This window comes from Aythya ferina (genome assembly GCF_964211825.1).
Source record: "Aythya ferina genome assembly, chromosome: 18".
Taxonomy (NCBI): domain Eukaryota; kingdom Metazoa; phylum Chordata; class Aves; order Anseriformes; family Anatidae; genus Aythya; species Aythya ferina.
In genome coordinates, this window is record NC_140317.1 from 6,498,685 (window position 1) to 6,607,261 (window position 108,577).

General features: G+C 48.0%; 1 protein-coding gene and 1 long non-coding RNA gene across 6 annotated transcripts; one reads left to right on the forward strand and one right to left on the reverse strand.

Moving 5' to 3' along the window:
* The first annotated feature begins 1,736 nt into the window (after positions 1-1,736).
* Positions 1,737-96,896, forward strand: LOC311420780 (importin subunit alpha-1). Of its 5 annotated transcripts, XM_084492013.1 has the most exons (14): positions 1,737-2,044; positions 2,170-2,281; positions 2,445-2,497; positions 80,568-81,697; positions 91,443-91,563; positions 91,661-91,798; positions 92,241-92,329; positions 93,110-93,378; positions 94,503-94,597; positions 94,693-94,956; positions 95,545-95,778; positions 95,861-96,043; positions 96,146-96,295; positions 96,401-96,896. In XM_084492013.1, exons 5-14 carry the CDS (start codon positions 91,489-91,491, stop codon positions 96,491-96,493), a joined length of 1,590 nt encoding a protein of 529 aa, XP_084348139.1. In that variant the 5' UTR covers positions 1,737-2,044; positions 2,170-2,281; positions 2,445-2,497; positions 80,568-81,697; positions 91,443-91,488; the 3' UTR covers positions 96,494-96,896. The 5 variants fall into 5 exon arrangements, with proteins under 5 accessions (XP_084348139.1, XP_084348142.1, XP_084348138.1 ...); XM_084492016.1 differs by lacking the exons at positions 1,737-2,044; positions 2,170-2,281; positions 2,445-2,497; positions 80,568-81,697 and adding an exon at positions 88,854-89,234; XM_084492012.1 differs by lacking the exons at positions 1,737-2,044; positions 2,170-2,281; positions 2,445-2,497; positions 80,568-81,697 and adding an exon at positions 90,620-90,869.
* On the reverse strand, positions 81,165-88,651 carry LOC311420781. The gene is made up of 2 exons (XR_014684550.1): positions 88,285-88,651; positions 81,165-85,285 (listed from the first exon to the last, which is right to left on the reverse strand). It is a non-coding gene; the product is annotated as an uncharacterized lncRNA (long non-coding RNA).
* Positions 96,897-108,577: the final 11,681 nt, after the last annotated feature.

Here is a 108,577-nt window from a genome sequence, read left to right on the forward strand (position 1 = left end):
GCCAGGAGCTCTGTCCTGAGCTGGCCACGTGGGTGCTGCTGGCCTTGGGCTGACACTGGACGGGGGAGTGCATTGCTCATGTGTACGCTGGCCGTTGGCTTCTCCAGCCTGGGCTTGGACCGAGTGATGGAGAAGGCAGCTCTGGTTCCACCCAGTCTCTAAAGGATTTGATGTATCTTGCTGCCAAAAGCAAACAGCATAAATCATCTCAGAGTGCAGAGCTGTCTGGCTTCCTTGGAGGGAAAGTGCAGTCAGGGTGGGGCAAGAGGACACCAGGGTGCAATGCTGCCTGTAGGCTGGTGTGGCACAAAATCCTCCCTGAGCTTTCAGCCCAGTAAAACTTGGAAGGTGGGTGGCTCTGTCACGGTGATGCCAAGTGGTTTCTTGGAAGAGAAGGTGGCTGGGGAGTGCTGCTGGGGTGCTCCTGTGCAGAGCCCAGGGTGACCTAGGGTTTATCCTGTTTTCATTGCGATGTGTGTGTGTGTTTATGAAATCCATCACCCTGGGTGATGTCATGACATGATGAGAAACTGGGTTGTAAATTAAAGGAAGAAGGGAAAAAAAAAAGACCCCACTGTGGGTCAGATGCTGGCAATAAATTCAGATAACAGCTCATCAGTGCCTCTTCCCTTGTTCTTGTATATGTATGCATTTTTTCTTCCAGTTGGGAGATGAGCTGGTGAAAAGCAGCTGTTTTTTATTTGTTCTCCATCCACATCTGATTAGATAGCACTGCTTCTGCCCACTGAGACGTGCTCGGGAACTCTCCCAGCCCCTCAGCTAACTCATTTTCTTGAGCACTGAGGAGCTTGGGACTGTTGGGGCTTTGTTTCACAAGCTGACGGCATTTCGGAGGTACAAAGGGCTCCTTCATGATCACAGGGCTCAGGTCCCACCAGGCCAGAGGGCATTGCCAGATCCTGCAGTGGGGCTGTCTATGAGGTGCTGAGGGTTTAGGCCTGGGAAGGCAGCAGTGGGGATGTTCAAGCCATTATTATTACTTTTTTTTCAGGCAGTTTTGGGGCTCTGCAGCCAAGGATGGAGTAATTTCCCTCCAGGTTCTGTGAATGTGCCCACCAGCAAGGCTGGTGGGAAGGGAACCATGCCTCAAGGAGGAAGCAAGCTGTGGATCTGTACCAGTGGGAGAGGGTAACCTAACAGTTAGGTGGGTAGTGTGGGAGAGGAGGAACTGGGGCGAGGGCAGGTTAATGCATAACCCTAAATGTATTCCTTGCTAAAAGCTAAAGAAGGAAAATGGTGAATTTCTAGCTTGTTGAAGCCATTGTGAAAGATCCCATCAGCTCCACTCCAAACCAGTAAGGCTTCTTCACACTGTGCTACTGGAAGACTCTCCCCTTAAAGCATTTCCCAGGCAGATTTTGTCTTTCAGGAGACAGGGATGAACATTCTGCTCAGGGCAAGAAGACCCTTCTGGTCCTGCTTCTGCTGTCCCTTCCTCTTGTTATGTAACTAATTGGCGAGACAAATAGGTTTGTGTCTTGTCCCTCCTGCTGCAGCTACCATTTGGTGGCTGGCTCCTTTGAGCAGGCTGAGCCCCGTTCACAAGAGAGGTTAGTCAGGGGCTGGATGGGCTCCCAGGGCTCGTTACTGCAATGCAGCTTTGAACCAGATCAGCCCTGGTCAGCAGCCCTCCTTGAGCACAAGGAGAAGGGCAGATAAGCTTATCTGAGCCTGAGAACTTTTTTTTTTTTTTTTTTTTTTTGGGGGGGGGATGGGGATCTCCCATGACAAGTCTGCAGCTGCAAGGCTGAGCTCCTGGTGCTGTGTTCAGGCAAGCCCTGACCGCGCTCCCCATTGTGCGCTGAGAAGTGAGCTGCAGCTCACATAACCCTCACCTGTTCGCTGCTGGGGGCCATGAGCTCTGCGGCTCTGTCCCAGGTTCCCAGGTGAATTTCTGGGAGTCCAGGACTAAGTCCCATGCAGAGGAGGAGTGGGCACTGCAGAGCTCCTAAAACAGCTTCATAGAGAAGAGCAGGAGGGATGCTTCTCTGCTGTCCACCGGATAAATCATGGAAATAACAAGGTGGGAAATGTTACGTGCACTCATCTCAGAAACAAGTTTTCATTGGACCAGCCTAAATTTCTGGCCAAAATTCACAGCCGATCTTATTCCAGACTTGTTTCTCCATTCTCTTTTTATCCATGCAGCTTGAACGCTAAAAGCAGCAGAGGCAATTCAACCCCAGGCAACGGATCAGCTCTCAGACATGTGTGGAGCCCTGGGGGGGTCCCGTGATGTGTGGGGTGCAGCCAAGGGGAGGTGAGAGAGGCGCACCCTGCGAGGTGCTGGGGCTGAAGTGAAACTTGGCCCCTTCCACGGCTGCCCTGGCCTGCAGTGACCGTGTTGGTGCAAAGCCTCCACCTGACTCTGTACCAACAAGTTCAGTTTCGAAAAAGAAGGATAACTTGTTTTATTTTACCAGAGCTTTGTGAGAGATTGGAGTTTCCGGATAGGATCTGCAATGCTCAGGTTCAGGTATCAGTTGCATAATTTCCTGTTATTTCAACACTCCCAGTTTTTTCCTTTTTTTTTTTTCTTTTTTTTTTTTTTTTCTTTCGCTCTCTTTTTTTTTCTTTTTTTTTTCTTTTCTTTTTTTTTTTTCTCTTTTTTTTTTTTTTTTTCTCTTTTTTTTTTCTTCATGACCTTCTTTGCATACTGTTTAAGTCTTATATAAGCATATGTTGGGTTGGAAAATTTTTTTTTGAGTATTTTTTTTGGCAGAGAACTCCTGGCACATGATACAGCACTCAGAGCCATCAACCGTAGCTGCGATACAGATGTTCATTGCATGTATAATCTTTCTCATATCAAGCAATTACCCTGAGCCAATTTCTTTATTTTAAGCACCTTGTTGTGGGAACAGAGCTGTAAATGCACGAATTGCCAAGTGCCCTTATACTTTTTACAGCAGACAAACAAAAAATTCAGCAAAAGTCCTCAGTGAAAACCAAACATGCAGGGTGCTTTAGATAAGGAAGGAGAGCCACTAGCAGATAGACTTCTTTTCATACACTATCTCGAAAGAGATACATTGGAGGAGAGCCAAGAGCACATAGCTGTGTGGAGACTAAATAAAACCAGGTGAGTTTCCTGCCATTGTAGAGTATCAAATGTGATTTCCATTTGTGATGGACGTGCTGTTTCTGCCAAGATCATCTGGAGGTTTTCATTTTAGGACTTCTTATTTTTGTTGGCCCAATAGAGAGCTGCAGCCAGAGTGCTAAAAGGGAACATTGCAGCGCTGATGTTTGCAGCAGATGAGGAGAAATGCCCTGCTCTGAGCGAGAGGTTCTTCCTGGGAGAAGTCTTTTCTTGTATCAGCAGTAGAGGTCACAGGATTGCTCCTATGCAAAACAAACAGGAAAACCTAATGAGAGGAAAAAAACATATGGGTTCCTCACTCCAGAGCCACTAGGTAACATCCTTCCAAGCTAAGAATCTGGCTTGGTCCCAAACTATCGTTCAAATACTAGGTGTGAACCTGAGATCCAGATAAGACTATTTTGCACTTCTAGTGGTACAAAAACACTGGCAAGCTGCTTTTATAATAATAATAATAATTCCCAGAATGGTTCTTTCCTCCAAGTGAAGTGCATGGGGAGAGCAGGGCTGGAAGAGGTCCTCCTGCACAGCTGCTTACTGTGACAGGGGCATCTGCCCTGGTTCTTCCTCACTGCAGGCTCCAAGCTGAGCTGCTGGCCGTGGTGGGTGCTTTTAATTAAGGCAGTGCTTGGCTCCTTCCTGCCTTGCCAGTGCTCCTGGGGTTCTTCTCCAGCTCAGGGGCCTCAGAAACTTGGTACAGTCGGGCTCTGAGCCTGTCAGGTGCCTAGTGACCCCTGAGGACATGGTCAAGGATGATCACTGGTCCACTGGGAGTCCAGTAAATGGAAATAAAGTAAAGAAAATGAAGTAAATTGTTAGTAAGCATTGTGCATACAGGGAAGTTGGGATCAGCCCTTCGCAGTGGTTTGGAGTGCACCGAGTGCACTTGAGCAAATGCTCAAGAGATTGCCTGGAGCGAGGCCTGAAGGGGGATCCGCTTACATGAATAACAAGAATATGAAGTAAAAATAGTTAATGCTAATGATGTTCTGAAAGGGATATTAAACTTGCTGCTTCAGGGCTGAGCAGTCTGCAGCTGTAAGAGGCCAGAGTTAAACTTAACGTGCTGGAAAATGAGTCCAGATCTGCTACTGGATGAGGTGATGGGAGCCATGAGATATTGGTGTCCTGGAATAACAAAATCAGTATTTTTCAGGCTTTTGCAGATGGGCATGAGCTGATTTCTGAGCAGCCATTGTTCACTTATAAAAATGCCAAATAACTGAATGCCATCTTCTCTTATAAGGCATCCCAGCAAAATCCATACAGGTTTCATAAAAGAGTATTGCACTTACACACCCTGTGTCTCCTGCCAGAGGTAGGAATCTTTCCTCCTAGAGGTAAGTCATTAAATCTCATTTGTGTGGCTTCAGGCTAGAGATTCAGGAGGAGAAGGGAGTGAGCTCCTTGTAAGAGCAGATATGACAACCCAACACAGAAGTGTCCTCTTGCTGGGAAGTCGCCACAGCAAGGAGCTCCTGGACTTGCTGCTGCAGGGGTTATGGGCTGGAGTGGAAAAAGAAAGGGGGGCACTTGTCATTCGCAGGTAGATGAAGTCATTTGTGGTTTGATCCTGTGCCTCATCATGCATATTGAGGCATCTCAGCTCAGACCTGGCCATATTCCTGCTTGGTGTGACTTCAGATCCTGTTATTCGGATCCAGCCTACGCCTCCAGAGCATGGTCCCAGGGTGTGCTGTGTGGGGAGGTGCCAGGTTTGGCAGAAACATCAGGGCTTTGACCTGCCTCTGCAGGGCAAAGGGACATGGGCCAGAGTAACACCTGGATGTAGTCTGGGTGTTCTCATCACCTCACAGCATTTCAGCTGTTCCCAAGGCCGTCCCGCACAGTGATGGCATTGCCGCCACCCTTCTGCATGGCAGTTTCTTTTCCAGCACTGCCAAGTTCCCCAGCTGGTCCATGTCCCTGCGCTGGAGCTTGGCTCCAGCAGGAGAAGCTGTGAGCAGCCTGTCCCATCTGCTCGCCTCTCCAATCCAAGTGGTTTGTTCCATTTCTCTCTAACCCATTCTGGGTAAAACAGTGGGCATTGCAAGAAATAGGAGAAGTTAGGAACATGGTTTGTATGGTGGGGAATGATGTGATGATGACATGAACGAGGAGAGAGGAGAGGTTAGAGGAGGTGGTGACTTCTGCAGGTGGAACAGGCTGGGGGGGAGCCACTCACTTACCTGGTGTCCCAAAAGGATGAATGTTTCCCAAAAGGATGGATGACCCTGGTCTGTGGCCCCAGGTATTGACCTGCAAGAGCTCTTTAGCTTCGTTCCCACTGCTGTGGCTCAACAGGAGTGAAAAAATTTCATCAAAGTCTGAAGCCATCTGAAGACTGCAGAGCAGCTTAGCTCCCTGACCCAGACCAAGCAGAGTGGCTGCTACAGGGGAAAGGACAGGAGTGGTGACCCTGGCCCTGAGGGCAGAGGAGACCTGGTGGGTATGTTGGCTTTGGGGTTGGCCGAGGGAAAGAATCATTCGAGGAGAGAAATGGTTGCAGAAGAGACTGAAACCGTGTGCTCTCCACCTATCATCCATGCGTCTGAGCTCTTGGCATCCTTCTGGCGGCCCTTTTCTGGGCCCAAGATCAAGAAGGATTATTGAGATACTTTCTTGCTATGCTGAAGTTATTCAATTGTTTCTGGAATAGCTGAGTCTGAGCTGGGATTTTGTAAGAGCCTCTGTAATGGACAGAAATTGTTCACTCCTCAGAAATTCTCCAGACCTAGTGGTCTAGGGAAGGTTCATCTGTCAACAATTGCTGATCCTGTTGGTTAGCACCAGCCCTTCCCTTCGACAGATCGTGCTGCTCTCTTCCAGGACTTTCATTTACATGAGACTTCTGGCAGCCTGCTGCTTCCTAGATAGAAAAGCCAACAAACAGTCTGTTCCTTCTCCTCACCAGATTCATAATGTCATTCCTTCAGAGACAGCATCTCATCTGTTGCTCAATCTTTGTGCAACTTTGCTAATTTTTCCTCCACTTCTGCACCAACCCACTCTTCTTCTGTGGGTGAGTGATGTGTAAAGGTTCACCATTTTTCCTAAAATGATAGTAGGGAATAGGTGCATTTGGAAACATGGCTCTGATTATGATTTCTTCTTTAATTTCCCCCAAAAGAAGAGAAGCTATGAAGCTGGCTCAAAGTAAGCTGGGCTTTCTGGAAGCCAAAGGTAAAACGTCCACAGTCCTCCCTCAGAGGGCATAAACTGTGTTTGTGTCTGTGTCGTTGCAGCAGAAGCAACCCTTCAGTGTCTCTCAGAGATGAGAAGCTGTTCTGCCATCTTTGCTCTTTGAAATGTGAGAGCAAAATTAATTTTGGGAGAGAAATAAATGGATTTAGAGCAAGGATGAATTTGGTTTCTTGTGCCACAGGAATGCAAGAAATCACCCAGAGAGAAAAAGAAAGCTAAACAATGCAAACCTCACATAAATCTGGGGAGATTTTAATCCAAAGTGCTCACTGACCTTCACTGATGCACCCCTTCATCTCATCAGTGTTTTATTCCTCCCAAAGCCAGCCCCACCACTGGCAGGCCTTCAGAGAAGTCAGTTCTTGCACAAACAGGAAAGCAGACTCCCTTCCCACTAATTTAGGTGGTGTTTCCAGTCCGTGGCTAGAGGACACAGGGGCAGAGAGGTGTGTTTGCCTCCAGGACCAGGTCTGAGGCTGGTCTGGAAGAGATTAATTTCCCAAGCAGGCCGATTTGGCCCTTCCTGGGGGTCAGCTTCAGAGCCAGCTCAGGGCTGAACTCAGCAATTTCATCAGGTTGTCCTGGGGAGAACTGATTTATGGTCCCAAGTGCTTTACCCCACGCCACACATCCAGGAGTGTTGCACCCCGCTGCTGATGCCCTATGGATGCATTTCTCAGAGACAGTCTGGGAGGAAACTCAATCCCATTTCAATGTAATGAGGTGAAATTCAAAGCAATGGTATCTGGAACTGCCTTTCCTGGATCTTCTCCTTCCCGCTGTGACTGCCACAACTCCTGCAGCAGCCTCAGGGATTATTCAGGCATCTGGGGACGCAGGGCTTCACGCGAGCCTCACTGCTGTCTGTGGTCTTGTGCTACCCGACCAACATGTAAAAGGGGAAAAGGCAGAAGGGAGCGTTAAAAGATGGGCAAGGTGGAACAACACCTGTGCAGGCTGAGTGACCAGGACAAGAGGTGATTTTAGGAAGCAAGCAGCTTGTAAGGGTGGTGAGAGAACAGTGGGTTGGAGGTGGAGTGATCAGGGGATCACTCTGCAAAACAGCCAAGTGGTGCTCCTACTGCATCTTGCACAGTGGGGACAAAACAGAGCCTAAGCAGGGCTGGGGAAGGGGGGGTCTGCTGGCCTAGAACAGCTGAGCTGGAAAACTGGGAAAGCTGGTGTGAAAGTTCCTGGGGTATCTTGAAGGTCAGTTTTTAGCTAAGGGCTAGGGTAGTTGGACCATGCAATTCCTTTTCTATGCACAGGCAGGAACCAGAGCTTATGCCTAGGAAGTGGTTTGGAAAAGCTGCAAGAGGAACCAGTAGCACAGGCTCATTAGGCTAAGGTGAGCTTAGACACACAGTGGTGAAGAGGGCCTGGCACAGGGACCAGGGCCTGGCCATCGAAGGGAACCCTGCAGGTCTGGGTGGGAGCAGGGCCAAGCACACCCTAACAGGGTGCGGTGGGGAGCCCTTTGAAGTGCTGCTGGCCTTGGTCTGGTCGCAATTCTATAGGAATGAGTGGTGGAATTAAAACAACGAAGTTACCCTGATGGGCCAGAAAAGGCTTTGAAATGCTTTTTCCATGGATGGCCAGTCTGATCCTATTAAAACCCACAGCACATCTGCTAGGAGTAGGACTGGCTGGTAAAGGGGATATATGTTACTCCTTTAATAAAAGCAAATGACTGTGAGGAATGCAGCCATTTAAACTTCAGCTTGCATAACCTGTGAAAAGGGAAAACAATCAGTTGACCTTCCAGATCAGGAGGTTTTCTCCATGCGGGTCTGGCGCACGCACCCAGCCTGCTCCTGACACGCTTCCAACAATCCCTGTCTGAGTCCCAATAAAAAAACCCCAACTGCTCTTTGTTGAGAGAGGCCCATTCAAGATCCAGCACACGCGGCCTGCGCTGCTCACATTTCCAGATTCTGAATCATTTCCTCCATTCACGCGGCCGTCTCTCTCCGTCTGGGTTTGGACACGTCCAGCTCTCCGCTTTCGCCGCTTCCTGAGTCGTGCAGGCTGCGAGCACTGCTCTGGCTGGGGACGCATCCTCCACGGCTGCAGCAGAAGCATCCCTTGGTGATGCTGATTTTGGCTAAGGGGGATGTTGTCTGTCTTTTCTGTATCTCTTGGGGCAGGACAGGTGCGAGGTCTCCCTCCAGAGAGCCTCCATGCACAGCCCCAGTGCAGGATTCATCCCATGGTGTCCCACCAGCTGGGGTGCCCCTGCCTGGAGCTCCCAGCCCCACGAGATGGATGCAGCGCTGGGGTTGTGCTGCCTTGGTGGGGGGCAGAGGCACGAGGCAAGGCAGGGAATGTCCCCAGTGGGTGGGGGTCAGCTTGGCTGCAGAAACAGGCGAGGAGGGACGGGGGCTGCACGTTATCAGCTTCCTTTCAAGTCCTTTCCTCTGCCTACACCCTTGTACTTCCCTCCCATGCACAGCCAGCCCGATGTGTTGTGGCTGGGTTGTGAAAAAGCTGACGTGGAAAGATTAGAAGAACAAATCTTAATTAACTCCTGCGTATTGCTCGGTGTCCTTACAGCGAGGAGAAAATACTTGGGGATTGCAGTGCATGAAAGTATTCAGTGCATGAAGGATATTCTAACAGAGAGCTGCAAGGGCTGTGCATACACACGTGCTGGGGACCCCACATTCTCCAGCTGATACCTAGAAGAGCTGTCTTTTATAGCTGACCATCTGCCAGAAATCTTTAGCTTCTCTGGCCTCTCTGTGTGTTGTCCAGCATATCAGACACGTTTTGGAGCTATTGCATCCGGGTCTTCACCAGGCAGAGATAACCAGGGTTTTATCTCTTCCTTTGATAGCTGAAGCATTCGAAGAGCCAACCTGTGCTCTTTCAGGAAGAAAATGTTTGCACAAAAAGAAGCAAAAAGAAGGAAAAAGGAGAAATCACTGCCTTTCAGGGAAATTTGTCATTAAAATGTATACACTGCAGCCATTAATAGCATAGAATGGCCTCATGGATGACAGGCACTGCCGTGTCAGATGTGGAAAACGATGTACAACCTGAATCCTGTTCCTTTCTTGGAGCAGGGATGTGGGGGACACGGTGCCCGCACCCGCCTGGCACCAGCTGGCTGCAGGCTCCCCCCCCCCCCCCAGCTGGGCCAGGGCCTCTGCTGGCTTGGCCAAGACAAATGGCAGTTTCCCCTCGCTCTGTAAGTCCTAAAACATAGGCTGTCATGCGAAGGAAATTGTGCACGGCAGTGATGAATGGTTGTGAAATACCATTTGCCAGAAATATTTTTGGATGCTGCAATTTAGCTGCAAATTACAGAACTCCCAATGCAGCCTCAGGAGGAGGAGGAAGAGGACACCAGCCTCGCCGTGCCAGGCTGGCACCTCGGCCCCTCTTCTCCCATCACCCACCTCCTTCCACCCCGTTGTCCCCATTTTTGGGGTATTTTCAGAAAACACCTTTCCTGCTCCGACAGCCGGGGCCGGGTGCTGGCCTGGGACAAGCTGCAAGACCTGGGCTGAAGGCAGAGGAGCTCTGACGGCTCCCATCTGCCGGTGGCCTGGCCCCGCGCCCCTCCAGGGCTATTTCGGGATGAGCAAAACGGAGCGGTTGGAAATTGTGGGTTCACTCAGCAGTCTTGGCTATCGTGCTGGATGGCGCTGAAGTAGGCATAGCAACAGGAAAGGAATGTTCCCTGTAAAAAGATAACCGTGCTTTGCCGAGGACGTGGAACAGTAAAGTTTGTTAAAGCAATCAGTATGTGTCATAATGTTTATTTAACTGAGAGCAGGGACGATGGAAAAGCATTGCAGCTGTGGAGAAGCCCCAGAGTGCTAAGGAGAGGGAAGGGGAGCGTAGATTTAGTAGCTGTCTTCCCTTGAAAAAGAAAACAAGCTGTGCTATCAAGCCATCGATGGGGCAGATAGTGGGAGAGTACACAAGGTAGCTGCCGACTGCTCGCTCTTCTGGAGGGCGAGGTTAGAGTTTTATTATCTGAAGTTCACATTCAGGTTAACAGCTCTGAGGATGTGGTTGCAGCTCTAAAGGGAACAAAATTTAATTCTTCTCTAAACATAAGCTATTTCTGTTTGAAGGCAGATAACCTTTTTGGCTGTGCTATTTGCCAGTGGTAGATAGAGTGATTGGAGCAGCAGAGTGATGCTTGAATTCCTCCAGCAAATAAAAGGGGAGAACTTGACACCGCCGAGCCAAAGAGGGGCCAGATCCTGCTTTAGCTCATTTCCTGGGGAGTCCTAGCAAAGAGCAGCTCCTTCTGCAGGAGGCCAAAGCAAGGCAGGAGCAGGACACTCGATAATTCCTGCAGCAGTAGATGAAATTGAATACTCGGCCCAGTGCTGGCAGTGGGATCTGTGAGGCTGCAGAGCAGTGCCAAGGGATGTGGGAAACGTGCAGGGTCTGCTGCAAGAAGTAAGCTTTTTCCATGCATACATGAAAAACAAACAAATTAACCCTGAAACTTTTTTTTTTTTTTTTTTTTTTTTTAATAACTGAGAGTAAAACTTGGTTGGTTGAAACTGGAAATGATATGAGTTTGGGGGTTTTGTTTTTCTTACAGAAAATCAAATCTGTTCAGGGGAATGCGAGCCTTTTCTTCTCTCTGCAAATTGGATTTCAGTTGAAGGCAATGTTTTCTATCAATAAGGGGAAAATACTGCCTCAGCTGAACTGGGGCCATCCGACACTTAGCCAGCCAAAGGACGCAGGATGTGCTGAGTAGGGAACACGGCTGTGCTGGCTGCGAGGGCTCCTTCCCCTCCCAGGGCTCAGGGTGTGAATGAGACCTCGCAGAGCCCCTGGTCCCAATGTGGGATGTTGGCTGGACCTCCTGTGTAAGCCCACAGCCCTTTTGGGAGCAGGGGCAGCTCCGTCCCATGCTGCGCCGTTCCCCTGCTCCTCTCCCTGCCTGCTCGGCCGCTATCTGCCTAACAAACTCCAGGCTCCCTGCTTGCCTTGCAGAAAAAAACCATAAAGCCCATTTCAGAGACCAAATTGCCCATAATTTACATGCCTCTCCTCACTTTGAAACGCAAGACGGCTGATGATAACATCGCGAGTGACAGAAGTGGTATCTGTTGCTAATTACAAGCTGACATTACGGTCAAGCAGAGCCATGGGGCCCATAAAAAGCTTATTCAAAGTTGCTTTTCTCCCACTTCAAACACAGGCTGGACACAATGCCAGGCATTTTCCACCTTCGGATGGAGTGGTTCCTCCAACCAGCCCGGCGGCTCCTGGTGCAGGAGGAAAATTGCTGCAGGGAGCAGGAATGGTTACCGCAGCCGGCCCAAAGTGACCATGTCATGAAGACATTCGCTCACCTTTCCCGGAGAAAAGCAGTGACCATTTCTATTTCCAAACCCCATTCCTCCTCACAGGCTCAACCTTCCTGCAGAGTAGTTGGAAAGGGTTACCAAGCCTCTTTGATGGGGAAACTGAGGCACGAGAGAGAGCAGGGCCATGCCCTTGGGCGTGCTGTGTCGGAGGAGCGCAGTGTGGGTGCTGCAGCCTGCCCTGATCTTGCCCCTGTGACCACCCTGCCCTTGCCCCTGGAGCCAGGGATGTGCTGATGGCTCTGCAGTAACCACCAGATATACTCTTCTTAGCACCACCCTCCAGAAATTTGTTTTTTCCACCCCCCATGTTATTCAAGTGCCTCTTTCCCCCATGTGGTTCTTGCTGCTGCAATCCCACGCAGGGACGTCGCTGCTGGCTGAAAGCTGCCCGGTCCCCTGGGGCCACAGCTGGGGATATGTGAGAGCAGCCGAGGTGCATGCATCAAGCTGAGCCACTGCAAGCATCAGCCCACGAGTCCCAGACATGCTCCATGCTGGGCCTGGCTCACATCAGCTTGTTCCAAGAGTTTGCTCCTGGAAGTCCTGGTCCAGGCATGGCAGTGAGCGGTTTGGATGGTGTCAGGGCTGGGAGTTCACATCTATACCTAAACAGTCTGTGTAACCAAAGCAGACATAACTTCACCTTTCTGGCTCTGAAAAGGGGCATTTCTTGTAGGAATTGGCTGGTGTAGGAGGGTATCAGGCAGTGAAAGGTGCATGTGGTGCATGGTGCACGGGGCCGTTCCTTGGCCCCGCAGTGAGCTCCATTCAGCACCGGCAGCAGAAGAGCACGTGCAGGGGAGTTGTTCTGCTTGAAGCAAGCAGATTTCCTAACTGAGGGTGCTGGGGATCACAGTGGGAGCCCTGAGGGATCATTTTGCTTTTCCTTGGTGCCGACAGCCCTTGAAGGATTGGGAGTGAGTCGGGACAGGTTGTACGGTGATCCCTGCCCCAGAACAGCCTCTGAAAATGCTGTGTAGGCATCTGTGGAAATTTTTTTGCCTTCCCTGTGTGCAGGAGTCCCCTGTCATCCCCAGCCTCAGAGCAGACCCTTCTCCTTAGCCCTGGAGCAGGGGAAGCTTCCCTTGCTGGAGGGTGGGCACGAAGTGGAGCAGGGAAACCGTACAGGGGGCTGCTGCTCCCACAGTGGGGTGCAAACAGGGAGCTGTGTTCCTCCTGCACCCTGTGGGACCTCTCACAAATCCCATTAAAATCAGTGATTAAAGTCCCATTAAATCTCCACAGCATGTGTTCTGGGCTTCACCACAGCCTAATCTGAATTCCTTCTTTCATCCCAAGGACAAACGCGCGATTGTCCCACCGAGCCCTGTGGCACTTGTGGCTCTGGTACAACCTTCAGCTTCATCCTGCAGCCTTTGCTCTTGGCTGGACCTTGCTGTGAAGGCAGGAGGACTGATCCAGACCATGTTTTGCCAAAGACATTACAAGGTGCACCCGCTTTGGGACCTTTCTTGGTTGTCTGTTGTGGAAAAAAAGTGTCTGTCCCACAGCCTATGGAAGCGGGACCAGTGGAAGGCTGGGGAGAAGGAGTCAGCGAGCAAGCGGCTCCTGCGCTGCAAGCCTGGTTCCCGCAAGAGCTGAGGCAGAACATTTCCAAGCAAAATGTGCAAAAGCCCCAACGACAGAGCTGGGCCAACACAACAAGCCCTCAGCACCGTGCTTGGTGAGGGTAAATCCAACTCCTTGTAAGCAGGTTGAGTTTTAATTCATGCATTGCATTTCTTGGATCCTTGGAGAACAAACACCATGCAGCAGATGTCAAAGCCTGGCTGGTAGCCCCGAGGGGACATCCCTAGCCCCAGGGCATGGCCCAGCAGTGGTTTGTGCTCTGCTGGCCGGTGGTGCCCTGTGGAGCTGCGGCTGGCTCAGCACCCCAGGAGCACGCAGCTCTCCAGCACTTCAGAGCTGTGCCATACAGGCTGAGGAAGGCGATTGCATCAGGGATTTGGATGCCAAAGCCCTAAAGCCTGGCAGAGGCTTTGCTGTTAAATGCGAGGGTGGGAAAACTCTCCTGTGCTCTGGTGGTGGAAGGGGAGGAGGCTCCTCAGCAAACGCAGGTGGTGTGTGCACCGCTGGAGGTGCCGGTCCATGATCTCCTGGCAAACAGGGTTTGCTCATCGCTGCAGAGAGGAGCAGAGCAGGGTGGGCTCTCAGCGAGAGCCAAACCCTCCCAGAGATCCTCTGCAGTTGCAGGGGAGGCACTCTGCAGGCACGAGGAAGATCTGTTGTGAGATTTGTCTGGTTTGTGCAATTTGACCGGCTGGTCGGCTGCCCATAAACCTTGCCTTTCCAGAGAAGGGCAGAGGGAGCTTGCTGCATCGAGTCACACATGAGCTCTTTATCTCATCACCCTCAAACGTGGAAATGGGCAGCTGGGCGAGCTCCACCCTGGGAGCACTTGCCAGAACAGCAATGCTGGCTGGGGCACGGCACCTTGGCTTTCTTTGGTGGCGTTTGCAGAGAAACCGAGAGCTCTGCCAGGCGGCCTTATTGCAAATGCTTAAAGCCTTTGCTTCCCCTGGGGACCCAGCTCATCCCACCCCTCTGGGGGGCTGCTGGTGCCCAGCATCAGCCGGAGCAGCCAAGGGGCAGGCACAAGGGCAAATGTCCCCGGTGCAGGAGCGGCTGTGTGGAGCAGGTGTGTGCAGTTTGTGCTTTAAGTCACTGCAGCTGTTGAGGCGTTACAAATGAGTGAGAGCTGAAATGATCCAGCTAAACTGTCACAGAGGACTGCTAGAGGAGTTTATTTAGTTTGCTGATTTGGTATAAATTTTGGGGAGAAGTTAGAAGTTTTTCTGTTTTTGTTTGTTTGTTTTGTTCTTTTTTGTTTTGATTTGTTCCCCCCCCCCCCCCCCCCCCCCCCAAGAAAATTTCAGCTGAAGTTTATCAGTTAGCATTGCTCTGTAGGTGTCTGTGACCTGCTGGGAATAGGTATCACCATCTGTGTGGGGAGGGTGGGATGAGGTGGGAGCCTCCTTCAGCTCTACTACAAGAATTGTCCATCTGCAAGCTCGTGCCTGCTGTGGAGGGGGGGCTGCAGGTAGGTGGAGAGGCTGTGCTGGGGGCTGAGAGGGTGGTGGGTGTGCAGTTGCAGGGAAGAAGACCTCCTTTTCAGGGAAGAAATCATACAGCAATCACTTAAACAGAATAATCAAGGTTGCTTGGCCTGGGGTCAGAGCCCTGGGGCTGCCTTTTCAGAGGACTGTGGCTTTCAAAGATGCTGTTTAGTCCATGGGGAAGGTTAGAGTGGTATTAGGAGCAAAACTGTGGAATTGCTTCCCTTTGCCTTCAGACTTGTCTCTCCTGAAGCTGTGGGATGAAAGGAAAATCTAGGTGGATGAAGGCAATGTAGCTGAGAGGAGAGCTTTGCTCCCTTCTTCAGTCTTGATCACTGATTTAACTTGTGGTTTGTCAAGTACTGGAAAACCTGAGGATTTTCTAAGACATGGCCAGCACGAAGCAGCTTTTGCTGTTCTGCTCTTCCTCACCCCTGAGCCCTGTGAGGGTAATGGGAAGAGGCAGGAGGAGCAAGTGAAGTTCCACGGATGTGGGTGAGGGCAGTCAGCCTTGTGAGGCAGCAGCCTCCTTGTGCAGGCTGCAAGGAAGTGTTTGTGTATGTGATTCCCCAAACCCCTGGTGGGATACAGAGCTAACTGTGGAGGCTTGGAGCCCTGCAGCCATACCTGAGAGAGAGCAGGAGACAGGTGTTTGCTTGCTTGACAGTGGATAAGTTATGTGACTCCTCTGGGTGATCTCTGGAAGAAAATCCTCCTTTTTTTTCTGCTGCTAAAGCACTTGCAGCAAGTATGAAACTTGTGGTTCCTGTATTACTCCTGCAAACCCGCTTGTGACCTGATACATCTGTGGTAAAGGCTGAAGGGAAAGATGGGTGGTGCTGGCTGGGCTGGGCTTAGGGAGCTCCATCCGCAGCCGAAAAAGCACCTAGCTGTGTGGGGAGAAGTTGGGGGATGTCTCAGGATGGAGGCTGGCTGCTCCCTGTGCCTGCAGGGATGCTCGTCCCAGGGTGCCTCTGCTGCCCCAGATCCCTTGGGCTCACTTGGCTGTGCTGTTGGCTTTATGGAGGTGCTCCAGTGCATGTCTCTGTGTGCCATTCCCATTTACCACCATGGAAGCACCTCTCAGCTCTTCTCCTCCAGGCAGAAAGTACTGGTACACAGATGTGTGTACACACTGCCCTGGGGGAGTGGTGGGAGCTGAGCATGGGCTGCAGAGCCCTGCAGTTGGTTGCTGCTCTGCTCAGCACAGGCTGGTCCAGGGCTGAGTTAATTCTGCAGCAGGGTGGAGATGCAACAACCTTGGCAAGATGAGATGTGTCAAACTGTAAAAGCTCGTGACTGCCTAACCACAGGCCTGCAGGAGAAGCTGTTCTGCTTAGGTGGCTTGCTCTCTGAAGCAGGCACTTGGTGCAGGCAGCTGAAAGCTGAGAAAAGCTCTTCTCAGCTCTGTTTTTAGTGACTGGGCCTTGGATAACTGTTGCTAGAGTAATGGGGATGCCACACAACCAAAAGGCTATTTCATGAAGTGTGGAGAGGGGCTGCTGCGGTGCCAGCTGGGACCCTTCCAGCCCAGGTGACCTGAAAGGCTCCGCTTTGTGTCCTGAGATGTCTCTAGCTGCACTTTATCCTCTCCCTGCTGTAACCCTGTCTGGCCTGTGGGACTGGGGATTTTGCTCTCTGAACATCTCTGGATGTTGGAGAAAGCTGAAATGTCAGATTGACCTTTTGAGGTTTTTTGTTTCTCGGGGACGAAGGTTTCCATACAACTCATGCCATGAATCAATCCAAAGGGATGCATTTTTCTGCACTGGTTAAATAAAAGATCATTAAACCTAACAAATGTTTCCCAGCTTGCCTGCACTTTCACACCGTGTTCAGCTATAAATATGATCTGTGCTTGTAAAAACGTAAACAACATGCTACTCAAAAGCAGGAGACTCTATATACCTCCTTTCTTCTTATTTTTTTAAGCTGCCCAAGAAATATATACACACACATTCCTAATATGTTTACTTAAGCAGGAAGCAGACGAATAGTTTGAGATAATGTTTCAGCCTATTGTGAGTTATATGCTCTGCAAAGATTGTTTCTTTTATGGACTAATTATTCAACCAGGGAGAAAAAGCTGAAAAATCTTGTCAATTCCTTAATTGTAGGAAAGATTTGCAGGAATTTCCACTGCCTTTCCCTCTCAAAAAAAAGTGACACTTGAGACCGCTGATAAGGGGAGGAGATTAAGTAATTCTAATTCTTTTTGTGTATGACGGGGGCTAATTCTTCCCGCTTTCACCGTGGTGGCCAGCTGGCTGGTGCATTGCTGCCTTCCCCTGCTCATGGGGAGATCTGGGGGGTGATATGGGTCTGAAGGCCTGGAGAAGGAGCGGGATGCTGAATTCATAGGCAAAGCTTGTTCTGGGTTTGGTCACACCCTGTGCTTATTCAGGGTCCCTGCTTCCCTCCCCCCATTATCTTTAGGCTGACATCACAGTGAAACGGGACGTCAGAGCAAGTTTTAAGGGATGCAGTTCTTGCCTGCTGGCGGCTGATGAAGCCTTGTCTCCAGCAGTGTGACCAGAGGTCTGTGAGGCACTGCTCAGAGGTCAGTGGAAACCTTTTTGTGCCTTGTGATGAGGGCTGGAAGGGGGTTGTTCATCTGTGGAGACCACCACACCTTTGGCATATGTCCTTTTCTCCTCCCTCCTGCATGTAAGGGGGGAGATGTAAGGGGGGGGAGGGGGGGTGGGAACAAGGAGACATCCATGCGTGCTTGGCCCTGGTCAGGGGTCAGGGGATCCATCCTCACTGCTGCATCCTTTCTGGGGCTGTGCAGTGAGGGTCAGGGCACCAGCCAGCAGCACCTCCCTCCATCCATCCCCCAGTACTCCTGTGTTAGGGGTGCTCCCAAGCGGGAAATGCAGGTTTCTGAGGAGCTTGTTGTGACCCAGCCCCTAGCCCCACACCACCCCGCAGCAAGGACTGCACGCCAGAATTGTGAAATGCAAACTGGCTGAGGGGCCGCTCACCGCAGCCAAACCCTGCCCTTGGCCACGCTTGAACACCCCCGGTGAATTCTGGTTTGGTCTCCAGGAGGTCAGCCAGGACAATTATTTAAGCTTTTTGTGCACAGTGAGTGCTGTCCCCATGAGTAGGGGAGCCTCCAAGCTCACATGGTGCTGGGAGGTGGGGGGGGAAAAAAGGAGTTATTTGACTTGTGAGGTGCTTGGATGGGCTGCGAACAGCTTGGCGGGTGTGTATTCTTCCCTCTGGTGCGTGTCTCGCCCGGTGCTATGGGAACCCCGAGGGACATCCGTCTGCCCCCATGGCAACCACAGCACTCGGTGGCATCGCCACCAGCCTGCCGGGCTGCTGGGGTGGCTGGGGATCACTGAGAAGGTGAAGAGGAGAAGCCTGGGACTCGTGGTGTCAGGAGGAAATGAAAGCTGGGTGAAGGATGAGGATCCGATGGCGGCTTCCCCAGCCTGGGATCCCGTCCCAAGTCAATGGGGACACTCAAAGGCTGAGGAGCAGCTTTGTGGGGCATCCTAAATCTGATGGACAGCTCTCTGATAGGCAGATAAAAGGCAAGGATGTATAAGGAAATAATTGTGATGGGGCCAGAGTCTAATTAAAACGGGGGGTTATTTGTTAAAAGCAAAAAGAGGAGCGCAGCCTGAGAAACGCCAAGTGGGAGCAAACAGATGGGGCAAACTCTGACCCCTTTTGGGAGAGGGAGTGGGGCTGGGCCAGCTCTGTCCTCCCCTGGGTCCTGGTGGCCCAGGGGCAGGGCCGATCACCACCCAGAGCCCAGCCAGCCCCATGGGCTGTGGGTGCCGTGACTGTGGTGAATGGGATTAAAGGGCTGTGGGGCTTGCTTGCCTGGCTCCTTGGGTCAAGTCCTGTTGAGTTGCTGCTCCTCTTAAAGCTTTTGCACGATGCCATTTTACCCCTCCTTGATGTGGTATAAACACAGCAATTGGTGTGATGACCACAGCTTGGCCACCATGAGCCATGGCAGGGTGAACCATCCCCTGGCGCGGGGGGTCCTTGGGCGCTGGCCTGCGAGGGGCTGGGGGCTGCTGGTGGGGACGGGGTGACAGCAGGCACAGCAGCTGTCCAGCCACGCTCCTTAGGGCCGTTTGTTTGGCTGCCCAGCCCCTAATGGGCTGTTTGGATTTTGTGGGGATGTGTGTGTCCTGCTGAAAGCTGACACTGCAGAGAAACCAGTGTCTTTCCTCCCCCCTTCACAAAGCATCAGCGTACGTTTACTCGTAAAGAGATGTCTTACTTGGTGACGTGATAAAGGAGCTGTTAAAGAAAGAAGCCAAAAAAAAAAAAAAAAGAAAAAAGAAAAAAAACCACCCAAACAGTGAGACTAAATTGAAGTTTAGTTCTTGTTATTCTGCTCTGCTTTATTTAGGCACAAATGTACAGCCAGCAGTAGGGGACGTGTCCCTGCTGTGCCCAGAGGGGCTCGTGGTGGGGGTGAGGTGTTTGGGGAGGGCAGGCAGGGCACCTCCATGTACATTGCTTGGCTACTGACCCACAGCTTTGTGGTCCCATGGGCATGGTCGCTGGATTCAGACAGGCTGGGAGCTGTGGTTTGGATAAGCACCAAGCTGTCCTGGTCCTTACGGGAATGGCAGAACTGGCAAAGCTGAGACAAATGCCACAAGAAGCAGGCTCTGCCCGAAGGCTTCTGGTGCTGCACTGTTCCTGATCATGGCTGGGACTGCGAAAGCAGAAACTGCCCATAGCTCTGTTCATGATTCCTTCTGCCCTTGTGACAATGCTGTCAGAGTGTTGTGTGGAGTTCTCCTTAACTCCAACCAATTTGCATAAAATTTTTTTGCATAAATCTTGCCAGGGCAGACCAAAAAAAAAAAAAAAAAGATGAAATTGAACAGAGGACTTGCCTACAGCAAGCTGAAGTGACTTGGTCTGGTGAGCTGCACTTTTTTGAGGATAGGTGTGTCAGCACATCATGTAGCTGGGCAGGACAGCATTTCTATGTGATGTTCTTCTTTCTGTGCTCATTCACACTCCCAAGTTGCACCTGAATCTGTTGTTTAGCCTTCACCATACTAAGCCATGTAGTCAACAAGAAAACTTGGTGAGCTCTAAGCATTTGCCCTCTGACTTGTTTTGGCGTTGTCTAATTCCCTCCCAAAGGCTGTTCTGGCTGAATTTCCCCCTCCATGCCCTGCCTCCCCTCCTCTGCTGACGCTGCTTTGCTTGGGGTGCCGCCAGTGCTATCTCGGGGGGGGAGCTGCAGTCGGTGCCATGATAAACCAGCCTTTGTTTGCTCCACACCCGGCACCATGCCGTTCCCAGCGCTGTTGGTTTTGGCTAAAAACTTCCTCAATATTTGCTAATTTGAGCCCAAGCTCTGGTTCCTGGACTGCCACCGTGGTCATCGGGGGCTCACGCAGAGCGGGAATTTGGTGCTTGAGCTGCTCGTAACTCTGCTTACAGGGCATGGGCACTTGGTGAGGTGGGCAAAGGGCTCTCCAAGGGTGAATGGGATTTTGTTCTGTGGGCTTCCTGCACGGGCACCTTGCCCTGCCTTGCCTGAGATACCAGGCAAGGTGAGGATCATTACCCTGGCCTGCTGGGGCTGTATCTGAGCTGTGCTAGACCCAGTAAAAAACTCTGTTTGTCTGTTTTTCCACTATTTTTGCAAAGTTTTTAGTTTTCTACGTGGGTGTGAGAGAGCGCATTTAAACTGCAGCTCTGAGAACAAGCTATAAATCCCTACCTGATGTGGAATTGATAATTTAGTCGTGTCAGCTGGATTTTAAGCTCCTTTTGAAATCTAATAGAGGAGTAAGAGTAAAAATGCTAGCCTCAGCAGGCAGCACCTGCCGGGCCAGGGGCTGCAGAGAGCAGTGCTCAGGGTGGAGGGGCTCAAGCAAGGGAGTTTGGTTTCTCTCATTTGGTATCTGACCATGATACCTTTGATATGATTCTCCTACCAGCCTTTACAGATGCAGGAATGAGAGCCTAAGTGAGGGAAATGTCTAGAGGGATGAGTTTTTACTTGGGTTGAGCTAGGCAAGGGCAGAACATGGGGAGAAGGAAGGAAAGAAGGACTGTGGTGCATGATGTAGCCCAGTCTCCCTCCTGGAGGAGGACTAAGAGGTGATTCTAATGCCCGGTTGTTAAAACTCGGGATTTTCCATGGAAATTATTACTTCTGACTGTCCCATTCACAGTTTTACTCATTACTGTTTCAGGTGAAGCCAGGTTTTCCATAGTAGCTGGCCAGACTGGGTTTTCCAAAAGCTGGTCCAGATGATTTGGTGCGAAGGAAACTGGATTTTGCCCAAACGAAAGCAAACAGAGTTATGTGTTGATGGAGCAAACCTGCAAAAATGATGAGGTTCAGCAGTCACAGCCAGATTCATTAAACTACTTCTACTTGGAAAAACACTCAACATTACTGAGATTTCAAAGGTGCTCAGATGTTAACTTTATGTTGGATGCAGAGTGGTTCTGTTTCTGGAAATTAAATTTAGCTTCCTCTGTGGGGCCAAGTAGTCCTGGGGCACAGGACAGGCACAGCTTTTAGTGTATATTATTTAAAAACTTTGAAGAGCTCTTTGTTTCTATTCTGGAAATGTGCTTGTCCTCCTCTCACTACAGCAAAGCCTTGTGGTGAATCTGCACCCATTGAGACCTATTGATCTGAGTTGATTAGTTTAGTGCTGAGATGTACAGGGACTGGGGGGGGGAGTTCATGTCATTTCTGTAGGACCTATATAAATCAGCATCCTGCATTCTTGGGCTTCTGCAGCTACTGCTAGTAAGCAAAACCTGCTCCCATAGCTACACTGATGCCAACAGTGTTGCATATAGAAGGAAATGAGCAAAAAGCCCCATTTCCAGTGATTTCTACCCGAGAACAGTGAGAGAAGTGCCTGCTGGCCAGGAGGAGGAGGTTGCAGCAGAATTCTTTACCTTCTGACTTCTGCATAAGGTGTCCAACCTATAGGAGTAAAATTATAAGTGTAACAAAGAAGTAGAAAACCCTAAATGGCACTGGGACTAATCTTTGCTTTTTCCTCTGACTGTTCTCTTTCCCAGAAGAATATGGACAGAATAAACTGTTAAATTAAATTCTCTTTTGGTGGAGACTATGTAAGCCCTACAGACAGCTCTGTTGCTCATTAGGGGTGCATGTATAGCGGGCTGCAGAGGCGCTGGCCCCAGCCCATCAGTACTCCCAAATGTATCTGTGCTATAGTCCTCATGATGGAGAGGTTTCTCAGCTGCTCTGAAGCTCTGCCATCCGTGCTGTGGCTTATTAGCCATAAATAAAAGTAATTCTGTGAGTAGTGAAACTGCTAGAGCTCAGTTTACTGTTGATTGGTGTCTGGTGGCTCGTTCAAGTTTTATTAATTGTATTAAAACTGCAGCATGAACTTTTTTCCTCCTTAGACACTAGAAAATCCAGACTAGTGAGAAGTGTTGCCTGAGTAGGTTCCTCAGTGCATGACAATCATGACCAAAGCTTTTTATTTCCCCACAGTGGGGGCATCGCTAACCTCTTATGCTTGCCCCATGGGATTTTCCAGATCTCTTTTAACGCTACTGCTTTTCTTTCACTGGAAACACTAATCGTGCTCTTTCCCTTCTACCCACTTTCTTTCTTTTGCCAAACTTGAAGTAAGTTAATATCTCTGATCTCCATTCCCTGTCAAAAGTGTATAACAGGCTCAAACACTGGATATGATGAAACATGCACGTGCATACAGCATGACTCCATAAACCTTGTTTCATTTAGAAAGTAGGATAAAAGACCTCAGTAACAAATCTGAATCCTTGTGATTAATGAGCAGAGCCAAAGAGCCTTCATTTTGCTCACGGCTATACTGTGGGCAAGGGCTGTCTGCATTTGATGATTATATTTGCTGCTGTTTATTCTTTCACTTCTAATATGGGAGGCTCCATTGTTTTTTTTTCATGGATATCGGGACCAAAAGGGACTTTAAATCATCCAGGCTGTGACCTCCTGCACAACACAGGCCAGAGAATTTCAACCCTTATTGAACCCAATAACTTCCATTTGACAAAAGCATCTCTTCCAAAAACCCATCCAATCTTGATTTAAAGGCAAGAGATGGTAGCTGCCTTGGGAATCTCTAGAAAAACAAGGCTTCTGCAGCTGCCTTGGTGTTTAATGTTATTCTCAGGGGAAGGGAGGAAAAACCAACAACCCTAGTTTGCTTTAAAGGACTTGGCAGCTCTAGCTTATGACCTTGTGCTGTTGGTATTGTCAGCCAGCCTTTAGCAGCCTTTAACCTGACCAGCCCTTGCTCTTGCTGATTGCTGTTCTGGGTGCTTGAATGCTCTGGGAGATGCCAGGCAGGTAGAAGCGTGGTGGGTCTGGGAGGGGTGTGCAGGTCTGCCTTTTTTTGTCCCACATGGGTGCTACAAGAGCTGTATAAGCCTTCTTGTGCTGTGACATTCACTTTTCTAGAAGGTCTTCAGGTTCCCTGGAACCTCATTCTCCAGGAAAAATCAAAGCACTGCCTTGTTCCCTGCCCTTGCAGGGCTCTTATCTGCTTGGATCTGAGCTGGGGCCATGACTTCTTCTAGGGAGGTTCCCAAACAACTGCCAGATGGCAATCGCATTCAGTTCCTCCAATCAGCCTGGTTTTGAACCACTGACAACAGGGTAATAACTGCATATTCCTTTTTCTTTAACCAGCCAAATCCTGAGCTGGGCTTTCTTCCTTCCTTGTCCAAATGTTTGAATAAGGGAAGCCAAGTTTTCTGTTTTTGTGAAATAATATTGCCTTGATTCATGTAGATGTTAAATAAACATGTAAAATAAACGGACTGTGAAGTAGGGCTGAATGTGAAGCTGAATTCCCAGGGTCCTTGGCTTTGAGGGTCTGGTCTCCTGACCTCCTCCATGTCAGGGCAGTATGCCTTTTGTTCTCCATGCCTTTCAGAGATGGACAGGCTGCTGCTGCTTTTCCACTTCTGTGATTTTTACAGGGAATGAGTTTAGGACAAGCAAGACTGAAAAAAACTTCCAGAGACCATGTAGCTCCTCCTGAAGCAAAAAACTCCTAGGTCATTGATGTTCTCAGACCTCCAGGCTTCACCATCCTTGTGGTGGAAATGCCTTTGTTAGCATCCTCAATTTTCCTTGTGGCAGCCTTTGCATCTACTGCTCATCCCTTCTGGAATATGTCTTTGGCCTCCCGTCACAGCTCTGTGTCATTCCCTAGCTTGTTTCCCCTTGGTCTTCACTTTCTCAGAAGCCAGGGAACCCAGGGAATAGTGACTTTCTTGAAGTGCAGCAGTTAAATGGACAGAGGTTTGGAACCTCTTGCCTCTACCCCACACCTTGCCACGGTGACCCTGGGCAAGTTCTTTCACCTTGGTTTGGCTCTTCCAGTTCTGTTTCTTCATCAACAGTTGTTCTCTGGGATTCCCTCTTTGTATTGGACTCTGCTTTCCAAGTGGGACAATTGGCATATGTGATACTTTCTGGCACTACTTCCTGGATTCATAAACACCCCCCTCAGAGATGAAAGTGCCTGAGCTGACAGCAAAGTAAAGAGCTACGTCACCTTCCAGTGCTGGCCCGTGTCCGCTCCTCCTTTCCTGCCCTCGGCCGGGTTGCATGTGGTGCTCTTTTCTTTCTCCTCCTTGGCGTAAGGTTCATGTCTCCATGTGCTTTGCAAAGCCTCAGGCTGTGAGGGTGCTTTAGAAATAAATCATCCTATCACCCAATTGCTGTAGTGTTTAATTACCCCTTACTTGATGGAGATGTCTGGAAACGTAAACAGAAGGGATTCCAGCAGTTCTCCCAGTGTCTAAATGTTTGAACCACATTGCGTGCTTTGTGCTCTGCTCCTTTACCATGCTTCCAACATCTGCTTGTCTTTCTACCAGGACAGCACTGCTCTCTGCTGAACGCTCTGTCCTGATGATGATGAGGTCCCAGAATGACTCTAACCAGGGAAGGTGACTGCGAAGCAGGAGGGAACAGCATGTGCTTGCTGAGTGCCACGTTTTTGAAGAAAGTAGATGGAGCTAATGGATGTGATGTACCCCCTTAAGTGTACAGGAATTTCCAGCTCTCAGATAGCCATTCACATCCTTAACTTTATTCCTAAGCACATTTTAGCCCTGGTTAATGAGCTGCATGAAACATGAATCTTTTTACTTTCACCTGTCTGTCCATGTGTCATGTTCTCTTGCAGCTGACTCTGCTCCAGGGGATGGGCAAGCGTAGGCATGTTGAATTTCATGACCTCACACAAACCAATTACACCATTTACAAGCAGTGTTATGGTGTTCTTAGTCAAAAGCCAGTTTTACAGCATTTTGACAACAGGAGTTAATGTGTCTTCTTTTACCTTTCAAGAAAGGAGCTGCCACTCATCCTTTCCTTTCTTTAAACCTGCTAGATAAATCTCTTTTGACTTTTCTGGTGTGCCTCAATGAACTCCCCTGCAGGTTTAGGCTGGTATATACTGAGACAATTGAGATTTCTTTCTTTCCCATCAGTTTAGTAGCAAAGTGTATATGTTTCCTCTTTGTTTTTTTTTTAAACCTCAATGAAAATTGATGTGATGCAGTTATTAGGATGAAAAGGTGTCACATCTGTGTGCTGTTGCAGGAGCACCTAACTCTCGGACGCACCTTTCAAAGTCCCAGGCTCCGTGTTTGATTCTGTTTTCCTGAGGCACTTGAAAGTTCAGAGGACTATCCAGAGCTTATCCAAACTCATTAGAAGCTCTTTGCCTGGACTGAGATCTGGAAAACTCACAAAATTAGAAGCAACTTGTATGAGGCTTCTCTTACTCCTTGGTTTTGCCAGAGTAGAGGCATGAAGGGATCAGCTGCTCTTGTGGAATTACAGCTTCAGGTACGTGCCAAAGCCAACAAAGTGCAGAGATGTGCAGAAATGCGAAAATAAAGCATGGCAAAAAAAAAATAAAAATCAAAGTTAGCTTGATGTTTTCAAACCTCAGTAAAGCATTCGCAGGAACCTGCCTGGTTCGGCTTTGGACTGGCTGCTTCCTCTGCTCAACCCAAGACAAGAGGCCCCGGCCAGTGCCAGGATCCAAACCCTGCCAGTGGTGGGGCTGCTGCTAGCAGTGCTGTGGCCCCCAAAGCTGTGCTGAGAACCTCATGTTCCCCTGCAAGGGAGGGACAGGAGATTGCTTGAACTTTGTCCAAGTCATCGGGTCAGACCCAAGCTTGGAGTTCTCGTCTGGGTGTTTCTGCTTCCAGTGACATGTGGGACTGGGTTCCTCCTCAGCACACAAGGCAGTTTTGCTTTGGCACTCTGGGGTATTTCAGCCCACTTCTGTGGAGGCACACCAGGGCACACTTGCTTTGGCCAGAAGAGATGGCTGTCAGGGTGACCTTGGCTTTCCAAAAGCCCCATCTGTTTCTGTAACTGAGAGGAATGTGTGTTGATGAGAACTTGATCTAATTATCATCTGTTGGCCAGGGGTTGTCATTCCAGTGTTTCTGCTCACTTGTTCTGTTCCCCATGTGCCTGGCATAATGCTTGCACAGGTTGCAAGGGGAAGGTGAAGGCAGAAGGGCTTTCTGTGGCACTTGATCTCCTGGGATCTGCATTGGGCCAAGGAAAGCTTCACTTCTTTTCTGAGTGCTGTGCTGGAGGTAGCTCGTTAACCCAGGAGCCTTGCTTTGGCTGGTAGCTGCAGGGCTGTCACTTCCTCCCCTCCCCTGTGAGATGAGAAATTCACAAGTCAAGCGTGTGCAGCCGAGAGGATGCTGTTTGCTGGAGGTGGGGACTGGGCCGTGATCTCTGCTAACCGGGAAGTTATTTTAGACTCTGTCCTGCAATTTGATTCCCTTTTCTAAATGATGGTGGGAGAGGGTTTGGGGTTATGTAATTGTTCTAACTCAGTTCCTTTTTGGGTCGTGGTGAATTGTTCCCAGTCTGGAACAAACTGAGGTTTCTCTCTGCAAAATGGAAGGTGAAGCAGAGGAAAGACCACACTTTGGACCCACCATCTCTACAGTTTTTTCTTATGTTTTCCATCTGGAGATTCCAAGAAGACCTTCCACCTACACAGGTCTTGTCTAAAAAAAGCTCAGGGAGGGTTGCTGAGGCACAGAAAGGTGAAGCAACTCTGAATGCAAGGCCAAGCATCCATGCAGTGGATGGTAGAGAAGGCAACTGCACTTGGCAATGCAGAACAATGTAGTGGCAAGGGGCTTGCTACCTTCAATATGAATAAATATATCGTTGAGTTTGTGATTTTAAACCATGGGATGTTTTTAGAAATAAAACCTTTCTTAAAGCAAACAAGAACTCCCTCTTCCCCTGCTCTGTCTCATCTCTTGAGCTCCGGTGAACATTTCTCAGCCACCTGGGCCCACCTCCCTGCTGCAGCACGGCAAATTCACCCATCAGCAGTGCATTGTTCTCATTGGCTTTTATTATTCCATGGGCTAAATTACTGTGTGCTTTGATCTCCTGTTGGACTTTCTGCTTAAAAAGGGGGAAAAAGATGACTTTTTTTTTTTAACTTGTGTCTCAGTCATGCAGAAAGGCCAAGTTACGGAAGGTGATCAAATGCCAGGGAGAGACCAAGAAATTTAGAAAGTCTTTGGTAGAGAAAACACTTAAGATACTTCAGGTTGAAGTGTCAAGGATAAATTAACTGCTGAATAGCTTTTGTCTAACCCTGTGCCACAGTCCCACCCATATCTGGGAATGGGGTACCAGGCTTGGTGCCAGCACGGGTGCTGTCAGTGCTTAGCAGAGAAAGTTTGGAAGGAAGGCTTGGAAAGAGCAAAGGCTGTTCTTTGGGAGGCAAAGAAGAGCTCTTGTTTTGCTCTGGCAGGTCATTTTGAGCTCAGCTGTTACTGTGTGTTTCACATTTCACCTACCTCCATACCTGGCGGAGGCTGCTCATGGTTTTTTCTCCTGAAGTTCCCAGTAGGTGGGTGTCACCTCCTCCCTCTCCCATGTGTGGTGGTACTGGGGCTGGTGATGGCCCATCCACAGCTGCTGCTGAGCTTAGTGCAAGAATGTAAGTTGGTAGGACACTGAGGTGACCCTCATAATGGTACTGGTGGGGTTGGATCTTGTTGTTCCCAATTGAGGTGCCAACTCCAAGCCTCGGAGATGCTCAGATGGCAATGAGAGTTATCTTAACAATGGAGGAACAAGCCAGGGCAGGAGAAGCTCCTTATTTCCACACTCTTCTAATGCACAAATCATTAGATTCGTGTGCCCTTGGGTGTTAACTTGTGTGGAACAGCTGAGCCTCTGGGGTCATGTAAACCTGAGTGTGCTTTCATATGGGAGCTGTCTGAGCATGTGGAAGGAGGTTAAAGTGGTCTGTGCTTATGAATAGCAAGGACTCGTCTTGGGACTGTTAAAATTCACACTTGGTGTGTATTGCCAAGGGCTATGCTAGGATAGGTCCAAAAATGCAATGAACAGCTAGTGCACTTTAAAGTCACAATGGTGCACAGGGCAACTGGGAGAAGTTGCTCAGGGCTTCAGAAAAATGCCTTTGGGCTCAGTCAAGAGCCCTAAGGTGTCCTGGGAGAAAGGAGAGGGGAGATGCACCTCAAGGGATGTATTTCTGTGATCACAGCAACTTCCTCTGACCCCTGTGTGCTCATCGGCAGGCAAGGGTGGTTTGAGCCAGTGAAAATAACTCCAGTACTTCATGTGATGTTAATGACCCCTCAGGAGGCTCAGCACCACTCAACACCCTTTTAATCTCCTGGCCTCAATACAGGAACAGAAGAGCTCGGAGAAAGTATAGACATTATCACGTTGTAGAGCAGCTCCTCAAAATCCAGGTTCCTAAAAACATTTAAGCCTTTCCTGTGCAGTTCCAAAAGCTTTTTTTTTTTTTTTTTTTTTTTTTTTAACCTCAATTTCACTATTAGGTCAGCATGGTAATGTATCTTTCAGTAAGCCTGATGTGTCCTATTACTGCTCTAGATTTTATTTCGGAGGAGTGCTTGCACTTGAGTTATTTCAAAATTCAAAGCTCTTTCCTTCAGGCTGAGCTTAGCCTGACACAGAAGGGACAGCATCATAAAAGGATATAGCTCTTTTAACTGATTTGCATTACCTTACTTTAGGTGGAACCCATAGAAAATAAAATAGCCAAACAACACGAACGTCTCCATGATGATAAACCTCTATGAATCATCTTTGAAAAACAAACCTGGTTTTGTATCTCATCTGTTCAAGAGTAGGAGCTAAAACAATTTCTAGACACTGTGGGTTCTGTTTGTCTACCCTGGTAAGGGTAGACTGCTGCTGGCTTGCATCAATAGTTGCTGACTGATGCTAACCAAGGCCTTGCAGCCAGGCTCTGGTCCTGTTGGGCCTACATCCATCTCCTATCAAGTGCAGTCACACTTGGTTGAACTCACAGGCTGGTGCAAACATTTTTCTTTTTCAGAGCCCTTGAAAACTGGCTATATCCTGCTGAAATCAGTGAAATTTCCTGTTCTTGGAGGGACAACTTGAGCATAAGTATACCTTAAATCCCTGCTCAGAACGGATGTTTGATAAAATAAGAGCACTTCCAGTGAGAGGTTGCCTATGATCCAAATTGCTCTTTTGCTTGTGCATGCACCCCATGCAGCCAGTCCAGATCTGCTTGGAGAAGTGGAAGAGCCATGCTGTGTGTGGGTCAGTAGCCACTTACTACACATCTGGGCATAAAATCTGATCATGGCCTCAAGCACGGGGTTTGTGCCACCACAGTACCTTCCTGTGTTCAAGTCCTTGGAACCTGCTGAATGGAAAATGGGGTTTTGTATTTTCTCCTCCATTTATGTTTTCTTCTGACTTTCATTCTCTTCTTGATTAAGTTGCTTGCTGCTGTTCTTGGCGTTGAAGTTTCAGACAACGGAAAGGACAGAGACGTCCACGTTAACTCTCCAACAATGTAAAAATAGCCAGGGTGGAATGCTGCACCCCAGCACAACTCCTGTCTTGGTTTAGTGCATGCTGATTCCAAGGAGAAAAAAACATAATTATAAAAAGAAATAAAAGGATGTTTTCCTAGACTTTGGAAGCTTTTGACCTTAGAGAAGAATGCTCTATTTATAACAGCAGCACTGTATATTTTTAAAAGCCTAAAGACACACGTGTGCTGAGGAGTCGGAGATGCTCTTTGACTCTGGCGTCTTTTTTGACCTCTGCTAGATTAGTGAAGATATAATTTGCAACATGACCCCAAGAATCAAAAGTCTCTTTTTATTAAAAACTTCGGAAATGACCTCACTAGGGAGTTTGAACTGATGAATGCATAGATAAGAAATCTACTGAAGCTCCTTTTGAGAATTAATGCACAGAACAGATGAGAATGTGGACTTACATGTATTTGGGACAAAACTCTCTCATTAAGCCACACAGCTAGAGAGCTAAAAAGAAATGGGTGGTGGATGAAGGCTTTAGAAATATTGATAGCATTAGCCCAGTATCTTTCTAAATTAGAACTACTAAGCAAAACATTTCAGTATATGTTTAAGTGAGTGCTAAGTGTTTTCATGGTTTTACCAAATTTAGGTCCAAAAGTGCCTATTTCAATCATGCTATTGTATTTATTCCTGATGTTAGCCAAAAACCTTCACCTCCTGGTTATAGGATCTTCTGTCTGAGCTATAGCATATATACTGGAGAGGCCTTGCTGCGGTTGTTGGAGATCACATTGTTGACTACTTCTGTTCTTTGTGTGGTTTGGGTCACACCAGCTAAAAGTCATTACTAAAAATGATTGTTTTGTTTTTTTCCTCCCTTCTTCCCCCAGTTGTTGCTCTGACTTTGAGTTCTTTGGTGGTGTAGGGGAGTTGCTGAGTCAGCTGCTGGTTTTCTCCTGCAGCTGTACCTGACTTAATTAAAGCTCTGGTGCAGACAACCGGGTGGCCAAACCTCAGAGCAGAGGAGGGATGATGTTTTCCTTGGTCCCACTATTACCGTAGGTCTTTTACCACTGATGGATTTAGCTGTCACCTGGTGAGCCTGTGGCACCGTGGTTTGCTGGAAGAAAACCTCCAAGTGCCCCAGCAGAAGGGCTGAGTGGTGTTAGCAAGTAGCTGGAGAGTGTCTGTAAAAGCAGACAAGTTTGTGACCATTTACTGGAATAAAAATAGTGAGTCGCTGTGGTAAAAAAGCAAATATTTTTAGAGTCAAGTGTTGTTCTTTTGAAGCTTTTCAAGTTTTGCAGGGAGTCAGGACTGAGGCTCTCTACACTAAGAAATGAAATATAACACCGAGTAGCTTGGATAACTTACAAAGCTTTGGCCATTGTGCCTTAGACAGAACAAGGAACACAACTGTAGGAAAAGTTTTGAATGGGTCATATTTTTGCCTTTCCACTAAGGAAAGCTGTCAAATCAAAAATTTCTTAGTGTCAGCAACTTTAAATCGGAAACAGTATTTGGGCTGGGCTTCCAGGCATTTTAAAACAAGAGTGAGGCTTAGCTAAGACCCAGTCTAGCCGTACCAAAATGAGCAATTTGCACAGCATTCAGCTATTTTACACGATACTGTGCTACCTGAGGAGCAGGCTGCCAAGGTGCAGCATGCAGCTCCTGCAGGCATTTGCCATGCAGCTGTCTGCCGAAATAAATAAATAAAATAATGTACCGGAATGGCACTATTCAGCAGGAAGACTTGGCAGTAGGGCATACCACCCACTTTGAGCGCCGGATGTGCAGCACTTAGAGTCCTCTGAAGCCGTTAAGTGAAGGGCTGGGATTGTAGCGCTTTGCCAGCTTGCACTCCTGAAGACGGGAGTTTCACCGAAACCAAAAAGGCAGAGCACAGGGCGGCTGGGCTGCACTCCGGCTTCCTGTCGGGATGGGCTTTTTAGGATGAACTACCTGCGGCACTGTGGGACAGCCAGTAATCCCTGCAGGGGAACCCAGGCTTTGCACACGGAGGGCATGGTGTGTGATGCCTGCCAAGCGTGTAATCTGTGCTTATTATCTCCCTAATATACATCATCTGATTGACTGCCAGCGCTTGCTTCCGCCTCTCCACTGTGCTGTGCCCCCCCCTTCCTGCTTGCACAAAGATAAAATGTGTTGTTATAACTGCAAATAGGGCCCGTGGGACTGCTCCTGAAACCTTGGCAGTAAATTGCCCCTCCATCTCTGCAGATTGCCTTTGACACCATTAGAGTTTAAAATGTAAAATAAATATTTTTAAGTATATGCATATATAAAATAAATATATGAAATGCATCCAAAATAATATAAAAGTTGCCTTGCAAGTCAGGAAAAGCAAATATTAACCAATTTATGCAGGACATATGGCTCAGTGACAAAGCATCGGGGTTTCCTGTGCATGATTTTTACTATTTCCTCTCCACACTTGCTGTAATATCTGAGGCCTCTGGAAGCTTGCATGAGCAGAGGCTTGTCTTCTGGGTTAATGTCAGTCGGTCCCAATTTTAGTTTCCGCTATGGGCTGTATTGACAGGAATCCTGAGCTTCCCCCCCCCCCCCTTCCTCCACAGCATCCAGCACAGCTGGCCTGGAGCCTCTGGGCGTCCCTTGCTCCAGCAGTTTCTGGTCTTTGGGGAAGTGATAGTGCCAGTGTGTGACAAATGAATGCTATGGTTATGGTATTTTTCTTAAGGCTCAATGGCAGATCAGGTCACTTTGGGAGATGGGTAAAGGAGCAGCGAGTTTTGAGGTCCCAGTTGAGTTTAAGGTAAAGAGTGCACTGGTGAGCTACAGCTGGTGACAGCTCTGCTTATACAGAGACCTGGGGCTTGCAGGCAGTTATACTGGTGAAAACCCAGGGAGAAAGCAGAGCACTTATTAATCTAGACAACTTTAAAACCCCTGGGGATGCTCCCCAGCATTCAGGCAGCAACAGAACTGGGTCCATGGTACTAGGGGCTTGGGGTCTCCATCTATCCATCCATCCCACTGCATTGCTGCTGTCTCCCGGCTGGGGGAAGAGCCCTATCCTGTGTGTTAGGGGAGTCTCAGGGTGAGCTGGAGACTGTGGACAAAGGGGCTTGTTGCTGGATGCCAAAACCTGCGATCCATGTGAACCAAACTGACAAAAGCAACGCTGGGATCATGTACGGAGCTGGAATGCCCTGACTGCAGAGAGGTTTGAGGAAGTCTGCAACCCACACCTGATGCTAGGAACAGTTTCGCCATCCTGGTTGCCCCACTGGTCCTGGGTGACCTGCTGTAGGTGGTCATGCTCAAGCAGGGGTTTGGGACTATGTGGACCCTGAGCTCCCTTCCAATGCAACCACCCTGTGGTTTCTGCACTCCTCTTGCAGCGCTGAGCATTGCTGCAGAAAGCAGCCGAGCAATGAGAGTGGTGAGGGCATCGCGCAAGGTCTGTTCCCCATTGTTCTGCTCTGTGGGGTCCTTCCTGCTCCTAGCAGCCTCTAGAAGCTAGGGAGAGGTGCAGGACCAGAATGTAACTGTCACTAAAAGCTACAGCCCTGCCGCTGGTGGGTAGCTGCAGGAGCGGCTGCTCTGCGTTTATCCAGCCCGGATCTAAGTGGTCCCTTCTGGCTTGGAAGCTTACAGCTTTATGAACACCTCACAGCATGCACTGCAGGGCCTGTCTGTACTCGATAACATGGCTGTATGAAAGAGTCATAAATCAAACCTGAAATCTGGCAGGTTTAATAATAAATCCCCAGCTTGTGCCAGGTCTGTGAACTTTTCAGTGTAACTGAGGTGCTCTCAGAGTGAACCTGAGAAGATTGATGGTTGCAGGAGAAAAACAGGCAGAACTTGTCAGTTTTGACCCCAAATCAAGGAAAATGTTGTGGTTTTGGCGAAGTGGGGCTTTGCAGCTTTGTTAACCTGAGGCTCAAAGCAAATGTGTTTGTGAGAGGGAAGGGAAAAAAGAGAGCATGAATTTAAATGGGAATGCTTTTTTGTCATGTTTCTCACTGCTCTAGCTTGGAAGAGGCTAATGCAAGGAAGGGATGGTTTATCTCTCTATGGGAGAGTAAACAATGCTATGGAAACTCTTTTCTGTTGCCATACAGTTCATGTGTCCAGATCCCAAATCCCACGTAGCCCAGTGGCCAATCCTTTCTCATCACATCTGCTTTGCCCCCTCCCCGTCCCTTGGTGCCACGTCTGTGCTAAGCAGAAGCAGGGGGTTCCCTGGCCTGAGGTCAGGGGGGAGTTAGTGGAGAGCAGCGGGGGCTTCTTGGAAGCTCCAGACTCATTCTGCAGAGGCGAGGATGTTTCCTGCTCCAGTGCCAGGGTCCCAGGGAAGTGCCACCCATTTCCACCCTCCTCTGACTGTGCCCTGAAGCACACAGCCCCATCAGACAGCCCCAAATTCACCCTGCAAGCCTTACAGCATCCCCACAAGTTGGGAGGCAGATTGTTCCTCCGTCACCTTTTTTACCATCTCCCGTGGCATAGCACACGTCCCAAAAAGCAACACATGGGTTTCGCTCTCGCATGTGATAAGAAACAATTTTAAGAGAAAAAGCTTCTCCTGTGGAGGACACAAAGTTTTCCGCAATTTTAGCAAAGAACCGGTTGGTGTTGCCCTCTCTGCTGGTCGTACTCCCAGCTCTTATATGCAAACTCTAAGTGGGTAGCCTGGTAGATGGCACATCTACCTGGTGCCTTGCTCCATGGGACCTGTGCTGCCTTGGGGACGTTAAGCAGCTGATGCTGCCTGAGTCCTAGAGTCACTGGGAACTGATGGTTTTGAAGATGTAGGTCCGTGGGTGAGGCTTCAGTTGAGGCAGGTGCTCAGTGCTAGTTTCAAAAGCTCCAAGGTGCCCCACTTAGTTATATTTTAATGAGTTATAAGGTGCTTCTATTGAAAATCACACTTGGCATTGCTGTCTGCATCTCTTAGACCCTATATGGCTTTAAGAGTTATTTAAGAGTTGACTTTATTGCTTGTTAGCTTTTCTTATTGCTCTTGCTCACAGGACGCAGCTGCTTGGGTAAGTAAATGCAAAAATATAGGCATGAAATGTGCAGGGAAGTCCTTGGAATATGGGTCAGGGCAGAGGTGGCTAAAGGCTGAGGAGGAAGCTTCCTGCTCTGGGGACAATGGCGTGATTGATGCACCCAAAGAGCTGATTTAATCCAGTTGAATTATTTCATCATGAGGCACAGAACCGCGATAAAGAGGCTTCCTCCTCTCTGGATGGATGCAGGGAGGCAGCCAGATAACAGGATTAATGATCTGAGTCTGCGGTTCAGGTTTCATCCTCATTCTCAGGATGAATCTGATGTGACCCTGCTGGCTTGGTTGCAGTTATTCCAGAAGGGCAAGGCTTTAATGAGAGGTGGAACTGAGCCTCCTGATCCTGAGGAGACTGGCTTTCTGGGCATGATTAATTTTTCCAAGTCAAACTGATCTTTTGGGCCGGTGAACAAGTCTTTGTTCAGTGCTGGCAGGGAGGTGTCAGGAGGAGGAGACTTCCCTGCTGCAGGCTGAACCCCTTGGGGCTTGCTCATCTCAAATTAGGATGTTTATAGGTGATGAGATGTTCATTGTGTGCATGAGTTGTGTTTGACCTGCCTGTTTCAGGCTGGGAGTGCTTATTGGGGTTGCAGCTGTGCAACCTGGGCTGCATCCTTCATATTTTGCTTTTCTTTGTTGAGCTCAGCTGCAGTTAAATTGTAAGAAATACTTGTGGTGGGGGAAGAGAAAGGGCCAAAAATATATATATTATTTTTTGCTGGATCATTTTCCTGATCAGTCTGTTTTTGGGCTGCATGGACAGTGGGGCTGGTGCAAGGGCTGCAGCAGAACAGACGGATGGGGAAAAAAGGATTGCAGCACACCAAGCGTCCCTGTGAGCATGCACACCCAGGGGGTTCCTGCTATGTAGCAATGCTTGGGGGAACTCGTGCAGACCCATCTCAATTCCCTTTCATGCCCATCTTGCAGAGGCTGGAAGAGCCCAAGTGGTGCAGAACAGCCGTCCCCAGCGGCTGGAAGGGAGCCCCGGGTAGCAGGGTCCTGTCCCCCAGCAGACGTGAGCGGAGGCTGCGAACACCTCCAGCGCCTGGGCTGCTTGGAGCCCTGCCTCTAGCGCTGGCCTCCTTTCATGATGATCAGAAAGGGGTGGAAAATATTTACACTAACAGATTGCGAGCAGCTGTTTTAATGAAGCATTTATGTACTAGGCAAACTTTAAATTGCCCCAAAATGGGACACATGTGTTTTATAAATACACCATTATGAAGAATCAGGGAGTAAGAGATTCTGGATCCAGAAGGCTAATCCTCCTACACTTATTTATTTTAATAAAGAGTTTATGTGTTGGAAAGCAATGGTGTAGAAAATGAGTGTGGGGCTTTCCAGAATGCATCCATGCTTCAAAACTGAAGGACTGGAGAATTAATCTCTCTGGATCCATCACATACCAACTCTCCGTTCTGCACGCCAGCCTATTTACAAATGTTTTCAGCACAGTTTGAGCAAGAAAATACCAATCAGGTGCGGAGCCTTTCCCCTATGAAGATGACATTTAGAAGATGGATTTGTTGTGGTTTTGGATCCAAATCCAGGCATTGAAATATTTTCTATTCTGTGTTCTTAGCAGATGATTAAAGCTTGAAGAGCCTGATTCTTCAAGTCCTATCATGTGCCAAGTCCCAAAGTACATTTCTTAGGGAAAAGTGTCAATTGCTCAATGTTGGTGTGAGTCTGTTAGAGAGCAAATTGAAGATGAATTTTGGGGCTGGTATCCTTTTTATCTGTATGTCAGCTTTGTGTTTGGCAGGGATTCAAAATGCTATTTTGGAAAGATTTCTTCCCACTAGTACCACCACCTTCTCCAGATCATAGGAACCTCCAATTCATAAAAAATACTGAAGGAAGCATGGGTAAAATATGAACAAATGCATATATGTGCTCAATCTGTTGATTAAAAGTGGAGGTCCTGCCTAGAAAGTTGAGTAAAACTGTGCTTTACTTATTCAAACAGCACGTGGCCCTGCTGGTCTGGGGAGGTTGTCATGGTTATCCTGCATCAGCTGATGTCATCTCCTTTTCTGTAGAAATAAGTGCTTTTCAGCTGACCAGTTCAAGGTAAAGCTGTTTAAAATGCTGAGGCAGCCAGAGCCGCTTGCTGGGGTCTCTGCTGTCAGAGAAGGTATAAAAGCTGTGAGTCAGATGGCACTGCTAAAGTGTGGAGGAATTGATGGGGAGACTGGTATGGACCCGCTTGGATGGGGAGAACCAAGGGTATGGGTATACGATGGTGGCAGTGAGGGGATAGCAGAGGTTGGGAGTGCTGGGGAAGCCAACTGAGGCTGCTGAATAGGTAGAAGGAGAAGAGCAGTCAGAAACGTACAAAAGCACAGAAAAAGGAACCACTGGGTTGTTTGCTTTGTGACTTGGGGGTTTTAAGCCAGGATAAGGGTGCTGAGTGATGAATGGCTTTGGGATGCTAAATGTCAGGTCTGAGAGCCTGTGCCTGGCATCTGTATGTCCAGTGTTTAAGCCTTGCATGAATGATGGCATTTCGCTGGTGAGGAAAAGCACTTTGCAGTGCACAGACCCTGACACCCTCTTTCTGCTGAGCTGTGCTGTGATGGCTGAGCTGTGTGGCTGCAGGGAGATGTTGGCAGCCTCATGGGGGAAGATGATGGGGACCCAGCCCACCCATGAAGCAAGCAGAGCTTCATGACCTGCAAAATGAACTAGAGCCCAACAGTTCATGGTGAGGTTCAGGAAAAGATTTGAGGAGCAGTTTTAAAAGCTTGTTCTTGGGAATAGGATGAAAGTGGTAGGGGATCTAAGACGAAATTAGTCAAAGGTGCTGCAATAAAAAGCATATTTTAGGGTGTTCTTGCAACAGTCTGCTGAGAAAGCCTTGGACAAACCATGCCGGAGGCCTGATCTGGTGGTCCCCAGGTTACTTTGACAACCTCGTTTTCCATGATCTGTGTGTGTAGGCATGGAAATGCATTAAGAAACGGGTCAGAGCTGGAGCAATGCAGCCAGGAGCCTCTAGCTTGAGTTCTCTGAGGTCTGGCAGGGGCTGAGTCCTTGCTGCTGTTTGGGATATTGGCAAAGCTCTAGAAACTACACAGCTGGTAGTGTCCCAGCAGCCTTCCGAGGTCTGCTTCTTTATCGAATGTGGCTGAAATGGGCCAGGAGGTTCAACAGCTCCATGGGAGGGGGCGGTGGGGAGGAAGGGACAAACAGGCAGCACTGCTGTGAGTGACTCACTTTCTTAGGAATCCTGGCTGTAAAAATAACAACTCTACTCATCGTTTTACAAATGCTTTTACAAGCACTTAAACATGGGATGTGAACTTTAAGTGTTGACCAAAACGCTCTGAGCATGAAAGCTTCATTAATCTGGGCAAAAACATGTAAAATGATAAGATAATCTGTACTCCCCGTCACAGCACTGTAAACTGATCACTTGGTTTCACACCAGTGTAAATGGGAGAATAATATTTTTTTTTCTTTTTTTTTCTTTCTTTCTTTTTTTTTTTTTTTCTCCTTTCTTTCTTTCTGTTATTGCTGGACACCTACGTGCAAGCTTACTCTTTAAGGCTAGGAGATTTTTTTTTCTTGTAAGGGAAAAAAAAGCAAGATCCAACCCCTGGAGGAAACCTGATCAGAGACAGGCTGTCTTGTGCACACACCCCAGGTCTATTGATCTCCCTCGTCCCCTCTGCCCTCTCTGTCTGTGGGTTATAGAAACAATGTCTGTCAGCAGCAACCCTGTGCTCTGGGCTGGTTATTAAGCACTCTGGCAGAAGGGAGTCTGCTCTCCCTTTATGGGGTCCCAAGACCCACAACGAACTTTACAAACTGGAGGGAATTCCTCCAGGAACTACTCGTTTGTACACAAAGCCCTGTGCTTGCTTATAACAAGAATTAGGACTCCCTAGCTGTGCAAGGGTTGAATAAATCTAATGAGAAATACAGCAAATATCTGTGTGAGTTTGGTGTTTAGACAGATATTGAATATTTTTTCTTGTAGAAGCTCTTAATACGACCTGCTGCCTGTCACCCTTTGTTTTATGACTTTACACCAGAGAACAGAATCATAATTTCAGCTACTGGGCAGGCAAATATTGAGAAAACTTGATCCTACTGAGACAAATCCTGTGAGAAGCTGAACTCCTCTGGCTTTCTTTGTCCTCAAAGTTAAAGATTGCTACAGTGCTGCTTCAAGGCACTTCAACTAAAATCCTAACCCTGTGCTGGTGGTGTCATTAGGAAATCACAGGAGCTCACTCTGCTTCTCCAGGTTCCTGCAGGGAATATGGGGATGCCATCCTGGGGATTTTAGATCATGGAAAAGTAAACTTTCCATCTGTCTCCTAGTTCTGTATGCCTCGAATATAAACTACTGGACATCTTTGCTCTGACTTCTTGTGTTGAACTGGGCTGTATCCAAAGGACTGACAGGGTCCCCTCCAGCACAGCAATCCACTCTCACTTGTGTCTCAAAATAGAACACTATATTTTTGTTTACTTGAAGGCAGCTCATCCTGCCCCTTGAATTCACACGCTTCTGCTGTGTATTAATATCTTGATCTTAGAGCAGTTAGTGCTGGTATATCTTTGGAGGGTTCGAGGGTCTTATTTCAGGAATGTAGTTGACTTCTAAAAAGCGATATGTCATAAATCTGAGCTGGATCTAAGATTGCCTTTGGAGAAACTCAGCAAAGCTCTTGAGTAGGGTAACAAGCTGTTTATTTTCATTCCCTACATCACCAAGATGCTTCAGAAAAATGCGTGCTCTTCGTTCCTGAATTCTTGCTTCATCTGGGTCCTTTGTGCTTGTGAATGTTGCGTGTTTGCAGAGGCTGTGTGTTTGCTCCTGGGGGTTTATTTGCCTTGAGAGAGTCCAGCAGAGAGAGCGACAGTCATTGGGACCTAGCTGGCCTCTCCTTTCATCCTTGTCCTCAAGTTGTTTCCCTACTTGTTTTTGTAGGGTCACAGAATAGTTTGGGTTGGAAGGGACCCTTAATATCACCCCCTCCAACACCCTGCCAGGAACAGAGACATCTTCCACTCAATCAGGTCACTCAAAGCCCTGTCCAACCCAAATTTGAACACTTGAACATGTTCAATGCTTTCACGTGGGACATGACAAGGAGAAGCCACCAGAAAGAGACCCGCAGTGCTCGGTTCTGTGATAGCCTTCAAGCCTCAAGCAGCGGCTGGGCCATGTCCGTGCTGGAGCATGTGCTGGGCTGGGGATGGAGCAAGGCCAAAGAGGCTAACGGCACGCTGTTAAAAGCTGCGAGCTGTGTTTCCACTGCCAGGCTAGGGCTCAAGTTTGAATTTCATACAGATTCCCTGGCTGATGCCTTAAAGGCTGCAAATCCTCGAAGCAAATCTGGAATCAGTTTGGTGCAGGCCGTTTGGTTTTAAGCAGAAACCAGCCACAACTGTAAGCTGTTGACCAAACTTTTTTATTTTTATTTTTATTTTTTCCATCCCACCCAAATAAACAGGAGCTGGGAAAATGTTGGTGTGAAACTTTGTGAGCCTAAACCTGAGTACAGCTTGTGCCTTCCCTGGGATTGATGTCTGACAAAAAAACTGGCAGGTTTCCATGGTAAATCCTGTGATGTCTTTGTGCTGTAACTGGGGATTCAGCTCCACTGTGAAGTTCTACACATCATTAAATGGAGCCTGAGGTGGAGGCTTTGGAAAGGTGAAGGATTCTCTGGGTTTATATTGAGATCCTTAAAGTCTGGCTCCCACAGCCAGAAACTGAGTTTAATATATCATTTCGTTTGGCTCTCCGTTTGGAAAACTGCTTTTGGACGTCTTTCCCTTGTTACCCCTTCATATGGAATATAAGATATTCTCCCTGTTCTCTGTACATGTTGAAATTCCCGCTAGCGTTTCTGCTTTCATTTGCCTGAAATATTCCAATTAGATACAATCAGTGACTTGGCAGAACGTGGCTTTTTGAAACTCTACTCCCTCTGCCTAGGCTGCTCTTCACAGCGTTTCCTAATTGGTGTGAAATCTCCCTCCTTGCCCTGCAGCGTGTGTCAAAGTTGCTCTCCTATAAATTTCTGCACCGTGTCCATGGACCTTGTTAAGTTGAGAGAGAGACGTGGGCTCTGCTCTGTCCTTTGGGGGTTGCCTTGAACTTGTGAAGGCATCTCCTGTTTCAGCATCTGCCCTTCCTCTAGAAGCTCATGTATGTTCTCCTGACCTGCTGCCGAGTTAAGCTGAGGATTCATTAACCTGTAGTGCTTTTGGTGCACATTGCTGCTACTTGATTCTTGTAACAAGTGAAGAAATTCAGCTTAAAATATCTGCTAATCCTTCGTATTCCTCCTGTGTGAAAACACATGCAGTAACCATACGTAGCTCTGCCCTTTGTTGCACAAATATTCCTGTGCTCTTTCCTCTGGTTGACTGCAGAGTTTGAGATTTTGGGGATTTTCCATTTACTTGCTGTCTTCTAGGTGTGGAGCAAGTGCCTTACCTGTGGCAAAACCAATTTTGCATTTGTTTCCTGTTTTCACTGAACAGATTTGGGCCAAGATCCCAGCAGGGTTTAGCTGCTGAGCTTCCCCCAGGCTTCACCCCAATGTAGTGCCCCTTGGTGCCTGGTGAGAGAGGGATGGGTGGGGGTCTCCTGGCACTGCCCCCCCAAGGCACTGCCACTGCCTGGGTGACCCCAGTCAAGTTGCAGGGCCAGATGGGGAAGGCTGGAAGTTGTTATTTTCCTCCAGAAAGACTTTTGCCCACAAAGCTTCAGACATCAAAGCCGAGGCCTTGAGGCATGACTATAATCTCAGTGAATAAACAACCACAGAAGTGATTTGGGTGCACAGCGTGCTGGCATGGAGCAGTCGCAGTGGGTTTATGCCGCCAGTGAAGGGGAACAAATGAAAGCGTGTTTTAGTGTTTTGTTGTTTGGTTGGTTTTAATGGTTGGCTCCCCTAAGCCAGGCCGTGCATGATCCCATGGCCATTGGTCACCCTGCACCCAGTGACTTCCTTTCCTCAGGAAGAAAAATTAATCTGTTATCAGCAAGTGCAGAGTAACCTCTTTTTAGGAGAAAGATTTTCCTCATCACTTGAAGGGTTGCTTATGGTTTGAAGGCCAAAGACTTTCTAACCTTCACAAACGTAAGCCTGCCTGGTGCAACGTTAGAGGCTGCTGTCCTGACAAACACAAAAATCACTTTTTGATTTCCGATAAGCAGCAGATCTTGAGAAAATCGTGTGCCAGCGAGTAATCCAGATCGTCTGGTTGTTGCGTAAGGAGCTGTGTAAGATGTTGTGGCAGCAAGCAGGACGCTGTGTGGCTGTTGAGTGGTGTTTAGGACTTGTTTGCTGACAGAAGTGAAGATGGCAATGAGATAGGCGGGTGTTGCAACAGCGCGTGGCTTCGGAGCTGTTTGTCCATGCAAACAACGCTCCCACAGCACCCGTTTTGGAGCCTGGATGGGGCTCGGCTGGAGCTGCTACGTGTCTTCTGTGCAAGCTGCTTCAGAGAAGGAGCAAGAGCAGTTTTCCTGCGAGCTGGATGTGTTTGCAGAGCACGCTGCTCTGGACTGGGGCTCAGTGCAGCAAAAGCAATAATTTAGTGCTGGCGGAGATTAATCAGGGCAGAGATTGGTGCTGCAGGTTAAGCATGACTCATTAGTGACAAAGTGAGCTGGAGATTTAAAAACCTCATGAGGTAGGGACTCTGTAATTAATATTTTGCCAAGTCTCCCTTATTATCAATCCACATGGTGCCTAGGAAATGTTTTTGCTTGGCTGCCACCACAAGGACGTGTTCTGCCACCTCTGCAGAGCATCAGTGACATCCAGTTGATGGGCAGCAATGGGCCACGATCCCTGGCACCTGCAGCTGACCCATTACTTCTGCAGAGAGAGGAGCAAGGAACACGAGGGGTTTCTTCCCTTCCTCCTGCAACAAAAAACCCACCTTGACTTTCTGCCACCACCTTTCAAGTGAGCCAGTGCTGGCCCTGTTAGTGTCACCAGCCCTTGGGAGGTGAGACCCCAGGGGTGCTCCTTGGCAGAAAGTGCAGGGCAATACCCACATAAAAATCTGCTGTAGGGATGTTTGGCTTTTTTTGAGTGCCAGACACTTATGGGAGAATCCTTGCTGTTCTCGCCTCTGTTTTGGGCAAGTCTGAGCTCAATCACAAGTAGAAAAGGGCCAATTATTTAAAACAAACAAACAAACAAAAGGACAATTTTGGACTGAATTTGGAGAGTGCTGCTGCTCTAAGTATTCACCCTTTTATTTATAACATGCATCCTCTAGGGAGATTCAGGGGAATCAGTGAACTTTAATGGGGTCACTGAAGGTGTTAGGCTTCAGTATAGAGAAAGAAGATCACTTTTGGCTCGGAGGGGTTGGTTGCACGGCTGGTTTAACAGCCTTCTATAACCTGCAGAGCAAATGTATTTGCTTTGGCTGCCGAACAATCTAAACACTCCACCGAGAGCTCCGGCTCTGCTGTGCATGGTGGATTTATCTGCATTTGTTTCAAAGCTGTGTCAGAGTCACAGCCAGCAGCTCCTCTGGCATAATCTCGTCTCCATCTGCTCGAGCAGGCAGCCAAATACACCTGGGTCCAGAGGGCCCCTACGAGGTGCTGAGCATCCCTACAGCTCGCCCAGGCCATCGGCCGTGGTTCAGCCTGATTTATACACATCTTGCCCACTCTCCCTGCTGTAATTACCCTTGGCTGCACCTACAAAGGATTTGAGGTAGGACTGAGATGCTCCAGTCTAAAACTCCTAAAGCCCCTGGAGACACGGCCTATGCACTGGAACTGAGCATCCAGCACTGAAGTCCCTCTGGAGCTGAAGTTTTGCAGCTGGTGTGTCCAGCAGCTCCTTGCCTTGATGACATTGAACAGGCTGGGAAGTGCCTGCCTGATAAATACGGCACTCCTGTGCCAGGCTGGGGCTGGTGATGGCCACCCCTGCCCCATGGGAACCCCTCCAGCCCCAGAGCACACTGGTGAAGCTCCGCTGTCCTGTGGCAAGTGTTTTGTCCACCTCACTTGGTCATTCGTTCTTTCTTTTTAAACAAGTCCATATGCATGCTGCAGTGTGGAGGGAGGCAGAAGGCTTTCAAAGCAGGGATCGGTGCACAGGGCTTGCTGCCTGCTGCTGAGGGTGGAAACAGGAGGAGCAGCAGGCTGTGCCGAGGATGCTTCGAGCCGGGCTTGCACACAGCTCTCCAAGACAAACACGAGCCTGCCCCTGCGCTAGCCCTTTCTCCCCCTAAATTCTCAGCGCGTGACTCGGAGCAGCATAGTGGACACCGAAGGCAAGTGCCAAACGCATTATTTAACTTTTGTCGGCTCAGTGAAAGAGTCTGGTGTTGGTAGGAGGTTATGTTTTCATAGAGAAAGCCTTGGAGAAAATAAAACAAAACCAGCCTCCCCTCCTGCCCTGGGGCCTCGCTCAGCTCTAGGTCGGGGCCGGGGCTGCTGACACATCAAACATGCAGGTGCTGGGAGCCTTCCCCTGCCCTGCCGGCCCTCTGGGATGGCTTACACAAGCTTTGCCCCCAGAATCTCTGCAGGACAGATCCTGCGTCACCTTATTCTTCTGGGTGTGGGCTTGTTGGTTTTGCAACGTGTTGCTTTGCATCGAAGTCGCATGCTTCAGCCCTAGCACATAATTTGGCTCCGTGCCTCTCTCCTTTCCTTTTTCTGTACCACAGGAAGCAGCATTTATAAAATCCCTAATGATCCTGTCAGCTTTTATACATTTCCTGTCTTGCTTTTTAAATGAAAGAGGAAAACATAGCACTTTTGACCTGAATTACTTTGGGCTGTGCTTGCTGGATGTGTTATTAGTCACTGGTCTGCTTTGCTTCTCCTGACTGTGATGCCAGGGTGGCTGCATCTATTTCCGTGTCCTTATCGCAGTCCTGGCAACTTGAATGATTTCCACAACACCCACTCTTCCCCTCGTAGATTCAAGGGGGATCTGAGTTCTGGCTTAAAAAAAAAAGTTAGGTGAGGAAACTTCTTTTACCTTTTGGAGCATTAGAGAAAACCTGGAAATTGTGAGTCTTTCTCACCCTGCAGACTGAATGACAAAAGGCAAATTAAAAGAACTCCATCTCTGTTACTTGAGATGAAAAAATATAGTTTTTTAAGCTAGGTTAATGACTTATTTGCAAATGTCTCAATACTGTGGCATGGGGTTCACCTCCTGCCCAGTGCAGGTACAGAATTGCCCCTCTGTAACCTCTCTGCAGGAGAGGGTCTAGTTTGGTGTATGATATCCTTAGGGATATGGTTTAGTGGGGACTGCTAGCGTTAGGTCAGAGGTTGGACTCGATGATCTTGAGGCCTCTTCCAACCTAGAAATTCTGTGATTCTGTGTGATTCTGTGATTTACAGCATAGCTGAGGCCACAGATGGCTTTATTGCAGAATACAAGAAGTCCTGGGAGCCCTAACCCTGTGTCTGGCAGATTTGAATTCCACATTGATACTATCTCTAATTTTTTGTATTGCAGTTAAGGAGGCATAATTCATATGACTAGCCCCAGGTTTCTACTGCCAATACCCAGGGTATTTTGGGGTTTCCATCGGCAGCCCCCACCTGCTAGGCACATGGAGACATGGCTGTGTCAGACAGAGACCACAACAGTTTCTTCTTGGTGAGTGCTGTGGTGCAAGAGCAATCCCTGCTCATCCCAGCTACCACTTCACACCAGTGCTTGAGACACTTTTAGGAGTGTTTTTTCCTGCAGCACCTCATTGGGCATCCAGCAGGAGAGTATTTTTCTCTTAGGGCACACCTTGGCATGCATAAAAGCAGCAAACTTGGACCATTTTCTGACAGAAGGTAGGGAATGCTCAACTTGTATCCTCATTACCTTGAACTTTCCTGATGTTATTTCCTGTTCTAGTGGAAAACTTGAAAACCCAGCCATCAGCTGCTGAGACGAAAAATGTGTTTATTCCATCCTTTCTCTTTGCCATTTTTGTTCTTCAGAGCGCCTGTGTTGAATACCATTCCTATCCATAACTTTGCAAAATGTAGGGGGCCAAGTGCCTGGAAATAATATAACTTGCTGTATCAGGCCAGGGTTTGAGCTGACTTGCACACAGCATTGCAAACAAAAGTAACTGCTGGAGTCATTGGAGCTTAATCAGAGTAGAAAACCAGGCTAAGTGAGCAGAAAATACTGCTCTGACTGCTACAAAGAAGCATTACGCTACAGCCTTTATGAAATCACAGTGCTGTTACCAGGTGTCTCGAGCAAGGGATAAAAAAAAGGGGGGTTGAGTGGTGAATAAAAACTTTCAGGCTCATTTTCTTCACCTAAAAGAGAGCAAATGTCCAAGGACGTGGCCAGTTGAACAGGCTATGAAATCAGCTTCAGGGAGAGCTGGATGCAGTTTTGCAAGGGGAAGAAATCAGGAGAACCAGCTGCGAGCTAGATTTTTTGCAGTGGAGATGAGGTAATACAGTCAAATATGTGCCTCTACGAGTGAAGTTAGTTATTCCCTTCAAAGACTTCGCTACATCTGCGCAGTGTGGGGCTTATTTTTACAGCTAGCATCAGCCTGGCAGGGGCCAGCCCCGTCCTCCTGCTGAGGGTACCCTGGGGGAGCAGCCAGACCCAAAGCCCACCCTGGGGCCCTTTGATCGGGCTCTGCAGCATCCCCAGCAACCCAGAGGAGGCCGTGAGTGCCGATTATCTCACAGCTGTGTTATCAGGCTCTGGAGTTGAGGCTGCACGAAGCAAGTCAGAAGGCAGCTGGACTGATACAGCCACGTTTGACTCTGCCAGAGGCCAGGACCGGGAGGGCTGCGCTGCGGTGTCCCCACACGGCTGGGTGCATACACTCAGGGTGGGGTGCTGCCATCTCCCCAGGGCATCCTGTTGTGCACCATGGGCCGCTGTGTCTTGTAGTGGGCTTAGGTGTGCTTTGGAACCTTCAGAATGAAGGGGAGGGATCTCCAGGTGCTTGTCAGCACACTGGGGCAGCTCGCATGGGCTGCAATGACCGGTGCCTCTGGGCCAAAGATGTAAGAGCACAAAATGTTGCACAGAAGAGTGTGTGGCACCCACCGGTGGGAGGCAAAGGCTGCCTTTCCAGGGTGACCAATGGCTCTGCTGTCACACGTCCCCCTGACTCCGGTGCTGTGCTCTGTGCTGTACCATGCATCCTGGTCTGCCCTTTCCTATGTGCCCCATCAACCTCACAGGGGCTCCTGCCCTCTGTCACTGCTCCAGGAATGGGTGTAAAAGTTCAGGAGGTGGCCCTACCTCCATTTCCAGCAGAGCAAAGGTGTAACGGTGGTGGTTGTTGTGCCCATCACTGGTCTTTTTGTGCTGAGCAGAGGGCAGCCAGGCTGAGTCTAAGCTTCCATTTGCACAGTGGGAAGCTAAAGCTGGAAAAAAACATGCTCCTGTTATGGCGTGTGCTCTCTGTCACTGGGAACATGCTCAGCACTGGAGAGTTACCCTTTATGGGGCCTTTCAGCAAATTTCAGGCTTCAGCAAGATGAAAGGAGACTTCCGAGAACGACAGCCAAAAAGAAAAAAAGGCGAGAGAAACGTTTGCTTTGAGATTCTGTTTTGAGAGACTTGGGGTTATCTGGGTTTGGAACAATTTAAATTAAGGGAGAAGTCAAAGAAACAGAAGGCATCACCAGCATGTTTTAACGCAAGGCAATTTCTTAATGTGCACAGACTGCTCCTGGCTTTGGGAGATTTATCTGTGCTTAGCATAGAGGCCAGAATTGGAGAAAAGAAAAAAAAAAAAAAAAAAGAAAAAAAAAAAAGTAGAGTGCTCAGGTTTCTTACCAGGAAGCTTGGTTTGCAACCCCTGGGTTTGGCAGGAGATACATCCCACTGGTCTTACACAGCCCAGTCTTCCCCGTGCCTCTGTTCAGCTCTCCATCGCACCCAGCCCTGTTGTGTCTTGCTCCATTTTGAGAACTGAAGCATGCAGGGATTTGTAATCCAACCCCATTTCCAGCTTTTTCTGGCTTCTTTGAGGCCTTTCCCTACAAGGGCTCCTTGCGGGGCAGTCCATCATGCAGGTTGCTGGATGGTTTTGGCACCACCGTGCCCCTCACCACCTGCCTGCAGGCACTTCTGGCTGCCCCCAGCAGGGCACCAATGCCCTGGAAGGGGGGGAGGAACAGCAAAAATCATGCTGGAGTTTTATTTGCCTTTCTTGTTTTGACAACCTCTGGCAAGAATCTAGATGAAAACAGAGGGGCCACAGGAATGATTGAGGAGGGATTTTTCTGCATGTGCTTTTTTATTTTTTTTATAAAAGCTAGGATTTGCCAGAAAAGCCACCCACCTGTTCAGACAAGGCCTCCATTGTGGCAGACAGTGGTGAACAACTGAGTGTCTGTGTTCCCCCTCCGAGAACCACAATTCCTGGGTTATTTTTAGCAGATTTGCACACCTCTGTTTATTTGCTCTCCCTGGTGTGCATTCCTCAGTTTGTGACTTCCTCCATGCCGGGGCCGGGGGAGCTTTCTGCGAGCAAACTCTGCTCGCTAACGGCACAGGGCTGAGAAGCTGGGATTCAGCCCAGTCCCCATCCAATATAAATCACAGGCATGGACTTTACCTCCAGGGGTCTCAGAGCCATCTCTTTTCACAGCACCGATGCCCCCCTACCTCTCCCATGCCCCTCCAAATGTTTTTGGAGCTTGCCGGGGCTGTATCTTCATCTGCTTTTCATTTCCTCGGATGCTGCTGGGCTATCAGCTTGTTTTGCTCTGATGGCAAACTGTTGCTCCATACAGTCTCCGAGAGGAGGGAGGTGTTTAGTCTGCTGCAGGTTTTCTCTGTGCTCGTAAAATAAGGGAGAGAGGAACTGATGTCCTGGGGGTGGAGGGATGGGGTTTATCAGTGCAGAAAATCAGGCCAATCCTAAGGGATCTTCTTAGATGTGGACGAGTCCTTAAGGGGTAAAAATAACCAGCCAGCTGCTGAAGTGAATGTGCCTGTGGACCTGGGCACCGCTGCTGGAACTGGGCTGTCAGTGTGGTCTCCTTCCCGCAGCCCCCAGAGCCTCATCGGCATGGGTGGCATCTCCCCAACATGCCTGTGAAACAGGGAAGGAATTTCTTGTCCTTGGCATCGCAAAGGGCTGAGCAGCAGGGAGATGGCCACCTGTCTGCCCTGTGGGCAGCTTGACACCCAGGGACCTCCCAGGCCCACCAGTTTGGGTTTGCCCATTGTGACAGTGTAGGGACACTCATTTGCCTTTGTGACCTTTGCTGCTGCCTTGCTCCTGGGCTGGGTCTCTGCTCTTCACCTCTGTGCTGGGGGATGCCGTTTCCTTGTTGGTGCAGGTAGGAAGGCTGCTGTGCTTCTCTATTTCCATTCTGCTTTTTTTTTGTTTGTTTGTCTCTGGGTTTTTGTTAACCCTTGATCTAATGCATTTTCAGCGTGAGGCCGCATTCCTTACTCCTGATGTCAAGAGCTCTGGTCATTGCAGCATGGCCACTTGGGAAGGTTTAGTGGTTTGAGGGTCAGCTTTGAAATATTTAGACTCAAGCCTCAGCATAACTGGCTCAGCCCTTCTGGGCTTCCAGCAGGGCCATCTCCATGCTCCAATATGGGAATGCAGCACATGGACTAGTTCTGGCCTGGCTGAAATCAGCATGACTTCTGTGAGGGAATCCCTCGGTGGCCTGAAACCTGTCACGATCCTGCTGTGGTCAGACCTCTCTAGGAGATGTGGCCACAGATCTCCGCACAGCTCGATGCGGGCTGATGTGAAGGAGGGTCTGGGCCACGCTATGTGATACTGACCGGTGTCACACTGTGTGCCTCCGTGTCAGGACCCTGCAGTGTCCCAGCTCCATCCGCTGCTGCGCCATGCAGTTGTCTGGGTTTGTGTGGCATAATGGGAATCTGGGCAGTGGGCAACAGACAAACTGCAAAGTGCTTTGAGACGTGGTTGGGGTGCAGAATGGCTGCCTATGCTCAGCTTCATTGTCTCTTTGCTTGCACAGAGGAGCCGATGACCTCTCACGTCCATCTTAGCTGCTGGGTGCTGATTTTGTCCACTGCCTTCAGGGCCCAGCACCAGTATCGAAATGTTAATTGCTGATGGTGATTCTACTGGTGCTGGGATAAGCAGCATCTTCTCTCCCAAGGAAGAGGAGTTTGCCACCTACCACATGCAGTCTCACAACCAGAAACAATATTAGCAAATTCCCCATACTGCTTTAATATGGCTTGGCCATGAAACTATGTACACTCTAACCAGCTTGCTGTATGTTAAACAAACAGGGAGACTCCTTGCTGTAGTGAAAGCAGAACCATTAATAACTTTGTTTATAATGTGCTTATTTGCTGATTTGGAGGTCAAGCATGTTTGACATTCCCACTGCTCAAAGGGGGCTTGCTTAGCAAGGACCTCTGCTTTACATTGGACGCATCTCCTTTTTTGCAAACCACATCTACATTTTCCTGAGAAATGTTTATGGTTTGGAGGTCGCTGACATAATTTTAAACATCTGCTCAGCTCAGAAAGGGAAAGATTGTAATTGTTTTCACCATGGCCCTCTTAAGCCTCAGTTATTTCTTTCATGCGCTGTGATTCATGTGTCACACTCTTGCTTACTTCTTGCAACACGCAAACAACAATTATTCCTGAGCCAGCAAAAGCAAACCATGTAGCACCTGCTGCTTGCACGCTGTCACTGTGACTTGAAAATTAACTCTTGAAATAATTTTTTTCATGTGCATGGAAGGCCCAGCCTTGGCAATGCAGGGGAAGGAGGCGTCACCATCAGCCTCCAGCATCAAGCAGGCAGAGGGCAGGTATGGACACACCACTTAGCACCATAGCAGCTTGGAAAGGAACTAGCTAGGAGGCTGGGGAGAATCACAGAATCACAGAATTTCTAGGTTGGAAGAGACCTCAAGATCATCGAGTCCAACCTCTGACCTAACGCTAGCAGTCCCCACTAAACCATATCCCTAAGCTCTACATCTAAACGTCTTTTAAAGACTTCCAGGGATGGTGACTCCACCACTTCCCTGGGCAGCCTGTTCCAATGCCTAACAACCCTTTCGGTAAAGAAGTTCTTCCTAACACCTAACCTAAAACTCCCCTGGCGCAACTTAAGCCCATTCCCCCTCGTTCTGTCACCAGGCACGTGGGAGAACAGGCCAACCCCCACCTCACTACAGCCTCCTTTGAGGTACCTATAGAGAGCAAAGGAGGTGACCTCCTGGTGTTGTGTGTGCTGGTCATTGCTCCTATGGAAGTTTTCCACTGTTTTACCAATAATGGAGACTTTTTTCAATAGCTGGAGCATGGTTGCAGTGAGAGGACTGGTCTGCGCCAATGGTTTTAGTGCTGGTTTGTGTCTGCGTGGTGAGGTTGAAGGCATCTGGGATCTTGTCCTGGCTTAACAGGGCTGTGAAACAATAGGCAGAGATGGCAGTTGTTCAAAGCTTTCTCTTGTTTCTTTATATCACTCCAGGAGCTGACAGCTGGGGTGTCTTCTGAAAACTGCGATGGAGCTAGAAGTGTTACAAACATGACTCTCTCTAAAACTTGTGTACTGTGCTTGACATTCCTTCACATCTCTCTCTGGTAAATGGGACTGTCTTAACATTCAAAGCCTGAAATGGAGGTAGTCTGATGTGATGTTCTTTCTGGAAAACGGTTGGTGACAGTGTCACAATGAGAGATTTATAGAAGTATTTTCTATTTTTTGAAACCTCAACCTATTTCTCTGCGAAGCACGCTATCAGGCAAACAAGGCAAGGAAAGCTAATGCATTATCAATCTATGAAACAAGCTGGGCTGCTTTTCAAATATGAGAGATACTCAAGGGCTGCCAAAATGCATTTTGGTGAAGAGAGAAGATGATGACAGGCTGCTTTTGCTGTAGAGAGAAAAGGCTGGGATTCAGAGTTGTGGCTCCTCCATATCTAGAGAGAAGCACAGAGAAATCCGTCTCAATGTTTTAACAATAAGTATGCTCCAAAGGAAGGAACAAATCCCTATGGCTTTACACCAGAACCAAAGTTTTGGGTGAAGTCCTTTAGAAATCTGCCCACCCTTGTGGATCCAGCCTTCTCAAATTCCAGCTGTAGAGTCTGTCGTTGGAAAGGTGTTTGTAGAAGTGGGCCTGGAGCTGTTGGTGACCAGCAGGGCAAGGTGAGCAGGCTCATCTCCATTCCCTGCAGTGCCAGGTTCTGGGGTTTCTCTTCCATTTGCTCTGATGGTCATCTCCAAGAAACAGGCTGTGACTCTGGGAGACTTCCACCCACGTCTTGCATGTGACTGGTACCGGTCACCTGCATCCTAGCCTCTTTGGGAGTGGAGATTGGCAAAGTGTGTGATAACACGAGGCTTGCTGCTTTACAAAACTTAGCTAAAAATAGGAAACGATATAGTTTGGTCATGGCAAAATTTCAAGTCCTAAATAGTACTTGAATTTTATTTTAATCCTAACTCCCTAAGGAGAAAAGGATGGTGTGCTCATGTGGGCGTGCGTGTTTGTGCCTGTGTTTGTTTATCCACCCATATTCACTCCTGCATTCTGATTGTTGAACCCCCGGGGCCAAGTTCAGGTAAACCTGATGTCTTCGTAGTGGTCTCAAAGATGTTAAATCTATAAATTTTTTTGTGGAAATAAGCATCTCAAAAGAGAAAATAATTTTTTATTACAAGCTGTTGTGAGGAGAAGACTGACATCTAAGCTCGACCCCTAGTATACAGCAGAAAATCCACACAGGGGGACGCTGTAAATGCTCCAACCACAGAAGGAGTTTCAATCACAGCACATCCTTTATTGTGCACCAGAGAGTCCAACCACAATGCAGAAATCCCCAGGAAACTACCCCATGCTATTTCTGCTGCTTACAGAAAAACTCATCTGGTCTATTTGTTTGTTTATTTGTATTTTGCTGTTGTTGTTTTTTATTTTATAGAGAAACCACAGGGCATGACATCTTCAATTACAATTATATTGCTGAAGGAAATGGTGAGAAAGGTCACAGAAAAATCCTTTGCTTGGCAATGGAAGACCTTTAAAACCACGTCCAGGCTGTGCTGTGCTGAGCAGGGTGTTGAAGATGTGCTGAAACAAGGCATGGGAACGTGGAGCTGGGTGGCTGTTGTGGGAAGATCTGGGAGGTTAATGTAGCCTGCCAGCATCCTGCTGCCCCGGTACCTCTCCCCAGCCTTGTGTTCAGGCAGTGCTGTGCTGCTGCCCATTTCCATACGGATGCTGTGCTGTAGGCAGATAGAGGCTGTAAGAGCATAGGATCCACAGAGGTGCCAATTTTTCTGTATGGTGTCTATGGTAGGATTCATATCAGCTAACTGTAGCTCTCTAGAAGACAGCCAAGGCTAAGCTGTTTTACCATAGAATCTATTTAGAATCAGCATAAATAGGCAAAAGTATAGTAAATTCCCCCCTGGATGCAACCCCCCTACTGGGGGTGACTGCTTCACACTGTACATTTCAGCAGAGCTCAGGGTGACCTGTTTTTAGGTTTCATCATCTCACTTGTAGACACCTTAATAAGGGCAGGTGAATCCCACTCAAGCTGTTGTAGTCCATGGAGATTCCCATGAAGGATGTGATTGCCTGCAGGGTTTTAGTCCTCCACTGTCCACAAACTCAGCTCAAGATTACGAGATTAGGATTACGAACAGATTATGCTACTGTCTAGCTGCTGTGAAGTCCCCACACTTCTGTCAGACGTTTCAGAGAGTTAGGATGCTGCTTAGATGGACCTTAAATCTGATCTGCCTCTGAAAATAAAGTGCAAATAACGTATTAGATGGAAATTATGATTGGAGAGAGCACATAGTGATGGGGGGCATGCTCTGAGGATGTTCCTGTCCTTTTGGTCAATAAGGGAGATTTTCAGATGTTCTCAGTGCTGGCTAACTCATACCTATGAAAACTTCAGCACTCTCTCCAGAGTGGCAGAAAGAAGGCAGAAATCCCAGGAGGTGCTGAGCGTCAACTGGCAAGGGCCTTTCTGGTTATGTTGACAAATAATGATGATGTATTTATTTTTACTTTGCTCTGTTTGCTGGTGTTCTCAGCACAAGGGCAGACAGTTATACTGCTGTCACTAATCAAGCCCAGCTGATTCTTGCAAAGAAAGTGTCTGCTTGGAATGACAATGATTTTCTTGTGATACATAAAGAGACTATGGCAGCCTCTTACGTAGCCATTTCTATCTGCAGCTCTATATCCAAGCGTAGGGGTGTGTAACCGTATGTACACTCACTCTTTATGGGTACTCTGCTTTGATCATATTTTCACTCTTTCTATTATTTCTGCACACTGTAAAAGTTATGAAACTTGAAGAAAGAAGCCAGCAATGTGGCCTGTTTTATGCAGAGATGCTCTTTCTATGTGGGGACTGGAAAGGCTGACTTGTTTTTGTCATAAAAACTGCTTTTGCTAACTCCAGACTGGCTTAGTAATGCCTCCACAAGATCCTTCGTGGTTCCAAATACCCTTTTGCTATTCTCTCTGCAATTGTTTATTTTATGGTGTCAACTACTTTGTATTGTTAGGACATCATTGCAGGCCAATATTTTACTTGGCAAAATTTTTGAGTCACAAGCTCAGTCTCTCAAAATTTCCCACTGTGAGTGATCAGTGAAACCAAAGCATGGTCTTACATCTGCAAAGGACTTGTGGGTAAAAGAGGGGGATTAGCAAAGAGGTGATCTCAACCGCTTGCACTTCGCATGCAGTGTATGGGGTAATGTAACAATCATAACACGAAGTGCTGCAAGATAATGCTTGTGACTCCTCCCTGGTGTCTGCAGCTGTGAAGTGCTAAAGCACGCCACTGTGCTTTATGGGAGGCTGGCGACCAAAACCAGTTGGAAATTTGAAATTAGAACCTATCCCTTGTCTAATTTATTTGTCCTCCCTTAGGGGTGAATGCATGCCCATGTGTAACTACACACACTGGTATGCAAACACCAATTAATTTAGGGACAGAGATGGGCTGAGATGGGTCTCTTGTTTGTGGATTTAGTCTTGTGAAGTTTCTCTTAAGAAGAAGTACTAAAACTCTCATCTGAAATGTGATGGGTCAGGTTCTCCAGGCAGGCAGAGGAATGCAGAGTGCAGGTTGGGAGAGGGGATTTGCTGAACGCTGAGATGGCTTAGCCTGGATGGCTCGTTGCCATGCTCTTATTTACAGCCTGACGTTGGAGCAATTATTGCGCTGTTCTACTGAAGCCTTGGGATATGTATTCTTTAATTGTCATGCTGTTGCATCAATTTGCTCTGGAGGAGCTTTGTACCCATCATTTTGGAGAGAAGCCACCACGGCTTGGTGAATGGGGAGCAGAGGCCTGCCGCAGCGAGCCGTAGGGCAGAGCACATGGCGGCTCTGGTGGCCTCTGCCCGACCAGGCCCAGCAGGCCAGGCTCCCCACGACGCTCCTGCTTTGAGGGGCACAAACGAGCAAACCTCTTCCAGCACCAGGGCTCCCCGAGTGCTGATTCCCCAGCAAAGGGTTTTTCTGGGTCTTGCCAACCCTGCTCACCGGTGGCAGCAGTGTTGGTGCTGGGATGAGGTGCTTCTGCGCCCTGACCTGGGTGGTTCTGTGGCCACAGGGGTCTCGCTGGGTGTCTTGGCCCTGCAGCCACCCCTAACGGCTGCAGGAGTGCAGACTAAACTGGTGACCAGCAGCTGGATCCTTATTACCCAGGAATATTGCAGCTCACAGCTTTTGTTAGGCAGAAGCGGGATCCAAGCCTGGGTTGCCAGAGCAGGGGAGAATGGGTTGTGTTTCATCCCAGGAGGATTCTGAGGGTTGTTTTGGCGGAGCACAATGGAAAATGCATGGATTGTGGCTGCCTTCGCAACTCTTGGCTGTGTGGATGACAGAGTTTGCCTCCTGGCCTGCCAGGCCTTTTTGCCTTCATTAGCACAAACTTATTTTGAAGACTTTTTTTTTTTTTTTTTTTTTCCCAGTCTCCTCCTGGCTGCTCTTTGTCCCTAAAGCCCACACTGATGTGAGCATCCAGCAGATAAGAAAATGGTGCAAGTTACGTTTTGTATCATGTATGGTTGGAATTCCAGTGCTGCAGGGTCAGCTTTAAATTATCCCTGGAGAGTTGGTTGTGTTTTATAAGCTGGATGGCTTGGCTCACAGCCGTTTGATTTTTCCAAATAGTATAAATCTATAGACATTTGCCTTTGGCGCAAAAAAACTCCCCACTTCGAAGTCAAGAATAATTATTTTCCCAGAGCCAAGGTCAGCAGCTGGAGTCAAATAATGGGATGAAAAAAACCACTCTTGTTGCTTTTCACATGACTCTTTTTTTAAAGTAATTTCGGCGCATTAACATCTGCCCCTTGCTCCTTTGGCAGCCCAGCCAGGCTTACCTTCACCTAGGTAGAGCTCCCCATTTCCAGCAGGTCAATGAGTTCCTCAGAGGATGAACTTCTCCCCAGCAGTCACTCATGCAACAACCTGAAAAATCATCTCCACATTTTCCAGCTTCATGAACTGACCTTTGGAAAACCTGAGCTGAATTACTCATAAATAAGGTTATATCAAGGCAAAAGGCCAGCACATTTGTCAATATCAGCCATGCCATTGTCAGAACAGATGTTTTGCAACATTTTCTGGATTTTCACCTTAATTAAAAATTACAGAAATAGAGGGCACAAAAAGGGGAGAGAGGAAAGTAAGGAATGTCTTGGAAATTGCCATGGGGCAAGACTTGAGTCCTGCCATCGCATGATTTGCACCTACCTGTGGAAGATCTCATATTGGGCTCCCAGCTCATCAGGAGCTGTTTGTTTTTGTGGTGAACTGGAAACAATGTGGTTCGTGCCAATTGAAATCTTTCCATCGAGTTCCTACATTTTCTGGGAAAGATTCTCTTAGCAAATGAGTTGTACTAAAAATAGTAAATTCAGCTTAAGTAAGTGGGTAAAAATTATGGTAAGTGGGAAAATCTGGGAATGCTAAAATTCCTTCCTAGGAGTTTGGATAGGACCTGGTTTTTGCTCTGCTCCTTCTTCTCCCTGCTGGCTGCAGCTGCTGTGCCATGAGATGGGGCTCTCACTCCCTCCTGGCTCTGTGGTTTCTGGGGTTAGCACCTGGACAAGCTCTGTCACCTGGCTCCAAGGAGAGGGCTTGGGATAGAGGAGGAAAGTCCCCTCACTGGTAGTTTGGAGAAGAAAACTGCACGCTGCATCTGCACAGTATGTTATTAGCTGTATCCAGGATGATTTTCCTTCTCAAGGCTGTTGAATTTATTCAGGATTATTATTTCAGGCATCCTTTCCCTCTGCTACTGAAAGCCCATTATCATGGAAAACATACCCTGCTCTTTCTGAGCACACAGATCTTTTTGGTCTGGACCAGCTCATGTCAGTATGACATAAACCAAAATAACAGTCGAAGCCATTTGACTGATAGTCCACTGCCAAAAATATAGAAGGTTAAAACAATTCTTGGCAGGGTCTCCCTCCCCTGCTGATCCCAGGTGTGGGACACGCTGATTGCAGCTCTGCCTCTGCTGCTTTGGCCTCTGGTGTGGCTGTGCAGTGATGCTTGGCAGAGACAGCGAAGGGAGAGGGGATGAGCTGGGCTGCGGCCAGTGCACGGCTCCAGCTCCCTGGGCCCTCGGCTCGCACTGTGGTAGCACCTTGGGGCCCTGCTCAGCCCAGGTTCAGGGCTGTGAGGGTGCCTCTGAACTCAGGGTGGGGAGGGACCCCTGGGCTGCATGGTGGGAATCGCTTGGACTCATCCCACGAGCCTCCAGGGCAGGATGGGGATACCAGCTTTGCAAATGGGGAAAATTCAGGAGGAAAAAAACAAAAACAAAAAAACACACACACACAAAAACAAAAAACAGAGTTTGGACTACAGCAGTGAGATGTGAAATTTTCTGTTTTAAAAACCACAGGAAATGGCTGATGGGAGGTGACAGGTATTGCTCTGCAACATCCTTGTTCCATGCGGTTCTATGCTGGCATGCCTTTTCTTTCCCTTTTCATTATCTGTCAATATTGAAAGTGTTATTTGCTATCATTTCTATGTGATTAATTTATTTTCCCCTTCAGGTTCCTCAGTGCTGGTTGTATTCCTTGGGTAAACACTGGGTTGTATTCTGCTCTCACCTGATTGAAAATTGACTCATGAGGTTGCTTTGGGCATTAATCAACAAGATAGGACGAAGGGAAGGGTAACAGAGAGGTAGACTTCAGTCAGAAAAAAAATGTGGTTTCACATCAACATTTTGCATGACCTTAGGTAGTTCACTTCTTCCCTTGTCTCACTTTCGAATCTGTTAAATAATGAAAATTATAATTTCTCCCTTGTGACATAGGTCAGCCTGGTGATCAGCTTATTAAGCATTTTAGAGGACCAGGCCCCATTCTGTGAAACAGCCATATTCCTGGCTAGTGTAAGTCGGGAGAGTTTTGTCAGACAGTTGGAGCAGAGCTGTTTTGCACCAGCTGCAGATGTGCCCCCAGACATTCACATTGCAGCTTTATGCACGGGCAGGTAATTTTGAGAAGTATGAATACAGTTTTGAAATGAATTGAAACTCTTTGTGTAGAGAGCTTTCAGATCAATGGATACATCATGTTCCAGTTTAACACATAATAAAACTTCTCAGCTTCAAAGCAGTTTACGAAGATTGCATGATCAAGCCTCAAAATCCCCCCCGGGCAGCAAGCAGGTTTTATTACCCTTGTTTTGCATTGCAGCAAACCTGTGCTGGGGCTAAGGTTGATATTTTGGAAAGCTGCATCTGATTCTGGGTGCCTTCAGATTGTATTCCTGTTTCCTGGTGTGCTGAAGGTGCTGTCACCTTGTTTCTGTGACGAGATCCGCCAATGTTTGGGGGAGCACCAGGTCTTCAGCACATGCTGAGAAGCAGGAGGATGATGCTAAAATGAGGGGGAAGCATTTTGGGTGGTGGCTGCCTGTGAGCTGTGCAGTTGCTGTTGGAGAAATTGTCCAACTGCACCTCCAGGTTCCCAGCTCACCCCAGACCTACCAGCTCCTGCAGGGCAGGAGAGCCGGATCTGGAGATCTTCACTTGTTTTTTTTTTTCTCTACCCTGGGCATCATGCTTTGGGCTGCTCACCATAATTCCTGGTATCAGATGAGCAACCATTGTCCAAGGGTTTCTCCACTGCTCTGCACCTCGTGGTGGTGTCCCTGCCCACCCCACGTGGCCGTGAGATGGTTCCCACTCACATTTCACATGTGCACAAGGCGCACAAACCAGGTGAGGGCCAGGATGGTCGGGCTCGGAGAGAGGAGATGAGCGCACCTTCCTGAGCAGCTTACACTGATAACATATGCCTTGAATCCCTGGGTCATTCCCTGCCCAAATTCCCTTGGAGTTTTGCTCTGTGTGTAAGCAACGTGCTCGAGTCATGCAGAAAAGAGTCCAGTAACGCTCAGCAAAGGAGCAGCTCTCCATCACCGTTCCTACCGCCTGGTGAGAGGGGGGTTGTTTATGAGGCTGAGCAGGATATATGTATTTTACACATAAAAATAGGGGTGCCCAGAGGGGTTGTTGACTTCAGGCTGACCAAGGAGTGCTCTTTTGCAGCTATGATCCCCTCCAAAGCAAGCAGGGCACCAAGGCCTGTTTGTTTTGCACTGTGTACTTGGTGTGACCCGTCCCTCTCTTTAAGCTTCGTGGGTTGGTGAGGTTTCTTGGAAAACAAAGTTTGCACCGAGTTTGGCTGCTTTGGAAGGTTCACTTGGCTTTTACCCCGTGTTGTACTAATAGAAGTTGAAACAGGAGCAGCTACAGTTTCACTGTGGGCTGCAGCTTCAGAAGGGTTTTGAGGAGAGTTTTTTGCAACATCTGCACTAAACTTAAACCCTGTCTGAGTCCTCTCTTGGCACTACGTGATGCCTGCAGAGTTCAGTGGCTTAGGCATGGGGTACATCTTCCAGCAGGCTGAGTGAGGCAGGTGCGGAAATCGTTGTAGGTAGGAGAGCAGATAGGACTGGGAAGACCTGGGGTACATCAGCAAACTGTGGTGGGAGTCCAGACTTCATGACAGAATGACAAAAACCAAAACTAGTGATGGAAGTGGATGCATAATACTAAAAAGATAGCCTGGCAGAGAGAGTTTCGGCCCAAGAGAGTAAATCAGGTGGGTCTCTGATTGTTCAAGACGTGGATGAAATATAGGACAGGGACTTCGCATACGGGGAGGCTGCTGGTCAGATCTGAGGGGTTTTGGTGGGACCAGCCATGCCAGGCCTGCTTCAAGTCAGACCTGTTTTCTTGTGGGTTCGTGGAGGTGCCAGAATTGCTCGAATTGAGTTAGCAGGAAATAGCGATTCTCTCAACAGCAGTTAAATGTTTGCTCAGCATTAGATCTGATATCACCATCTCTTTGAAAGAGAATTTAATCATTTTATTATTTTTTTCCTTGTGCTGGCAGTGGTAAAGCTCACTGGACCAATTTTTCTGTCTGCTCACAGGACCTTACTTGTAGATAGCAATAAAACTTGCATTCTGCTCATAGAGCCATACTTTTCACCCTTTTTAATATTAAAATAAATTTTCCTATGATAGAAGGGACTGAAGAGCTGTGTGAGAAGCCAACCTTGGACTGGAAGGACAGGAAGAAATGGTGCCACCCAGAAATTAAGTCTGACAACTTCGGTTGCAACTTTGGCCCCATTCAAATGAGTGGCAAAATTTGCATTGGCTGCAGCTGAGCTGAGATAAACCTTAATCTATCACAGATCATAACCTTTTGCTGCTTATATTGTGAGTAAGATGAATACAGGTTTCTAGGCTTCAGGCAAGTCTGATCATGGGTTGGTTCATAGTTGTCTTACTGAAGTCAATTGCAAAAGTCTTTCTGACTTCAGTGCGACCAGGTTTGAACCCCGAGGCAACCTTGGTTTTTTAGTCAGCCGAGATCAAGTGTTATATGAATTCAATACCTGATGAATCATCTCTTGGGATATAATTTTTCCCATTGCAGGGAAGGGGGTGTATTTGACAACCTGATATGATCCTTCCCTCTTTAACTGCTAAGAAAGTAATCCAACTCAATCTTCTGGCAGCACACATCTGAAAACTGCTGGAAACCGTCATGCTACGAACGTGGCAGTGTGCTGCAAAAATAGCTTTACGTTGAAATGCTATTTTATTACAGGAGTTGCTATAGTTTCTGGTTCTGGCAGAGCTTCCCTCCCAGTAAACCTTGGCTGCAAAGGGGGTGTTGCGAGTCAGCTGTTGTGATTCACATCAGGCTGAAACTTGGCACCGAGACATCCGTACGTTAAACTCATCCCCTTCAGGTCTTCTGAGCTTTCTCACAACACGTGTGCATGGCTTGTGCAAAAGAGACAAGTAAGCCCAGGTGCCCTGAAAGGCTCCTTTTGGGGCTATGGGTGGCAGAGCGTTACTGCAAGGCAGAGCAGTCCTGGAGCAGCCAAGGGCAGGAACGAGTCTGTGCAGGGGCAGCTGCATGAGCTGGAATACCAGCACGAAGGTCAGCTGCCTCATTACCTTCCCCCTCTGTTCTGTGTATTATATTTCACTCTTTCTGAGGTGACAAGGTAGAAAATGAGAAAACCCATATGTGTTCCTGCATCTGTACATCTCTGCACGCCTTCCATCTGTGCCAAGCAGCCAGACATGGAAGTGCAGGGAAAAGGGGAGAGCAAGGGGTGCCTTCACCAGGCAGGTCTCTGCTCGGGTTGTGCAGGGCATGGCAGCATGTGCAGCATTAGCAAAGAAGGGGGATGGCAGAGAAATTCCCCCCTGTCATCCCAGCACCATCAGGGAGAAGCTGAGCACAAAGCACGTTCCTATCTTCTGCCCCATGTGAGCTGTGCTGAGCACCAGCGCTGGCCTCCCTGCAGAAGGCAGATGGCCTCCTGGGGCCCGTTGTGGAGGCCAAGGTGTGGACAAGGTGGCCAAATCTTTCATTTCCTGAAAATGGTTTGCAGTCATTTTTTTGTTAGCAAGAAGCAAGTAGGTTTTTCTTCCAGATAGCATGAAGCCAGTGTTGGAAATATCCCACCTGGAGCTCAGCACATGCTGTAAAGGTGAAGCTGTGTCACTGCACGTCGTCAGGCGAACCAAAGCCTGGAAGTGGAAGTGTTTTTTGGGGTCACCTTATGCTGTTAGCACAGCCAGGCTTGTCTCTGTACCAAGAACCTGGGTCTGCATGGCCGTGGGGAACTGCTGCTGGTGGCAGAGGGGACTGGGCAGCATCGCTGCGTCCACACACAGCTCCTGGGAATCCTGGCTTAGAGGGGCTCTGATCTGACCTGCTAAGTCAATGCTGCAGAGGGAAGGGGCAGGAAGCTCCCTAAAATAAATCCTTGTCCCCCCTGGGGTCTCTGGTCCTGCCTTGCCCTGCTGCTCAGGCACATGGAGATAGCAGCGAGAGATTTCCCTGCCACATCCCACCCCCCTCCAAAACACCTTTCCAAGCTGTGCTAGCAGGTGGTAGCGAAAGCTTCAAATGCCGAACTCAGCTTTTCTTCTGCCCTAGCCCTCTGCTATCAGCTACCTCCTGCCTGTGGGCTCTTTGGGGCCCACGGCTGGTGCTGTGGGGCTGGCGCACCGGCCCCTTCTCCTGCTCGGCCATTTGGGCACTGGAGAAGGGATGTGGCCAGTTCTCCCCATGATGCTGTAGGTGCGGCTGTGCAGACCCAGCAGTGCCAGCAAAGCCTCTCCTAGTTACCCAAACCCAAACTCAGCTGTGGCCAAGGACTCAGGACCAGGCCCTGCCACGAGGGCGATGCCGCAGGTACTGATCATGGACAATGGCCCTGCTGCAGGCAGGTTTCTGCTTGAAGCTCAGGCGAGGGCTGGATACCTTTTCTTCCTCCCTTCTCTTTTTTCTTGACTTCTCGCTGGGACAAATGTGCTCCTGTTGTTTTGGAGCCAGCTGTGCTTTATGCAAACCAGATGCCCATGACTGAGGGCTGTCAGGTGCCGCTGCCACCGCTTGCTTGTGCCATGGCCACGTGGTGCTGAGGGGTGGCCTTGGGGAGGCTGAGCCTTTGCTCCCATCCACTGTTCCTCCCAGGGCAGTGCAAGTCGAGGCACCCAAGGCCCCATGGGACCCATTTTCCTTCAGCATCCCCCAAGACTCCCCCACTTGGGACACATCTGAGCCTGATGCAGCTGTGCAGCCGCTGCAGGGGGGAAGATGCTTCCATAAAATGGGAGCATGAGGAGCAGTCAGCGGGAGAGACGGGAGGTGGCGTGCCGAGATCGCAGCCTCCCAGGTGTTCCTGCAGAGCCCCAGGCAGCGGGAGGATGAGATGCTTTTCTCTCCTTCCTAGGCCAGGGCTTGCTTATGAAAACTGAACAACGCACCCTGGTCCTCGCCACCAGCCCCGTTCCTTGTGGGTTTCTGTATGCTGCGGTTGCATTTTGCGGACATCTGGATTCAATAACCCTGCTGATACAGCCCATAAAATTAGAAACCGAACACTGCAGAAGGCAGAGGTCAGCGAGTGATTCATCCCCATATAATGCGCTGGGGCCGGGGCGCTCCATGACTTGGGATGGGGCTTGGCGGGTTCCTGGGGGTGCAGTGGGGCAGCCCCCTGCCCACGGCCAGGACAGGAGGTGGGAAAGCAGGGGGAGGCAGCTGTCTCCTCCGGCACTGCCCTGACCTTGGGGGGGAGTCAGGACCCAGCCGGGTCCGCTTGCGCTCCTGGCACCTCCAAGCATCCCTGTGGCTCGCGGGGGAAGCGTTGTCCATCCCAGCATCATCGGGACTTGGGAAAATTGGGCTTGTTTCCTCTCCACAAACTTCTTGTGTAACTACAGGCAGATGCTTGCCTTCCTTCTGGCCTCCTTCCATGGCCACGGATGCAGTACTCCAGCCCACCAAAAGCCCCGATTTGGGTGGAGAAGCCTCCACATGTGCCCTGGCTCGGGCAGCAAGGCCGAGCTGAAGCCCTTCAGCTGCTGCTCTTCCCTGCACTGCCCTCCAAGCACCCATGTGCCCGTGCCACCATCCCTGCTGGCAACAGGGCACAGGAGGAGGTGGCTGCGATGTCCCATTGTCTCCTGACTGCTGTCCCATCTGGCCAAGGTCCCAGATGGAGCCGGGTCCCACACTGCCAGCTGGCGCCAGCACTGCCTGTCACAGGGGTGCCATTGCCCCGTCCTACCCTGGTGGCCCCGTGTCACTGCTGTCCTGAGCCTCGATGGGGGAGGTGACAAATCTCATCTCCTCCTTGTGATGCCCCATTGCTCCTCTCTCCCCCGTGAGTGAGTGGAGCCGATGCTTTGTTCAGCCATGTGCCAGCAGGGCTGGGGCCCAAAGGGCTGGGGCTGGGCTGGTGGCCACCTGGGGGCTCGGAGCTCGTGGCCTCGTGATTAAGAGCCTCACCCTGCCTCATTGAGACAGGGAAGGAAAGAGGAGAGGAGGGAGTGGGAAAGAGTGGAGACCAGAGCTTGGATTGAGGCTGGGCTGCTCGAAAAGCAACTCTCAGGAAGCCCAGACAGCCTCATCCCTGCAAGCACCAGATGTGGGTGCAGGCGTGCTCCTCGCCTCGCGTCTGCTGCCTGAGCTCTGAGCAGCGCTGGTACCTGCTCACTGCGTGTGCTCTCGGCAGCCAAGAGAGTGAGAAACTCACATATTTGCAGGGTGACAGCATGCAGCCCGCTGTCTCCGGAGCACAAAGGCAATCACCAGAGAGATGAAGGATTGTTTTCATCATCCTAAGTGCGGGCACTGACTCACACAAAGGCGCTGGGTGATGGGGGAGGGATTTCAAAGTCAGGAGGAGAGCCAGAGGTCCTGCCTTACCTGCAGGGCTGCAAAGAGTTTCAGGCTGTGTTTGCTGGAGTGAGATGTCCCTTGGGATGTTGGCTGGAAGCTGGATGTGACTCGGCTCTTCTGGGCAATGCAAGACAGGACGGGAGGTGCTGAGAGGGGGTCTGGTGCTAGGGCTGGTGGCAATGGGACAAGGGCAGCAGCAACACACCAGCCGCCACCACCCCTTTGTAGCAAGGTGCAGAGAGCATTTAATTCTGGAGGGAGTGGCGGCCCGTACCTCCTGCCAGGGTCAGCTTTGCACTGGGGATGTGCATGGGTCAGACTGGGGAAAAGCACTGGTTGAACTGGGGAGCTGGACTAGGGCTTGGTCCTGCTGCCAGGGTTCCTGCAGAGCTCTGCAGCACTGGTGTTTGATGCTGGTTGGGAAGAAGAGGAGAGGTTCAAGCCGCCCCCTGCAGGACCCCAGTCTAGATGAGGTTTTAATGTAAATGTCAGTTTTGGTCTTAATGGTCCTTGCAACTTCGCTCACCCTGTTTGACCTCTTGAATGCGTTATGAGCCCACTGGTTCTGCTGGCATGAAATCACTTTTTCCTACTGCCCTGTAGCCAAGACGATAATCTCTGGAGCCACTTCCTGGGTAATTTTTGGGGTGGATATTATTTGTGGTTTCCCTTGTGCTCGTACAAGTATTTATATATGCACTCGCACAAAGCAGCTCTGAGCATCCTTCCCATCCAAGCCCTGATGTCTCCGAGCTGCCCTCCCCAGCTCTTCCTCCTGGGCGAAGCCATTAATCTCCCAGCCGGCGTCGTGCTCCTTCAAACCCCCCCTGCCAAATCCCTCGCCGTGCTGGCAGGAGCTCGCTGACAGCTTGCAGTGTTTGCAGCCACCCAGGTGCCCTGGCACAGTGGGGCTTGGTGGCTCCTGCTGCTCCCTGGGGGACACAGATGCTGTGGTCCCTGGGGGCTGTGGTCCCGAGCCGTGCCCATGCAGAGTTTTTTGGGAAGCCAAGTGCAGTGCTATTGTGCGAGTGTGATTTTAGTGGTAGCAGGGATTAATCTGAGCCGGGAGGATGCTGCTTCATCCTGCGGCATTGATCCCAGTGCGAAATCCCAGGGATGCTCCTCATTCTCTCTCCCCCATGGCTGGTGAGTGCAGGAGTCCCTGAAACAAAGGGGGGACATGGGATTTTTGCAGAAACCTCGATATCCAGTGCTGGACCAACGAGTTGCCAAGAGGAGGTCTCGTGTTTTGCCACCAGGCTCCAGGGTGGACTTGTGCAGACCTGGCTGGCCTCTGTGCTCTGTCCCCAGAGTCCCTGAGCTTCTAAGGTGTGACTGGGGACTTCAGCACGGGGCAAATGCTGTGATGCCCAGAGCTCTGTGAGCACGTGGGCCGGCTCCCCTCCCAGTGCTGCCCTGAACGTGCCCACAGACCTTCCCGCTGTGCTTCGCAGGGGTGGCTCTCGGCCCCTTCCCCCTGTAGATCTCGCCCTTTTTAAGGTGAATTTTCATCCCGTCTGACTTTGCTGAAGGCAAACTGATATTCCCTGAGGAATCACAGGCAGGATAAAAGGCCAGCGAAACCTTTTTTTTTTTTTTTTTTTTTTCTGGAAGCTTTAGCTGGATTACGCTGGGCTTTTATAAATATGCAGATCAAGTACATGATCTGTGTTTCATTTCAAGGATATTTTATTAACTTTATTTTTTTCCGACTAGTCGTAGCTTGAGTGTGGCTTGGCTGAGCAGCTTCAGACTTTTAATAGCTTTGGCCTCGGTGCGAGCTTTTGCTGTTAACTAATTTGCAACGGGTTTCTTTAATTACGAATGGTCTTGCTTCTTCTCATTGCCGCAGCCTGCGCAGCAGATCCACCTCAGAGACCACGTGCCTCGGCCACGAGGGATTTGTGAGGGCTGGGGCTCAGCTGGGAGCGCAGGCGTGGGGCCACACAGGCATTGGGGCGCCTGCAGGCACAGGACTGGGTGCGCATGGGGGACGCCAAAGGGAAAAGTGGTGCGGGGAGCTCTTAGCGAGCAGAGGGATGCTCGTTTCTGCTGAAAAATCACACCCAAGCAGTCCCGAACGCTGCAGTCAGGCATCAGCTGCAGCTGAAAAACACCCGGCTGCCTCCCCTAGCAGAGTTTCTGCTCCAGGATGGGGGCCGCAGACATTTCAGAGCCCACAGAGTGGAGCTGGGGCTGGAGCAGCCTTGGTGGGGAGGAAACGCCCGGCCAGAGAAGGAAAAGCAAATTAAGCAGGAGCTCTTTCTGTGCTGCTAATTGCCAGAGTTTTGAAAAAACAACACAAAAAAAAAAGCCCCAAAGGATTTTGTGGTGGGGCAGGAGCTCTGTTCTGCTGAGGTGTGCATCACACACCGGGCTGGTTTTAGTGACGCTGCTGCGTTTTGGGGGGAATTGCATCAAATCAGGCTGTGCTCTGCGTGGGGCCAGGCAGGCGCTGAAGCACCCGGCCCTTTCAGGCTGGAGCATGGGCTTAGGGCAGGAAGCAGCCACAGAGGGCAGAAGGAGTGAAGCAGATGGGATACACCACACCGTGGGGCTTGCTGGTGGCCAAGCTTGGCTGTGGCTGGGGCAGGTTTAGCTTGGGGACGAGGAGAAAGCAGTGGGGTGGGTACAGGAGCTGTTGGGTGGGTTCGGGTCCCTTCCTCCCATTGCATTTTTGCTCTGCTTGCACCCAGCACCGTGTCCAGCTGGGGTGGGATGTGCAGAGGCAGCTGCTGGCTTCTGAATCACACCCTGGCTCCGGCCAGCCAAACCGCGCGTGCTCTGCAGCCGAAACAACAAAAAGCTCTTCCAACCTCCCCCCTCCCTTCGCTCGCCCCCAGCTCCGAAAGCACCAGGGGAGTTCAGGAGTTTCACACAGCATCCAGTTTCAGGCAAATGTTTTCTGTAAAGCTAATTGCCAATATTCCCCCGCGCCCTTCCCACTCACACAAGACCACTGTGGGGGCCGGGGCTCCGCGGGGTTCCTGTGCATCGTGGGGATGGGGATGGGGTTGGGGTCGGGGTTGGCCGCCCCCGTGCAGTGGTGAGAGGAGGCAGCGAGGGATTGCAGTGGGAACCGGGAGCTTTTGTCAGACCCTCGTAAGCTCCTGGTGCTTTCTGTCATCCGCTTAGCCCCAGAGCCTGGCCATCCCCAGGAATTTATGATGCAAGTGTTCGCCCCAGACTTTTCAGAGGCGAGTGTGAAATGGTATAAATCATCAGGATTTGCAGAGCCTGAGCTGCTTGGGATGTGTGTTTTCCAGTGAAAATGCTTTTAGCAACCCCCCCTTCTCTCTCATCTCCATTTCTTCAATGCACACCTTGCTCGGCAAGGCCCAATGAGCTCCCCTGGGGCTGCCATCCTCGGGATGCCCACATTGGACCTGGTGTAGGGTTGTCACAGCTGATGTCTGTGGGTCCCCAAGGGACCTTGCCCACACCCTGTGCCTTGCACCCTTCCGGGGTGCTGCTCCCTCCTGCGCCTGTCCTGGCACCGGGCTGGGGCGTGCAGTTGGAGCGAGGCGCAGGTTTAGGAGCCGGGCACTGACTTTTGGTGAATTACCTTCATGTTCTTCATTCTCCGCTCACCGCCAGTGTCACAACAAGAGAGCCTGGAAAGGCGCCTGAGCGCACCAGAAAGGAATCTAATTTCTTTTCGAGGGAGTTGCTGCAGAAAAACATTTGAGTTATTTGCTAAGCCCCAATAATGATACTTTGCATTTGCATTGCAGCTTCCACCTAAGGGCATCTTGGCACAGGCGGTAATTAAACCTCCGAGCCCTTGCGAGGCAGACAAAGCCCTTTTCTAACGTTTGACAGACAGCTAAACTTCGGGCCAGGGTCAGATTAAGTGGCTTGCTCAGCGACATACATTGAGTGTGCAGCAAATCCAAACTCAAACAAGAGCCCTGCTCAGCCCAAAGAGACGTTTGGGATTCTGGTCCCTCCGCTCTGCTCCGGTTGGCTTTTTGTAAGCCCCTGTCGTTTGACGGCAGCTCGGAGACATCCCTTCTCGGCACTAAGCGCAGGAAGGTCTTTTGTCAGATTTAGGCGACAAGGAGAGCTAATTGCAAATTCAGTTTGGGTTTAGAAAACGCAGCTTGGTCCACATTAGCTCAGCAGCCACAGAGCCATCTCTTAGGGCTTTGCATCGGTGTTATATTCACTTTGGGTCTGTTTTCTTTAGAGCTTTATGGTCAGTAATTAACGGTATAATTACACATGGGCATAATGAGGGCTCCTGACACTGCGGAGCTCGGGGGCAGGGCGTTGCTCCTTGCTTGTTCCCATTCCTTTACTTTGGAAGGCGGCTGGCTCCGGGGTCTGCTCGGAGCTGGCTGCCCAGCTCCCGACAGGAGCGTTGTGTGCCAGGGTCAGGAGGCGCCGCTGCTCTGCGGGGAAGCCTCCTGGCATCCTTTGTTGCCTGCCCCACTCACTGGCCCTCCTCATCCATTGGGTAAATCCCAAAGGGAATGTTCTGCTGGGAATTCAGCCCAGCTGGTCCCCCGTGGCAGGGGGAAGAGGCTGGCAGAGCCGTTTGAGCTGCCCCTCTGGGCTCTGTCCTGGTTTCCGAATGGCCTCCCCTCCACGCAGCCTCTTGGTTGAACACGAGCAGACTTGGAGGCGCAGGATGTGTGCGCTGGGGGGGTTACAGCATGTACATCCAGGCAAAGGAGGCACGTGGTGGGCTTCTTGGGGTCATTTTGCAGGAAGAGCCCACACTTGGCCATGTTCTTTCTGTTGGGTAGGGGCACTGTGGCAGGATGAGATCCCAGACTGGCCCTCCTGGCCCCCTGCCTCCCCATGTGGCAGGGGGGACGTGCACGGTGAGGACGGATCTCCTGCCCCAGGCCATCAGAGAACCAGGGAGCAGGCAGACCCCAGGTAGAGTTGTTCCAGGGTTCATTGCCTGCCCTGACTGCCCTAGGGACAGGGACGTGAGCCCACAGCCTGATCTGGGAGCTGCTCACCATGGCCCTGCTCTGCCTGCTGCCACTGCAGCACCCGATGCCAACTGAGCCCTGGCAGCCTTTGGGGGCAGCTGGGCTGGAGGACCCCTGTCCCCCCACATCACACCTTGGCTGCTCTTCCATCCCCATCTACTGGCCAGCCTGGAAAAGAGCTTTTGGGGGAAATTTTCCATGAGGCTGCAGAGCTGGAGAAAAAGAGCAGCTGAGTGGCATCACCTCCATGACCCTTGTGCCATCCCCAGCGGGCAGCGGCACCTTGAGCAGGTCTGGCAGCAGGGGGAGGCTGTTCCTGCTTGGGTAAATCAAAGTGCTGCACTCTGAGCTTTTGGGACCCCGAGGAACCCATGTGCGGAGTGGGAAACTGCTTCGTGCTCAGCCCACATTGGTGTCAGGTCTCTAATGAAGTGTTATTTCGCCTTCCTCCTTCCCGTGCTGGCTCTGGGAGCAGAAAGTGGTGCTGGGGGCCTGGTGGGACAGCAGAGCTCCCTGTGACCTGGGGCAAATCTGCAGCTTTCTGCTTTTTTGATGTATTTTTCCAGAAAACGGGTGAATGCATCTCGAGGGAAGAGACTTCACCCCCTGCTTGCTCTGAATGATTTGGAAAAGTTCAGTGTGAGTTTCCTATAAAACAGTCAGGAAAGAAAGAGGTATTTATGCTCCTGAAAGAGCACAAGTGCAACACCCAGACTCCCCCCCTCCCCCCCCCCCCCCCCCCCCGCCCCAGTTCCTTTATTCATTTCTGCTTCAGATCAAGCCTTCATCCTGTCCTTGGGGTGTCAATGGGAGAAACGGTGAATTGGATGCAAAGGGGTTTCTCTGCAGCCTGGGGAGCTGGGCACACTCATCCAGCTGCATTGGGCACAGGGGCAGCTCCCATCCCTCCCTCCCAAGGCTTGCCTTCCCGATCCACTGGCTGGGCAATGTCTGCCTTTCACAGACACAGATCTGAAAGAACATGAGGTGTTGATAGCACTGAGCAAAGAAAATCGGTAGGTTGCAGTGGTGCCAAGCAGCAGATGCCCTTAATAACGTTGCAATGAAAATGCCCCTTCCTGTCCCTGCAGCGAGGTCAGCCCATCCCCTGCTGATTAACAGGAATCAGTAGCTGTGGTGTAAGGAGTGGTCTCAAACCCCAGCCAGCTGTAGCCATCCCCTGTGCTCAGAAAAGGAGCCACAGCCCTGGATGTTGGCAGACACGGCTCTACTTCTGCTGCCCTGTGTAACCTCAGTAAAGCATGGTGTGACTGCCCAGCCTCTCCAATCTCTAATCAGAGAAAGAGAAGAAAATAAAATTCCTCCTAAATATGCAGCCAAAGCAGGGTTGCTGCATGCCCTGGGGATGGGTGATGGGATGCTGTCTGTGAAGTCTTCATGGGTTTGTGAATTGTCATTAAAGGATGATGTGCAGCTGCAGAGGGCTTACTGCCTATGTCATGCATCTGCTGCTGCTAGAAAAATGATCAGAAAAAAAGTCATGCTGGCAGCTAAAAGCAGAATATCTACTAAATCTCAGGTGGGCAGCTGGGCCTTGATTTTGTTCTGGTAGCTGCAAGCTGTGACTCAAGCCCCACACACCCTCCCAACCCTGGGAGCACGCTGAGCTATCAAACACAGTGAAAAGCAGGCTGCAAAGCCAGCAGCAGGTCTCAGGACGTGCCAAAGCCCCCTCTGCTTAGAGGAGGACTGGGAACAGATCAAAATTCAGTAAGTTTTTTTTTTTTTCTGAAATCAGGGGGAGCTGGGTCTGACCCCAGCACACCTTATGGGATTTTGCATCAGCCTGAGCCTTGGGGAGAATATGTTTAAGTCATAGCCATCCGAGCTGATATAAAGAATATGTGGGACATCTGTGCCTCACTTGGGTGTGTGGCAAGGGCTTTCAGACCCAGTAAGTGAGCAGCATGGAGGTGCTGGCCTGCTGGGGAAACCTTCACCAACTGCATCTTTCTTGGGTCCTGTCCCTGCAGTGACAGGAGCAGCACGGTGTGGGAAGCTTGTGTGCTGCTCCTCTTGCCATCTGCTGGCAATTAAAAGCCCGGCCACCAGCTTTATTGCCAGGAAACAAAAACGTCCTTTCGTAGCACCAGTGGGAGACTGGGTGACACTGGTTGGTACTGGATCTTCAAAACCACTTTAGTTGATGAAAATCACCCAAGCCCCCATGTCAGAGCTCTGGGCTGCAGAGGCCAAGGCTGGCTCTGCAGTAGGGCAGCGTTGATATTTTCTGCAGAATTTTGTGTATGAAAAAAAAAAAAATGCTGAAATTCCCAAGCCCTCACTTCCCAGGCCCATCTGGAAGGCATTTTTGCCTCTGACAAGTTTAGCGAGAGTTTACCAGCAAGATCTGTTTCAGCGAGGGTGGCTGGGAGCTGGATGATGCATCTGGTGCTTATTTTAGCAGGTTTGGAGAGAGTGTGGAAATCCTGCCTTTGTACCAGTGGAAGGAAACTTGAGAAAGGTGGGTGAGGAGCAGAACAATGCTTTGTCTGTCTGAACAGGACAGGTCCTTTTTGGCTGCATGAGCTGTCCCACGGACAGTGGTGGCCTCTACAGCACAATAAAGGGCCATCTGCTCCAGCAGGACTGGCAGTGGTGTCCCTGTTGTCTCAGGCATTTTGGGTTGAGATGAAGAATGAGATCTCTGCGGTGTCCGTGATGGAGCTGGGATCAGCTGTGGTTCCTACGAGCTCCCTGGGCCTTGCAGTGAGCTCTGGCAAGCACTGCTGTCCTGTTTCTGCCATCCAGCCCCGGCTTGTGATCATCTTCCAGGATGCAACTCCCTCATGTTGCTGAAAAATCTTTCCCTAGAGAAGCTTTCTGATTTTCTGCTCCTTTGAGGGATGTTTATTGAATTCTGCTCACATTCATTAAGGAAATGTTCCATTACCTATGGTCTGCTCTTCTTCAAGGACAATATTTCCTAGGTGGTGTTAGACGAACAGTGTTGCTGTGGTAGATGAACAGCCCAATTTTTCCTTGTCCACCTTTGGAGCATCGCTGATTTAGGTGATGTCCATCACCTGGGAAAGCAGGTGAAAGCAGCTTAATTGGAGCCAGTTGCAGGGATCTGTGGTGCAGGACTCAGAGAATCTGGTGGCTGTTGACTTCTTCCCAAAGAAGCTTGGCTGTGTGTCTACAAACCATGCGTGTACATGTGTAGGTATGGCATTAGCACAAGTGCCTGAATTAGAGCCGTGACCCTCCAGGGAGTGCTCTGGTCTCTCAGGGCTGGAAAGCTGTCAGGTAGGTGCTTCTTAGCAGGGAGGAATGGGGGGGGGCACTGCTGGGGAGTCACAGAGAGTGGGATGGCTCCTGGGGGCATTGCTAGGGGTGCCTGGCAGCCAAATTGCTCTGTCTGGTGCCATCACCCACCTTGCTTGGACCAGGGATGCACTGGGGTTAAGGGCTCTGCAGGCAGACCATAAGGCTGCCCCTGTTTGTGTGTGCTGCCTTGGTGGCAGGGAGCCACCAGGACCCGTTGGCTGTGGGACGTGGTGAATCCCAGCACTGCCACTGCTATCTCCTCCTTGATCTCTTCTAAGTGCACAGCCTGCCAGCTTTGTGAAGGAGCTTATCTTCCCAATTACCTGTGATCCTCTGCGATACGAGACACTTAATCAGCGTCTCCTGACTTCTTGTCAGATTAATTACCACCAGGATATGTGTTTTCTGCTGTTTGCTGCTGAATCCGGTCATGGGAAAGTGAAGAGAGCACCCTGCACCTGGCAGGGGGCTGGCAGGAGGGTGGCTCCGGGGGTCTCCACGAGCAGCACTGCTTCTGTGGGCCCATCCTGCAGCCCTGGGCTGGCCTGGGTTTTGCAGGGGGCATTACTTGCTTGTGGACTTATGTTTGGCCCTGCAGGACTCCTTCCCCTGCCCCGTTGTGCAGCTGCAGCCAGCGGTGCAAACCAACCATGGGCACATGAGTCAGTTTTGAGGGACACAACACAGCCAGGAGGAACAGGCAAAGACAATCGTGGAGTTGTCTGGGTTGGGAAAGACCTTCAAGATCACCAATTCCAAAGAATTTCTGATTTCCTTTTCCCACTCCACCCACTTAGAGAGGGAAAAGGGAGTGGGAAAAAGGCTTTTTGGGCTCCTGGAGAGTATCACGAGGCTTTTCAGCTTTGACTTGTGGGCAGGAATAGTTTTGTCAGCTGCTCTGTGGACAGTGTGGGCTGCTCTCACATGCACGTGTCCTCCCTTGGTTTCTCAGGCTGTGGCCACGCTCTGACAGCAAGCAGAGGTGTGGAAACCGAGCCCTGTATGGGGTGGTGTGCGTGCCCTCGAAGGGGTTTGGGTTGGCAGCACTTTGCTCTGCACAGCCGGAGTGCTGCTGGGCAGCCCATTCCCTCCTGTGCTGGGGTGTGTGGGATGCTCAGCGAGTGCTGCTCCACACATGGTGCCCGTTAGGGGTTCTGGCTGTGCAGTTGAGCAGAGAAAATGGTTTAAAAAAAAATGAGGTTGCAGAGAGAAGGTGGCAGGACAGTGCTTCTGTCCTTCCCCCAGTGCCCCCACCAGGAGAACTGACGTGCCCTGGGCAGGCAGGAGCAGGGACTCTGTTCTGTGACTGTCATGAGACTGAGGTCCCCCTGGGGGTGGCACTTTCCTTGGTGTTTTGTAAGGGCTCCTCACTTTCACCTTTGTGTTTTGGCCAGGGTGAGAGCACCCTGGAGGTGCTCTGGGATCCTGTGGGGGTTGCAGCACCCACCTGTTGCTTGCTTCTGCTTGGCTGCAGGCCTGCCCAGGAGGATTTGCTGGGGAGAATGAACTGCAGCTCCCAAAAGACTTAAACCTGAAGTTGCTCTTCTTAAGGGGTAATGTCTCCCTTGCACAAGCCCACGGAGATATGTGCAGCACCAGCTCACTCTGCATTGAGCTCAGGAGATGCCAGGCCAGGAGCATGGCTGGGAGAGAGGTCACCATGGGTCTGTTCATGTCAGAAAAAAAAAAAAAAAAAAGCAAAAACAAAACAGATAAAATCTGAGATGTTTTCCCAGAAATCTCCTTATCTCTTCCCCCTCTCCCTGACAGAGGCTGCAGAGCAGAAGTGTGTTTGGAGCCTGCCGGGCTTTTCCCATGGAGCGCTTGGCTTGTTAAAATCTTTGACATCAGGGTTCTTTATTACCTGCAATAAAATGCCTCTGCTAATCTTTAACATGCAGCGTGTGAGGGGAAAAGGATTGCATTAAAAACCTGTTTATGGGAGTGTTACTAAGACTTGTAGAAAGGAGTAAAAGTGAATGATGGCTGAAGAGAGCCCGCCGCTGGGGCAGCGGAGGCACTGCCCTGCCAGAGGCACCAGCAAAGCAGCACAAAGGGCTTGGTCCACCCCTGACCATGGAGTGCATGAAAAGTCCAGCACCTCGCTCCCCCACACCTTTGCTTTGCAGTGATTTCCAGGCCTGTTGTTTGTTTATCACCACAGCGTTAATTCAAACCTCCTCCAGCAGAGCAGCCTACAAACACGCCTGCGTCTCGACGCAGCTTGGGCACGTGGTGTGAGCGTGGGGCTGCGTGGGGCCTGCAGCCCAAAACCCACAGCAGCCTCCCTCTTTGAGGTAGTTTGGACAGCATTTGGGTATTAAAACATAGCCCTTTCTGCAGCAGTTAGTATTTTTTTTATAAGGCTGTCATTTACTGTGATATCTTAGTGCCTTGTGGTTTTTGGTATTTTTATTCTCCCGTTTATTTTCTGCCATTCCCCCTCCGCGCAGCGGGGAGCTGGGCTCTGCGGCTGGGACCCAGGCCGGCAGCGCCCTGCCTGCTGCTCCAACAGCCTAACAGAAACCGTTCAGCCCTTCAGAAGTGTAATTGGGTTTCAGTCTTGTTCGAGACAAGGTTTGGGAGTGTCTGAGCTGTAATCGCACTGACATGCCTGTTCCCAGAACTCAGCTATTAGATTTCAGACAACGGAGAGGAACAGCATCAGGTGTCGAGTATTTTCTGCTGCTCCTACTCCACAATCTATTTTTAATATCATTTTTATTGCGTTCAAGATAAACAGAGAGTGGATGAGTTCCCATGGGAATCGGTTTATCCACCACTCACGCCAGTTTAGTTGAGGGGAAAGTACAGTCACGCGAGAGCTTCCAATGCCTTTGGTGCAAGATCCCCCCTCTTTTTATGATTTCATTATATTTACCAACTCCGGTTCATGGTAAGGCAGGAAGCGGCTGGTGCCTTGCCCCATGGTGGAGGGAGGGCAAAGGGACATTCCCCTTTGCCACCTGCCTGTGTGGGGTCCAGAGCAGGACACAGCAAACCAACAGGTCCCTGCTGCCCCCAGCTTGTGCCCAGCTCTGCTCCAGTCTGGAGAAGGTGCTCGATGTGCCCACAGCAGCACGTTTCTGTAGCACTGCCCTGACTGCAGGGACGTGTTTGGCCAGGGAGGCTGTCAGGAGGCTGTCTGTGACCCTAAGGAGACATACAGTCATGATGGGGGGGGAATTTGGTGGCAAACCCCACAAATGGCAGTATTAGGAGTAGGAAGGAGATGTGGGAAAGAGCTGATGGGTTCAAGAGAGGGATCTGGAGCATCGCCGGCAACTGCACTCAAGAAAATGTCTGGAGTGTTCGGGAGGTGGGGCTGGTGTCATGTAGGGAGCTGGGCCATGGCAGATGGAGCCAGAGGGGACATCTGCCCCTGGGAGTTATGGACTTAGATCTGGAAGAATTTCTTGCTTTTATGCTGGAAGCTGAGACCTCAGAGCAAGGACCCTGCCAGATGAGGCCTGGAGAGAAACATTCCTCTCTGTGGTTGCATTTTTGGGAAGCCAAAAGTCAGTGAGCTTCTTCAAAGGCAGCCCTGACGGCCCTGCTCTGCAGATGGGCTGCATGGCACCAGCTCCGATCCTTCTCCCTTTCAGTAGTGCAAACCAGGCCTGTGCTGCTCAGATCTGCAGGGCTCCTTGCAAACCACACACGGAGCAGCTGGTAGGTGAGGGAGCAGAAGCAGGGTTGGGATCTGTTGGCACGGGTGTTAACAAGGCACTTAGCACAGCCCTGGAGGATGGGGTTTGGAGAGCCCAGGGCCTCGCAGGGTGCTGGGGAGGGCTTCTTGTCCCCTGTGTCCCTGCTGGGGTGGTGGAGGTGACACAGCTCCTGGTCTTCAAGGGATGAGTGGGGCAGCACTGGGACACTTTTAATGGGAAGCCATCACCGGAGGCATGGCATGGGCTGGGATGCTGAGCTGACCCATGCTTGTGGGGACACTCAGCCCTGCACCATGTGTGTCTTATTGCAGGTGGACAATGTGTCACACCTCCCCATGGCCCAGCAGTGACAGGTTGGGCTGGGTCCCCTCCTGGGGAGCTGCCCTGCTCCGTCCTGCACCCCAGCTAATTAATGCCCTGCAGAGGAGCTTGGCCACGAACCTGCTGAGCAGGAAAGGCTGACACCTCTATCTGCTGGAAATCTGCTCACACCCCTTGGCCAGAGGCTGGGGTTGGGCTGGAGGAGATTAGCAGACGCAGCAGTGATGCCACAAGGAGGGACACCACGGGCAGTCCTTGCCCTTGTTGTCACTGGGTGGTGACAGACCTCCTGCAGGAGGAGCTCCCAAACATCTGCCTAACCGCAACACCAGGCCTTGCGTGCCGGAACACCACGGAGGATCCTGAATTTGGGTTTCTCCTTGTCCCTCACCACAACCAGGAGCTGGTGGAGGTGGGTCCATGCTCTCCAGGGATGTGCCCAGCTCCTGGGCTCCCTGTGCTACCATGGCCCCACCAGCACCGAGGCTTTGTGCTCCCCAACCACCACTGCCCTGTGTGGGCCTAGCCACCAGCTCCTGCCTGCAAACCCTGTGTACGGGTGCGGGCAGCTCTCCAGGGCAAGGCACAGAGGAGAAGCAGAAATATTTCCCCCTGCACATCCCAAGGAAAAATCGGGATCTGCAGCCTGGAGCAGGGCAGGGTGGCGATGCCCCAGCCGGGCCCCACCTGGACGTGTTTGGGGGCTGTCGTCCCATGGGGCCTCCCGGGCGGCGAGGTGGTGAATGCCTCCTTTGACACCAAGAACTAGACCGAAACTATGTCAACGGGGAGAGCGGGGCGGCTGTTCCTGTTTTTCCTGTTGGAGGCTTTGAACTGTGTCCTGCCGGGTCAGCATGTGGGGAGACACCTCGGGCTCGGACGGGGAGGGTCTGAAACCCTAGACCCTGGGAAAGGGGAGATCAACCGCCTGGGAGAAGTATCGGTGCAGAGCCCATCCATCCCTGGGGGATTATATGGGAGGAGGAGGGATCTGGGGCCGAGTAGTGGCCCATGTCTTCTGGAGTGAAGGTTGAAGGAGGAGAGCAAAGTCGATGTTGGGGTGCTCTGTCTCTAAAAGGCTGGCTCTTCCCTAAATGCAAGCCCAGTTTTGGGTGGAAATGTGGTCTAGAAAGAAAACCACGAAGTCCCCAAAGCACTGGGGCCCCCTGACTGCACCTCACCTCTGGGTTTAGAAACCCCACAATGATGCTCCAGGGCTTGCTGTAAGCTAGCTGTTCACCGGGCAGGTGGCCCAAAGTCAAGAGCAAAGAGCATCACTCCGCATCGGTGTGGTGTGAGGGCAGATTTTGGGGGCAGACATTTTCCTGGGGCTCAGCGATTTCCTGCTGTTGTACAAAGAGGTCAGCACAGAGCCCAGCCCTTTCAGATCTCAGCCCAAAAACTGGGTAAAAGCTGCCAGGAGGGTAACAGCCCAGCTCGGGCAGGGCAGCAAAGCCGGGGGCTCACCTGCCCCACGGATCTGTGCCCTCTGCTGCACGGGCTGCTTCTGGTTTTATTACTGCAGCACTAAAGTCACAGAAGGCGATTGCACGGGACCTTTTCTCCTGATACAGGGAAAGGTGAGTTGTGCTCCAGAGGCTGTTATGTGGCAGGTGGAGCACGGGCAGGCTGTACCTGCAGGCCAGGTTCACCTTGCACAAGTCCCGGGTCCCAAAGTGCCACCAGGAGCAGGGCTGGAAGCTTTCATCAGCCCGAGCAGAGGAGCTGGGCCAGTAGCATACATCCCCAAAATCCCCCCCCCAAGAAATGCACATGCAAAATAAATGCTGTTCAGCTGCTCTGTGAGTGTCCAAGGGGGCTCTGCTGGCACAGACGGGTCAGGCCAAGCTTGCACCTTGCCCTGTTCAGGATGCCCAGAGAGCCTCCAGTCTCCTCTGAGAGGCATTTCCCTGCTGCCCTCTGGTTATTGCCGCAGAAAATGGGTTTATTGGAGTCAGTTTGTACAAAAGTGAGTTTTAGCAGCACGGTAGAAATCGCTGTCAGGTTTATGCTCGGGCACAAAGCTCCTCTGCATCATTTTTATTATTCTGCTGACATCTAGTGTCTGAAAAGCTGCAACGCAGGGTACCGAGGTTTGGATATGGGACATTCTGGAATGTTTCTTGCCCTCTTTGCAGCCAAACAGGCACCAGCACCTTCCTCCTGTTCCTCTGCAGAGCCCTGGGGTGCGGGCTGAGCTCGGTGGGGGCTGGAGCACCCCATTTGGGGGGTCTGACCCCACCTGGGTGTGCAGCAAAAAACAGGGTTTGCCAGAGCAGGGAGGTCTGTGGGGTTTGGTGATTGCAGCAGAAAGTAATTTTGGAAATGCACTGTTCCTTCAGGCTTATAATCGGGGGAAAATAGTGCTAGAGCTGGGGACATCTCACCATTTCCCACAGGATAACTGGTGGCACCTCCTGCTGTCCCCTTCTCTCACCCTGCTTGCTCCCTTCTTGGAGCTGGGGGACTGAGGGCAGCCCCATTGCCAGACCCTGGCACACAAATCCCAGTGGAAAACTTGTGTTTTGGGGGAATTTCAACTTCAGCAGCAGGGGAAATAGCAGTCCCAGAACAAGCACAGCACTAAGGGAAAGCTGCTGGTGGCAGAGATCTGGATGCTGGGAGAAGCTGGCCACCAGCAAGGGGGGGCTGCAGCCTGGTGCTGATGGATACTTTCGGGCAGAGATGCTGGAAATTAATCCCAGCTGGGGTGGGAGAATGCATTTGCAGTGGGGTGTTATACTGCTCCGAGCCTAGTGCCCCCTGATTTGATGGGCATGGAGGTGCCGGAGGGAATAAGGAACCCTGGGGACGTGTCCTCTCCAGGCTTCATGGGGCAGCTGTGTGGGGTGGGAGGGTAGTGGTAGCTCCTCTGTGGGGTGCTCTCCCCTTTATCCTGCTTCTGGTCTGAGCTGCTGGTCAGATCCCCAGAGATCACCTCCAAGCAGGACATTCCCTTGTTAGAACAACCTGGTTCAACCTGCTGATGAGCAATGCTTGTTAATGTCAACTTATGCCCTGCCCTAATGTCTTTGCCCTCTGGCTCAATGAGTGAGTGTATTTGGGGTGTTGGCAATGCCCCATGTGTGGCTCCATCTCCTGATGCTGCTCTGAACCAGGAGCTGGAAGAGGCTCCGTGGGGGCACAGCGGAGGTGACCCATTTGGGGGTGACAGATGACACTGACTGGCAGTGGACCACCGCATTGCTTTCTGTTCATCCCCCTCCTTGGTAGTTTTTTGTTTGTTTGTTTGTTTTCTTTTTGTTTGATGTGACAGCAGCCCAGTTTTGGCACTTGGGGCTGGTACTGCTCCTTCAGCAACTCACCCAGTGTGGACTCAGCCCCTTGCTGCAGATGAGGTGGGGAAACCACCTCTCCCCATGCCCCAAAATGTCACCAAGGGCAGAGGGGACCCCAGCAGAGACCTTCCCATGTCCTGAGTGGTCCTGTCCCTGCGGTCACTGGCACACAGGAGGGCACCCACAGACCACGGGTGCTCTCGTTCCAGCCCAGTTTGAGCAAATCCCCCTAAAACATCCCCTAAAGGAATCCCCCTAAAACACCCTTAAGGCCATGGGATGTCCAGCAGCCTCAGCAGAGACGGCCGAGTGCTCCTGTTTCCTTGCGTGTAAAACGTGCTTTAAGGTAAAACAGTGTTGTGGGAAACTTCGTGCTGAACCGTTTACACCTCTGTTCACATGACTTTATTTTGTAAAGGCCCTCTCAAATCTTGCCAGGAGTCAAGGTTTATTTCCCCTTCCTTGAGGGCGTTTAATCCTGGACTCATTAACTTTTATTTTAATGTACAATTGCTGAGGAGAGAAAAAAAACAGCAATATTTTGTCTCAGGGAAAAGATCAGATACAACTTTATCCTGAAGCCATCAGAGATGCTTATCGACTTATTTTCTTTATTCCCCAGCTGTGTGAACTTGCAGAAGAACCAGTTTTGCTCAGCTTTGGCTTTTGGAGAGAAGAAGTGATTGCTGAAGAAATGTAGCTGGGCAGCAAGTCCCTGCTCAGGATGGGGTAATGTATTGAGCATGGGACAGCAAACAAAACACATCGCTGCATGGGATCGCTGCCCTGGGTGATGGAAGCACTTGGCTTTTAAAAAAAAAAAAAAAAAAAAAAGGCAGGGAGATTTTTTCTTTCCCCAGTCATTTATGCAGAAAAACACCCTCTGAGTGGGGCGTGATTTCCTTCAGCAGCTGAAATCGCCTGCCTCTTGCTTTCAGCCACAACCAGCCAAGGTTTCCAAAATAAAACAAAAGCACTAAGTGTGATTATTGGGCAAGACTTGCTTCTTCCTCAGACCTCGCTGCAGCCGTCCCCAGCCCAGGACTGCCTGGGTGAGGAGTGTGTCGGAGCCAGTGGCTGGTGGTGAGAGTCAGCAAACCCCCATCTGTGCAGCTGGGATGAACTTTGCTTGAGAACCAACCTTTTGCCAAAATGTTCTTTTGCTGAACATCACTTTTACAATAATAATAATAAAAGAGAGAGAGACAGAAAAGGAAAATTGTTGTTGTTTGTTTGTTTGTTTTTCAGGTTAAAACAAGAGAAAAATGCTCCAGCTGCTGCAGGTGGAAGCACAATGGCAGGGGGGGGGAGTGGGAAGGCTGTGGTGGCTCAGGAGGTGGCTTCCTCACGGAGCTGCCCTGCCACAACAAGGACAGAAAGAGTTAAACTTCGGTGCAGCTGGAGGAGCTCAGGTGTGGCTGTTTTCCTCCAGGATTACAACAGGCAAGGTGGCAACAGCTTTGGGGTAAGGTTAGAAAATGCCTCCTCTGGTGGGGTTCCATCCCCCTGGCACATGGCTGCAAGGGCAGCGCCTGCCTTGAGGACACAGCTGGCTGGAGGACATGGTCGGTGGGAAGGGGAGGCAGCTGGGGAGCTTGGATTTGCCCCATGCTCGGGAGAGCAAAGAGGATGAGATTTGCTGTGGCTGAGGAGCTGGTGGTGGTGACATCCTGCCTGGAGCATCTCCATGCTGCCTTTGGAAGCTGCTGAGCCAACACGCTATAAGCAGAAAACTGCTCACATACAGCCCGAGTAAGTGAAGAATAAATGTTTTTAGGTTTAAGTCTGGAAGCAGGTTTGGTAGGTAAACGGAAAAGAGTAAAGTTTGAAAATTGACAACCTGTCCTCGCTCTGCATGTCTTTGCTTTCTGCCCCTGGGACAGGGCAGACCCTAACCCGGTTGGGGTTACGTTTAGGGTTGTTCAGAAAGAGTGAAGACACAGAGTCCAGTTGCATGTGGGGCTGCATAAAGGCTCCCCTGGGGAGTTCAGATGTACCAAAGGCTTCCATTGGGGGCACTTTTTGATGGGAGAAAGTGTCGCCGTATGTGTAAAATGTGATCAATTTGTGAGAAGGGAGGTGTATGTCCACTCATCTAGTAAAGCCTGTGAGAGCCAGCTGCATTTCCAGGCTGTTTTGCAGGCACCAATCAAGATATTCCCTCACAATGGGTATTACAATGGTTTCAGGCTCAATTCTGGCTATTTCCACAATTCTTTCCCTGCCTCTTTTTACTAAGACTGCAAACATCTCCACTCTTGTTGCTAGTGTCTTTGTGGGTTGGTGTGGCAGAAATACCCATTCCAACAAGAGTAATGGATCGGGGGCATTTGGATCCCATTGCGCTATAAGAGCTAGGGGTTGCGGGTCCTGGTTACACAAATAAAGTTGAATAGGCAATCCTTCTGCTCGTCGGTGACATTGCTGCTTCATGAGTTCTCCTTCTATGTGACTCAGTGCTGTCTTTGCTTCCTTTGTCAGTTGCCGAGGCGCGTTGATATCATTGTCACCTTTCAGGAGATTGAACAATGGTGATAGTACTTGATTATTAATTCCACAATAGTTTCGTATCCAATTAATATTACCAATAAACTTCTGTAGATCATTCAATGTCTTAACTTCTTGTGTGATGGTAATGGCTTGGGGTTGAATGGTTTGTTGTATGACTTTCCAGCCCAGGTATTTCCATGGTGCCTCTACTTAGATTTTCTCGGGGGCTATCTGCAACCCCCACGTTTGCAGTTCTTGTCTCAGCCTCTGAATTATTTCATGGGTTAATGATTCTGTAGGCGCTGCTACCAATACAGCATCCATGTAATGATAAATATAGGTCTCAGGATATTGTTTTCTAATAGGGGCCAGAGCTTTAGCAACATACATTTGGCATATGGTTGGAGAATTCTTCATCCCTTGTGAAAGAACAGTCCAGTGATATCTATCCATGGGTTTGCTTTTGTTTATTTTTGGTACCGAAAATGCAAATTGCAGTGCATCCTTAAGGTGGAGTGGAATGGTAAAAAAAACAGTCCTTGAGGTCAACAATAATAATATTCCAGTTACGCGGAACCATGGTGGGAGAAGGCAAACCTGGTTGGAAAGATCCCATTTCTTCCATGACCTCATTTTTTTTTCTTATGTCATGTAGTAATCTCCATTTCCCACTCTTCTTTTTAATTACGAACACGGGCAAGTTCCACGGACTGGTGGTTGGGACTATGTGCCCTGCTTTCAATTGCTCCTGAACAAGTTCTTGTAACACTGCGACCTTTTCTGCGGGGAGCGGCCACTGATCCACCCACACTGGATTTTCAGTTTTCCAGGTGAATTTCATTATCGGTTGCTTTTCAATGGCCGCTACCGAAAATTTTCAGGGCATCTCAGTGAAGTTTCCTTGTGCCATCACGTCTCTGCCAAGAAGGCTAACTGGGATGAGAGCGGCATACAGACATATAGAAAAGGTAGAGCCTTCTTGTGTTTTGATTGTTAGCATGTATTTGGACTGATAGGTTTGCGATGATCCTCCTACTCCTACAAGTCCCTTCGTGGTCGATTCTAAAGGCCAGTCCTTCGGCCAGTCCTTCATGGCTATAACCGTGACATCAGCCCCAGTGTCCACCAACACAGAAATAACCACCTGGGTAGTCTGTGCCGGTTTTAGATAATAAAATGTTAAAGTCATCATAGGCCTTGAGGTGGCAAGAGTGGTTGCCCGGAGTATTTCTGGTTGTCCTGTTGATCCAAACCCTGCATCACCCCATGTATTAGTTTCTGTACGGGGCACTATAGCTTTAAATAGTATCAGTTGAGCTAGCTGTGTCCCAGCAGGGATAAGTACTGGAGGGGAGGGTGTCCAAACCATTGCATGTATTATGCCTTCATAATCGGAGTTGATCACCCCTGGTAGCATAAAAAGTCCCGTCAGAGTGGTGCTGGATCATCCCAATAATATAGCACTGCATCCTTCCCCTATCGGTCCCTTGACATTCAATGGTATTTTTTGGACTTTGTTGTCCCACACAGTGCAAGCTACTTTTGTGGAGAGATCCACTCCGGCACTTCCTCGGGTTTTGGCAGAGAGGGACGCATTCAGGGGGTTTTGCAAGGGAGCCTCTGCAGATGTCATCATGACTCGAGAGGTAGCTCACATAGCATTTGGAGTTGGCCGGCCCCCACAGGGTACTTGTGTCATCACGCGCCCCGTGCTCGGCTTCCCATTTCCCTTCCGCGGTTGTAAGGTTTGGCCCTCTGCATTATACTCTGAGCAGCACTGGCTGGCCCCGTGCCATCCCTTTTTGCAGCAAGGACAGACACCAGGAGCCGAACTACTCGCCGGCGCAAAGCCCCCTCCTTTCTGTGGGCAATTAGTGGCAAAATGTCCTATCTCTTGACACTGAAAACATCGCTGATCATTGCCCATCACTCATGCTGCAGCGAACGCACTGGCTAGTGCGGTCGTATGGTGTTCAACAGACCCCATGCAATTGCAAGCCTCTATCATTTGCACCAAGATTGTCCCATTAGGCATGGATTGCAGAATCTTTTTACAATCTGTGTTAGCATTTTCAATCGCCAGTTTCAACATGAGAGCCTCTTTAGCTTCATGATTATCTATTTGCTTGTTCAGTGAATCCCTCAGTCTGTCTATAAATTGCATATAAGGTTCATTGACTCCTTGTCGTATGCTAGTAAAAGAAGGCTGGCTCCTTTCTGCTTCTGGCAGTTTCAGCAAGGCTTGTAATGCTAGTTGGGCTGACTGTCGCAAGATGGCATCGTTGAGCCGAGCTTGTAATCGTGGATTGTAATCGTGGATCTACTAACGGCTCAGTCCCCATAAACTGAGGAAGCCCTGCACCCATAAGAGGGTCGCCTAATGTTCTTTCTAAATTTTGCAGTGCCACTGTCTCACACAGTTCTCTCCATTTCTGTTCCCATAACAATTTTTGAGTCGGGGTGAGGATCATAGCAGTTATTTGGTGACAATCCTACGGAACCAGCAACTGACCTGTCATCACGTTTTCTAATAATGATTGGGTGAAAGGTGTATGCAATCTGTAGGTCGTGACTGTTTTTCTCAGTTCCTTTATCAAGTCCCACTGAAAAGCATTATATTCATTTGGCCCATTATTCTGTACTGTTACTGGAAAGGCCATGACTATCAGGTCCCCATCTCTCAATGCCTCTCGGTGTATATTGTCCCAACGCTTGCAAGGGTCAAAATCTTTACTTGCTCGAGGGGTCTTTACTTGATCGAGGGACCAACTTGGCTAGGTGCTGAGTCTGCTGAATTACACGCATCTTTGCTGTGAGTCTCACTGGGTTTCGCAGCATAGAGCAGGGATCCTACATACAAGGAAAAAAAAAAAAAGAGCAAATCAGAATTTTACTTTTTTTTTTTTTTCATTTAACATATGTCTGAATGGGAAGTAGCTGGCAGATTTGAGGCTCTACTCCATAACTGAGGACTTCAACAATATGACAATATAACAGATGAACAGTCCAATAGATGAAATAAAACAGAGCTCTTCATTCCTCTGTACTCAAATATGGAAAGTCCAGTACAGAGAATGCAGCTGTGTGAGCAAAACACAGGAGATTTGCATTTTTACTTTATTATTGTTGTAAATTAAAAACATGACTTATAAACAAACCCTTTCCTCAAAAGCCTGAATTTCCAGGGAGCATCTATGGAAACAAGGTTCACATTGCCATTTGGGATGCTTATTTAAAAGACCGTGACAACAGAACTATTTGGTTTTCGTATCCCTGGGATGCCGTATTGACAATGTCATCTGGACTTTTCAGTGGCTTTCAGCTTTAAACGCTACTGAAAAGATCTTGATCCGCAGTTTTGGATCTCTGACTTCTGCACTGCAGAGTTGTACAGGAGTCCACAAAGACACTGGCTGGTAGCTAGGCTATTGCTGCTGAGTAACGATTATTTCAAGCCTTTTCTTAAGTTGAGAGAACGAGGGTTGAAAAAGACATAAAGCATCTGGGACTCTAGTGAAAAATGGAAAGGCTTAATGGCACTGTTTATGCAAGCCAGAGAGTTACCTAGGCCTAAGTTTATGGCTTCACCTTGATCACTTAGACCTCACAAAGCAAAATGACTTCCCATTTTGTCTGGGAAGTGAGAAATTGCCTCTTGCAGTTCATTTTCCCTTTGCTTTAGCCCTCCCTTATATGCCTTCAGCTAGCCAGCACAGTTTTAAAACAGTTCACCCACACACAGCCGCTGTCTGGGTGTTCTCTGTCTGTGGCTAGCATTGTGTAGGAGGCTGATCCTGACTCCTTATGTGAAAAGAGATATTTGACACACACAGATGAACAACATCCTGGTTTATCTTCCCTAACTGCCTCTCATGTGCTGACCTTGCCATTTCTCCCCCTCTGCTCTCACCAGCTGCTGTCATGGGAAAGATTCCCTGATATTAGGGCTGGCCGCATGTAAAGTCAAAAGAATGCCCGTGAAGAAAGGGGTGGAAGAAGTCTAAGTTAAAGAAAGCAATAGGCAAGGGTATTTTGGAGATGTTTCAATATGAAGCTGTGAACTCTGAACAGGTGTTTTGGACTTGGTTTTATACATACGCTTTTCTACCAGTTTATCATTTCTTCTCAGTCATGGAATGTAACAAGAAACCATTCATTTTTCTCTGCTCAATTTGTTCAGGACCTTGAGGCTTGTTCCCCTACAGCAGCATATTCCTGTCTAGCTCTTGCAACCTAAGAAATACAACTGCACCATAATTAGGTCCTGGACTTCTCCTTCGTTATGGAACAGAGGTATATCTTCTGTAACTAAAGAAAATCTGGTGTGGACAGTTTGTTGCATGCACACAAGACAGGGCAGAGCAAGATGAAATAAATTAGAAATTTGGAGTTAACAGGTGCTGGGACGGAGACTAAAAGGGAATGATGACTGCTTTATTTTTTAAAATCTGTATTTGCTAACATGCAGAACTCTGCATATTTGTACACACTAAGCCAACCCTGACTTGGATTATTGAATTAAGTAGGCTTACTCCTATGTTTGCAGCTGAAACAGCTGACCTTGTTACTAGACAAGATTTCCATTGAGACAGTTTACCTCACTAGCTGCTGCTGGATGTTGTGAAAGTTTGTGGATTTAGTCATGCCGCTAGAATTGTAACAAACAGGTTGGAAACCCTACAAAAACACTATGTCCCAGTTCTGGAAACCTCCTCCCCTGATAAAATCTATCCAGTAGTAATGCCAGTATCATATAGTGCAGCTATTGCCTAGCTTAAACAGTTTTGTACTATTTTAACTAAGTATTATAATAAAATTCTTACAAGTACAGGGCTTTGTCAAGCAGCTATATATGAAGACACAGAAAATAAACCAGAACAGTACACAAAACTAATCAAATTTTAACACGTTATACAGTGTGTTATGTTCCTACTGCAGCATTTATAAATCCTTCTTTTCTTCCGTTATTTAAATTTTGAAAGTATCCCAAAATACTTGTTATGGAAATAGGAACTTGAGGAACAACCAGCATCGTACCTGACAGCAGACCTGCACCTGAGGAGGATGCGGAGGTGCCACCTATGGCTTTCATGCACCTCGCTCCCTGCCCTGCCTGCGTGTGGACCTGCAGCAGGCGAGAGAAGCCATGAGCAGGCCGTGTCTGCTCCCCTACCTCAGGGTCAGCATGGCTGCATGCAAGTGTCCTGCAGGCGCTCTGTGCTCGGTGGGGTTTTCTGTTTAAATTAGCTGGTAGTGTAATTCACCCTGCACAAATGCATGACTACGTCTGTATCAACGAGTTTCTCCAGGACCTTCACCAGGGCAGTATCTTGCTTAAAAGGGCAGGAGTTGTGTTTTGAGTATTTCTGCTGTTCAAGAAGCTAACACGTATGATACCGGCAGTGGAAGGGAAGAAAGCGTTCAGAGCGAGACTCCCTGTTCTTGGACAAATTTGGGACTTCAGCATAATTAATGGCCACAACCTCATCAAAGAGCCTGCGGGCTGGCTCTTGTGGCATCAGTCGCACCAGAGGCTGCTTCCCCTGCGTGCCTACCACAGCGGCAGCACACGGGTGTGGGTTTTACCTCCCCAGGCAACTTTCCCACCCGCCTCCACCTGCCTCCCACCACATGCCTTCGCCTCACGGGGCTAAATTACGACTTAGATGGCATCAGAGTCCAGCTCACAAAGCATCCGAGGAGCGGGACCACCCGGAGCCGCTCGGCAGCCCCAGGATCCGCCACAGACCCGCGGCGACCCCCGCCCCCAGCGCCTCACGACCGCCCCTCCGTGCCGGGGAGGCCCCGGGCTGGGGCCGCTTCTCTCCCTCCGCAGCCCCCGCGTGTACCTGAGGGGATGGCAGGGAAGGGAAGGGCTCCGGGACGGGACGGGCGGGTTCCCCCGTGACAGGGCGCAGCCATCGCCGCACCGAGCCGCTGGCTCCTTTCGGTGCCTCCCTCCCGCCGGTCCCAGCAGAGGGCGGCGCCGTTAAAAGTGTTTTCGGCTCCGATGGTCCGATAATAACCGGGCTTTACTCCGAGCCCGCAGCCGCCGAGGATGGTCGGGAGAGCCCCGCGCGCAACGTACGGCGGCGCTACAAAACGACTGCGGTACGACCCAGATGGGACTCGAACCCACAATCCCCAGCTCCGGAGGCTGATGCCTTATCCATTAGGCCACTGGGTCACCCAGCAAAAGCTGCGAGCACCGTGCTGTAAGAGCCCCGCCCGGCTGCCGCTGGCTCCGCCCTCCGGCTGACAGAAGGCCCCGCCCCTTCGCTTCTCGCACCGCCCCTCAGGGCCCCGCCCTCCACGGCGCGGGGCTCCCCGCCGGGCCCGAAGCCCCGCCCACCATGCACATCGGCCCCGCCCCCCAGGGCAGGGCTCGCGGTCAGTCGCGCGCGGCGGCCGTTGGCTCCCTCAGCGCGGCGCGAGGACGCGGCCGCTGCCCCCTGACGAGCGGCGCTGCCTGAGGGAAACGTCCCGGGCGTTGCCGTTCCTTCCCCGGTCCTCGCCTCACAATTTTGTCCCCCACGGGATTAGCTCAGCCCCAGCTAAGCCCGTGTCTCGTGCCCTGTTACTGTTCTGGAGTGCCATGTTAGCTTGCCTCAGCAGCCTGCCCTTCTGTTGGCCGCTCTCCTGTATTTCTAGGAGGCCTTCCAGCTGTGGTACCCTGCTGCCATCCCAAGGCATGCTCATCCCTTGTAGGTCCCCAGCACGCAGCCTCGGCTGTTTTCCCCATCCCTCTCCCTGACCTGCAACACCCGGCCCTGCAGTCTCCGTGGCTCCTCTGGCCAAGGTATGTGGCTCTGGACTGCACGTGCTCCAACAAGTTATGACCCGGCAGGCTTTCTTCACAGCACTTCTTCGATCCTTTGGCAAGCCAGGTGTTTTAGTTCAATTTCTACTTTTAAGCTGCTATTTTTTTCCATCTACAAAACTCTAGTCCTGTTCAGTATCTTCATTTGCGACTGATGTGCTTTTTCTTCTTTTAACTTCACTATTCTTGCTTAAAAGTTTTGTGATGTTTTTATCTTACAAAGACCTTAATGGTAGGGCTAAAACAAGCCGTGTAAACTGTCTCTGGTAAATCCTCCTCTGGATCCATTCTTGTTAACTGCTGCATGCATCTACAGAGGAGTGTAATCGGTTTAGCACAGTGGTTTAATCCCCAGGTAGCAATGTGCATCTTTGGCACTTCTTTACCCTGAGCTGTACATTTTAGGTGTTGAAGTGCTTGACTTGCTGGCAGAATCATGTTTTTTCCTCAGGTTTTATGGTTAGAATTAAATCTCCTGTGAAATAGGGCACTTTTCCTTTGTTCTCCATCCCTTGTAAACAGCCTCTTATGTGAGACAATCCCAAAGTTGTCCATTTTCTGGGCTTGCTACAAGGATTACTTTCTTATTATTTTGTATGATTTAATTTTGGTCTGCCCTAGGTGCTACTGAGTTGTTTTAAATTGCAGTCTCCCTCCCCATTTTCTTTAAATTTCTGTACACGTTTCTACGATGGGATCACACGGGATCTCAGGAAAACTCTCAGTGATCTGATGGTTAGTGGCACAGAATCGTAGAATCAGAGAATATCTTGAGTTGGAAGGGATCATCGAATCCACCTCTTGGAACCACACAAATCCACCCAAAAAATTAGTCTGTGTGTGAGGAAATCTGTGACTGAAGCAAAGTGCCTGAAAGGAAGGTGTGGGGAGATGGGGTCGGCCTCTTCTCACAAATAACTAGCAATAGGACTTGAGGGAATGGCCTCAAGCTGCACCAGGGGAGGTTCAGGTTGGAAATGAGGAGACATTTCCTCTCAGAAATAGGAGTCAGGTACTGATTTGTTTGCCAGGGGAGGTGGTGGAGTCACCGTCCCTGGGGGCGTTTGAGGAAAGGTTGGACCTGGTGCTTCTGGGCATGGTTCGGTGGGTGACATTGGTGGTAGGGGATGGTTGGACAGATGATCCTGGAGGTCTGTTCCAACCCTAATGTTTCTATGCTCAGAGCGAGGGGCCTGAGCGTGAGCAACCCCCAGCTCGCAGCCCACCCAGGGCGCAATACATCCCAATTTCGCTCCCTGATGTTGGTCCCTAGGAAACTACAAACCCCAGCATGCCCTGCGCCGTCTTCGCTGGCCTGTCGAGGCCTGGCTGCTGTTAGTCCTACGGGCACCGTCCCGGTGGGTAGCGCGGTGGATGCCGGGAGCTGTAGTACCGAGGCGAGGACGGCTCTTTGAATACGCGACGTCTGGGCCGCTCTTCCGGGAGCACGGCGGAGATTCGCCCGGTCTCATCGCGAGACGAGCAGTATTTCAAACCGACCAATCAGGGTGTTGCTATGGCTCGAACTGGCCAATGGCAGAGCGGGGCAGCGGGAAATTTAAATCCCGCCCGGCGCGGCCCGGCGCAGTGGCAGCGTGCTGCAGGCGGCAGGAGGTAGTGGGGCCTGCGGCCGAGGTGCGGGGCAGGGCGGGGGGAGCAGCCTGCGGCCCTGAGGAGCCGGCTGTGGTGGCGTGCGGCGGGGACGCGGCGTGAGCTGCTCTGTCACAAGGGACCGCGCTCCGCGGATGTAGGGCGGGCCGGCATTTCTCTCTCGCTGGAGCTTCCTGGGGTTCTGTGTCGCTGCCTTCTCTGTGTTAAAGGGGTGGGGGTGGGCTGAATGTCTGTGCGATATAGTGGGGCGCAGTGGAAGTAGCGCTTTAAAGTAAGCAGATACTGTCTGTGGGAAAGAATACGCATCTTGCTCCCTAAAAATAATGATTCTGGTGTTTCTGTCTGAAGGGGTTTTAAAAGGATATGTTTGCTAGCCTGTTATTAACGTTTGAAATTGCTGTAACAATTAAGCTTTTGAAGAGGCAGTTTGTTATGTTACTGGTATCTTTAAACAAGTTAGAGGTTAAAGTTTCTAGTATAAACTAGTACCTGTTGGTCTTGGACATTGATCCTAGCATTTTAACTTGCATTCTTGTGGAGTAAACTTGTGGTGTTTACCTCTTATTCTGTTTTTAGACTTGTGGTTTAGTTTGTGCTTCTTGAAATCTAACTGATAACCAAGATGTCTACTAATGAGAATGCCAATGCAGCAGCAGCTCGCTTGAACAGGTTCAAAAACAAAGGGAAAGATACCACAGTAAGTATTTTCATGTAGTAAGTATTTTAGTTAGCTGTTGCATATCTAAGCAAGAGTTGAAAAAGCTAAGAACTTATGGTGAATGTATATTCTCCAGGAAATGAGGAGGCGGCGTATTGAAGTCAATGTAGAGCTGAGGAAAGCTAAGAAAGATGACCAGATGCTTAAAAGAAGAAATGTTAGCACTTTACCAGATGATGCCACTTCTCCCCTTCAGGAAAACAGGAACAACCAGGTAAGTAGGTCCCCAGAACAGATACACATGAAAGTTTTATATTGTACAATCAAGGAAGCCACACCAGTTTGAATCCCTTCTCATGTGGGACATAACGCAGCTACATATGCATTATCAACTTTAATGGAATACATTGTAGATCCCTTTTCAAGTAGTTTGTAAGTGTTCTCTGTGTTGATAGGCTACCTTTTAGGAGGGCTTAGGCAGCTGTGTTTAAACCTACTGTCTCTGTGTAACTGTGTGAAACAAAATGTTTTCAGCTGTTCAGATAACTGTAGATAAAGCTGTGGCTGAGTTTTTTAGAGTATTGCGTAGGGGTATCGCTTCCATTAAAGCAAAGAGTTGTAAATTATGGCATCTTCATAGTACTGTGTAAAGGCCTCTGTGGTCATGAAGCTGCATGATCTCTTAGCAAAGCGCTCAAGGGACTTTTCTTGTACAGGTTTCAGCACACTGGTCTGTTGAAGAAATTGTCAAAGGAGTTAATAGCAATAACATGGAGCTTCAGCTACAGGCTACTCAAGCTGCCAGGTAAGGAGTTCAGAGGTAACTGATTCAGCTCTGTAAGCCTAGGCAAGGACAAAGGCTTGGCTTATGATTAAATGCCTTCTTATGGCAGCAAATATGGCTCTTATCAGACAGTAGTTCAATAAACAGCTGAGTTGGCTTTATATAGAATGTTCAGTTGCATTTAATTTAGTCAGAATTTTATGGAAGCCATGTGGCTTTTGGATGTTTAGTGTGCTTGAACCCTTCCCTGAATAGTAGTTCTAGTGGTTTGGTGGTAGCAAAGTAAACAATAGTCAGTCTCAGAGTTCTAGGAGTAGGAGCAGTAAATGCCTTATATCAGAATAAGATATCTTCAAACTGTGTTAACATTTAACCACAATATTTGAATGCAACAATCTACATTACAATAATGTGGTCAATAGTATGACCAGAATTCAAAATATGCCTAACTTCCTTTTACTCTGACTGCCAGAAGCAGCACTCCAGCACTACTCTTCTGTCTGCTGAGAAATATCTAGCAAGTCAGATGCGTTATAATTCTTGTAGGGTCTACTTTACTTCTGGAGTCTGAACAGAACCACTCATAAGTGAAGACATGCCAAAACAATGTTAGAGGTTTAGGAATCTAGCATTCATGATGTCTAGGTTGGCTGAATTTTCTCTTATATTGATTAAGGTCTTAATAGACCTTAATCCATTTCTTTTTTCTTTTAAGCATGGATTTCTTTAGAATGGCTTAATGGAATCTGTTGTTTAGATTTCTGCAGGCAAAAATAATGCTTCCTCTTTGTTCCTCTTTAGGAAACTCCTTTCAAGAGAGAAGCAGCCCCCCATAGACAACATAATTCGAGCTGGTTTGATTCCAAAGTTTGTCTCCTTCTTGGGTAGAGCAGACTGTAGTCCTATTCAGTTTGAATCTGCCTGGGCACTTACCAACATTGCTTCGGGCACATCTGAACAAACAAAGGCAGTAGTAGATGGTGGGGCTATTCCAGCCTTTATATCGCTACTGGCCTCTCCTCATACTCACATCAGTGAACAAGCTGTGTGGGCATTAGGAAATATTGCAGGTATGTCAATATAATACACAACTTTCAAACCTAATCCCTTAGTAATGTCCTCCTATTAAAAATTATGTTATGTGTAGCATGCTGAGCTTTTTGGAACTCTAATTCTTTGTGAGTACAGATGTGCTCTGCCATGTAGAATATGCTATGGACAAGTCTTCGGACTTGGTTTAATCTCATGTATAATCTGGCAACCTGTGGGTTCTATTAAATGGACTGCTTTCATATTTCAATTCCTTTTTCAAATAGTTATATAAACATGTTACAGCATAGGACTACCCTTATTTCACATTTCACTAGAGGTTTTTGACTCTGAGCTCTGCTCTCTCTGTTTACTGGAAGGGGGTTGGAAGCAGAAGGCTCGTGGCACATTGGCCATCACACCTACAACTACTTGCTTTGAAACATTGATATGAGTGTATTGTATTAGTAGCTAAGTATACTAAAGGGTCTCATGCACCTGTCAGGATTGTTTGATCTGCCAGTGTTAGATTCTGTTCTTCAGAACAATATTATAACTACATTATTTTCATTGGTATTCTTACTAGCTGTAATATTATGTTTTGCAACAGCTGTGACTTGCAGAGAATAGTGAATTTTCATGCAGAGAACGTCAGACAATAAAATGCTTCTCTGACTAGAATTTCTTATAGCTTGTATTTAGAAGGGTGGCTTCTCTTTTTTTTAAACTTGGTTATAAGGTATCCTTTGGGGAGAGTAATAGAATAATTTAATTAAATTTTGAAAATCCTTCAGGATTATAATGTAGAACACTAACAACCAATAATTATAATAGATTTGGGTTCCTTGTTACAGGAAAAGCTGTTTTTATGGTAGGGCTTACATATGTTTTCACAGATGTGCAAGTCCCTGCTTAGTTATAAACTTGTGTGTTCTGTAGAGCTTTCCTTAAACTCTTTGCTTCAGAAATCAAATGTTGAACATCACTGGTTTGATTAGAGAAACACATGCTTGGCATAGGGCTTACCCATGGCAGTAGTCCTTTCCAACTCTTATTACTACTTTCTGTCTAGCCATTAGGCAGAAATAGCATTCACAATATAACATGTAATGATTTTGTATGCACACATACTTCTATCCCTTAACTGGTTATTTTTCTTTCTTAGGGGATGGTTCTACCTATAGGGATTTGGTTATTAAATTTGGTGCAATTGAACCACTGCTGACTCTACTGGCTGTTCCTGATCTCTCTTCTCTGGCTGTAAGTTTATAGTATGACCCCAGTTACAGTTGCTAATAAGTAAAAGGGCTAAAGTAACTTAAACGGTTATTGATGGTTTATTTCAACTCTTGCAGTCTGGATATTTACGCAATGTTACCTGGACCCTCTCAAACTTGTGTCGTAATAAGAATCCTGCACCACCCATAGAAGCTATTGAGCAGATTCTTCCAACTCTCGTTCGACTCCTGCACCATGATGATCACGAGGTTTTAGCAGACACATGCTGGGCGATCTCCTATCTAACAGATGGCTCCAATGACAGGATAGAAGTTGTTGTGAAAACTGGATTGGTGCCACAACTTGTAAAACTTCTGGGGTGTAGTGAACTGCCAATAGTGGTAAGCTATCAAGCCTGCAAACTGCCATTGCTTGACTGAACTCATGGAGAACACTAGTTAAAATAGTGTCCATGTAAGTGGAAGGTTCTTATGAGACAGCAATCTGATGTTTGTTCCAGGTTTTGTGTAGATGAGCCTTGAGCTTCTGTCTTGACTGAAGACCGTCCTAAATGAGGCATGGAGTACTGTCAATGGCTATCAAGCTTCTTTAAAACAATATATTTAGCACCCAGCCCAACATGATCATCTACCTACTTTAAATCTTGGGCTTAACTCTATACTGTAGTTGGAAATTCAAGTTCCAGGAATAGCATTTAGAAGTGACTTCTGCACAGTAACTACAGTGAAACAAAACTATTGTACTTTGACAGAGCTTAGGAAATAGCTTCCTTTTTAGCAGTTGTTTGTACATTGGTTTTGAAGGGGTGTGGTCTAAAGATGCTTAATGTCTGCATATGTAATAGTTATGATAGTATATCCCACTGCTGACTGGAAGGCTAGAGCAGAGGAACTTCAATTATGGCTATATTTGTTGAAGCACAGCTTAGATAACACCATTTTTAATTACTATTTTCACATCTGTTTCAGACTCCCTCTTTAAGAGCCATAGGAAATATTGTTACTGGTACTGATGAGCAGACCCAGATTGTTATCGATTCAGGAGCACTGTCTGTCTTTCCAAGTCTCCTTTCTCATCATAAAAACAACATTCAGAAAGAAGCAGCATGGACAATGTCAAACATCACTGCAGGACGTCAAGACCAGATTCAGCGAGTTGTAGATCATGGTCTTGTGCCTTATCTCATTGGTATTCTGAGGAAGGTAAACAAAAAACATATTCTGTTAGTGCTCTCACCATTACTGTTACCGTCTGTGTTCAAATATCCTGCCTTTACCTTTGTAGGGGGATTTCAAATCTCAAAAGGAAGCTGTGTGGGCTGTGACTAACTATACAAGTGGTGGAACAATTGACCAGGTCGTCTATCTCGTTCAGGCTGGTGTTGTTGAACCTCTCCTGAATCTTCTCTCTGCTAAAGACAGCAAGACTGTACTAGTAATTTTGGATGCTATTTCTAATATTTTCCTGGTATGTAGACACAGTATACTTGATCACTGTCCAGATTGCTGCAATGGCTCTCCGGTAGCTAGTCCCATACATCTTTCCTGAGGTTATGCTTATCCCTTGCAGGCTGCTGAGAAGATTAATGAGACCGAAAAACTTTGCCTCATGATTGAGGAGTGTGGAGGTCTAGACAAAATTGAAGCTCTTCAGTCGCATGAAAACGAACAAGTGTACAAAGCCTCATCTACCCTCATTGAGAAATATTTCTCAGCAGAAGTAAGTCACTGCAGGACAACTCTTCACTCTGATTTTGTATTCTGGCACTACCCTACTAGATTGAAATGGTACTGCTCTTTCAATTTTTTTTTCTTTTTCTTCTAGGAGGAGGAAGACCAAAATGTTGTACCAGAATCTACTGCTGCTAGTTACACTTTCCAAATTCAGGGCAATACTCCAAATACTTTCAACTTCTAGACGTTGCATACACTGTAACTATGTACAAGTTATTTGGCACACAAGTGTCTGCCATTTCTATGTCTTAATAGCCCCTCTTTGTTTTTTGTGACCTGTAGCACTTTGTCCAACTGAACCATACTTGAACAGTTCAAAACTGTACATATGTGAATTTTTAACTGTTAACTGTAAACCTCACTCTCTGAGATGCTTGTAAATACGTGTTCTTTTCTGATTTCTGTCTTTTACTGTCCCTGTCTTGCATAAGAATGCAGGTAGGCAATATACGTTTCTCTCAAAACATGAGCCGTTGCTCTGTAACTTTGCTCTGTGTAACCTCCTTATAAACTACTACACTCAAAACACTGAGTAGGCTTTTAAAAAATTTGTCTCAAGTTCAATAAAGTGGTATCAATACATCAAATTGAGCTGTGTCAATTGCTCTCTTGAAAGGAAATTGCTATGGTAAATATCATTAACCAATATATAATGTGAAGAATATTGAGATTTGATTCTAAATGTTTTTAAACAGCTTGGTTATTTCAAGCTCTGAATTCTGTGTACAGTAGCCTTGTATTACTAAAGAGCAAATGAATTGCTGCTTCTCTCCAGATATCTTACAGAAATCTGGTTAGTTCTACCTTGTTTATAACAGAGTTAAAACTACCTCCTATATTTTGAAGAAATATGTTAAGGTTGTTATAATTTCTTAAAAGGACAGTCTTTTCTATACCTAGATTACCCTTACTCTCACACTGTTACCACAGACTTCTTTAGCAATGACTTAATTGGAGTGGTAGATATCAGTCGCACTTCCATTACTATTATACATTTTCAAAAGTGGTACCCTCCGTACCTGAAGACTGATATTCTACATAGATAAGCTTGCTTCTACAAGTCTTTACTACCTGTGTTCTCATACATGTGAGGTACTACCCAAAGAAGACAGTCCTTAATTATTGAACTAAACACTTCTTACACTACAGAAATCAGGGAGCCAAACTTATAGTACACAACTCTTTCACATTTTAAAATTGTTTTAACTTACTATATGGGTAATTCTCATAAGTGTTGATAAAGCCACTTACACCTTATATACTCTTTGAAGGTAATGTACAGGACAATGGCTACTTGTAACATTCTTATCTATTTTTATGGTTAGAAGTATTTCCTGTACAGCAATCACTTGTATGGCAATATTGGATCAGAACTCTGTAAGCCATGGTAGTTCCTTAGTGCACTCAGAAGGTGGCCATATATGCACATTGCTGTCACTGGTATGTCAACAAGGCCCAGCAACTTTTTCATCACAAAAGACATCTTGCAAAAATTACACTGTCCTGAACTGACTAATCTTTCTTAATACTTCAGATTGCACTGTTAGCTGCTTTTCCTTAAAGCAAAATAAATCAAAAAAATGATAGAGGTAATGATAAAAAAAAAAAAAGATAGAGGTAAAAAAATGATAAAGGTAAGAAGCTTTACTGTAGGAATTTTTAAGACCAGTGAGTATTGTAATTCCATTGTATCTTTTGCTGAAGAAGTTGATGTCTCAGTGTTGCTAATCTCTTTGCCTGTTTTTGAGAGAGAGAGAGTGGGGTGATGCTAAATGGGTACAAATTAAACATGCTTATGGCCTGTTCCTACTCCTGCCCATCTTCTGCACTAAAGAAAGACACAAGAAGCTGTAGGGAGGGCGGTACTGAAGCAGCACAATGCTGGACTGAGGGCAGAATGCATGTCTGGCATCATAGATGCTGCAACACCCTTAGGCTGTTGTTCCACTGTTACCATAGTGGTGGTACCCATGAAAAGTGGAAGGAACCATTGACCTTGCAGTGCTGGAGCCTTTAATGTTCTGGGGAAACACAACAAAAGACAACGAGCAGAAAGGGCTCTTATTACCTCAGTAGTAAAGCCTTGTGTCCTTTGCTTTGTTGTTAAACCTCCAACTTCAACATGAAAATGTAAGCTACAAAATAGTCCGTAAAGAGTTGAAGAAATTAATCTATAGAAAAACAATTATGCAAAGTCAGCATAAAGCCATTGATACCACATAATTATGCTTGTGGATTGTGAAATGTAATTCGGGATTCTGTAATATTAGAGATCCAATTCTGTAAAATAATGCATCTTCCGCTAGAGGGTGCTACAGACAGCATTGCAGTTTCTTCTTTGCTTGTAAGAGGTTGTTGTGAAGTTTCATCCAGCGTGGGGCGCTCAGGTATGACACACCTGATTTTCCTCTTAAGAAAATACTGAGATAAAATCCCTCAGGCAACCTCTTGTAGTTACAGGAAATGACCATGTGCTAATTCCTGAGTATTTAACCAGACTAAATATTTAATGTAAGGCATAATCTTTTAAAAGTGTTATATCAGGTACTGTTACTTTAAAACATACAACTTACTTTAATTGCTTTTTAGCATATATGAAGTCAAATTGACTTCTCTTTATGTAGAAAAGGAGATGAGAATGCAGAATGCTCGTTGAATAGTGTTATCTCTACTTTTCTTTCCTGATATACTGGTTTCAGAATTATTTAATATACTAAGTTAATGATAGAACACTGCAAATTCTTCTCTAGATGTCTGTCAGCTCAGTGGCTTAATAATTAACTTTCTGGGGATCAAGACTTCGTTTTTATCCAAGAAAAGTGTATTCAGCCTATCCACCAATAAGTCCTGCTCTTGGCAGTATGTGTTTCCACAAGCAACAAACTACAGTGATTATGAGTAAGTGACTGGGGTGAGTCACTCCCTTATTCTAAGAAAATGCAAACTATTTCTGAGGTTAGGCTCCTAGTCACCCATTAGGCTGTGTTTCTTGCTTTAAAAAATGGTAGGAGCAAAAGGCGAGAGGTACTTATTTGTACATGTATGTTATCTAGCCAGATTTAAGAGCCAGCATTATTTATTTGGTAAATGCCTAATTCAGGGTAAGGGCTGGAATAAATGCCTGGTGGCCTATGTGCCAGTCTGCTGACTCTGCTGTGCTGAGAGCAACAGTAACAGACCCCTGCTGACATCAACTGGCCTTGAATGGAGTTGTTGTTGCGCTATTTTATCTGTGGACTGGTGGCAGGATTTCAGTCCAAGATCCCAGAAAACATGGCCACTCCTGAAATTCTGGTGCTAGGAAATTCTGCTTGTGGGATTGCTTCCACTTGCTGATTTCTAACATGTGAGTCTCTGAAGGAAGAGCAGAGGCTTTGCGGTCCTGATTTTCAGTAGGGTGTCCATTCACATTCCAATAAAGGAAGAAGGGTTTAAAGCATGGAAAAGCCAGAAGTGTTTAAATTAGCTGAAATCTATTCTTCTTTTCCTGTGATTTAAACTAAAATATTCTCGAGTGAAGCTGCTTCTTGCTGCTCCATACAAAATGATTTAAATTGCACAGAAATACGTGATAGTGTATCAGCAAGAAGGAACAGCTGTAGGTTTCTGGGTAAAGGAATTCACTAACCAACAATATTTCACAGGTCTCTTCTGTTTTGCAGCAGAGCAAACTGTGATACAAGAAAGTTATCCACAGACATCCAGAAAGTAGCAAGTAGAATTAACCTGGAGCCTGGGAATCCTCATGTCCATTGCTCTAGTCAACCCATGGGACCTCTGGTTATAATTACCCTTTTGCTGAATATAGCGTTATCCCAGGAGTATTGAATCTCTTCTGTGATAAGGTAATGAAATAATATTTGAGAATAGGAATAAATCTTGGGAATGTATACAATTTGTGAAAAAAGTACTGTTATTCAAAACAGAAGTAATTAATGAAGTTTAATTGTGACTGGTCATATATGGCCTAGAAAGGAAAACATTGACACTCTCACTTAAAACCTAATAGGAAACTCTTTAAGTCTTTTAAGTGTTAACTCTTTGGCCTGAGCAAAAAAATTAAGCTCAACTCACCTTCAGAGGAAATAATGTTAGATATATAATGTTAATAATGTTAGGAAACGTGTTAGAGAAGTGTAAGAGGGAATTTAGGTGAGCCATCCTGAGGCTCGGAAGGGTGTACCTAACCCTCTTGCAGACTTCAGAAGAACATTCAACCTGCAAGTCTGTAACGGTGTTCACTGTGTTTGGAAAACACTTCCTTCTTACTGATCCATAACATGGCACTGATACAAGTCAGGCAGGAGCTCTACATATTGACAGCTAAGAAAGAACTGATGTGCCTTCAGTTTCACAGCACTTCATGTGGAATAAGGGTCACTGGATTCCAGTCCTGTTTCTGACTGCAGAGCACTGTCTGTCTCAGACTGGCTCCAGGAAATGGACACTCTTCCGCTGAAGCCAGAATATTTCGTGGAAGAGCCATGGCCTGTTTCCAGGTTGCAGTTCACCCACTACCCTAGGGAGTGTCATTAGTGGGAGGAAAGTAAAGTTGGGATTTAAAGTGATGAGGAAAGGAGAGAAAAATTAAAGCAGGGTGGAGAAAAATCCTGTTAATTCTTACTAAGCAGAACGTGACCACATTAAAATGTTGTGCTTATCATTTAAACAAAACAATGGGCCAAGTCCAGAAATGATGTATAAATCATACGTCAGGAAGGGAGTTTCAATTGACTGACACACTAAAGCAAAATCAAGGGCACTGATTTCACTGGGGAAGAGGTTGGATTACACCCCTGAGCGCAGTGAAAGAGTCAGTATACTAGGAAAGTGTTCTACTTTATTTCATATCTTTCTCAATTTGTATTGCAATACTAAATTAAAATTATGGAATCAGCTTTTGAACATGTTTTCTTATTTATATTAGTGGAAAGCTGCTTGATTTGTTATCTGTAACAGATTGGATTGTGTACAGGTTCATGGTGGTAGAATAGTTACAATACCAGGAGTATGTAGCTATACTCTGTGGGCATGTGGAAGAATGGATGTACAAAGTTATCAGAAAATCTTGAATAATCTCCAAGGAACATTTCCATCATCCAAATCACTTCATTTTTATCCACTATATGAAACAGATGTAAAAATAGCTCTTTCATCAGTGGATTGCTACACATATTTGGGCTGCAGAGGTTCAGTTCTGTTCAAAGCAACACTGTGAAATCATTTGCAGAATGTTGCTGTTAATCAGAAGCAGCAATTTAGTGTTACGTATCCTTCTCTCTTTCCACCCCCAACTCCCCTTCCCAATTCTGAGCAGGAAACGACACTTGGACGCAGCTCAGCATACTGACTTTCTGGATAGACTCTCTAGGAATGAGGAGGGACTTGAATTCTCTCCATATGTCATTTCCTTTCCCCTAATGGCTAAAAAAATAACATTGTTGTAGTCTGTATAGTTTACAATAGAGAGCACATTACCAATATAAAAAAATAAAGGGGCGGGGTGTGTGACAGGACATCCACATTCCATTTCTTAAAAACCGCTTTGCTAAATTCATTGTGAATTAACCAGAAATCTTTCCTCTCTGTGTAGAAAAATTGTTTTATATAGTTCCTAAAACTGAAGCTATTACCCCGTCTGTGCATAAGTGCATATCAACACCTGCAGACTGTGGCCAGACATGGATTAGAAAAGGAAAACGTAAGCAGAAGCGGGATGGCAGAAAGTATGCAAGATTTAAATTAAGCCAGAAAGGAGAAACAGAGGTGTTTGAGGAAGACTGGTGATGGGGATCTAACCATTTCCAATAAAACCTATTTTAATAACAAATAATCCTGGAATTAACTTAAGAAAAATTAGATTGGCCCACTCCTACAACCACCTTTTGTCCAGACTACCTTTAAAAACTTTTCAGTATAACCAATAGCATATGCAGATATCTTAAACTGCTGCAAAATACAAAATTTGATCTGCTGTATTGCACAGTGGATTTGCAGCTGTCAACAGAATTCAGTGTGCCATAGTTACAAACAACAAAAAAAAAAAAAAAAAAAAAAAAAAAGTTAAAAAAAACATTCTAACTAAACGGAAAGCTTACTTCCTCATAGCCAACTGACTGTGGATTAGACTCAAATTGGAACGTAATGTTTTCTAGCAATGTATTCCAAATGCTTGTTAAATTTGTAGCAACCAAACTGTGCAACGTGCTTTACAGAATAAATGAGATATAGCATTCACTCAAAAATAAATAAATTTGTAGTCAGTGAATGCATATATATGCGTTTAGGGGCTAGATGCATCACTTTGCAGGATGATTACACCTGATTGCAGAAGCAAGATCTCACATTTTATTAGACAAGTTACCTAGCTAGACACGTTGGCCCTGAATTCTACTGCTAAAAATAAAAGCAAAAACAAACAAACAAACAAAAAACCACCATTCTGCCAGTTCTATTTTAAAGGCTTTCAAGAGTGGAATAAAAGAACAATTCAAGACACATGTCAACAGTTTTGGTTACTTTTAGCACTTCACTAGGCCTACTAACCTACTTAAATATGTGGGCTGTTCTTATATAGCTTGCAACCTTGCTTTATTATTTTTCAGATTAAATCATTTTGTTGATAAAGGTCTACAAACTTGTTAATGTAAGACAAAGGGGAATGCTTTCAGTGCTTCGAAAGCTGGTTAGCCTAGGTTCTTTGCAGTAATTCAGAAAACTGTATGACTATATGCATTACACACCCTTTAGGACAGCTCATTCTGGTTGCTTACCCATGGCAGAAAATAATAATCTTGTGGGGTTAAGGCTTTGTTAGCTATTTTTGTTGTTGAACCTTGCAGATTCAATAACCTGTAGAAGTACATAATATTGTTACAGTTTGATAGCTCTCCTGGAATGAAACTCATTTCTTGAATTAAAATGTTTGGAAGTAACTTGTATGAGACACATGGAAAAACTTCCACTTTGTTGAAGAAACACAGAAAATCAGAACTATAATGTGAGGGCTGTTTTGTTTAAATGATTTACACTGACCCAAGATGCTTGCTTTCTCTGCCAACATTAGATAGACAGAGAAGTCTGTTGCTAGCCTCGTTGCCTATCCATATCAGTATTTGTGTCTCCACAAGAGATTGGAATGGGATAAATTGGCCCTCTTGAAACCTCATTTTAACCCCTGACATGTATGCAATTTTGTAAAGCCAGAAACATGGGTTTTTAATACCTGAATATCTAGATAAGTAATGATGGGCAATGAGAACAAGCTAATTATGCCAAAGTATTATGGCTTATCAGATAATGTTCTAGAAGTTTGGGGGTCAGGAAAGCATCTCTTCTTTCCTTGGCTGCATGGACGGAAGGTACATCGTAGAACATTTTTTTTACTTCTTCGAAGGCATTATATATTGGCTGTGGCACAAGCCTGATGTTAACTAGGCTAAGAGAGAGATTTAATGTGGCGGCTACCTTCCAACGTATCACTGTTGATCAGTGGTGTCTAAGGGGTGGATTTGTAGAAGCAGAACTGAGTCAGCTTTTGGCATTGCTGTCAGTGGCACCCTGCTCTCGGCATTAGCATAATTAAGACTTGGAGAGACTTACAATATAGGAGATTTTACTGCTCATCTTTTGCAGACAACAGAATTATTGTTTCAAATTGATGCTGGGCCATGGGGGATAGGAAAGATTAAAGAAGGCCTGGTATTCCTTTAGTGGCTAAATATTATGGCTTGGTTGAAAACAGTGCTTTATGTCAACTGTTTTAAATAGTTTGGGCTGACAGTCTTCCTAATAACACTTCATTTGTCTAAGCTGCATACCACTGGGACAAATACACAGTGTCAAGTTGAATCAGACTATATCTAGAGACAGATGTTGTAGTACGGTAGTAAATTCTTGATACATGTCACTCAGAGGAGATTGCTTCTAACTGTCTTATTCAGGAAGGTCTTTTATGAACCTATTTATATTAGCCAAATAAATCCAAGGATAAAATTCACAAAGCAACATGAGAAAGTCCTGCAGAGTAATTGCATGATGGAATATGCAATTCTTCAGGGAAACCTTAGTAATTAGTTGGAATACTTAGCACATAGCTCTCAAGGCACTTGACAAAGCTACCCTTCAAAGAGTCCAGTAAAGGCATTGTGTTATCAACAGTATTTCATGGATAAATAAGGTGAAATCAAGCAAAAATTGTCTTTTTTTTCGGGGGGGGGGGGGGGGGGTTGGAGGGAGCAGGGAGGAGGAATATTATTTTTTTTCAGACATGTTACCCTTTAGGCCCAGGTCATTGAAGACCTAGTTTGTACTTTGAGTTGGCACTCCTGCTGATATTGAAGGTAAGACAAACGAGGGAAAATCTTTAGGCCTAAGATATTTCACTATGCTTGAAGACTGTGAAACTAGGCTCTGCCCTTTGCGCTGGGCTGCTAAAAATGTTGTGTGAAGTCTGTCATTGGGTCAATGCAGGTTCAACAACAGGGAATGGTGTTGATCTGAGTTAGACAACAGTGCTGGAGATAGAACACTAGTGTAAATTAGAACAAACCCCATTTAATTTGCCCAAGCACCATAACATGGTTTCTCACTTTAAATGAACAATGGACTTACCTCTTTCAGAAAGTGAATTTTAGACTCTGGCTAGTAATAGTAATAGAGTATAATGCAGTATCTCTATTTATGATATCTTAATAACCTGTCTTTAAAATCTGTTTGTTTTTTTCTTCTTTTTCATCTAAAGTCACATTAGGATAGTGCTATCCAGTGGGACCTTGATGAGGAGGAAATAACATGGCTAAAGAAGTGCATGGAATATCTGTGCATCAGTTACTAATCTGCTCTGGATGGATGGATTTAGAAGTTATCTTAGTGACTAACCACTGGAAAATCCTGTGATATGGGAGCTCATGAATTTTTTTGTAGCCACAGCTGCAGTCATTTCCCTTCAGAGACACATCATTTCCCCAAGACACATCCTGTCTCAGAGGACTATGGTGTCTGCTGCTCCCAGCTTCTGCCCCCTTTTTCAGTAGCCAGCATATGGGTGGAGATTTCCTTCCTAGTTTCTTCTCCTGAAAAGTTTCATCTCAAGCTCCAGCTTGAGAAATGGATTGAATCTTGACCTCTTGCATAAACATTGTCTCTGCATGCCAAAGGGAATCTTAGTGAGAACCAGAGCCTCCGTCTAGACATGTTTCTTCATCATATAACTCTGATAGGTATGTCTTCCATGGCTGGGTTAACTCTCTTTGTCTCTGAGTAGTAACGATATCAGAATTAAACCAGATATTTAAGCATGTGCATTTGAATACTTGAATGTAGTTTACTCAGTTCACCAACAACCAAAGCAATGCAGTCTGATAGTTATGATCTGCAAATGATAATAAGTAGTTTTGTACAAAATTAAAGTATTGATTGTTAGTTTTCTCTTCCTGAAATGCACAAGCATTTTATATGTAACTTCAGTAGAGTTTGATCTTTTCATACAGGATAGCAACAGGGAAGGTAACAAAAGGGCTCACAACGGACAGAATTCCATTTAGGAACAAGACAAAAATGCAATGGATCTGCAGTGAATCTAGGAAGTAGGTTTGCTATTTTAACATGTCATGAATGGATTAGAGAAGGATTAAAAGAAAGGTGACTAGAGAGGCAGACAAGGGGAATGGTGCCCATTGCAGGCAAATATGTTGATGAAGGTCAAGGCTGAGAGAGATCACAGAAAGCAGTGTTCTAGGTGGCATTGGGAAGTCATCACCTGCAAAATCAGTGAAGAGGAGAAAGATTCTGCAAGTCAGTTCTGCAAAATCAAGATATCTTTTTTTTTTTTTCATTATCTTTCAGACAAAGAAGCAATATGGGGTCCAAACGCATCCTCTTCTGAGATTCTCACAGTAGCTGTGATATCCACTCTGATCACTTACACTCATTGTTCTCTTACTGCATATTTCAGGACAGTAAGTATTTTGCTTATACTTAAGGAAACAACTTGTTTAGGTCATTGTTCTTTTGAAAGACAGTTTGCCCAGTAAAGGAAGAGCTAGTAGGAAGACATACAGTCCAGAAAATTTTAAATGGTTGCATTTTTCAAAATTATCTGAGGAAAATACTGTTTTAACCTTTCGATTTACTCAGAAAAGCTTAACAATAGTGGCAGGACTCTTTTGCTTTCTTGATATCATCACAGAGGCTGGGGAAGAATGTAGTGTAACACCAGCCAGCTCTCATTACTGCTAAAGGAATGTGGTGTGATTAAACCTCTATACTGAAAGAAATGGAATGTAATTCTTACATGTTCTTTTGCTTTGAACATATGCTGAGGAATGAGTTTCCAGTGTGCTCTTCCATTTCTAAAAATGCAGAGGACCTCACCTCCAAAAGATGAACAACTATCCTCTTCTGAAAATGAGCACTATTTGGTTAAAGACATTTGTTCACATTTTCCAGTGTCCAAAACCACTAAATCCTTTGAGAACTATCTGTGAATGCAAAGCCTTCATTTTCTTCCTACTGGGAAATTCAAGAATCAAGGCCCCTTTTTGTGCAGCCATAGAACAAAAGATTTTGTATTTCTACATATTCAAAAATTTCACTAATACCAACTGTTAAATTTGTCCTTCTGAAGTCCTCTACAATGCTGTCAGAGTCCATGTCTGAGCTCACCCTCTCTCTGTACACCGTCTCCAGTGTGTACGCAGACTCCAACTGTGTCTCAGTTGCTAACTTCTGGCTGAAGAAGACTAGATGGGACTTCCTCCCAAGTCCAGCAGCAAGGCTGACATCCAAAAAGTGAGCTGTGGGGTGATGCAAGGCACTCCCTTCCCTCTGGATCTGAGCTAGCTACCTCATCTTGAAAGGATTTGTTGCTCAATGATATCAAGTTAGAATGAAACACAGATCACTTGTCAGCAGTTAATGATGATATTTACTTGCTTACCTCACAAGATCAGCACTATTAGGTGTGAAACCTCTTCTCACTCTTGAAATGGAACTACAGAAACACAACATTTACTGTAACCCATTGGCTTATAAAACTTAAAGCTAGATCAGTGAGATATCTGTTCCATTAATCTGAGAATATTTTGAGAACTTGGGGGATAGCACTGGCACAAGAAACTCTCTGGATCGTAACATTCATGTGGAATTCTTTTGTTGGAAAAGTAGCACTTTCAATCATCAGGTGCTGTCAGTATCTTTGGTCTCCTACATTCCCTGCAGTTCTTGGCACTTTGCAAGGCTCCCTGACCTCTCTTCGCTGCAGATCTTGCACAGATCCTTCACTGAGCTGCTCGTCTTAAATTCTGCTGCTTGGCAATCCTACTTAGTGAAGGGGAGCAATGAATAAAAACGTCGATTTCCCTACAGAAAATTGTGAGACATCATGGGACAGAAACATCTGTAGAACATCCAGGGTACAGACATTGTAATGCTTGCACAAAGCCAGAAGGGAAGAAAAGAGCATTTTGCATCTGGTGCATTTGTCTATCCAAGTGCAACATAATCTAGGTCATTTCTACAAACTTTAGTCAAGAAAGGACATAGTCCTGACCTAAATGGGATGTGCATTGTCTGTGAGATGCTAATGAGGGATAAAGCCCCCTATTAAATACATACCCACTGAACAGGGCTTTCTTAGGTGTCACTGATGCATTTTGGATATATCAGTAAATAGTCTCAAGTCATGTAGTTTTATTTAAAAAATAAATAAGTATAATCAAATACTACACATCTTTGTGTGCATGGCAGTAACAGTAATCTTGCAGCCACTGCATTCTGTATAGTGACCCAAATGCATGAATTCTCAATTAATGCTCTAACACTTGCAATATATCACAGGATTTTCATTGAAAGGCCTGTTCAAAAATCTTTGAAAAATGTATACTTCAGCAAGTTGCTTTCTGAAAAACTAGGAAACTTCATTAAAAAACAGTTTTAATGAAAGCAATAAAATGTCCATATATTTACTAAACAATGAAACACTTTATTTAATCCCAATAGTTGTTTTTTAAATATTAGCATTGCAATGAATGTCTGACACACTAGCTATCCTTTAGAAAAAGATCACGTAGCAAGAGTACTATATTTAACATAACCTGAGATACTTTTGTCAAATCGTATCAGAATTGTTGAATGCTACATCCCAAGTGCACCCCAAGACCCCAAAAACAAATAACCATCACATTAGGAAAATGTAGAGCAACCTAGAAAGATGGTAAGCATGTGAAAAGTGGCTTTGTATTTTGTTTTTCTATTCAGTTCAGCAGTG

Bases quoted from the DNA above. Each gene is read 5' to 3' on its own strand.
- LOC311420780 (XM_084492013.1), top strand. From the start codon at position 91,489: ATGTCTACTAATGAGAATGCCAATGCAGCAGCAGCTCGCTTGAACAGG. The intron at 91,564-91,660 runs GTAAGTATTTTC...TATATTCTCCAG, and splicing joins ACAAAGGGAAAGATACCACA to GAAATGAGGAGGCGGCGTAT. The intron at 91,799-92,240 runs GTAAGTAGGTCC...TTTCTTGTACAG, and splicing joins AGGAAAACAGGAACAACCAG to GTTTCAGCACACTGGTCTGT.